Genomic DNA, 101,538 nt, shown 5'->3' with positions numbered 1-101,538 from the left:
ATTTTGGTCTACATCTAAAAATATCTGCCCTGGGTCTTTATAAAATCGGCTCTTCTAAGTAAACATCCATTACCACACAGACTTTGCCAAGAAGCCTCAAAAAAACAGCTGCATCAACTACAAATATCATCTTATTCTGGTGGGGAAGCATTAAAAAAGGCAACAGATGAGAAAACCTTGAAAAACTTCTTCTGCATTTATATCTGAAAAACAAAACTAAAGATCATTGAGCCGATGACACTTATTTACACAAATCTACAGTCTGAAACTTAATGACAGATTTAAATTGGGATTCATCTCTGAAAATGACAAGAGTTTTGGTCAAAATTGTAATTTAATGGGCTGATTATAAGAAGAAGGTGCTTTCATGTTGTGTTTGTGGTGGAAACCAGCTCACTCTAAGCTAAATAAAATTCTGTTATTTGGAGAAACACTTCACTGTGTTCCCTCACTTCTCCGACTTATAATTAAGTGATGTTTTTTGTGGTTAAAAATGTCGTCCTTTCATTAAAACGCTGGTGCTACTAATCATCTCACTTTGCTTACAAATCTCTCTCATCATCAAACCATCAAACCTCAAATCAAGGTTTTTCTCTCTGTTTCCCAAACAAGCTTTCAATTAGACACACACACAAGCACCACAAAACACTTCATAAAGACTCTTTAACTTTTAAAATCATTAATGGTTAAGTTAAAAGTAAACTAAGGGGTGTGCAAACGTTTGCATACGTTTGTACATTCACAGCAATATATTTTCTTGCTATTTTATTTATGCATTTTCTCTCTTTCCCCCCAATTTTAGCTTAGCCAATTTGTCTGATCAAGTCCACTAAGGGTATATTTGATTTGTATGTGAGGCTAGTTTTATGCACGGAGAGTCAAGCACCAAGCCTTGCGTTCCTCCACTTCTATACCAGCACCTCGGGCTACTAACCAGGGTCCTTACACAGCGTCGAAGACCCCACCCTCTTTTTAGTCTGATCATTTCTCACCCAGCAGACTAGTGGCCAATTTTGTCTCCTGCAGGCACTGCCAATTGTGCCCAGCCAACCTATAGCAATGTATTTAGTTTTTACAAGAACAGGCCACACCTTCAACAGTAGTGATTATAGGAGTGATTATAGGTGCATAACAATCACCCCAGTAGTTCCCTGTGAAAAGACTACACAGGGAATTCAGACATTTTAAGTGAGATTCCAAACCGTATGGAGTGAAACGTTTAGTTTGAAGGGAACTTAAGACTGTCTAGAACAGGGGTGTCAAACTCATTTTCACCGAGGGCCACATCTGCATTATGGTGGCCCTCAAAGGGCCGATTGTAACGTATCCTGCTGGGATTGCTCTCTGCCTTTTAAATCTTGGACAATTTGTTGTTTTTCTTGGAGGCTAAATTTTGTGTTTGGTGTCAAAATGTCAAATGTATACTGTATATTTATAATGTATATCTACATTTATATTGTACTCCTTTACCACAGATACGGCCTCACAACACAAGAGACGTACCAGTTTTTCTTCTTGAAGCACAAACTTGTTTTCACTTTTACATCTTTCATTAAATTTCCTCCTTCTGCTTCAATTTTCTCTTCTGGTACATTTTGGGATTATTTGTAAATATTTCTCAACATCACTTGTTAGAAAACTGCCTCAGTTAAACACTGATGTAGAAACACTGACATCTAGTGGCGAGATGCGGTCACTTTGCGGGTCACAAAATTGGCCTGTGCGCATGCGCGGAGCCGTGCATGCAGCTGGTTATAGTAGTTCCCGTTCGTGTTTTCTCTCGTTTTTCCTTCTAACTTTATTTATCTTTTTAATATTTTATTTATTTGATAAGGCAACTTAGTGAAGCTGTGCCCCTCTTCGCCTTGAAAATGCTTATTTCAATCTCCTGGTCCGCCGCTGCGCAGCAACATGGTCGCTTTGTTTACACCCGGAATCAGCTGATCGCGCTGAAGCCGGCTGGCATGGCGACCAGACCAACTAACATCCCCGAAGAGCTTTGGAGACGAACGCACAGGGGATGCAGAGGAGGAATAAAACAGTGCACGGGAAAAGCGAGGGCGAGAAGACGGAGGCTTATGGAGAAAAAAGGATATAAGCCGCGTCTCCCCGTCTCATCATGGGCAACATGAGATCGCTGGCTAATAAAATGGACGAGCTTACAGCATTAGCCAGGAGTCAGAGGGAGTACCGGGAGTGTAGTTTAATGTGCTTTTCGGAGACATGGCTACACCAGGACATTTCGGATGACAACGTTTCCATCGAGGGCTTTCAGACTATTCGGGCTGACCGGGACTGCACTAAGAGCGGTAAACGCAGGGGAAGGGGGCTCGCTGTGCTGGTTAATAATCGTTGGTGTAACCCTGGTCACATTACCATCAAGGAACATGTCTGTTGCCCGAACATTGAGCTGTTGGCTGTTGGACTCAGGCCATATTATCTACCACGAGAGTTCTCACGTTATTATTGTGGCTGTTTATGCCCCCCCCCTTTGCCAACCCGACGTCGGCGTGTGACATCATTCACTCAACCATAGCGCGTCTCCAAACTCAACACTCGAGTGCATTCATCGCAATATCAGGTGACTTCAACCATGTCACTATGGCCAAGATACTACCAAACTTCACTCAGTATGTGGACTGTCCTACCAGAGAAGAAAGAAAACTGGACCTGCTGTATGCTAATGTTAAGGATGCATACAGCTGTTCCCCTCTCCCCCCTCTGGGGGGGTCAGACCACAACTTGGTAAACTTTAGGTCCAACAATAACAGAGGAGCAGAGGGCAGCGTGGACAGGGCCAAAGAGCTAAATCTGTTCTTTAACAGATTTGAAACTACAAGCTCTGTCCTCCCCCGTCCTGATTCTTCTGCTGCTGATCCTCAGCAGCCCACTATACTCACCCTCCCTCCTCCTCCTGGTAGTCTGCCCCACTCCTGTGACTGCCCACCTCACACCTCCACCCCTCCCCCACCCGTCACCTCTACAGTGAGCCTCACTGCTGACCAGGTGAGAAAACAACTAAAGAGACTTGACACAAACAAGGCTGCAGGACCTGATGGGGTCCCCCCCGAGGGTGCTTAAAGCCTGTGCCACCCAGCTTTGTGGAGTACTACAATATGTTTTTAATATGAGCCTGAGTCTCCAGAGGGTCCCTGTGTTGTGGAAGACATCCTGCATTGTTCCTGTTCCAAAGACGCCGCAACCTAGTGACATTAAGGATTACAGGCCAGTGGCACTGACGTCCCACATCATGAAGACCATGGAGAGGCTCATCCTGGATCAGCTCCGGCCCATAGTCCAGTCACTTCTGGACCCCCTCCAGTTCGCCAATCAGCCCCGTCTGGGAGTAGAGGATGCCATCATCTACCTGCTCAACCGAGTCTACGCTCACCTGGACAAGCCAGCCAGCACTGTGAGGGTCATGTTTTTTGACTTCTCCAGTGCATTCAACACCATTCGGCCGGCTCTTCTGGGTGACAAGCTGACAGTGATGCAAGTAGACGCCCCCCTCGTGTCCTGGATTGTTGACTACCTAACTGGCAGACCACACTATGTACGCCTGTAGCACTGTGTGAGAGTGGTCAGCAACATTGGAGCTCCGGAGGGAACGGTCCTCTCTCCCTTTCTCTTTACCCTCTACACCACGGACTTCAGCTACTGCAAAGAGAACAGTCATCTACAGAAGTTTTCTGATGACTCTGCAATAGTTGGATGTATCAGAAGGGATGATGAGGATGAGTACAGGGCAACGGTGGAGGACTTTGTTGCATGGTGCGAGCTGAACCACCTGCAGCTTAATTTGACAAAGACAAAGGAACTGGTGGTGGACCTGAGGAGGGACAAGGCACCGGTGACCCCTGTATCCATCAGGGGGGTCAGTGTGGACATTGTGGAGGATTACAAATATCTGGGAGTGCACATTGACAATAAACTGGAATGGGCTAAGAACACTGACGCCCTCTACAGGAAGGGTCAAAGTCGTCTCTATTTTTTGAGGCTCCTGAGGTCCTTCAACATCTGCCGGACTATGCTCAAGATCTTCTATGAGTCTGTGGTAGCGAGTGCTATTCTCTATGCTGTTGCATGCAGGTGAAGCAGGCTGAGGGTGGCAGATGCCAACAAACTTGACAAATTGATCTGCATGCAGATCTTGTTATCTGAGAGCAGCAAACAGTACAAGTGGGATTGTGGATTTTGCAGCGTTGCTGGACGTTCACTGGTTACTTTTACATCAGTGGTAGTTTTTAACAAAGATGAATGAAACATTCGACATATTCGACTATGTCAAAAGTTTCATTAATCTTTGTTAAAAACTACCACTGATGTAAAAGCAACCAGTGAACGTCCAGCAACGCTGCAAAATCCACTAGAAAACCAAATTTAGCTTGGTAATTTTTATATAGCTAATTACGAGCAATACAACACAACGTAAACACAACACAGACCTGCTGTACGTCCATAAATCACATTTATCAATATGATACACAGCTGCACTTCATTAGTTTGCTGTCAACACGATTATCTGTTGTTTACATAATGACATTGCAGGGCGTTTCAGTTGAAGGGATTTCACCAACTAAAATTCCTTTAGCTGATATCATATGATTAGCATGTAGGAAATACAAGGGCACTGTGTAGGGACCCTGGGGAATGGAGTCCAGCTAATGAGACAGTAAGGGTTACAGACTGGAGTTTTTGGGTGGCTCCCTCATTGTGCATGCCAGACAAACCCACCCCGTTACCCTTTATTTTTTTAAATTTAGGAAATCAAGCATAAGAACATGAAGAGCTATGGAGAAATGAGGTGTTGGTGAGTGTGAGGATCCATCAAGAAGAGAAGGAGTCAGTTAAGAGTTGGTAGGAGTTTCTCCATGACTCCATGAATGGTGTTGAAGGTTTAGTATAATCATTGGACTTTGTGGCATGTTTCTGAATGTGTTTAACTTCACTTTTTACAAAAGTAGATGGAACAGTGGTTGCTTGACAAGATCTGGAAGAAATCTGACTGTCTTTAAGTTAGAAACAAACTTGTTTGAACCTAAATGAAAGGCCTGTAATTAGGTAAAACATGACAGTTCCCATTCCCTTCTCTGACTGTTCTTGTAATTAAATGCTTCAAAGTGAAGTTTTTGTGCTTTAAAATCTTCTTTAATGAAAGCTCCGGTGCTACTAATCATCTCACCTTGCTTACAAATCTCTCTCCCCACCAAAACATAGACTCTCAAAACCAGCGTTCTTCTCTCAACCGAGCACTGCTGGGATCTTTCTGTGTGAAGAGCACAGAAAAGTGCATTTCACAACTACTCATACACCCCCTCTGACCCAAATACCTGATTGTACACACACACACACACACCACAAAGCACCTCATGAGCTCCGGACCAGTCCTAAAAAAACAAACCCAAGATAAAACGTCTGGTTTTTGGAGTCCTGGGAAGTTAATAATTTGCCACCTTGCTTGGATGATCTTGTAGGATCATGATTGTTGTAACTTGGATGGTGAGGAATACAGACCGAGACTCATCACCAAACTGACTCTGGTCCTAGGTGCAGAAGCTGGACATTATCAAGAAGGGAGGCTATTAAATGGATTTAAATATTTAAATATCTCAAAAAAGGTAAAATGTTGTCAAATAAGAATATACACAACAGGAACTGTAGAAAAAAACTAAGAAGATCACTGCCAGTTGGGCAGGGCAGTTGTAGCCTAGCGGTTAAGGTACTGGACTAGTAAGCAGAAGGTCACTGGTTCAAACCCCACCACTGCCAGGTTGCCACTGTTGTGCCCTTGAGCAAGGCCCTTAACCCTCAATTGCTCAGGCTGTATAATATAAGTTGTTGCATGGATAAAAGCATCTGCTAAATGCTGAAAATGTAAATATTGGCCTTTGATACATGGCTGTAAAGCGTTATAGTCAAATGCTCCACTGTGTTCTACTAGTAGAGAAATAATGACACTGATGTTCCAGCAACTTATAATTGATGCTAGACTTGTTTCTTGGTGCTTATTTAATAATATCTGATCAGCCAGAGAGAGGGAGTGTCCCAAACCTCCTGTTTTTCAGAATTCACCAAGCTAATCATATGATCCACCTACACAGATGTTAACCAAAGACAAGCAAAGGCTCTAAGCAGTTTCTCCACACCATGATCATGTCAAGTCAATTCGAAATGATTTGTATAGCACTTTTTACAACAGACATCTTAAAGCAACTTTACAACATCCAGAATCGACCGGCAGACTAAAAACCTGTGAGCAAACCACGACGACAGTGGCAAGGAAAAACTACCTTAAATATACAAGATGAAACCTTGAGGTGAGGAGGATGGGTCCTCTTCATCTCACGCCTACTATGGACCCTTATTTTTCACAATTAGCAAAAAGTATATGGACACTCCAACCTAATTATTGAGTAGAACTGTCAATAGTAGACGTGGTACGATTAGTTTGTGGTTTTTACTTGATTAGCCTGGTGAATCCTGACAGGAGGTTTGGGATGTACCCTCTCTTGATTCATATAGAAAGTCTCAGCATGTATGGGCAAGGACGGATTAAGGATAGTCTGGGCCCCTGGGCAAAGAGTTGCCCAGGCCCCCCCCTCCAAAAACATAAATAAATGAATACATTAAACAACCTGTCAATAACTAACCCTAACACAAGAATCTATTTTATATAAGTTTCTTTCTACCCTTCTTTCTTGCAAAGTCATCCACTAATTCATCAAAATTAAGCTGTCTGACCAAATCTGATTCAATGGCCAGAAGTGACAGTGAGTTCAGGCGGTTTTGGCGCATCCTAATCCTGAATGAAATATGAAATATGGTAGCTTGCCTGGCAATTTGTAGGTCCCTAGAAAGTCAAGGAGATCAAGGGCCCTCTAATGGTATGCCCTGCTCTTCTCTAGGGCCCCCTGGTAGGGGCTCTCATAACCAGGGCCCTCTAAAAATATGCCCCCCTCTTTCCTAGGACCCCTAATAGCCAGAAGTCGAAGTCAGAGCAGTGCCACAACGCCTCATCCATTTTCATAAGGGGCCCAAAAGCATGGCTAGGGCCCCCAAAAGCATGGCTAGGGCCCAAAAGCATGGCTAGGGGCCCCAAAAGCATGGCTAGGGGCCCCAAAAGCATGGCTAGGGCCCCCAAGAAGCCCTGGGGTCAAAGTCCCTAATAGTCAGAGGATGCTTAAAATGGAGGGACCTCGTAAATAAAAATATATTGTATCATAAATGTTGATAGGCATCGCAAAATGTTTTGGGCCAGGGCCCCCCCGGGGCCCCCTGACCTCAAGGGTCCCTGGGCGCTGGCCCCACTGGCCCGGTCAGTAATCCAGCCATGTGTATGGGGGATTGTGCTACACTCTCCATGTTCCTCTGCTATTTGTGTCAGTACCTCATCCAGAGGGTTTGGTTTTATAGCAGATGTGAGCTGACGCCCCTATCAAATGTCTAGTGTGTCTTGATTCGCCAGTTAGGAGAAAGAAAGCTAGACCATTTGAACCAGGATCTCAGAGGTGCTATCAGCTGGCTGGACGTATACACAGACATGCTTGACTGTGTCTTAGTGGCATGGTTGGAGCCCTGTGATGGATTGGTGACCTGCCCAGGGTTTCACAGTGAAACAGTTGATGAAAGCAGTTGATAAAATAAATAAAAATGAAATAAATAATCTGTGTAATAAGGTAGCTCAGTGGTTAGGGTACTGGACTGGAGACCCAAAAACAACTGACAACTATTAAACAATAAATCAACACACATCAGTTCTGGGACAATTGGGACAAATTAAAACAAAGAGAACGTGAAAAATTGGCCATTCAGGATAGCAGGGATATCTGGACAACCTATTTCCAAACACTCTTTAAAAACGTAGAATTAGCCTCACCCAATTCTTCTTCAAATTTAACATCATCATCCCCAACTTCAACTCCCTCCCAGACCCCGACAAACTGCCCCACCTACTGGTGGAGCACAGTGAGAGCTGCACACTAGCAGAACTCTACACACACACACACACACACACACACCTGCCACCAGGTGAGGGACAGTGGGTGACCATGTCTCTCTCTCTCTCACACACACACATATGCATGCACGCACACAACAAATTTTTATTACTACCGAATAACTGTTAATGTTACAATTTTTATTGTTATTATTTGCAATGTTTTTATTATTATTTTATTCTATTTAAATTTTTGCATCTGTAACTGTTTTGTATATATTTGTTCTTTTTTATTGTTATTTTTCTTTTCTCTGTAACTGAGCTTTGGCAATACAAATGTCCTTATTTGGCATACCAATAAAGCTTCCTTTGAGTTTCATCACAAGGTTGAGAGTTTGAGCCCCACATCCAGAGCCAGATTGCCGCTGTTGGGTCTTTTAAGCAAGGCGCTTAACCCTCTACTGCTTTGATTGTATACAGTCACAATTCTAAGTTGCTTTGGATAAAAGCGCCGGCTAAATGCCACAAATGTAAATGTAGGTGAAAAGTTGAATCTTAAAACAAAGGAAATACATAAAAATAGGAATGCCTTAGTTTTCATTTGTTCCCCCTTTTTTGCTGTAATGGAAGAATCCTCAATGGTTGTTTTATTAACAGCACAGTTCCGCTCTTATGTAACATTCAGTTTTGGTCACTTAATTTCATCGCTTTATCATTCACAGATGCAGAAATGAAGGTCAAAGTTGACTGCAAGTGGTTTTCTCCATAACATCAGCGCCTGGAAACATGTTCCAAATGTCAGAATAAATAGAAGATTTGTGAGGGACTGGAAAAAGACCAGGAGAGGAGGAGGACGCCCAGAGGGGACGAGCGGAGGAGAACAAAGAGAGCGAGACCCCTTGAATGTCGCTCGTGGAATGGAATGGGAATCTGTGTCGCTCTGGGTCAATTCCATGAGTCATGCTGTCACACACACATACACACACACACACACACACACACACACACAGTGTGGGAGGATTGAGTGTTCACATGAAAAGTGGCTTTGTGATTTAACCCGCATTCACAAATACACAATACAACTATTCAAACAAACAAAAAACACACAGTACAGTAATACAGAAATAAACATAAAATAAAATCCGCCACTCTGGTGGGAGATCTAGGGTCCTAGGGTCCTCAGCAGTGGAGGGAAGGGGGCTGCAATGGATTGGCATTCTGTTTAGTGTGTGTTAGTGCATGGCACCCAGTGATTCCAGGGAAACCGGGCACACCGTGACCCTAATCAGAATAAAATGAAATAGAATGCCCTTATTTGTCATATATACTGTACATATACAGTTGTACAGTACAACAAAATTCTTTCTTTGCATATCCCAGCTTGTTTGGAAGCTGGGATCAGAGTGCAGGGTCAGCCATGGTACTGCGCTTCTGGAGAGGGTTAAGGGCCTTGCTCAAGGGCCCAACAGTGGCTGCATGGCAGAGCTAGGATTCGAAGGCTCAACCTTTCAGTTGATAGCCCAAAGCCCTACCCACTAGGTTACCACTGTCCTGGTATATGAATAAACTACAACCATCAGCTGTACAGTACACAGACTTTAACATAGTATAACATAACATGAGGGTCATATACCAACATTGGCTTGATCCTTGCCTCCGGTCAGCTTCTGTAAGGAGTTTTGCATGTTTTCTCTGTGTTTAGATTTTTCAGCTACACCCATGTAACAAGTGTTAAAAATTACTTTGAACTTTGAGCTTTGAACTTTGTCCCCTTTAATATGTCAGTGTTTCAGTAGATAAGAGCCAGAGCGACATGGTTTAGTGTGAAGAAACTGTCTGTAGAGAGCACTGACCTCAAACTTAGCTGCAAAAGGGGGACAAATGTCTGAGTATGTGTGTGTGTGTGTGTGTGTGTCCATATTATGTCTTTGGTTTTGGACTTGGATGCTCGTGGTTAAGTGTTTACATACGTTTGGCAGAGGAGAACCATCAGTGCCCTCTAGGCCCTCAAAGAAGGTCTATGATATTCTAAAAATAATAAAATATATAATTATATAATATAGTAAATGATTTTATTTAATCTGCTCATAATTTGGAAATCAACATTTAAACAAATATAAAAAAATCTTTCATACCTGCCTATTCAATTTGTGTTCGAATGTAAAGGGTTACATATAAGAAACCACTTTGTCGCCCTCTGTTGGCACTAGACAGATTTATAGGTCAAAGCAATTCAATTCAGGACCAATTTAAACTGAAAGTAAAACTGACCAATCATATCTCCTTTCTAAATGAATGGGCTTTGGAATCACTAACTGTATGACAAGTTCCACCCGCTGTGCCAGCTGTAATAATGTTTGTCTGCAGAGCAGTGTGGGTGTCATTGTGATGTTATGAACTCCAGCTCAAAATGGAACTTCCATTCCATTCGTTCCATTTCTACGAGTGCTTTGGAAAACTATTTTCACTTAACACAGTCTGTCACATGAAGAAATTGCCAAACATCAATTCAGTGCAGAAACGCTGCTGAGTTCTCCTGGCCTGAGCTCATCTCAGATGGACTGAAAGACCATGTGAACATGTGCTGTGGTCAGCAAGGATGGATTAAGGATAGTCTGGGCCCCTGGGCAAAGAGTTCATTCATTTTCCAGGGGCCCAAAAGCATGGCTAGGGCCCCCAAAAGCATGGCTAGTGCCCCCAAAAGCATGGCTAGGGCCCAAAAGCATGGCTAGGGGCCCCAAAAGCATGGCTAGGGCCCCCAAGAGGCCCTGGGGTCAAAGTCCTTAATAGTCAGAGGATCCTTAAAATGGAGGGCCCTCGGAAATAAAAATGTATTGTATCATAAATGTTGATAGGCATTGCAAAATGTTTTGGGCCAGGGCCTCCCCGGGGCCCCCTGACCTCAAGGGCCCCTGGGCGCTGGCCCCACTGGCCCGGTCAGTAATCCAGCCATGGTGGTCAGATAAGGACACGTTTCAGCTTGTTTTCTGAAAAAAAAAAGCGGATGTAGGGTTATCCGTGCCAAAGACGAAAAGGACCATTCAGACTGTAAACAACCAAATGTACAAAAGGCAAAATCTGTCATGGTATGGGGGTGCTAATCCACCTACTGCATGTTGTTGGTTGGTGAAAAAGACCAACATACACAGAAAAAATACACATGAACACTAGAAGTAAGTGGAATACACCATGCATCTAGCCCAACTTCTATCCTATGTTTTCCTCATTCATGGCGGGTTGTGGGTGAGATTCCTTCTGATTGTATAGATCAGATATGGATAAGGAATAGAGAGAAACAAAGGAAAGGGGGTGGAATAAGTTCCCCGTTTGTTCTCAGGACAAAATACGTCATGTCCTGGATGAGAATATGATCCTCTATAACAGCTATTAGACTCAGCAGCTACGATCTCTATGTTTTTCCTCCAGACTGTTTTTACTGCCTTAAAAGTATCATAAAATTTCTCTTTTATTCACTGCCTATATTCATCATCTTCTTCTGTTGTTTAATCTAGCAGGTTATACTCAAATCCAGGAGTTTTGATACAACACCAGTTATTGTACAAATAACATACTATAAACACACAGATATACCAGTTACTATATTCATTGAAAAATGTGCATAATTTCATGGACTTAATTTCAAAATTCACAGATTTCACAGATTAAAGAAAAGAGCCACATTTCACGGCAGTCATTAAATTCTACTCATGAATGATAGAATAAATTGAAGCAACAAACTTAGTAACATGAGGTTACATGTGTTACGTGAGTTAGTATATACAGTATATATATATAACCATCACTAAATCAGAATGTACAGCACTGGGGACATGGGAAAACCTCTGGTATCTAAGAGATAAAGACAGTATATATACAGTCATTTTATTTTGTGTTTAGTATTTAAAAGTGTTAATTATTTCAGTAAGATGTTTAGAAATTGTATTGTTTAAAATGTACTTTACAATAAATACAATGATCAGTACTGGGGACACAAAAGGCACCGAATTGTAGGAATGACCCAAAAGCTTTGCTGCTTTGCTCTATTCGAATTCACAATGCACACAGCGCCCCCTGCAGCACGTGACTGGAAACACTGATGACGTCTCTTCACTGGTGGCCCTTTAAACAGGGCTCCTACTGTGACGTCACTAACGTTCTAAACTTCTATGTAAGGTTTCAGGATCACACTAAAAAGCCTCTCACACACACACACACACACACACTCACTCTGTCAGACGCATCGAACGCTCGTGACCGTTTCACTGTTTCTTTGCGCTGATTGACAATCATTTCGTGCACAAGCATGAACAAGGGAGAAGAAGACTGCTACTTCTTCTACAATGCCGTGTGCAACAAGGTAAGATGGTATTTAAAAGCACTCACACACACACACACAGTATCAGGTGAATTTTTTAACATCATCATCATTATTATTCCCCTCTCCCCCTATTTAAACACAAGGGCGACCGGTGCCCTTTCCGGCATCGCAAGGCCGCCGTAGGGAGCAGGACCGTATGCAGCCTCTGGCGGGAGAACCGCTGCTTCCGCAAAGCCTGCAAGTTCCGGCACACTGAACTAAACGTAAGTTACACACCAGTGACCCAACTAATCCGAAAGCCGGTTTGAAACCCTCAGCTGACTTCTCTATCCAACGTTCTCTATCCAGGACGACCGCAAAGACACCTACTGCCACTTTGAGACCCGGCCGAACGGCTTCCTCAGGGTGGACTGCAGATTCTATCACGTGATGCCACGTGCCATCGACGGACTGCACTTGCCGGCCGATAAAGGTACAAGACCCACACTTTCATTTGACGGTCTCGGGTACAAGACGAACAAAGCCTTCGTCGTTTCCTGCTGCCCTGGGACCCGACATTTAAAGGGCCCTAACAAGTGCTTAACCCCCATCCTTGTCCCACAGGACCGGTTCCAAAAGGACGCTGTGGCGTCAAGGCTCGCCAGCAAAAGAGCATCACCACCAGCAGCCGACCCACTTCCAAGAAGAACAGAGACGGTAAAAAGTGACGCTTACATTTCAGTTCTGAATCATTTAGTTTTGAATCTATTATGTGAGGCCCGAGTCCGACGTGGCGATGACGCCCGCCCCGGTGACGTGCGGCCGAAAGAGGAAAGCTGCAGCCACATCCGCACCACTGTCCAAGCTCTTTGAGGTCAGGTGCCTGGAGGCTAAAGTGAGTCGAGCTGTCGCCGGGTTAAAACTCCCTCCAGGCCGCTGTAGTGAAGCCTTTGCTAAACGTCCCGTATCGGCGTCTGCGGGCAAATTCGCTGGAAAACGGGACGAAGCTTCTTGTGCAACAGAACAGTCCCCGGTCTCCTCTACCAGGTAAGAACTATTTTTTGCTGTGCTAAAGCCGTTCCTAACTAGCGCTACCGTACGTCTCACACAGATGAGATCAAAACCGAGAGGAGGGTCCTGGCTAAGATGGTGCTGAAGGCCACTAACGAAGCGGCCGGTAAAAACAAGTTCTTACACTTTACGACCAGGTATTTTTTGCAAACACGTTGGCTGTGGCCTTGTAGAGCTCATGGCGATATGTCGTTGCGTCCACGCCCTCCGTTACAGAATCGACTGCAGACGTGGAAAAGAGCCACAAGCGCAGGGCCGTCTCTCCTGACCCAGAGGATGGCAAGAGACCACAGAAGCGGGCCAAGGCCTGCGGGAGAAAGACGGCGGAAGGAAAAGGTACGGTCAAGGGTTTGCTGCTCGAGGAGTGGTTTCACATCAGAGCGTCACTGTTTAGTTACACAACGTAATTTTGTGCTTTTCAGCGAGGCCCGAGTCCGACGTGGCGACGACGCCCGCCCCGGTGACGTGCGGCCGGAAAAGGAAAGCTGCAGCCACATCCGCACCATCGTCCAAGCGCTTTAAGGCCAGATGCCTGGAGGCTAAAGTGAGTCGAGCTGTCACCGGGTTAAAACTCCCTCCAGTAAAACTAAATCAATCGTGTAACGATCCTAATGATCCTGATTCTCTCCCTCTCTCTCTCTCTCTCTCTCTCTCTCTCTCTCTCTCTCTCTCTCTCGTGATGGTTCTGCAGATGGAGGCTCTGGTGCGCCAGTTTGAGGCGCTGTCTCTCGGCCCGTAGCCAGAGCACGGCCGGTAACTATCTGAACATTTTCCGCGTCTGCTGTTTTCAAATTCACTACCTGAGAAAGAGGTTCGAAACTACCGGCTCATCTCCTGACAGTTCCCTTACGTCTCCGCGTTATGTTCCAGGTGGCTCCATGAGAGATCAGGAGAGAAGACGACGCACGTCCACCCTTCAGCCCCACCGCCTCGATGTGTGAAGCAATAAAGCACTTTATAAACACAGTCTGAAATGTATCTGCATCTGTTGGCTGGTGCCTGTAGATTTCTACGGCCGTGTCCACACGGTCAGACGTTTCGGTCGGACACTCGTCGTCGGGTGTTTGTATCGTGGGTTTGCAAAAGGTCCGTGTACCTTTGGTCATTTATTTTTCAATTCAAATCCCAAAATTGAAAAACAAGAAAATTGGGCGTTTTTCATTCAAAAAAACAATACTGAAAAACAAGAAAATGAGGCGTTATTCGTTTCAAGATCAAAAATCAAATAACAAACAAGCAGAAATTGAAAAACGGGTCGTATTTTAATTTTCTGAAATCAACATTTTCTATCAGTTCAACCGGAAATAAACGTATTTGCTTCATATAGACATTGGAAATCAAACACAAGTGTTGAGAAGACAGAGCAAACAGTAATAATAACGTTACTGGTCTGCTGTACTTTTTCCCTGCCCTGGTAATTTACACTAGAACTATTTTTCCTAAAAAAAACGGCTGTTCGAAGAAAAAGAATGCTGTTTACTAACGTCTCACCGTCGTCACAAAATTTACATTCATTTTTTTTTACTGTATGGGACTCAATTCTGTAATACGTACATAACTAATCGTACACATCACTGTGTAACTACTACATTTAATGCATTTTATTCAGTGTCTTCTTCATGCATATTTAAGAAATAGTTTTAACTAAAAACTAACTAAATAACGCCCCGTTTTCCCATTATTCAATATTGTTTTTTGAAACGAAAAATGAAAAACGGCTTGTTTTCTTGTTTTTTAACTTTGGGATTTAAAGTGAAAAACGAATGACCAAAGGTACACTGACCGTACACGGACCGCAAAACATGACTTGTTTTGATTACAGAAATGAAAACGACACACAGAGAACAGAAACACACATTTTATACTTTATTTGTTTCCATATACAATATATAACATCAGCAGGAAACAAAATATTTCTAAAAAACATCCAACATGGCATACAGTTCATTTCTCAATAAGATGTTATCACATCCCCAAGTTTAAGGATAAAGAAAACAGTGCCTTTTCCAAATGTGCAAACTTCAATTTTGTGCAATATGTCACCACCTGTTTTGCTTTTGCTCTACTAAATCCCCCAAGACCAAGACCACACACTGCGAGTCTGTGCACATGTCCAAGACTTCCAAACACCAGGACTATCAGTTGACATCTAAATCCTAAATTTTCGATGATATTAACTAGTGTTTGGTACTTTATCATTTTTGAAGTATAGGACTCCTCCAGATACAAATCAAATGCATATGAAATTTGTTGTAGTTCTGAATAGGTGAGCTGCCGTAGTTGTTGTTTACGGATCTTCCCGCTCTGTATAGCTTGTTTAAAAGCCACTTTTAGTGATGTAATAAGGCACATAGTGAGCACAAACATGTAGAAACTCATGCTAGACGTTTTCTCTACTTTATCGACGGCAGTTACGACGGGTGCGTTATGATGTTTCCTAGTGTAAGCGTGCTGCTACATGGGGGCAGCCATCTTGACACACACACACACCAAAAATAAATAAATGAATAAATAAGCTACTTGATATCAGCTGTCCAAGAAACTGAGAACCTGAGAACACCGGCCTCGTTCTGGACGTCCGACTTAAAGCAGGGTACTCGACCCAAGCCTATCAAACATGCGCTGCCAGTGAGGGGTGCTTGGACAGGCATTACCCACCTAGACTCTGTTTCTGCCCCTTTCAAATAAAAAAAAGCACAACGCGAGCAGAGGCTGTTTTATTTATTTATTTTTGTGGTCTTTAAATTTAAGGCTGTTTTTTTTGTGGTCTTTAAATTTAAGGCTGTTTTTTGTGGTCTTTAAATTTAAGGCTGTTTTTTTTTGTGGTCTTCAAATTTAAGGCTGTTTTTTTTGTGGTCTTTAAACTTGAGGCTCTTCTTTTTGTGGTCTTTAAAGTTGTCTGTAAACTTGAGGCTGTTCCAAGACGTTCGACTTGAACAAAACAGATGATCTCTGCTGGCCAAGTAGCCCAATCCACTACTTCACCCAGATTCATTCATTTTTCCTACTTGTTTTTACCCTTGCTCCGACGAATCTTTTTTGTCGAGAGGCCCTGAAGAAGCAGTCGGAGAATCCAGAAAGTACTCTTCAAAAACACTTTATTAAGTGAAAAAAATTATCTGTGAATATATGTCAGAGCTAAGCCGATCGGCGTTCCTTTTCTCCTGCAATCCAGATGATCGCCAGCCAAAAAGGACCCCTTGCGTCTGAGCGCGCGGTTTTTTAAACTAAGCTAGGCTCCTCCTCCTTCACTGCTGGTGGAGCCAATGAAATGTGCTAAGAAAGCCCAGGGCTCCGCCCCTCCCCCCTTACGGCAGACATCTGGAGGGTCCCTAACAAGGGATCACGGTAGGCGCCATTTTGAATGCACCTACCAGACAAAGAGCCACATGGGGAAATGCCGTACAACTTCTCACATTGAATTTACGTTTTTTTATGTTCCGAAAATCCTAACACCCTACATATCAGCGCACAAACTTTGATCGCTCGCTTCTTGCTGACGTGCAATTTTGTACATGGTATCGTTAAACCCGTCGTCACTTCTCGCGTTTGTTTTCATGACAAAACATAGTTTGGTGACCAGACAGACTCGTCTGTGATTCCTCCTGGTGATAGATAGTGTAGTGTGTGACCCCCTATAGCCAATCAGTCGTGTAGTGTAAAAACCACAATGACTTAAAACACTCCCAATTACAAATGATCCACTTGTGTAGTGTGAACTGTACAGCCATATGAACACCTTAAAAGTGGTGTTGTGTAAACTTAGCATTAGTTTCCAGAAGGTGGATCCTCCTTATATACCATATCATGACACCCACACCTGCTACCAGTTCACCTGCTTATTGTGGAAAGTTAAACATGGAAAATGGTTCTAAAATGATTATTTTATTTTCACTCGTCTCTGTCCAGACTTTGTTTGAAGGTGTTGCAGGTATCAAATTCAAAACGTTGTTCAGTAAAAACATTGTGAAAACGGTGTGTGTGTGTGTGTGTGTGTGTGTGTGTGTGTGTGTAAAGAACCTATCGGTGAAGAATCATGATGCACAGTACCCTCTAGTGGTAGTAACGCAAATACATCAAGTAATCTGTACTTCACCATAATTGACTGAAGCTGACGACCTCTGTGATGGACTGGTGACTTGTCCAGGTTTGGTTTGCGCCTTTCGTGCAGTGAATCAGACCCACCGCGACCCTGAATAGGATAAAGCCGGTGACTTCTTAGCGGTCATACAATTAAGGCTATTTTGACTGCACTCTGCTGCACTCTGTACCTTGACCAATGAGTATTACAATGGTCTTACAAAAGTCTTTTTGCAAATAAAAAATGTCACTTTAGGCAATTTCTAAGCAACTTTAGGAATAAAGGGCAGTTGTAGCCTAGCGGTTAAGGTACTGGACTAGTAATCAGAAGGTCGCTGGTTCAAGCCTCATCACTGCCAGGTTACTGCTGTTGGGCCCTTGAGCAAGACCCTTAAACCTCAATTGTTTAGACTGTATACTGTCACAGTACTGTCAGTCACTGGATAGAGGCGTCTGTAAATGTAGGCCCCCATATCATGAAAAAAAAAAACACAAAAAAAAAAACAGAAACACCCAATTAATGACCTAATGCCAAAATAAAATGTGTCTGGATGGTCAGATGTAGCCCAAGCATCACCACAAAACAGCTGCTATAAATCCTCTAGTGTCCCTGACCAGAGGAAATTTCTGTGGTCAGATCAAAGTAAGATTACATCTGTTTGATCTGACCTTACAAAAGATGAAGAATTCAGAACTAACAACGCTGTACCTATTGTACCTACTGGAAGCATTATGATATTTTGAGGCTGTTTTGATATCAGTGCATTGCAGAAATTAAATGAAATAATAAAGAATAAAGATTACCTCAAAATTCTTGGACAAAATCAGATATTTTACCAAGACTGTGACCAGAAACACATGAAACTGGAGCTTTTTTAAGCTCCTGACAACAACCACATGAAAAATATGTTGACTGTACTGAACATTTAAATATAAACAGTGTAATTATGAAGGAAATCGAGTAGCAGGGTGAGATGTGACATAAGGCCGGAACTTTTTAACTGTGCAGGAAGTGTAGGAAGCACATGGAGGAAGTGTTCGTGTAAACCACAGAGGCCTGAGTGGCCTGAGTGATAGACGTATGTATGTTGTTCAGATTAAAGATTGTTTATATAGCTGAGATGACCTGTGACCAAGATAAAATATTAAAAAAGAAATATAATATTTTTAATACATAACACAAAAATAATTTTAAAATATTAGTGCCATTTCTAATCATCAGATGAATAAATAAAACCAAATTTGTTGACAGAATTAATGATCAGGCCTGGCATTAATACTACAAAAACAATAATAATAATAACAATAATAATAATAATAATAATAATAATAATAATAATAATAATAATGATATTAACAACAATAATAATAATAATAATAATGATAATAATAATATTAATAATAATAATAATAATAATGATATTAACAATAATAATAATAATAATAATAATAATGATATTAACAATAATAATAATAATAATAATAATGGTAATAATAATGTTAACAATAATAATAATAATAATAACAATAATAATAATAATATTAATAATAATAATAATAATAATAATAATAATAATATTAACAATAATAATTTTAACATTAATAATAGTAATACAACTACTAATACTAATAAAAATAATAATAATAACAATGCTAATAATAATTACAACAATAATAATAAACATAGTTATAATAATAATAATAATAATATTAATAATAATAATAATAATAAGAAGAAGAAGAAGAAGAAGAAGAAGAAAAATTTAGGGCAGGTGGAATGAATTTATTTGTCATATACACACACACGTGTTCAGTACAATGCAATGTTTTTTTCTGCATATCCCAGTTTGTTTGGAAGCTGCAGTCAGAGTGCAGGGCACAATAACAGCTGCACATTAGAACTTGTATTCAAACCCACAACCTTTAGTTTATTAGATCAAAGCTCTACCCACTAGACTACCATTGTAGCATAACCAAACACTAGATGTTTCAGGAGGGAAGAGTGAGGAGGTGGGTTTTGTCTAAACACCAAAACACTGACACAGTTCCTGTATAATCAGCCTGAAAGAGCTGCTGAAATGACTCAGGATTTCCAGCATGTCGGTCAGTTTCATAATAACACACCACCACAGAAGAGTCCAGAACTTAGACTGGCTTTGGGCTGACAAAAGCTGCACCACCCAGCTACGATGTATATGATAAGCATGTATATATTAACATACATTCACGAAATACATGTACTCTCAGTGTCCACTTTGTTAGGAACATTTTATACCTGTTTAATCATTCATGTTTTCATTTATTTATTTACATGTGTTGCAGGAATCAAATTCTAAATAATTTTTGTTTTTTTACTTTTATCAGTTAAATAAAGATTTAAGAGAATTAACTCATCACAGATTCTTGTTTGTCCTTTATGTTCAGTTTTTATAACATCATAAAAATTGAGCAGTAAGTATTGAAAACCACTGGAGGGCAGCATTTAACGAAAAGTATTTAAATACGTCAAAACAAAGTTTCACACACACACACACACACCCACACACACACACTGTGTTAATTGGTTTTTTTGGTAAATGTGATATTAGAGGAGCATATTCTGAATTAATACAACTTGACAAATGTTATTTCGTGTAATAATAATAATAATAATAATAATAATAATAACAATAACAATAACAATAATAATAATAATAATAATAATAATAAAGGTAATAATAATAATAATAATAAAAGTAATAATAATAATAATAATTATAATAATAATAATAACAACAATAATAATAATAATAATAATAAAGGTAATAATAATAATAACAATAATAATAATAATAATAATAAAAGTTATAATAATAATAATAATAAAATAATAATGATGATGATGATGATGATGATGATGATGATGGGTGCTCAGGTGGCACAGCCACCCCTGAGAGCCGGTTTGAATGTCAGCACTGCTATCGGTTTGAAGATGACTGGGATTCATATTTTATGGGCCGAGCACATTAATTTATGCACTGGTTGTTTTTAATTCATCAGACATACTGTATATTTTAGATGAACATGAAATATGATAATAAACTATAACTTTCAGGACCGGTGCTCAGAGAGCCTCTGTGTGCCTATACGGACTACGATTGGCTAATCTACGATTGACTAATCTTCATTATCCTCCGTTTCTTTACAAACACCATCAATTAGCAAAGCAGAGGTCGTACTTGTAGCAGTCATGTGGAATCCCTACAGCCCTTCCTCCCCCAGATTAGCCAATCGTTGTTCGTATAGGCACCCGACCTGCCGGTAGCAGAGCTGAGATTCAAACTTGAGAGTTTGAGACATGTGCTAGCACGTTTTACCACTGTGCCACCCAAGTGCCCGCTCTCAGTGTTTTAATCCTGCCCCCCCAAAATAAGAATTGTTGTCTCACAGCAGGAAGGACTTGGGTTTGATTCCCTGGATGCTCTGGTATCCAAAGACATGCAGTCAGGACAAATGGAGCAACTAAAATTGTGTGTGTGTGTGTGTGTGTGTGTGTGCTCTGTGATGAACTGCTGACCTGTTTATGAGGTTTCCTGCCTTTTTCCCAATAAATAAGAACCACCGCAACCCTGACCAGGATCCAACATAAACTATAAAGAAAGACATCAAACATGTTCTGGCCTCCTGGTTCCTGGTCAGTGATCATGATGCGCTGGTGACTTTTCTCTGAAGTCATATAAATAGGGCTTGTTTGACTAAACCTATTTAAAAAAAGATAAAGCAGCAGTCTCTTTACCAAAAATGGAACTTGCTTATTTAAAAAAGAAAAAAGACCATTTAAAAACAATAGAAAAGAGAAGAGAAATCTTCATTTTTAAGAAGTGAAGGAGGTTTATTTCCTGTGTGATGAAGACAAAGCTGAGCTGTTAATAGAAAGGAAGCTTCTAAATAAGTTTACATCCTGTGAGTCGCACTAGAGTTTTAGTTGCTAAATATCAGCTGTTTTAAATCTTTTTATCACTGATGCATTATTTATTCTAACTTTATTTTTGAAATGAAGTTCAACTTAACATGTGCCTGACCTGGCAACCCTAATTTGCGTACATCATAAATTCAATAAAATTTCATATTTCATGTTAATAAACATACACTGGTCAGCCATAACATTAAAACCACCTCCTTGTTTCTACACTTACTGTTCATTTTATTAGCTCCACTTACCATACAGAAGCACTATGTAGTTCTACAATTACTGACTGTAGTCCATCTGTTTCTCTGCATACCTTTTTGGCCTGCTTTCACCCTGTTCTTCAACGGTCAGGACCCCCACAGGTGGTGAACCATTCTCAGCACTGCAGTGACACTGACATGGTGGTGGTGTGTGTTGTGTTGGTATACGTGGATCAGACACAGCAGCGCTGCTGGAGTTTTTAAATACCGTGTCCACTCACTGTCCACTCTATTAGACACTCCTACCTAGTTGGTCCAACTTGTAGATGTAAAGTCATAGACGATCGCTCATCTATTGCTGCTGTATGAGTTGGTCATCTTCTAGACTTTCATAAGTGGTCACCGAACACTGCCTATGGGGCGCTGTTGGCTGGATATTTTTGGTCAACTTACATTTGTCTGGGCAGTGATAGCTCAGTGGTTAAGGTACTGGACTAGTAATCAGAAGGTTGCTGGTTCAAGCCCCACCACTGCCTAGTTGCCACTGTTGGGCCCCTGAGCAACGCCCTTAACCCCCAATTGCTCAAAATTGTGTTCAGTCATAACTGTCGCTTCTGCTAAATGCTGAAAATGTAAATTTAAATTTGTGATGAAATACACTGTCGCCTCACAGCAAGAAGGTCCTGGGTTTGATCCCCAGATGGGGTGGTCCAGGTCCTTTCTGTGTGAAGGTTTGCATGTTCTCCCCGTGTCTGCGTAGGTTTCCTCCGGGAGCTCCGGTTTCCTCCCACAGTCCAAAGACGTGCAAGTGAGGTGAATTGGAGACACTAAATTGTTCATGACTGTGTTTGATATAAACTTGTGAACTGATGAATCTTGTGTAATGAGTAACTACAGTTTCTGTCATGAATGTAACCAAAGTGTAAAACATGACGTTAAAATCCTAATAAATAAACAATAAACAAACCAAGCAGTAAAGGCTTAAGGGTCGTGCTCAGGGGCTTCAACAGTAACAACTAGATTTTTTATTTTTTTTTTAACTAGATTTAAAAGCTAGTAAAAAGCTCAGGATTAACACTGATTTTTCATTTTATAGTTACTCTATATTAAATCCTCCCGCCCCCGTCGGTCCAGGAAATTATATCTTATATGAAACCGCTGGTCTAGACCACAGGTGACACTGTCTACAGTCAAGAAAGCTTTACATGTCTGTAGGCTTAGAGGCTACAATGCAAATATGTTCCTGCTCCCATTTTCATCAAAAGTTTAGAATTTGGTTTCGTTATTGCATAGCAGTGTTTACCCCCACTGGTTTGAAGCTAGCGTGACTAGTTTAGACAGTATAAGTTATGTTCAAGCAGCTTCCTATCATCGCCAGCCTTGATTAAAAAAAAGTTTCCACACTTGTATGTTTTGGTTATAAGCGGTGAGGGTGTTGTAGGAGGAGTAATCGGTCATGTCTAAGAGACTAAGAGAGATGCTGATAGTCCAGATTTAGCTCCATCTGATTTCCACCTTTTTGGCCACTCAAAGAAGCTTTAGGGAAGAAGATTTTCATGTGATGATGATGTGAAAGCAGCGGCGCATCAGTGGCTACGAGCTCAACCTAAAACATTTTTTGCTGATGGCATTAAAAAGTTGGTACGACGCTGGAAAAATGCATCAGAAGGTGACGATGTAGAAAAGTGATGAAGTTTGTTTTTGAAATTCTTAATAAATAGAGAGAAGTGCAAAAACTTTTTGAGGAACTCTCGTAAATGACAGAATTACACGTACATTTACTACATAGCTAGAATGTTCCAGCTTTTCTTAACATGAATACACTGATCAACCTTGTTTCTACACTCACTGTCCATTTTATCAGTATTTAAAAACTCCAGCAGCGCTGCTGTGTCTGATCCACTCATACCAGCACAACACACACTAACACACCACCACCATGTCAGTGTCACTGCAGTGCTGAGAATGATCCACCACCTAAATAATACCTGCTCTGTGGTGGTCCTGTGGGGGACCTGACCATTGAAGAACAGGGTGAAAGCAGGGTAAAAAGTATGTAGAGAAACAGATGGACTACAGTCAGTAATTGTAGAACTGCAACGTGCATCTATATGGTAAATGGAGCTGATAAAATGGACAGTGAGTGTAGAAACAAGGAGGTGGTTTTAATGTTATGGCTGATCGGTGTATATTAAAATTAACAGAAATTTGATTTAATGGGAGGAAATTTTGAAAAGTCTTGATGTTTTTAAAATCGTAATTCTGACTTTTAATCTTAAAAACAGTAGTGACAGTGGTAGCCTAGTGGGTAGGGCTTTGGGCTATCAACTGAAAGGTTGAGAGTTCAAATCCCAGCACTGCCACGCATCCACTGTTGGGCCCATGAGCAAGGCCCTTAACCCTCTCTGCTCCAGGGACGCCGACCCTGGCTGACCCTGCGCTCTGACCCCAGCTTCTAAAAACTAGCTGGGATATGAGGAGAAATAATTTCATTGTACTGTACACCTGTATAGGTATATATAACAAATAAAGGCATTCTATTCTATAAAAATATCTACACTTTGATCCTTTATTTTTTATCATTAGGTTAAAATTTGGACTTTATTTCTGAACATTTTGACTTCAGATACACTGTGTATAAAATAAACTATTTAAATCCCATTTTTACTGCTATTGCATAAGAAAGTGAACAAAATGATTAAATTTCTTAAAACCTCTACAATGTTTTATCTTTTACCTTAACAATCTAAATTTATATTTCAAATCTACTACACTATATGGACAAAAGTATTGGGATGCCCCCTCTAATGATTGAATTTACGTGTTTCAGCCACTACAATTGCTAACAGGAGTAAATTCTGTTTCCAAATTTGAACTCGCCATGCTTTTCACTTAATAGGGCAGCTGTATCCTAGCGGTTAAGGTACTGGACTGGTAATCCAGAGCTTGTTGGTTCAAGCCCCACCACTGCCAGGTTGCTATTGTTGGGCCCTTGAGCAAGGCCCTTAACCCTCAATTGCTTAGACAGTATACTGTCACAGTACTGTAAGTCGCTTTGGATAGAAAGCATCTGGTAAATGCTGATAATGTAAACTTAATATAAATTTAGTTAGAAATCATTTTATTTAAACATATCTGGTCTCTTTCATCAACTGTAATGAACTCAGTGGCCACCCAAAATTGACGGAAAATTTAGGGAGAGGTCACTTTATTTTAATAACATTTGTTTTTTAAATGAGATGTCCAGCAAGCTCATGGTCAGGTTTATACAGTATATACAGACTTTTACTGGTACATTGTTTTGTTTTATGAAGGCGGCATTTCAACTCCAATGACCATTAAAACAACATTTAAATTTTTTATACCTAATTGGACTTTTAACTTTTAAGCTTAAAATGTTGACTAGATAGGATACTGCTAACGTGTTTACTCTTTAATCTTACTTTTAACTTAAGACATATTTTGACTTTTCTTCACAATGGCAGTGGTAGCTCAGTGAGTGGACTGCTAATCAGAAGGTTGCAGACACAAACCCCACCACTGCCAAGTTACCGTTGTTGAACCCCTAAAGATGGCTCTTACGTCTCAAATAATTGTAAGTCGCTTTGGATAAAAGTGCCAAATGCCACAAATGTCTACTTTTTATTCTTAATAATTTTTTTTATTTTAGATGTTTGACAGGAAAAAAATGTTGACTTCTTGTCTTAAACGTGAATTTTTCCTTAATCTGAAAATGTTTCCCTCTGGTTGGAGAGAATTCACCTTATTAAGAGAGTAAACTTTGCCTCCTGAAAAAGTCAATATTATAATTTAATCTTCCAGCTACAGAAGAGACTTCAGACTGTGAGATACTGACAGTGTGTGAAGGATCTTATTGCTTTACATACATCATGGTGAGAAGGAAAAACAAGGGTTTGATGATTATGAAGATTAAAATAACGTAAATGTTTGAGGACATGCACACTACACACACACACACACACACACACACAGAGAGAGAGAGAGAGAGAGAGAGAGAGAGAGAGAGAGAGAGAGAGAGAGAGAGAGAGTTTCAGGCGGAGGAGGTAAAGGTGGAAGGTGGATCTGTGAATCAGAATATTTTTATCTAAATTTTATTTTGGACTTTTAACCTTTAAGCCTAAAATGTTGACTAGACGTGCTTATGTTTACATTTTGTTCTTACTTATAACTTATTAAGACTGATTTTGACTTTTCTTCACTAGGGCAGTGGTAGCTCAGTGATTAAGGTAGTGGACTGCTAATCAGAAGGTTGCAGACTCAAACCCCACCACTGCCAAGTTACCATTGTTGAACTCCTAAACGAGGCTCTTACGTCTCAATTGCTTGAATTGTATTTAGTAATAATTGTAAGTCGCTTTGGATAAAAGTGTCTAATGTCACAAATGTCTACTTTTTAATCTTAATACATTTTTCAATCTTAGATGTTTGACAGCAAACAAAATGTTGACTTCTCATCTTAAACGTAGATATTTCTTTAATCTGAAAATGTTTTCTTCTGGTTGGAGATTCACCTTATTAGAGAGTAAACTTTGCCTCTTAAAAAAGTCAATATTATAATTTATTCTTCCTTCCAGCTACAGAAGAGGCTTCAGACTGTGAGATACTGACTGTGTGTGAAGGATCTCACTGCTTTACATACATCATGGTGAGAAGGAAAAACAAGGGTTTCTGGTTTCTACGTATGATTATGAAGATTAAAATAACATAAATGTTTGAGGATATGCGAGAGAGAGAGAGAGAGAGAGAGAGAGCAAGAGAGAGAAAGAGAGAGAGACAGTTGGTGGAAGGTGGATCTGTGAATTGGAATATTTTTATCAAAATTTTATTTTGGACTTTTAACCTTTAAGCCTAAAATGTTAACTAGACGTGCTTATGTTTATTTTTTTAATCTTAATTCTTACTTATTAAGACAGATTTTGACTTTTCTTCACTAGGGCAGTGGTAGCTCAGTGATTAAGGTAGTGGACTGCTAATCAGAAGGTTGCAGACTCAAACCCCACCACTGCCAAGTTACCGTTGTTTAACCCCTAAACGAGGCTCTTACGTCTCAATTGCTTGAACTGTATTTAGTAATAATTGTAAGTCGCTTTGGATAAAAGTGCCTAATGCCACAAATGTCTACTTTTTAATGTTAATACACTTTTCAATCTTAGATGTTTGACAGCAAACAAAATGTTTACTTCTCATCTTAAACGTGGATATTTCCTTAATCTAAAATTTTTTTTCTTCTGGTTGGAGAGAATTCACCTTATTAAGGGAATAAACTTTGCCTTTTAAAAAAGTCAATATTATAATTTAATCTTCCAGCTACAGAAGAGGCTTCAGACTGTGAGATACTGACAGTGTGTGGAGGATCTCACTGCTTAACACACATGGTGAGAAGGAAAAAGGGTTTCTGGTTTCTACTGATGATTATGAAGATTAAAATAACGTAGACGTTTGAGGACATGCGATAGAGAAAGAGAGAGAGAGAGAGAGAGAGAGAGAGAGAGAGAGAGAGAGTTTCAGGCGGAGGAGGTAAAGGTGGAAGGTGGATCTGTACATCAGAATATTTTTATCTAAATTTTATTTTGGACTTTTAACCTTTAAGCCTAAAATGTTGACTAGACGTGATTATGTTTATTTTTTTAATCTTACTTTTAACTTATTAAGACAGATTTTGACTTTTCTTCACTAGGGCAGTGGTAGCTCAGTGATTAAGGTAGTGGACTTGTAATCAGAAGGTTGCAGACTCAAACCCCACCACTGCCAAGTTACCGTTGTTTAACCCCTAAACGAGGCTCTTACGTCTCAATTGCTTGAATTGTATTCAATAATAATTGTAAGTCGCTTTGGATAAAAGTGCCACATGTCACAAATGTCTACTTTTTAATCTTAATACATTTTTCAATCTTAGATGTTTGACAGCAAACAAAATGTTGACTTCTCATCTTTCCTTAATCTGACAATATTTTCCTCTGGTTGGAGAGAATTCACCTTATTAGAGAGTAAACTTTGCCTTTTAAAAAGTCAATATTATAATTGCATATTCTTTCTAACTACAGAAGAGGCTTCAGACTGTGAGATACTGACAGTGTGTGAAGGATGAAAGAATCTCACTGCTTAACACACATGGTGAGAAGAAAAAACAAGGGTTCCTGGTTTCTACTGATGATTATGAAGATTGTTTTTTTATTGTTGAGGCGTGAAGAGAAAAAAAATAAGTAAACGTTTGAGTAAAGGACATGCGCACTACACACACACACACACACACACACACACACACAGGGAGAGGGAGAGAGAGAGAGAGCGAGCGAGCTTCAGTCGGAGGAGGAAAAGGTGGATCTGAATTTTGGACCCTTCAAAAAACTTAAGGTAAATAATAAGCCCTTAAATACCGCTAATAAATATTCGCACCCGCACCGCCTGATATCCGCGTCTGTGCGGCTGAATTTCCGCCTACAAACAGCTTTTCCCCCAGCGATTAAAAACATTTAATCCGCTTTAACCAGCCTTTACTTCCTCATGCATTAATAAACTCCAAAATATCCAGTCTGTGTTAGTACTTTTACATTTTAAAACCATTTAATTGTATTTCTAACAGCGTTCGTTTATTAAACAGGCGGATCAGCGAGAACACTTTCGGTTCGGCCGGTCCAGAAATGACAGAAGGATTAAATACACAGACGGTGTAAAAATATCAGCATAAATAATAGTTTTATAACAATAATAATGTGCGGATTTAAGGTGGAAATTCTCGCTGCATGTCTGTAAACACAGGTTCAGCCTTAAAGCGCAGTTTGACCTCGTTTCGGTTTGGAAGGACGAAATAAATGTCGGAAACGGCGCAAACTTGTGCTGCTCTTAAATGTCGAATAAACGGAGTCAGAAGTAAAAACCTGCTCAGATCCCTGCAAGTGTTTGTGATCCGAAAAGAAAGCAAATAAAACCGCAGGAAGAAGCGTCATGCTGCCGGAACATGGCGGACTCAGGTGGGTTCAAGTCTCTCCGAAATGTTTGTTAAGGGAAAAAATGAATGTGCGCAGGTGAAGCGAATTATTTCAGTTTCTTTCACTTAATCACACCCGACTTCAATCAATGAAACACGAATTAAGCAAAAGGAGACGAACAACTCGTTTTTTTCCAGTGCAATAGTTTGGAAGTGTGTGTGTCTGCATTTTTTGGGGTTCCTGTTTAGATCCAATTATCTTCATGACTTGATTATAAGTGGTGCTTTACAAGATCAACCCTACAGCTGAAGTTAGAACTTTACATGAACTTGTACAGGACTTGTAGTCCTTTGTCATGGCGGTTTTGGGATTGTATTGATGTTTAAAGTGTTCTTTTTTGGTGGTGTAAAAAGTTCTGTCATTGCCCTGTGATGGACTGGCGACCTGTCAGGGTTGTTTCCTCCCTTTTGTCCAGTACAACTGTAATAAACTCCCAAAGATTGGCACTGTTGCCATCATCTTGGAGGTTTTGTAAAGTTGCTTTGAGACAGTGTTCTTTTGTAAGACGGCTCTATACAAATAAATCTGACTTGACCGTACTTGGTTTAAAGAAACTCCAGTGTCCTGCACAGAGCCCTGACCTCAGCCCCACTAAACTGCTTTGGAATGAACTGGAACATCAACTAAAACCAACATCTTGACCAACATCAGTGCCCAGAACTATCATCTATCATCTTTTGACAGTATCCTGGACCCTGAAAAGGATAAATCAGTGGCAAAACAGACAATGAATGAATTAATTAATTAAAGGAAGTTTGTGATAATAGTTTCAGCTCAGCCACTCCAAAGCTCATGTATCGGTGGTGTGGTGTCTTGCCAAAATCAGAAAGAAAACTTGAACTGTTACCGAATACTAAGAGGAAAATATGTCTGAATGGTCAGATGCATTCCATGAACCATCGAAACACAAGTTGGCATGAATAAGAAGCTGCTAGATCTCAGATGAAGCCTCTCACTTCGGCACAATGGCGCCGCACATGGACAAAGAACAACCATATAGTGGCTTTTAAGCTAGTGGCAAAGCAAAGCTCGTATGACTGTGGATAGTAGTGCCCTGTTCCAGGAGCTTCTTATTCATGATTAATGATAGACCTGTGTTTTATGGGTATAGAATAGAAGAAGTACAGAATGCCTTTATTTGTCATATATACCTATACAGGTGTACAGTACAACAAAATCCTTTTTTGCATATCCCAGCTTGTCTGGAATCTGGGGTCAAAGCGCAGGGTCAGTCATTGTACGGCACCCCTGGAGCAGAGAGGATTAAGGGCCTTGCTTCAGGACCCAACATCAGCTGCAAGGCAGAGCTGGGATTCAAACTCTCAACCTTTCAATTGATAGCCCAAAGCTCTACCCACTAAGCTGCCACTGCCCCTACTGTGGACAGATTTTCTCAGAACTTAAAAATCTTCCTGATCTTGGCAATTCAAGACTGTTCCATGTAAATGTAATGGGTGGAGTTAAACTAGTCATGTTTATATGGGCACAGAGAATATGGCACCCTGTTCGTGCAGCTTTTTATTTATGGTTCATGATAGTCCTGTGTTTATGGGTATGGTCATCTGGACAGATTTTCTCATCCTGCTGATCTTGGCAATTCAAGACCGCTTCATGTAAACAATGTAAGTTAAACTTGCCCTGTTTATATGGCCACAGAGAAGTCAGTTCCATGACATTTCCCTTTTGTATTCCTGTGCATTTAAACCTTGACTAGAATTGTGTGTTTCAGACTAAAGCTAAAGAAAACGACTTGTATCTATAGTAAAGCCCCGGTGGATTTTGAGAATGGAATTTCCCTTAATTTATCATGAAACATGGAGGGCATTTCCAACCAGAACCTCATGTTTCACCAAACCAGAGTTCAGTTTCAAGTGTAATAGTCTTCGAACAGTGATAAAGGGTCCACTGCATGAAACAATCGGGAGTTTACATTGTAGAACCAACAGAACACCAGATAATGTTATTTAACTGTGAAAGAATGATGAAAAATACATCCACAAATAAACAAAACCACACTGAAGGATTTTCATAGGCATAAAAAGCACAGACTTGGCAACATGTTCAGATTTTATTGCTGAATTTAGTTCTCATTCCAGCAGAAGTTTTAGTGCGCATCATACACCTTTACCTGGTGACCATTTATTTATTTGCTCTAGCCTTGTAGTCTTGGTCAGGGTCGTAGTTGGTCCCCCATTAACAGTGGATGCAAGGCTCAGTCACAACTCGGCTCATAACCAGGAGCAATTTAGAGCAGCCAGTCCACATTTCACATAGTTGAAGGAAACCGGAGTACTTGGAGGAAACCCACATTGACTCAGAAAGACATGCCTTCTCCAAATTCCGGTCAGACCGTGAGTGGAGGCCTTACAAAGCCGCTCTACCTGCTGTGCCAATGTGCCACACTGCAGTATTAATATTCAGTTAAGTTCCTAAAACGGCATTGAAGTACACTATATAGCCAAAATAGGTGTCCAATCTCATAGGACACCTGACCATGAGGGTGATGGACATCTCTTGTCAAAACAAATGGTATTAGCACCCAGGTGGTGCAGCGGGATATTCCACTAGCACACCAGCGCCGAGATTCTGAACTCCTTGGTTCGAAACTCGCCGTTGCCACCGGTCGGCTGGGCGCCATCTAGCGGGCATAATTAGCAGACACATTTCTGCTAGGGCGGGATGACCAGATTATGTGGGCGGGGTTTTTAAATGCTGTGTAAGGACCCAGATAGAGAGGCGCCTGTGCAGAATGCATGGGTGAAGTGTTCGGCTAAGGACTGCGCATGGGTCGGAGGAGGCGCGATCAGGGATCCACAGCAGTGGAAGACAAAATTGACTACAGTAAATCAGGATAAAATGGAAGAAAATGCATAAATAAAATAGAATAAAGCTCAAAACAAATGGTATTAAAAAAGTGACTTCTTACAAGTCTTATATAAGTCTACAAGACTTATATTTGTGATAATTTGTACACTTTTAGTCAAAAGCATTTATATAGCTGGACACTGATGTTGGTCAGTTGATGTTCTGGTTTATTTTAAAACTCTTTATTAATCAGGGCAGATCAGGACCCTGTGCAAGTCATGCTGGAACAGGAAAGGACCTTCCTAAACTGTTGCTACAAAGTTGGAAGCATATAATTTCATTTTGCTGATAAGTGATTTAATGCTGCCAATTATCAGTGGAAATAAAATAAGAGGAACTGGGTGATACAAACTTTAAGTCAGTTGTTTTTTTTCCTTCAAATTTGCGTCTGCAGCCAATACGACAAAGGTTCTGTTGTGTTGACCTCTGACTGAGCTGTGCTTTATGTTTATACACTGCAGATCCAAAATAGTGGTGGACCGGATCATATTTATCCAATATACAGTAGCCCCCACTTATTCATAGATCCAGCATGCAGTTTATTTAATTATTTATTAGGATTTTACACACTTTGGTTACATTCATGACAGGACAGATAGTTACTGGTTACACAAGGTTCATCAGTTCATAAGTTTTAATATCAAATACAGTCATGGACCATTTTGTATCTCTATTTCACCTCACTTGCATGTCTTTGGATTGTGGGAGGAAACTGGAGCTCCTGGAGGAAACCCACACGGACACGGGGAGAACATTCAAACTCCTCACCTGGGGATCGAACACAGGATCTTCTTGCTGTGAGACGACAGTGCTACCCACTGAGCCACTGCAGCACGTGGTTTAAAAATATAACATAAAAATTTCGAGGAAATTAATAATTAATACATTTTAAACTGCTTAAGGTCTGGATGTTTGTCCGGTATAGCCACACTGTACATGGTACCTGCGTTTAGTCACGTTGTAGCTGTCTGGGTGTTCAGATCAACTGTCACAGTAATACAGCACTATAGTAATTATTCATTCATTTATTTATTCGTTTATGTAGTAGCCTGTTTTACTATTGCTTAATCCTGGTCAGAGTCACTGTGGGTCCAGTTTATCACGTGAAAGGCTGGAAATTAGGGATGTAACGATACACTCTACCCACGATGCGATTTATGATACTGGGTTCATGATACGATTTTTAAAATTTTTTTAAACAAAATGAAATTGAAGACAAATTATGACAAAGTTTCCTTTTATCATTACCCTTTAAAATAAAATACTGTATTTGTGCTTATCTTTTATTTATCTAAATAATGAATGTCCTTTTATTTCTGAGGTAGGTACAAACTATGCAAAACAATGCTGCACATTTCCATTTTTGTGCAAAAAAAACTGAAATGAAATGTTAAAACAAATCCCACATTAAATAAATAAATGAATAATACAAATAAAGAGTAGAGAAGTATCCTCACCAGTGATGGCATAGTTACCTTTAAAAAGTAACTTAGTTACTTTATTGATTACTTGATTTTAAAAGTAACGTAGTTACTTTATTGATTACTTGATTTTAAAAGTAACGTAGTTACTTTATTGATTACTTGATTTTAAAAGTAACTAAGTTAGATTACAAGTTACTTTATTAGTTCCATTCAGCAGCTGCCGTAATGCAACTGGAGCTGCGTAGGCGATTGAAGCGGAATAAGAAACAAGAAAGACGCGGAAAACGGAGTCCTCTGTTCACAAGTGTAAGTAAGATAAATAAAATAACATTTTTAAAGACAAATAAATAACAAAAAGACGATAAATATCCAAAATTTTGGCGAGTGGGGTTTGTAATGAGTCTGTAACTATGGTGATATTACGTCATCACGTCCCCACGTGTAGTACGTAGCGGTGTTGTGTGCATACTGCACACTTCTGTACTGAAAGTATGTACTTCTTTACCGGCAGAGTAGTGCATACTTCCTCCAATCTAGTGCATACTCTGTAAGTATGCGATTTCTGACGCAGCTCGTGACTTAATTGTCGCATAGGCCAGACGTCACTCCCCGAGTTGCAAAAATAGTAACGCACAGTAACTTGGATAAGTAACTTTAATCTGATTACTGGATTGGAAATAGTAACTCGTTAGATTACTTGTTACTGAAAAATTTGGTCAGATCCTCACATAAACAAATTTGGCTGGAAAATTCCGAACCTGGCAACCCTGTAGTGACGTCAACCAGGCGAGGTGAATAGCATCAATAGCGTGTGAATCGATTTTTAACTGTCTTGTGGTGCATCATTACATCCCTACTGGAAATACTCCGGACAGGGCACACAGAGCACACACACACACACTCACACACACACACACCCTTGGGTCCTCCTTCTAATTATTGAATTCATGTTTCAGCCACAACAATTGCTAACAGATGTAATAAATCAATTATATAAGATATATAAATCACATGCTACCAACTTGCAGAAACAGTTTAGGGAAGGCCCTTTCCTATTCCAGCATGACTGTCCCCCTGTGCACAAACTGGAGGTTTATAAAAAAGAGAAACTCCAGTGTCCTGCAGAGAGCCCTGACCTCAGCCACACTCAACAGCTCTGGAATGAACTGGAACATCAACTGAGGCTACAAATGTTCTTTTGACTGAATTGGCACAAATTCCCACAGACATAATTGTTGTAGCTAAAAAGATGACATAGAGGTCACTGTATTTTAATAAAATTTGTTTTTAAAATAGGATGTAAAACGACTCATGGTCAGGTGTCCAAATACTTTTGCTATATAGTGTTTCCTCGTGGTTCATCAGTCAGAAGACCTGGTTTGATTAAAATGGTTTTCTGTTGAAGCTTTCTGACAGAGACTCATTCAGCTGAAGTAAACGCTCAGTGTGTAAAACTTCATGTAGATTCTGATTCTGTACCTCGAGTTCATTTTGTGGACTCAGAATCACGTTTATGAAGCCTTTAAGACCAGAAGAAGTTTTCAAATTACAAACTAGGCAAAGCTAAAAATGCGAAGTCACAACACATTTGCCAACTGGGCCACATGACTAATAATATCAGGCTAAAATCAGCCTGGCCACGCCCACTTCACAAACAATGCACATGGCATGTTTCTGGTGTGGCCCTGTTTTAAAGCCGGCTTAAGAGATAACTGTGACCACCCTCCACAGTCACTTACTTTACCTCTGTACACTGAACACACACACACACACCCCACACACACTCACACTTACATTATAGAGAGACACACTTACCCCTTCCTTTTAATTTTACACTTAAACACCTGTTTCCTGTTTCACTTTGAACTTTATTTGCTCAACTTGTGGACAGTAAAGCTGCATTATTATTATTTTTATTATTATTATTATTATTAATACTGTCACAATTCTTATTTTTATTACTATTATTAATATTATTATTACTGTCACTGTTATATTATTATTATTGTCACTATTATTAATTTTACTACTGTCACAATTAAGTCCTTTTGTTATTATTATTATTATTATTTTTGTTATTATTATTATTATTGTCACTATTATTATTATTGTTATTACTGTCACTATTATTAGTAATATTATTATTGTCACTTATGTTACTATTATTCTGAGAATGATTGGATGTTTGATCACAATTATTTCTCATAACTAGTATTTTTTTTTTAAGAAAACAGCTTTTCTTTCTGATTTCACATCATTAGCATGAATTCCATCAAATGTAGACGTTCACATTGCTGGTGTGTCTGTGGGTAGAGTTCATTTATCACACAACACTGGCAAATTCACATCTCTAACCACAGACTAAATACCTAAAACGTATTAAAAATAGTAAGGACATTAATGGTTGTGTACTTATTTAGGGGTTTAGCTCAGTGGTAGAATGTTTGACTTCAAATCAAAAGGTCCTAAGTCCACATCTGGGTGCACCCTTTAAACAAAAGGCAGTGCAATTTTTGGGACTGTGGTAGCTTAGTGGGTAGAGCTGTGGGTTACCAACTGGAAGGTTCAGGGTTTGAGGCCAAAAATAAATAAATAAATAATAATAATAATAATAATAACACTACTACTACTAATAATAATTATAGTAATAATAATAATAATAATTATTATTATTATTATTATAATGATAATGATAATGATAATAAACAGGATTACTGATGTCACAGTTTCAGTATCAATTACTGTTTAATTCTGCATTTCCTATTATCTTCCTATTTTTTTGACTGGTTGACAAAAAAAATTAATTAGCTAAAGTAATACATTTATAATACATTTTTTTATGATTATATGATTTGTTATTTATAATAATAATAATAATAATAATAATAAATTTAAACACTTACTTAATCATTTATTTATTATTTTATTTTGCAAAAAGACGTTTTTTAGTCAGCTAGTTACAGAAGAAAGCCTTTCTTTCAAGTGTTTCTACTTTTGACTTTAGAAGCAACATAAATATACTGTATATAACAATAGTAATATATTTCACTATTTATAAATTTTATTTCAGCATTTACGTTTTGGCTCTGTACTGTTTTTTCTGGAGGTTCAGAAAACTTCAGATATACTAGAGACACCTAAAACAAACACACTCATGCAAATGGACACTGTGAATCATGTGAAGTTTGCATGGAAGGTTCAGGGTTTGAATTCTGCCTCTGCCATGCAGCCACTGTTGGGCCCTTGAAAAAGATCTTAACCCTCTCAGGTCCAGAGTCGCTGTACAGTAGCTGACCCTAAGCTCTGACCCCAGCTTTCAAATAAGCTCTTATATGCAAAAAAAACCCAAAACTAATTTCATTGTACTGTACACATGTACATGTATATAAGATGTTCCATGCTGTTCCAAAGCTGTTTCAAAGTGGAGAAAATATAAAAAATGAAAGTTTCTGGGCAAGTTAACACAAATCCAAGGTTGTGAGAATCATTTACCTGGAAGTGGAGCGCTGTATGCAAATGAACATCAGTGTTTTTGGGCCAAAGTCAGAAGTTTTGTACACTTGTTATGGATGTGTATGTCAGGCCAGTCTTGAGGTTTCACTAATGTCTATGATGGGATCTACTTGGTCAGGGATACACACAGCCACCAATAGTGATTATTTAGTGTAAAATGGATGAAAAAGGTCATTCATTTTTACAGCTCAGAATTATTTTGATTATTTTGAGCCGTCTATAAGAAACATCTGGTTGCAAAAACAATGATACGTATGACATACTGTACAGTTTACTGCATGTTGAAGCATTTTAGCTACTTTACATTGCAGGAAAGGTTTTACTTTAATGGTGTTTAGAACTAATGGAGCTGTAGTAATCAAGCCTGGCTGCATTTATTGTAATTATATATATATTTATATGTATCGCAGACTAACCAAACTTTAATAATAATTAAGTTTAATTATATATATATATAGGAACAGCATAAAAGGGGGCTAACAAAGCATGTAGAGAAACAGATGGACTACAGTCAGTAATGGCAGAAGTACAAAGTGCTTCTATATGGTAAGTGGAGCTGATAAAATGAACAGTGAGTGTAGAAACAAGGAGGTGGTTTGTATATATATATATATATATATCCTGTGGGCAGCATCCTGTGACCACTGATGTAGGTCTAGAAGATGACCAACTCAAACAGCAGCAATAGATGGTCATTTAAAATTTGTATTTTATAACAGCGCCTTGCTATTTATTCAGCAGATGAGACGTTACAATTTTGTGGTTTTTTATGTTGCCTTTTGAATTATAATAAATTTATTTTAAAGATCTGAAGTTTGACATACAAAAATCTGAAAGTGAAAAATGTTGTGATAAAAAAATACAAAAAACCCCAAGAACTAGTTAGCTAATTAATTAATAAACTAAATCTCTTTATTTTAGTTATTAAAGAAGTTGACTGAAAAACTTTTTTTGTAAAATAAAATAATAAATAGATTAATTAATTATCTAAAATAATACATTCATAATAAATTATTTATAATTATACAATTATTTGTTATTTAGTATAATAATAAATCAAACACACTTAATTATTTATTTATTATTTTGCAGAAATAATAAGGTAAAATAATTTAGAATAATTTTGTTTATGTTTTTAAAATTATTTATTTTTAGTATAATAATAAATTAAACACACTTAATAATTTATTTATTATTTTGTTTTACATAAATAGTTAATTAGCTCTAATAAGTTATAATAAATACTTTATAATTTTAAAATGATTTGTTATTAGTATAATAATAAATTAAGCACACTTAATTAATTATGTATTATGTTATTTTGGCGAAATAATTAATTAGCTCAATTAATTTATAATACATTCTTTATAATTTTTAAATTATTTGTTATTTGTATAATAAAAAGTTACACACTTAATTATTTATTTATTATTTTATTTTGTATAAATAATCAATTAGCTTAATTAATTTAGAATAAATTCTTTCTAATTATATATTATTTTTATTTAGTAAAATTAAAATTAAACACACTTAATTATTCATTAATTTTTTGCAGAAATAATTAAATTAGCTAAAATAATTTATAATAAATTCTTTATAATTATAAAATTATTTGTTATTTAGTATAACAAAAAATTAAACACCCTTAATTATTTATTTATTATTTTATTTTGCAGAAAGTGTATCTACTTTTGACTTCAGAAGCAACATAAATAAAAAATATTAAAATATTTTAATATCTATACATTTCCCTTCAGCTCTAACACTTTGGTACTGTGTTTTCTAGAGGTTCAGAAAATTCTAGATATACCAGAGACACCTAAAACAAACACACTCATGGAAACGTACACTGTGAATGATGTGAAGTTCTCATTGATCAATACACGACCCACATTGTGCAAGTGTAATCAGTTCTGCTGTTCAATACACCACGCAGGAACTGTCTGTACTTCCACACCCCCCGCATTACAAAATCCTGCATCACCACAGCACTGCGCCCTAAAATACCCAACACGACAGAACTACAGCTGTGATAACATCAGCTTTATTTCCTGTTCGGCGAGTGACGTCACACACAGATCTGGCATCAGCAGCTCTGCATTCCACACACGAATACAAAGTTCAGCTCAGTCAGCGCTGTAATTAAAGAACATAATTAATTACTGTATGACTGGAAACACAAGTTACTCTACTAATCCAAGTGTAACTCTTTAATGAATATCAGATTAACCACACAGACAAACACACTTACTGCATACATCCATCTGCTAGCAGAGCTAACTAATAGAGTACGAGCCATGTTACAGCTCTGGAACATTGCTTATCTGGGATTAGATCCGATTCACAGTAATCTCCCTGCAATCTGGGATCTGCAGACTGAATCTGCAGAGCTGTACAACGTTACAGGGTTCATCTGTTCAGCATTTCACGGCCTGGTCTCTGTGAACTCGATTTATTCATGCATTATAATGTTTTGATGGTACAGTAACAACATCCTGTTACTGGGCTTCGAAAATTATGTATAACTCTGAAGGGGTGTCGATCACTGGATCTCTGGAGTATTACTGGTTTATAAAAATGATTACTAGCTCTCTGGTGTATTACTAGGTTATGAAAATGTATCACTGGCTCCCTGATGTATTACTGCTTTATGGAAATTGATAACTGGCTCTCTGGTGTTTTACTGGTCTATGTAAATTGATAACTGGCTCTATGGTGTACTACTGGAGTATGGAAATTGATCACTGGATCTCTGGTGTATTACTGGAGTATGAAAATTTATCACTGCTTTTCTTGTGTATTAGTAAACTGGTCACTGGCCCATTGGTGTATTACTGGTTAATAGAAATAGATCACTGGCTCTCTGATGTATTACTGGGTTATGAAAATTGATCTCTGGTGTATTACTGGTTTATGATGATTGATCACTGGATCTCTGGTGTATAACTGGGTTATGAAGAATGCTCACTGGCTCTCTGGTGTATTTTCTGGAGTATAAAATGGATCACTGGTTTTCTGGTGTCTTACTGGTTTAAAAATATTACTTGCTCTCTGATGTTTTACTGGTTTATGAAGATTGATCACTGGATCTCTGGTGTATAACTGGTTTATGAAGATTGATCACTGGCTCTCTGGTGTATAACTGGTTTATGAAGATTGATCACTGGATCTCTGGTGTATAACTGGGTTATGAAGATTGATCACTGGATCTCTGGTGTATAACTGGGTTATGAAGATTGATCACTGGATCTCTGGTATATTACTGGGTTATGAAGATTGATCACTGGATCTCTGGTGTATAACTGGGTTATGAAGATTGATCACTGAATCTCTGGTGTATTACTGGTTTATTAAGATTGATCACTGAATCTCTGGTGTATTACTGGTTTATTAAGATTGATCACTGGTTCTCTGGTGTATTACTGGTTTATTAAGATTGATCACTGGTTCTCTGGTGTATTACTGGTTTATTAAGATTGATCACTGGTTCTCTGGTGTATTACTGGTTTATTAAGATTGCTCACTGGTTCTCTGGTGTATTACTGGTTTATTAAGATTGCTCACTGGTTCTCTGGTGTATTACTGGTTTATTAAGATTGCTCACTGGATCTCTGGTATAATCTATTGGATTATGAAAATGGATCATTGGCTCTCTTGTGCATCACTGGTTTATGAAAATTGATCACAATGCTGGTTTATTACTGGTGTATGAAAACTGATCCCTGACTCTCTTGCATTACTGGTTTATTAAAATGTATTTATGTTTATTATTTTAATGGATCATTAAGACGTTGATTACTGGCTTTCTGGTGTTTTACTGTGTTGAGGTATTTCAACACTGGTTCTGTAACTCACACACTGTTTAAATTACTCATTGGCACATACTGGGTTATTACTGGGTTAAGGTCCTTGATCATTGATCATTGATTCTCAGACATATTACTGGGTCAATGACCTTGATCAATGGCTCTCATTTAATACTTTGTTAAGTGCGTTGATCATTGGCTTGCTTGTATATTGCTGGGTTAAGACCTTGAAATTACATGAGCTCTCTGTCATAGTACTGGGTTTGGAACCTTGGTCACTAGCTCCAAAACTAGAATTTGAATAGAACCTGAAAATGTGGATCGTCACACCCTTATTGTTAAATGTAACTGACTGTATTGGCTTTTTCTTCTGTTATAAAACCTTCAGTGTGGGTTTGAAAAATCCTCAGGCTGTTTTTGATAAACTCAGGGAAGTGGGAAGTGCTTTTTCTGTGGACTCGTCTGTCAGCATTACAAAACCTATTTACATAATAATGTAAATCTGTTTGACCTTTGTAGAATTTGCGCAGTGGAAGAAAAGAAAATATGTTGCTCATAACTCTCTTATTATTAAGATCAAATATTATTACTTAGATAGAGCTGACAGAAAAGTACTTAATATCCATTAGAATAGATTTAGATTAGAATACAGTAATAAGTATTTGAAATGTAGAATTTAAAAGCTTTTTTTAGGTTTGCATATGGTGCTGTATGAAATAGCTCCACATTATTAAAACTTATTGTATTATTTAGCCAAGGGTGGCACAGTGGCTCGGTGGGTAGCACTGTCACCTTATAGAAAGAAGGTCCTGAGATAGATAGATAGATAGATAGATAGATAGATAGATAGATAGATAGATAGATAGATAGATAGATAGATAGATAGATAGATAGATAGATAGATAGACAGACAGACAGACAGACATCTATGTTGCAATGTTGACATCTATCTATCTATCTATCTATCTATCTATCTATCTATCTATCTATCTATCTATCTATCTATCTATCTATCTATCTATCTATCTATCTATCTGTTTGTTTGTCTGTCTGTCTCTTATTTATCTATCTGGCTGTCTATCTGTCTGTCTATCTGTCTTATGTATTTATCTATATATGTCTGTCTGTCTCTGTTTGGCTGCCTGTCTCTCTTTCTTTCTGTCTGTCTATCCATCTATCTAACTTTTTTATTTATTTATCTATCTACTTTTTTGTCTGTCTGTCTGTCTCTTATCTATCTATCTATCTATCTATCTATCTATCTATCTATCTATCTATCTATCTATCTATCTATCTATCTATCTATCTTATTTAGATAAGATATCTTATCCATTCATGTGTCTAAAACTTTTGCATATAGCATTATTATTATTATATTTATTATTACTGTTTTTGTTATTGATGGGGCGCACTGGTGGTACAGTCGTCAATTATGATGCTGGTTTAAATCCCCAGTGGTGCCATCAGCCAGTGTATTATGTCTAGGGTGAAATGGCTGAGGCCCCGCAATAGGATTGGCTACCTGTCTGGGGTGTGTTACTGCCCATCGTGACCTTGACCAGAATAAAGCAGTAGTGAAGCATGGCAATGGATTGAAATGATTATGATTAATACATTCTGTTTACATTTATATAACTGTGGAGTTAATGATGTGTCGTGCTCATGCAGTGACTGTCTATCCACTATTTTTTCCCACATGACTCCATACTTTGTCCAAAAGTATTTGGACATTTTTGAGCCCCAGTTGATTCATGTATTGATGTTTCCCAGTGTAAGCTGACCGAGAGGGAGACGGTCATCAGGACTTCAGGTCTCCAGGGCAACAGCCTCACGAGATGACATCAACAGGGGGGTGGAGCCACAGCCCATCCAATGGGAGAGAAAAACTTGATCACTCAGGTGAGGCTTATTCACCTGCACACACCAGCAGACACCAACACACACCTGACCTTCTCACTTTCACAATACACGAATGACGTTAGGTCATGTGGTATCCTGACAAGAACCGCTGTTTTATTTACGCACTGGTGCTTATATCACATATACAGTAAACTGGAAAAGCACCAGACCCCCACAACACCCCCCACTTTTTTATTTGATATATTTCCATGTTCACGTCAGATGTGCACATATTTGTCTGTCTGAAAACCTAGTGAGCTGCCTCGCTGCCTACTACCTACCTGATCAGCTGCCTCAGTATAGATGATTCTAATGCGACATCGAACTCATGCCCACCCTTCATGCCATGCTGTAATGCTGTTTAGCAGGGATTAGTCAGTGTGCTTAAGTGCAGGTTTGTGTAAAGGCTTGAGTCATAAATGTGTGCTCGGTTCGAGCTGAGTCAGTTCATGATGTCATGTCCAGTATAATGATATAATGAGATTACCACTGAAGGATGAATTAGGACTGAAACGAAGAGCCGCAGTTTGGTTTGTTTGTTTGTTTATTAGGATTTTAACGTCATGGTTTACACTTTGGTTACATTCATGACAGGAACGGTAGTTACTCATCACACAAGATTCATCAGTTCACAAGTTTAATATCAAACACAGTCATGGACAATTTTGTATCTCCAATTCACCTCGCTTGTACGTCTTTGGACTATGGAAGGAAACCGGAGCTCCCGGAGGAAACCCACACAGACATGGGGAGAACATGCAAACTCCACACAGAAAGGACCCGGACCTTCCTGCTGTGGGGCGACAGTGCTACCCACTTAGCCACCGTGCCGCCTGCGCAGTTTGGCCTGTCACTTGAAAAGTATGTGGACAGCACTGCTAATTATTAGATTTTGTTTTGTTGTAAAATGTAAAAATTGCTTTCAACTTTGTGGTAACAGTTTAGGAAAGGTCTTTTCCTGTTCCAGCATGCATAAAGCAAAATCTGTAAAGACTCATTTGAAAAATTTGGTGTGTGTCTACATACAGACTTGGTTGAGTATGTTTGGGGGAAGGTGGCTCTAGTCCTGCAATGGATTGGTGTCTTGTCCTAAAAAGTTTCATGTTCTCCCCATGTTTGTGTGGAATTCTATGCGTACTTTGGTTGAATTACATGGATCGGCCCCAAACTGGCTCAAAAGTACAAATAAGGACAACATCGACAGTAATACTACATATTATACCCCGTATCAGAAAAAAAGTTGGGACAGTATGGAAGATGCCCAAGATGTCTTTATATTATCTGTATACAGCGATCAGGCACAACATTATGATCACCTCCTTGTTTCTACACTCACTGTCCATTTTATCAGCTCCACTTACCGTATAGAAGCACTTTGTAGTTCTACAATTACTGACTGTAGTCCATCTGTTTCTCTACATACTTTTTTTAACCTGCTTTCACCCTGTTCTGCAATGGTCAGGACCCCCACAGGACCACCACAGAGCAGGTATTATTTAGGTGGTGGATCATTCTCAGCACTGCTGTGACACTAACATGGTGGTGGTGTGTTAGTGTGTGTTTTACTGGTATGAGTGGATCACACACAGCAGCGCTGATGGAGTTTTTAAACACCTCACTGTCACTGCTGGACTGAGAATCATCCACCAACCTAAATTATATCCAGCCAGCAGCGCCCCGTGGGCAGCGTCCTGTGACCACTGATGAAGGTCTAAAAGATGACCGACTCAAACAGCAGCAATAGATGAGCGATCGTCTCTGACTTTACATCTACAAGGTGGACCAACTAGGTAGGAGTGTCTAATAGAGTGGACAGTGAGTGGACACGATATTTAAAAACTCCCGCAGAGCTGCTGTGTCTGATCCAGTCATACCAGCACAACACACACTAACACACCACCACCATGTCAGTGTCACTGCAGTGCTGAGAATGATCCACCACCCAAATAATAACTGCTCTGTGGTGGTCCTGTGGGGGTCCTGATCATTGAAGAACAGGGTGAAAGCAGGCTAAAAAGGTTTGTAGAGAAACAGATGGACTACAGTCAGTAATTGTAGAACTACAAAGTGCTTCTATATGGTAAGTGGAGCTGATAAAATGGACAGTGAGTGTAAAAACAAGGAGGTGATCATAATGTTATGGCTAATTGGTGTATATCATCGTATTATCTGGTCAACTTCATTTCATTTATTAATAAACATCCATTTCTGTATTTCAGGCCGGCAACACATTCCAAAAGTTGGGACGGTAAAGCATTTACCACTTTGTAATGTTGTCGTTCCTTCTCACAACACTTAAAAGACGTTTATGCCAAGCGATAAAGTATTTCAGTTATTTCGTCTCGTTCTTCCTGCAAACACGTCTCAAGGTGCAACAGTACGGGTTACAAAATTCTCCACACGTTGTCTATTAGGGACAGGTCAGGACTGCAGGCAGGCCAGTCCAGTACCCGTACCCTCTTCTTCCGCAGCCATGCGTGTGCAGCATGTGGTTTTGCATTGTCTTGTTGAAAAATGCTGGACGTCCCTGGATGTTGTCTAGAAAGCAGCACGTGCTGCTCTAAAGTTTTAGTGTACTTTTCTGCATTAATGCTGCATTAATGCTGAGAAGTGTAAATTACTTTTACCCAGGGCACTGACACACCCCCATACCATGACAGACCCCGGCACTGATACACCCCATACCGTATCAGACTGGTTTTTGGACTTGTTGCTGATACCAGTTTGGATCTGGTCATTTTTGTTTTTGATTTGGAGCACACAGCGCCCACTTCTTACGAAAAAAGATCTGAAATACTGATTCGTCTGACCACTATACACGTTTCCACATTTTCGACTTTAATTTGGAATGCGTTGCAGGCCTGAAATGTAGGAATGGATTTTTTTTTCTTTTTTCTCCCTTTTTAGCACGTCCAATTGCCCGACTGCATCATGCTTTCTCTTCACCAATGCCGATCTCAGCTCTGATTGAGGTGAACGAAGCTAACCCCACGCCTCCTCCGACCTGTGGTCAGCATGCCGTACGCATCTTATTACCTACACTTTGACGAGTGCAGTGCAGCTCAGCGTTGTGTACGGAGAGACACACCCTGAGAGCACTCTTTTCTCATCTCTGTGCAGGTGCCACCAATCAGCCAGCAGAGGACATAATTGCACCAGTCTTGAGAGAGAGACCTCCATCCGGCCTAGTCCCGCCCATATCTGAACAACAGGCCAATCGTTGTACATGTGGCCGCTCAGCCTCACCCGGCAAGTCAGCGCTGAGATTCGATACGATGTATTCGAGAGCCCAGCTCTGGTTCCAGCGTGTGTTTTTACCGCTGCGCCACCTGAGCGGCCAGGAATTGATTATTTTAACAAGTTAAATAAAGTTGAGCAGACAAAACATGAAATCTTTTGGGTTCAGAATGTCTGCAATGTAATAAAAGTCTGAATTAAATGTAAGAAACTGTGTATTTTTATTTTTTTATTTTGTTTGTTTGTTTTCCATATTGTCCCAACTTATTTAGATTTGGAGTTATTGAAGAGGAACATCAGGTTCTAATGCAGTGATACATAAATAACCCTGTTATTTTTGATACACTTTGCACCATGAATAGAAACTGTAGGGAAATTTGGCACTGGTTTATTGAGGTTCGGGGGAATCACCATCGCCTCTCACTGACGTTCCCTTTCTGAGTTCCTCATGTCTTGTATCGGGTTGCACACTTGCAAACCATGACTAATGCTTAGAACTTGAGTAAGAAGATCAGTGGTTTGCTGATGTTTTGGTTTTGGTTTTCCATAGGGCTGTCGAAGTTAACGCGATAATAACGCATTAACGCGATCTCGGTTTAACGCGATTTAAAAAAATAGTGCCGTTAACGCAAATTCTATTTGGCTCTGCGAGTCATCCCTAGTTCATGTTGAGACTTGACCGTGCACGGCATCTCTCATTAAGACAGCGTTTCTCAAAGTGTGGGGCGGACTTGCAACCGTTTGTTTCATTTGCGGTTTGTTTTCATAATGTAACCGAGCGTCGTAGTGATGCACTCGCTTAATAAAGAAATAAATACACGCTATATTCACAAGTTGTCAGAAGCAGAACAGTTTTATTAACTTCTTCTGTTACGGTACCGAGAGTCATCGCGTTAGCCAAGCATGCTATTACACGAACTATGGAAGCCCCAAAGGGTCAAAACTCACTCACTTTGTGTAGAAACGTCCATCAAACCCTTGTCACAATACAACCACAGAAAAGTCTGTTACAATAACTACGCCTTATCCCACCTAAAGCACCGCTGGTCTACAATGTTTGCTGATGGTGAAATTTTAACCTACAATCTGACATATATACGAAGTCAAGGGTCACTGCTGGATAGTATTACTGCCTAGTATGTGAGTGAATAAAACTTCCTTACAGTTTTCTCTTGTCCCAGCAGTTTTTAACATAAGTACATTTAGCATAAAATGTGTTCACCATTTTAATGGTAACATTTCACTTAAAAATCCTTGTTTTCTATAACATTTACACAGATTTTTTTTTTTATGCGATTAATCGCGATTAACTATATGAAATTCTGAGATTAATCACGATTAAAAATTTTAATCGTTTGACAGCCCTAGTTTTCCACTAAACAGTAAAAGGGAGGTAAAAGAACCAGGAAGTGGAACTGGCTTTAAACTGGTTATGAAGCCCCTGAAGGGACCTTTTAAAACCACATATTTTGAATAAACATTGTGCGCTTGTGGAAATTGGCGTGTTTGCATTGTAATAGGTAGTTTTTGCAACCGGTCTATAAATGTGCCAAAACACACAGTGTTCAAGAACTCTGGTATCTATAAGCTTCAGTTTAAACCCTGTGGCTAAAAACTTGTCAAGGTTTATTTTATTTATAGTTGATTTGGTTTGTTTATCTGCTTTTTTTCTGCTTGATACTTCTTCTTTTTTCACACAGTCTGAGTTAATGTAATGATAAGCTTGTTTTGGTGGTGCTCAGATTGTGTGTTCTTTTTTTAATGTTAGAAACAAGACCACTGTTTAACATAGCTGGAACTGACTGAAAATAAATATAGTGTAAAAACTGTGCCGCTGTCTACTGGAATAGAATCTCAGCTCTGTTGATCTTGCTTGAGAACCTATCCCAAAAGTCTGAGCAGAAGGGCTGTTAATACACCGATCAGCCATAACATTAAAACCACCTCATTGTTTCTACACTCACTGTCCATTTTATCAGCTCCACTTACCATATAGAAGTTTTTAAACACATCACTGTCACTGCTGGACTGAGAATAGTCCACCAACCTAAAATATATCCAGCCAACAGTGCCTCATGGGCAGCGTCCTGTGACCACTGATGATGGTCTAGAAGATGACCAACTCAAACAGCAGCAATAGATGAGCGATCGTCTCTGACTTTACATCTACAAGGTGAACCAACTAGGTAAGAGTGTCTAATAGAGTGGACAGTGAGTGGACACGGTATTTTAAAACTCCAGCAGCGCTGCTGTGTCTGATACACTCATACCAGCACAACACACACTAACACACCACCACCATGTCAGTGTCACTGCAGTGCTGAGAATGATCCACCACCTAAATAATACCTGCTCTGTGGTGGTCCTGTGGGGGTCCTGACCATTGAAGAACAGGGTGAAAGCAAGCTAAAACAAGTATGTAGAGAAACAGATGGACTACAGTCAGTAATTGTAGAACTACAAAGTGCTTCTATAAGGTAAGTGGAGCTGATAAAATGGACAGTGAGTGTAGAAACAAGGAGGTGGTTTTAATGTTATGGCTGATCGGTGTAATAGGATGAACAAACAAAATCATTTTCAGGTGTCCACATACTTCTGGTCATAAAGTGTTCATGTTGCTTGAAATGTAAACTTTTGACTACAATGTTTTCTCTCAGATATGGAGTGTGAGGACGAGGAACTGGAGTTTAACTGGGAGGAATATCTGGAGGAAACTGGAGCCACAGGAGCATCACACACCTCATTCAGACATGTAAGTTCTGCCCTGATAAATAAAGGAAGCTTTTTTCTTTAGTTTTGATGGTTCTTGGTTGGATGGAGGGCAGGATGGACCTCTCATGTTGTCTTGTGTGTGGTGCTTCCAGGTGGAGCTGAGTCTGCAGAGCAGTTTCCAGGCCGGGATGAAGCTGGAGGTGGCCGACAGAAGTCGTCCCGGTTCATACTGGGTGGCCACGGTCATCACGACCTGCGGCCAGCTGCTGCTGCTACGATACTGCGGTTACGGCGACGACCGGAGTGCCGACTTCTGGTGCGATGTCATGACGGCAGAGCTGCATCCCGTCGGATGGTGCACTCAGAACAACAAACTGCTGCAGCCGCCTGAAGGTAGCGCACACGTTCATAAGAACTTAAACACGTCCTGTAGGCGGGTGGTGCACATAGTGGAGTAATGTAGATGGTTTAGGACCACATTTGTACAGGTCATGGTCAGAAATAGGTTAAACGTTGGGCTGATGGTAGTTCCTCATAGTACATGTAATGAATGCAGCAGATGAAAAACCTGGCAGCCGTGGGCAGTACCCACCAATAGTCTAAGGCAGAGCTAAGATTTGTTGATGGCAAAGGACATGAAGGCTATGGCCCAGACCAAGAGAAGAGCTTATATGGCTAACTCCTAACTCCTTCCCAGCATTAAAAGCACCTGCAGTGGGTACACAGGCATCGGAGCTGGACGGTGAAGCAGTGGATTGGTTAATTGGCTCCACCAATTGTCTCCAAAATTTGTGGACGGCTAGGCACATGCACATCGTTCACTAATGTAGGAGATGGCACCTGGTTGGACTGTAGGACGATTCAACTGGAAACATACAGAAACTGAAGGACCTGCTGGTAATGTCCAGATACTGGATCCCACAGCACTCCTTCAGATGTCTTGTGGAGTCCATATCTCAATGAGCCAGAGCTTTGCCATAGCATGTCCACACTATGTGGACAAAAGTATATGGCCACCTGACTGGGCACTTGTTGAACACTCTTTTCCAAAACCATGGGCATTACTATGGAGTCTCTCCAACCTCTATTTGTAGCAATAACAGTCTCCTCTGGTCTGGAAGAAGTGATCTGCTTGATTTTTCTATTGTATTGATGCATTTTCTCCCATTTTCTCCCAATTTAGTGTAGTCAGTCTGTCTTCTGCTGCTTAGGGATCCCTGATTGCAGTCGAGGTGGGTATATTGCTGCTCATGCCTCCTCCGACCCACATGCAGCCCTTAGCGGAACCCTTTTTCACCCATCTGCTTATCTGCTTATCAGGGTCCTTACACAGCATTTGAAGACCCCACCCACAAAGTCCGGTTATCCCGCCCTAGCAGAAACGCCTAGTTTCGAACAGAGGAGTTCAGAATCTCGGAATTGTTGAGCCAGCGGAATATCGCCACCTGGGCGTTATTATACAGTTATCGTGTCTTGTGTTGCTGGTAGCAGACTAGCCCCTTATAATGTGATCCACGTCTTGATGTTGTCAGTTCATCTTCAGAGTCTTTTCACAAGTCCTGTTATTTCACCACCTTTAATGTTCTGGCCTATTTTCTGTTCTGGCCATCTCGTAAACCTGCTCAGTGGTGATCATCTTCGTTTTCTGATACACTTGTTTTTAAAAGCCTGAATGCATCTTTCTTTCTTCCTCCTTCTTCAATGTTCAGGCTTTGAAGTATCATTAATATCTACGTTTAGTAATTTTACTGTAGTGACCTTAAGAAATGAATAGTGCATACAGTTCTTATTAAATCTGAGCTTAGCATCACACACGCCTTGTTATGTTAAGGTGGACTGTGTAGATGAAAAATTATGGAGTGTTTTTTTAGAGCTCTGACCTTCATTAATGATTCTTCTCTTACAGTTTTTTTTTTTTCATAAAACCTATTATAAGCTCATCTTGGCTTGGTTATTATCACTCCACACTTCCACTGCCAAGAAATAATTGACTCTCTCTGATTGTCTTTGTTTTTTGCATATTTGTCACGTCATTAAACAAAACATTACACAGCCAAGATTTTTTCCCTATATCTCTCATTATAGTCATTTCCAATTGTGAATTCGCTGCTGCTTTTACAACAAGGGTTAGCGGTAGGTAGGTAGGTATTGGACTAGTAATCGAATGGTTGCGAATCAAATGGTTCAAACTCAGTGTGGACGCCCTGTTACACCCTGTTAAACAAATCATTTTAAAAATTAATATCAATTTAAATCATTTAATCATTCATTAAGTACGTTAAATGTCACTATTCCGCTAGCACACCAGCGCAGAGATTCTGAACATCTCGTTTCGAATCTCGGCTCTGCCACCGGTCGGCTGGGCACCATCTAGCGGTGCCTGCACCAGACAATAATTGGCCACCGTGTCTGCTGGGTGGGGTGACCGGACTAAAGTGGGTGCGGTCTTCAAACACTGTGTAAGGACCCTGGTTAGCAGATAGAGACGCCTGTGCAGAATGGGCAAAAAGAAGGGGTCCGCTAGGACTGCGCCCACATCGGAGGGCACCTGAGCAGCAATATACCCTCTTCAAACGCAATCAGGGATCCCCAGCAGTGGAAGACAGATTGACTATGCTAAATCGGGAGAAAATGCATAAATAAATAGAAAAAAGTCACTAATAGAAGATTGATTGTTTCTTTACATGCTGAAATGGATCGTAATTTTCTTAGTGTTATAAAGGGATAACAGTTAACAGTGTGTGCTTGTGTTTTTCTGTGTGTGCGTGTGTGTGTGTGTGTTGACTTTAGCACTTTAAATAATAGCTGTGCTTGTCCCTCTAGAGACAACAAAAGCTTTAGAATCTCACTGGCAGAAATAGAGCAACTGAGCAACTGAGCAATAGAGTCTCGGCCCCAAATGGTACCGGGACGTGATCATAGAAACCGATGAGAACATTTCTGACTGAAGCTTTCAGATTTAGCTTTTTGCTAACACGTCACCACACGTCACGTTTTATCCTCCTGGCCACCCAAGAAGGATGGGCCCTGCTGAGTCTGGTTCCTCTCAAGGTTTCTTCCTGTAATTTTCAGGGAGTTTTTCCTTGCCACAGTCGCCCTCGGCTTGCTCAACAGGGGTTTTTTGTATCTGTTGGTCCTGGATTTTGTAAAGTTGCTTTGAGACAATGTCTATTGTAAAAAGCGCTATATAAATAAAGTTGACTTGACTTGACATACAACATGAATTGTCTGTGACTGGGTCAGAGACACTCTGATCACTCATACAAACTAGTGTACTTGTGTAGGATAAGTGTCTTCTGTACCTGTCAGTCTCTGTAAAAAAAGTGTGTCCTCTGTACCCGTCAGTCTGAGTAAAGGAGGTGTGTCCTCTGTACCCGTCAGTCTGAGTAAAGAAGGTGTGTCCTCTGTCAAGTCAAGTCAAGTCAACTTTATTTATATAGCGCTTTTTACAATAGACAAGGAGGTGTGGCCTTTGTACCATTCAGTGTTAGTAAAGAAGGCGTGGCCTCTGTACCGTTCAGTCCCAGTAAAGGAGGTGTGGCCTCTGTACCTGTCAGTCTCAGTAAAGGAGGTGTGGCCTCTGTACTGGTCAGTCTCCATAAAGAAAGTGTGGCCTCTGTACCGGTCAGTCTCAGTAAAGGAGGTGTGGCCTCTGTACCTGTCAGTATCAGTAAAGGAGGTGTGTCCTCTGTACCCGTCAGTCTGAGTAAAGAAGGTGTGTCCTCTGTCAAGTCAAGTCAAGTCAACTTTATTTATATAGCGCTTTTTACAATAGACAAGGAGGTGTGGCCTTTGTACCATTCAGTGTTAGTAAAGAAGGCATGGCCTCTGTACCGTTCAGTCCCAGTAAAGGAGGTGTGGCCTCTGTACCTGTCAGTCTCAGTAAAGGAGGTGTGGCCTCTGTACTGGTCAGTCTCCATAAAGAAAGTGTGGCCTCTGTACCGGTCAGTCTCAGTAATGGAGGTGTGGCCTCTGTACCTGCCATCTGTTTCTCTACATACTGTACCTTTTTAGCCTGCTTTCACCCTGTTCTTCAATGGTCAGGTATTATTTAGGTGGTGGATCATTCTCAGCACTGCAGTGACACTGACATGGTGGTGGTGTGTTAGTGTTTGTTGTGCTGGTATGAGTGGATCAGACACAGCAGCGCTGCTGGAGTTTTTAAATACCGTGTCCACTCACTGTCCCCTCTATTAGACACTCCTACCTAGTCGGTCCACCTTGTAGATGTAAAGTCAGAGACGATCGCTCATCTATTGCTGCTGTTTGAGTTGGTCATCTTGTAGACCTCCATCAGTGGTCACAGGACACTGCCCACTGGGCGCTGTAGGCTGGATGTTTTTGGTTGGTAGACTATTCTCAGTCCAGCAGTGACAGTGGGGTGTTTAAAAACTCCATCAGCGCTGCTGTGTCTTATCCACTCATACCAGCACAACACACACTAACACACCACCACCATGTCAGTGTCACTGCAGTGCTGAGAATCATCGACCAACTAAATAATACCTGCTCTGTAGTGGTCCTGGGAGAGTCCTGACCATTGACCACTAACAAAGCATGTAGAGAAACAGATGGACTACACTCTATATGGTAAGTGGAGCTGATAAAATGGACAGTGAGTGTAGAAACAAGGAGGTGGTTATAATGTTATGGCTGATCAGTGTAAAGTCGAAGCAATTAAGTGTGAAGGGCCTTGCTGAAGGGCCCAGCAGTTTGCAACCTGGCAGTGGTGGGGCTTGAATCAGCGACCATTTGATTACTAGTCCAGTACCTTAACCATTAGGCTACAACTGCCCTGTTGTGGGCAATTTTTTTTTGTTGTGTATTCATGCATGTTTGTGTAAGTTGTGCCTCTCTGTGTATCTGCTAGTCATCTGTGTTCCTGTCTGTTTGTTTCCCAGATAACGTTTACCTGAGATCAGGTAAGCTGCCCCCTCCACACACACCCCCTCTCACACCCCCTCCTCACTGCATGCATTTAATTTGTTTGGTGCTTTGTTCTGCCCCATCTATATTTTCATTTTGGATAAGGAGCTCCTCTTTCTCTGAACTTTTTCTTCACTTTTGTTACTGCATGTTTTTCCTCTGATTAATGTTATTATTTCATTTATTTATTTATTTTTTTTGTGCTGCTTTCTTGCTAGTGTGGGTGCAGTAAAAAAATGAATGAGAGATCACAGAGTAAAAGAGAAAGATACTGAGAGAGTTAAAGATTGAGAACGAGAGAGAGAGAGAGAGAGATTGTAGGAATGAGATATAAGGGGAAAGATTAAGAGAAAGATTGGGAAAGAAAGATTGAATCAGTGAGAGATTGGGAAACAGATTGAGATTGATAGAGAGAGAGAGAGATCGAGACCCTTTTGCACCTGGTTTATCAAGATTTTAGGTGCATTCCAATTCCAATCACCCCAGTAGTTCCCTGTGAGGAAATTTTAAGTGAGATTCCAAACCGTATGGAGTAAAGCGTTCAGTTTGAAGGGAACTTCAGGCTGCATAAGGAGTCTTGAGTAACGGTTTGGGGCGGCACGGTGGCTCGGTGGGTAGCTCCGGGAGCTCCGGTTTCCTCCCACAGTCCTAATACAGGTTAATTGGAGACACTGAATTGCCCTATAGGTGAATGGGTATGTGTGTGTGTGTGTGTGTGTCCGTCCTTGCGATGGACTGGCGCCCTGTCCAGGGTGTTACTGTGTGCCTTGTGCCCATGGAAAAGCTGGGATAGGCTCCAGCACGCCTCCGCGACCCTAATCTGACAGTTAAGACAGTGAGTGAGTGAGTGAGTAACGGTTTATTACTACACAGGAACTTAATAGTAAAAATGATTGCGTGTTTTGTGGATTAAGACAGCCGGCGTGTTATCTAAGAGTGGCAACAGTACGAGCGAGATTATATCAGACTAATGTTTCATTAATCTTTGCATAAAACTACCAACAATGTGAAAATAACCACTGAACATCCAAAAACTCTTCAAAATCTGATCTGCCAGAAAACAAAAATAGCTTGTTAACTTTTATTATTAATTTATTAGGATTTCAACGTCATGTTTTACACACTTTGGTTACATTCATGACAGGACAGGTAGCTGCTTTTTTAAATGCATTTTCTCCCTTTTTCCTCCCGATTTTTAGTGCATCCAATTTATACTCAATTGTCTTATGCTTCCTCTCTACTGGTGCTGATTCCCACCCCGATTGGGGAGAGACCGAACTGATACACGCCCCATCTGACCATATCTTTTCACCTGCATGCGGCAAGTTCCTATGCGATCAGCTTCGTGTACGGAGAGACGCACCCTGATCAGCATTTTTCCTCTACTCTGTGCAGACGCCATCAATCAGCCAGCAGAGGTCTTAATTGCATCAGTTATGAGGTCCCTTTCCGGCTCCCTCCCCTGGATTAACAACAGCTAAACTGTTAGGTTATGGTCATAACCCACCAAGGACTAGGGGGGAACCCAAAGGCGAGTGCACAAACAACCAAAAACCCAGAAGTAATAATACAATGTTTATTAAACAAATAATAAATAACAGACCAAAACAAACAACCAAAGGATAACAGAAAACGAGAGGGGAGCGGCAGGAGCGGTACTGGAAGCGCCGGGGAACTGCAGGGCGGACTGATGACCAGGAGTGATGAACCGGAATGCAGACCAGGAACGGCAGGAACGCAGGAGAACCAAGAACGGCAGGAATGCAGGATGACCAGGAACGGCAGGAACGCAGGAGAACCAAGAACGGCAGGAATGCAGGATGACCAGGAACGGCAGGAACACAGGAGAACCAGGAACGGCAGGAAAACCAGGAACGACAGGAGCACAGGAGAACCAGGAACGGCGGAACGGCAGGAAAACCAGGAACGGCAGGAACACAGGAGAACCAGGAACGGCAGGAACGCAGGGAAGGTCGTATGGCAAGCAGACAATCTGGCCACGAGTGAGAGAAAAGCCGGCGTTTAAATGCAGGAGTTGATGAGATGAGGAATGAGGCGCAGGTGTGTGTGGGGTCCGCCCTCCAGCGATCTATTGGCTGGAACCGCAGCAACCTCCGAAAACAGTACCGCTCCAGGCCGCTAGGGGGAGAAGGGAGCAAAACGGGAAAACAAACGCAAACCACCACCAAGAACAAAAGCGATCGGGGAAACTAAAGAAAACGGAGAAAAACAAAATACAAACCGGAATGAAAACAAAACGCTGGGAAACCCTGAAAATGAAAGGTAAGCGCTGGCGGATCCTAACAGTACCCCCCCCTCAACGGCCACCTCTAGGTGGCCTACCGGGTCTATCAGGATGTAGACGGTGGAACTCACGGACCAGGTTGGAGTCAAGGATGGCAACCCGGGGAACCCACGACCGCTCCTCAGGCCCATAACCCTCCCAATCTACCAGGTATTGGAGGCCCCGACCACGTCTACGGACATCCAGCAACCGGCGAACCGTGTATGCCGGATGCCCATCGATGAGCCGGGGGGGTGGTGGGGGTTCGGTCGGAGGGTTCAAGGGTGAGGAAACCACGGGCTTGAGCTGGGAGACGTGGAATGTGGGGTGGATCCGCATGTGGCGGGGGAGTTTCAGTCGTACCGACGTGGGGTTGATGACCTTCTCGACGGTGTAGGGGCCGATGAAGCGGGGGGAGAGTTTCCGAGACTCAACACGTAAGGGGATGTGAAGGGTGGACAACCAGACAGCTTGACCAGGAGCATAGGGGGGGGCCGGTCTTCGACGATGATCGGCCGACTGCCGGTTGGCGTCCCGAGTGCGCAGGAGGGTGGTCCTGGTGGAGCGCCAGAGTCTTCGGCACCTGCGAAGGTGGTGCCCAACAGAGGGGACTGCCACATCGGCTTCTTGTTCGGGGAACAGTGGTGGCTGGTAGCCTAAGGAGGCCTCGAAGGGGGACAAACCTGTGGCAGATGACACTAGAGAGTTGTGGGCATACTCGACCCAGGCCAGGTGGGAGCTCCAGGCCTTGGGGTTGCGAGCAGCCATGCACCGTAAGGCCGACTCCAGGCCCTGGTTGGTCCTCTCCGCCTGACCGTTGGACTGTGGGTGGAAGCCGGAGGAAAGGCTGACTGTGGCGCCCAGCGCCCCGCAGAAGGCCTTCCAAACCTGGGAGGTGAATTGGGGTCCTCGGTCTGACACAATGTCCAATGGTATTCCATGAACGCGAAAAACTAGATTAACTAAAAGTTCTGCTGTTTGGAAGGCTGTGGGGAGCTTCGGCAGAGCAGCAAAATGTACGGCCTTGGAAAACCGGTCAACGATGGTGAGGATGACTGTGTTCCCGTTGGAATCCGGAAGGCCCGTGACGAAGTCCAAGGCAATATGGGACCATGGGCGACTCGGGATAGGGAGAGGCTGAAGTAGCCCCGCAGGAGATTGATGGGATGCTTTGCTGCGTGCACAGGTGGTACAGGCCGCCACAAATTCCCCAACATCCTTCTCCAAGGTTGGCCACCAGAAATGCCTCTTTAGGAAGGATAAGGTACGACTAGTCCCGGGATGGCAGGCGACGCGGGACTCATGGGCCCATTGAAGGACCGGCGAGCGAGCTGTGGCCGGGACGAAGAGACGGGTTTGGGTTCCTGTCCTGGGGTCTGGTTCCTGGGCCTGGGCTTCGGTGACTAGACGACGAACGTCCCAAGTGAGGAGCCCAACAAGTCGACTCGGCGGGAGGATAGTCTCGGAAGAGGTGAGGGCTTCCTTCGGGGCAAACTGGCGAGAGAGGGCGTCCGGTTTGATGTTCCGGGATCCAGGCCGGTAGGTCAAAGTAAAATCAAAACGGGCGAAGAACAGTGCCCATCTGGCTTGCCTGGCGTTCAGCCTCTTTGCCGTCTGGACGTAAGACAAATTCTTGTGGTCCGTCCAGACGACAAAGGGCTGAGCGGCCCCCTCCAGCCAGTGCCTCCACTCCTCCAAGGCCAGTTTCACCGCCAGTAGCTCACGGTCCCCGACATCGTAATTGGCCTCAGCTGAAGAAAGGCGACGTGAAAAAAAAGCACAAGGGTGCAGAGGGTTCTCGGGACTCACCCGCTGGGAGAGCACAGCCCCTACCCCAGTATCGGATGCATCCACCTCCACCACGAACTGCTTGTCGGGGTCGGGCTGGATGAGGATGGGGGCGGAAGTGAACAAAGTCTTGAGCCGGAGGAAAGCTTCCTCTGCCTCCCGGGGCCAGGTGAAGGAAATCTTAGTCGAGGTGAGGCGAGTGAGGGGTGCTGCCACGTGGCTGTAGTTTCGGATGAATCGTCGGTAGAAGTTAGCGAAACCCAGGAAGCGTTGGAGCTCCTTCCGAGTGGTAGGGGTAGGCCACTCTGTGACCGCTCGGATCTTGTGGGGGTCGGCTCTAACCTGGCCGCTCTCCAGAACGACCCCGAGGAATTCCACAGAGTCGACGTTTGTTGGTGTCGGTGGTTTCCTGAGAGGATCAGGGACAAAGGCGCGGTACGGTGGGTCACCCGGGCAATGATCCGTCCATCCAGGGCTCGCGCAGTGATAGGAGGGTCCAGGGGCTCCAGGGTCCCCCCCAGCTGACTTGCCAGCCCTTCGTCTAACAGGTTGTCCTCCGCACCCGAGTCCACCAAGACCTGGAGAGGGACCGAGCAGCCATGGCAACAAAGGGTTGCCTGCATGCGGAGGTGGCGTTGCTGGGAGGATTGGGATAGTTGTGGGAGGGGGGATAGCTGAGAGTCGCCCGCCAGTACCCCCACGGCTACTGACGGGCGCCCTCTTTTGGCCGGACAGGGCATGCCCGGAGAATATGGCCTGCCTGACCACAATAAAGGCATTGCCCGGCCCTGAAGCGGTTAGCCCGCTCCTGGGGGGTTAACCGGGCACGCCCCAACTGCATGGGTTCAGGCATTGGTACTAAGGGTATAGGGGCAACACTGGAGGCACCTGAGGGCTCTGAGGGGCTCGAACAGGTCAAAGGGGAAGGTAGCCTGGAACCGGTTCTGGCCGCCCTTTCATGGCGGCGGCTGCGGAGGCGGTTATCCAAGCGGATGGCCAGAGCTACCAGGGAGTGGAGGTCGGGGCTCTCGTCCCTTGCCGCCAACTCATCCCTCAGGGAGTCGATGAGACCTTGCCGGAAAGCCTCCCGGAGGGCCTCGTCGTTCCACCCCGAGTCGGCGGCCAAGGTCCAGAACTCAATAGAATAATCAGCCACGGACCGGGAACCTTGGCGCAGGGAAAATAGTCGGGAAGAGGCACTCCCCGAATAATATATGTTCAATGTTCTTGAACATATATATGATATATATATAATATATGAATAAACAATGTTCATATAGCTGCCCAGGCCAGCCGGATGGCAGAGCTGAGATTCGATATGATGTTTTCGAAATCCCAGCTCTGGTGTGCTAGCGTATTTTACCACTGCGCCACCTGAGCGATCTCCACTGTTTTACTTAATTTATTAATTAAATTATTAAGACTTGTTGACTCAGACTGGCAACATTTGCATCCCTGGTACATACAAACTCAGACTGGGGTGACAGTTCCGCTTTTTAACAGCCAGAACAGTTCTGGAGTGACTTCAGATGAACTTTGAATGTCCTGAGTGACCCAGCCAAAGCCCAGACCCAGACCCAGATCTGAGGAGAGACACTTGTTACCAAATCTGACAAAGCTTTGTGATGAGGATCTGCCATGACAAAAGGGATAAACTGCTTAAATCCAGGTGTGCAAAGCTGGTACAGGTGTGTCCAAGAATACTTGCTGCTTTAATTGCTAGATGGGCTAAAAGCCAGATGGTATTGAGTATTGAGAAAAAGATTGTAGATTGTGTGTGTGTGTGTGTGTGTGTGTGTGATATTTTAAATTATTTTAAAGAAGTGATCATGTTCTACTCACACAGTCTGACCATAATGCTTAGCTGCTGTAAAGGATGGGGGGGTTTGTTGGCATGGCAACGACTACACACTCCTGTTGTTTTGCTACTTAAGTGATTAGCGCATATGCACAAACACACACACACACACACACACACACAAACACATTTTGCTATGGAGATTACACACTGTGCATTGCACTGTCATTCTGGGACAGGAAGTCTCTCACTCTCTCTGTCACACACACACACACACACACACACACACACACACGCACATACACACATACACACATACACATACAGAACCGTATGTGCAGACTTGTGCAGTTTTATTGTTTTGTAAAAACGATTCTGAGACACTGTTTATATAATTACGTTTAAATCATCAGTGTGTTCAGATCCGACACAGATCTTTATTATGTGGACACTGGTGTGTTTTTAAATTCCTCTCAGACCTTTTTGTTGTGGTCGTCCTCTGGCAATTTGTTCTACAAACAGACATTTATCACTTTGCAATTCAAATAGTCCGATTCATAAACAAAACTATCCAAATGAGGGAGTCATCACAGAAAAAAAAAATGAATGGAGTGGAACAGAAAATAGTACAACATGTTACAGTAACACCACAGAATAGAATAATAAAATATACTGCAACACTATATAATAATGTAACAAGATGTTGTACATGTGTAGAATAAAGTGTTGGGAAACAGAATTGAAAAATAGAATTTGTAAAATAGAATACAGACAATGACTTATTCAAATTTCATACAATAGAAACATATACCTATATAAAATATAATTTCATGGATTAAAAACAAATACCTGTCTAAAATAGAATTTTATAGAATAGAAATGTATATAGGTTCATAGAATAGAAATGTATACCTATATAAAATAGAATTAGAAACACATATCTATATAAAATAAAATTTCATAGATTAGAAATGTATACATATTTAAAACAGTTTCATAAAATAAAACATATACCTATATAAAACAGAATTTCATAGAATAGAAACATATACCTGTTTAAAATAGAATTTCATAGAATTATAAAGATATACATATTTAAAAAATAATTTTACAAATTAAACTTATACATATATAAATATAATTTCATAAATTATAAACATATACCTATATAAAATAGAATTTGTATAGACTAAAACATTTACCAATATAAAATAGAATTATTAATTAAAAACAAATACCTGTCTACAATAGAATTTTATATGATAGAAGCATATATAGGTCCATTGAATAGAAATGTATACCTATATTAAATAGAAATTGATAGAATAGAAACGTATACCTGTATAAAATAGAATTTCATATATTAGAAACATATACCTATATGAAATAGAATTTGATAGAATAGAAACATATACCTATATAAAATAGAATTTGATGGATTAGAAACCTATACCTACATAAAATAGTTTCATTGATTAGAAACATATTTATATAAAATAGATCATCATGAAATAGAAACATACCATATAAAATAGAATTTTATGGACTAGAAACATATACCTATATAAAATAGTTTCATATATTAGAAACATATACCTATATGAAATAGAATTTCATGTATTAGAAACATATACCTTTATAAAATAGTTTCATATATTAGAAACATATACCTATATAAAATAGAATTTCATAGATTAGAAACATATACCTACATAAAATAGTTTCATTGATTAGAAACATATATCTACATAAAATAGAATTTCATATATTAGAAACATATCTACAGTATATAAAATAGAATCTCATGCATTAGAAACATACCTATGTAAAATAAAATTTCATATATTAGAAAGAAACACATCTATATAAAATAGAATTTCATATATTAGAAACATATACCTACATAAAACAGAATCTCATAGAATAGAAACAAATACCTATATAAAATAGAATTTGATAGATTAGAAACATATACCTACATAAAATAGAGTTTCATTGATTAGAAACATATTTATATAAAATAGATCATCATGGAATAGAAACATACCATATAAAATAGAAATTCATGTATTAGAAACATATACCTTTCTAAAATAGAGTTTCATATATTAGAAACATATACCTATATAAAATAGAATTTTATGGACTAGAAACATATACCTATATAAAATAGTTTCATGTATTAGAAACATATACCTATATAAAATAGAATTTCATGGATTAGAAACATATACCTACATAAAATAGTTTCATTGATTAGAAACATATATCTACATAAAATAGAATTTCATATATTAGAAACAAATCTACAGTATATAAAATAGAATCTCATGCATTAGAAACATACCTATGTAAAATAAAATTTCATATATTAGAAAGAAACACATCTATATAAAATAGAATTTCATATATTAGAAACATATACCTACATAAAACAGAATCTCATATAATAGAAACATATACCTACATAAAATATAATTTTATATATTAGAAACAGTAGAGTAGTTTCCTATATTAGAAACATATACATATATAAAATAGAATTTCATACAATAGAAACATGTACCTATATATAATAGAATTTGAAAGAATAGAAACATATATCTATATAAAATAGAATGTCATAGAATAGAAACATACAGTATAATTATATAAAATATAATTTCATAGGATTAAAAACTTAAAATCTATCTGAAATAAAACTTAATAGAATAGAAATGCAATGTAAAAGAATAAACTGTCCTTGAATAGAACAGAACATATTTGAACAGAATAGCAATAAAAAGCATCAAAGAAAAAAAAAAAGAAAAAGACAAAACTGCAGAAGTATGGAATACATAACAGAGCAGTACAAAATAGAATAAAATAGAATGAATGTTGCAATAATCTGAAATAAAAAAGAATATAACAGAATAGAATAATAATGCGATAATCTAAAATGTAGAATAGAATGGTCATGTCACAGTACAGAAAAAATAAAATGGGATACAAAAAAAACATTAAATTTTCAGCATTTAGCAGATGCTTTTATCGAAAGTGACTTCCAATTATGACTGAATACAGTTTGAGCAATTGAGGGATAAGGACCTTGCTCAGGAGCCCAACAGTGGTGGCGGTGAGGCTTGAACCGGCAACCTTATGATTACTAGTCCAGTATCTTAACCACTAAGCTACCACTGCCCTATTTAAAAAAAAAAATTGATGTACAAATAAAATTCGTCTGGATGGTCAGACACAATCCATGAACCTTTGAAGAGAATTTGAAGCTGCTGGAAAACAGGCGTCCACAGTCAAGCAGGGACAGGCTTGGTGTTTTTCTCAGCATTTTCTGCACTATTCTGATGAATTTCCTTTTAGTATGAAGTTACGGTTTTGGTTTCTGTTTTGATGTTTTGATGTAATTGAGTGGGTGCGAGTACATCAGGTCATGCCTATTTTCAAACGGGCAGAGAGAAGTCACCAGCTGTAGGGAGTCATAATAAATAATAAGGAAGTTAAAAACCATGCCTCAAAAATAAACTGCAGTACAGAGCTTTTTACACCACTGAGTTTCTAATCTAAGTTGCTGTATGTATACAGTCACGGCCAAAAGTTTTGAGACTTCAGTTTTCATTTTGGTGATTTAATTGTTATGAAGAGTGATCAGATGAATTGAAGTCATTTCTTGCCATGAAAATAAATTTAATCACAAAACCCCATCAATCCCACTGAGAATCTGTGGTCAGTCTGCAAAAAATGGGTGGACAAACAAAAACACAGACATTGTAATAAACTCCAAGCACTGATTAGGCAGGAATGGGTTGGCATCAGTTAGAATTTGGCCCAGGAGCTGATATCCAGCCTGCCAGGGTGAATTGCAGAAGTCTTGAAAAAGAAGGGTCAGCGCTAAATTTTGAGTCTTTACTTAAACTTGATGTATTGGTCAATAAAAGCTAAAAAAAAAAAAAAAAAAAAAAAGGGAAAAGGCGCCCAGGTGGCGCAGCAGGATATTCTGCTAGTACACCAGCGCTGAGATTCTGAACTCCTCGGTTCAAAACTCGCCGTTGCCACCGGTCCGCTGGGTGCCACCTAGCGGCCATAATTGGCAGTGTCTGCAGCAGACACGTTTCTGCTAGAGCAGGATGACCAGGCTGTGTGGGTGGGGTCTTTAAATGCTGTGTAAGGACCCTGATTGGCAGATAGAGAGGTGCCGGTGCAGAATGCATAGGTGAAAGTCGTGCGTGGGTTGGAGGAGGCGTGAGCAGCAATATACCCACCTCAACTGCAATCAGGGATCCCCAGCAGCAGAAGACAAATTGACTATGCTAAATTGGGAGAAAAATTGGAAAAAATTCATAAAACTTTATTGTACTTCAGTATACCAGAGAAACATCTGACAAAAAACTGAAGCAGAAATTTTCTCAAAACTTTTAACTACAACTGTATTATTGACCCAACAGACTTAAATTGGTGAAAGAGGTTTTATCCCAATCATGCAGTCAAAGAGAAAAAGAGGTTACAGGAATGATTAAAATCCCAAGACATGCGTTTACAATATAAGAACATGTCAACTTGTGACCTAAGCTGTAAGTTTTTGGGGCATTAGGACATGTACAGTACAGGTTTGTGAATTATTTTAGACGTCATTGTTGTTTCTGATGACGTCTGTTGTGCTTGAGGCTTGTCAAATAATTAAGTATCATTATTGCATTTATATAAGCTTAAAAACTTAGAGAAGAATGCATGAACAAGAATGTGAGTCATCATGGCAGTAGTAGCTGCAGGACACTCGCTTACTGCCAGTCGAAATGAAATCTGGAGATGAATAACTTGTATACTGACCTTAAAGCTACATTGTTTAGAATTTATCTTTTAATTGTTTGTTTACCTCTTGATCCAACGTCACATCCATGCACATGTACACAAACGCTACAGTGGCAGGAGCTTATTTATACTAGTTACAGTGCTAAGCTGGCAAACTCTTGATCTGTTTGTGACCGGGTATAGTTAAGGTGACCAGGTGAAGTGACAGATTAAAAAATATCTTACATTAAATTTCTTCTGGTGTAGCATTACCTGTTAAACTAGCTAGTGTAATAATGAGCAGGCATTGCTGTGTACAAGATTTGTGATGGTTTTAGATGATTATGAGGCCATGCTTCACTGTTAAATTACGTATTAAATCTTCCTCCAGTAGCAAATTAATGGTGTAGGTCGTTGGCTGTATATTTGTAGTCCCAGCAAAATTTTGTTTTCAGAAAACTGACAATGAAAGTTTTATAAATGTAGTTGTTTTAAGGTAGGTTTACGGCCACACAGCCCTGAGAAGGTCCAATCATGGCCGATCTCAAAAGCTAAGCAGGGTTGTACTCGAACAGTATCTGAATGGGTTCGCCCAATGAATTAGACCCACTGTGCTCTTGACCAGGATAAAGCGGTGCTAAAACAGACAGTGAATGAAGACATTAATGTTTTAAGGTAGCGAGCTCACATTGTACTTAGTGGCCACTGGTGTATGAATCATTTGTTTTAAGTCTTTTGCCATTGATGCCTTTAAAATGAGGCACTACAAGTGAGTCTTTATTTTGGCTCTGCTTTATTCCGCCTCAATTTAGTTGACTGATTTTTTTTCTTTGTGTCTACACCTGTGTTGAGTTTTACACCATTGTTCTGACCTGTTTGTCATTGTCCTCATTATTAGTTTTTAAATATGCATCGTTTTCATGTTTATACTGTCACCAAACTTTTTTATTTACTTTGCTTGTCTTGGTTTGGATCAGCTGTCCGTTTCTTAATAACATACAGTCCTCTCACTGACCTGTGCCTTCGAAAATTCTGAAAATAGCAAAATAATCATCCAGTTCCCTATTGCAGTTTCTATGCAGCTTGCACCCTTCCTATATTGTGGCCCGAGAAGAGCTTCAGTGTAGCCTAGTGGGTAAAGCTTTGGGTTATCAATTGGTTCAAATCCAGGCTCTGTTAAGCAGCCACTGTTGGGCCCTTGAGCAAGGTCCTTAATTTTGTCTGCTCCAGGGGCACTGTACAATGGCTAAACCTGTGTTCTGACCGTAGCTTTCAAACAAGCTGGGATATGCGAAAAAGGAATTTCATTGTATGTTACATGTGAACATATGTGCACTTGCTGGCCGCTACTTTTACAATTCGTATAGAATTTTTATAGAGAGCCATACTGAATATAGAAACTCACGTCGTGCCCTTATGTCAGTGCCTTGACCAGACAGCAGAAGTCACATTTTTGCAACGGCAAGACCAGAAACCCCATCTGACCTTTCCGTCCCTCAGGCAGGATCTTTTTTTTTTTCACTGCTCTAGAGGAGATCTGCATGAAGGAATGGGCCAAAAATAGCAGCTACAGTGTGTGCAAACCTGGTGAAGACTTACAGGAAACGTTTGACCTCTGTCATTGCCAACAAAGGTTATGTTACAAAGTATTGAGTTGAACTTTTGTTATTGACCAAATACTTATTTTCCACCATAATTTACAAATAAATTCTTTAAAAATCCTACAATGTGATTTCCTGGATTTTTTCTCATTTTGTCTCTCATAGTTGAAGTGTACCTATGATGAAAATTACAGACCTCTCTCATCTTTCTAAGTAGGAGAACTTGCACAATCAGTGACTGACGGAAATACTTTTTGGCCCCATTGTATAAAAATAGTGAATCTATTTCAGACTCCGTCCTCAGCTTATGAGTCCTTCCTTAAGTGGCGGTGTTAAGTCCTGTTATAACACCGCCATCACACACCCATAGTAGTGTAACTTGCTGGACTTTTTTCTGTTCTGGCCTTCTTATAGACTCGCTCAATAGTGATCATCTTTCAAAAATCCATTAGATTTGTGTATGCTAATATGTAAACACACACTTGTTATATGCGAATGTTTACTATAAAGAAATGCGAAATGATTGTAATGATCTCTGCTTCACAGCTATTAAAGAGAAGTACAACAACTGGACTGAGTTTCTGGTGAAGGAGCTCACAGGGTCACGGACAGCACCCGCTAACCTGCTTGAAGGGGTGAGTATACAAACCCACACAAACACAGTCTGGTTCGAAAGTTTACACACACTTGTACTGAACATGCACATCATGTCATGGCAGACTTTTCATGATGGAACCTTTAAAAAAGTTTTAATAAAGTTATTTTATTAGTTTATATTAGTTTTTTAATTTGATTGGTCAGACATATACATACAGCTGATCCAACTTTCCTTAGATTATTTCACTTCCAGCCACTTTTGACAGTCGTCAACAAACATTTTGTCAATAGAGTTTGTCAAAGTCAGGACTTCAGAAAGGCCATCTCAAACCTAGTAGTGCAAGTTCTCTTCTTTCTGCTTGTGAACTCAAATCCAAATAATACCACAAAACAAGAACTATAAAAGCTCTTTAGAAATCACTGGGTATTTTTTACTTATCTTCATCTTATCTTTTTCTTCTTTTTTGTTTCCCTCCTGTAGCCATTGAGGGGTAAGAACACGGTTGATCTGATTGTCCCTGGATTCGTGTTAGAGATTCGGGATGCTAGCGAGCCGTTTATCTACTGGGCGGCACGGGTGGAACGAAACGTCGGTGGACGCTTGTGCCTCAGCTACGTGGGACTCAAAGACCCCGTGCACTACATCTGGATTTTCTACCTTGACATAAGGCTCCGCCCACTGGGTTGGGCCAATGAGAACCAGCTCTCAATAAAACCGCCCAAAGGTAAGGACGTCATTCCTTTTAACAGGCTGTAAATACATGAGCCAAGTCTACAGTAAATAAAGTGATGTAATGTTGGGTAATAATGAGCCACACAACAGTCATCTGACAAATGACCCTCATGTGAGCATAATGACGGGTTGGTTTGGTGAAATTGACCAGAACCCAAACAGTTCGTGATTCTGTGTCACTGCAATCTGTGCTTTTGTTTGCTAATGCTGTAGCTCATCGCACAAGTTGTGTCTGGTACTGATGACTGATTTCAGGGGGCTGATCGGGCTGTTTTGGTAACATGTCTGAGGACCAGTAATACAGCACATTTATTTATTTAGTGCACTACACTTTTACATATAAACAAGATAAACACATTTATTGATTTCTGGAGTGAATTTAGAGTGAATCTAAAATACTTGCAGGTCTTTGGCAGGACGCTGTTGTGACTAAATACTAACCACAATGATTTCATGTCGTTCTGAGTCATCCGTGGTTTTTAAGGAACTTGCAGAAAATAAGTGGTGTTGAGAAAGTGGAACAGGGGGTCATTAGATCATAAAATGTGACTAACCCAGTAATCGTCACACAGTAACAAGTCTACTGTACATATGATGAATAACCGACGCTTTCCTTATTAGTAAGAGCAGAAAAAAACCCTAAAATCTGCAGTACAGGTACATTTAGAGCAGTGTAATGTAGAAATCAATCATTTCCTCTTCTACAAAACGCTTATTTGTGCCTTTCAACTGCCATAAAGTAACTATGCGCGTTAAACAGGAAACCAGTAGAAGCAAATAGCCTATACTAACAATACAGCTTAGTCCAACCAAACATGAGCACTGAATACACATTTACAAAGACTTACATACACTCTTAGGAGTCATATAGATGGATGGATGGATGGATGGATGGATGAATAGATAGATAGATAGATAGATAGATAGATAGATAGATAGATAGACAGACAGACAGACAGACAGACAGACAGACAGACAGACAGACACGTAAATATACACAGACACCCAGACAGATTGCAGGTCCCGATAGAGTCGCCATCCAGTCTAATGAAGCCTGAAAGCATTTGCCATGAAGAATGGGATAAACTGCCCAATTCCAAGTGTGCAAAACCTACAGAGACATATCCAAGAAGGCTTACATCTGTAATTATAGTTTTTGATTTGTAATTGATTTCCTAAAAACAAAAACCTTTTCAAATCATGTTTTCACTTTGTCATTATGGGTAATTAATGGTAGATCATAATCAAATCAACAACACAATAAAGATTCCACTGTACATCGACCAGGCATAGTGACAAGTGAAGTGAATAACACTGATTATCTCTTCATCACTGCACCTGTTAGTGGGGGGGGGGGGGGGGGGGGGGGGTATATTAGGCAGCAAGTGAACATTTTATCCTCAGAGTTGATGTTAGAAGCAGGAAAAATGAGCGAGCGTGAGGATTTGAGCGAGTTTGATGAGGGCCAAATTGTGATGGCTAGACGACTGGGTCAGAGCATCTCCAAAACTGCAGCTCTTGTGGGGTGTTCCCGGTCTGCAGTGGTCAGTATCTATCAAAAGTGGTCCAAGGAAGAAACAGTGGTAAACCGGCGACAGGGTCATGGGCGACCAAGGCTCATTGATGCACGTGGGGAGCGAAGGCTGGCCCGTGTTGTCTGATCCAACAGACGAGCTACTGTAGCTCAAACTGCTGAAGAAGTTAATGCTAGTTCTAAAAGAAAGGTGACAGAATACACAGAGCATCACAGTTTGTTGCTTGTGGGGCAGCAAAAGGGGGAACAACACAATATTAGGAAGGTGATCATAATGTTATGCTTAATCGATGTCTGTCACTGCTCTTGTTCTGTGACTGAATATTTTAACGTAGTTTTTTGTCTAAAATGCTTTTAGAATTTGACTCTTAGCTTTGTTCTGTTTTCTGAACACCTAATGAATCTCAAAAGTTGTTTAAATGTCCATGACTGTTTAAAGCCAGTGTGACACAGAATACGTGGTTGGGACCATTTGTACAAATTTTCTCTCAGCATAAAATAACAGTTTAAGTTTTCAACCTGACCTTGACAAGAGAGCACTGTTCAATACTGTCATCAGCTGAGGTCATATAAATACTAATATTAATATTAATAATAATAATAATAAAAACAATGATGGATGAACTAAATAATGATTGATAAATGAACTGATGAATGGATGATGGAAGAACTGATGAGTGAAGAATAAACTGATAAATGGATGATGGATGAATGAATGATGGATTCATGATGAATGATAGGGCAGTTGTAGCCTAGTGGTTAAGGTACTGGACTAGTAATCAAAAGGTCACTGGTTCAAGTCAGGATGCCACTGTCAGGATGCCACTGTTGGGCCCTTGAGCAAGGCCCTTAACCCTCAATTGCTTAGACAATGTACTGTCACAATACTGTAAGTTGCTTTGGATAAAAGCCTCTGCTAAATGCTGAAAATGTACATGTAAATGAATGAACTGATGAGTAGTTCTTATGTACTGTGCTGTTTTGTGTATTTCTGTAGAATTGCAGGATCTAAGAAGTGATGCTGAGTGGACAGAAGCTCTAGAGAAAGCCTCGTCTGAAGCTCTTCACTCTCCTCTTCCTTTGGAGGTCTTTAAGGTACCTGTGTGTGTGTGTGTGTGTGTGTGTGTGTGTGTGTGTGTGTGTGTGTGTATTTTTCAGTAATTGTTTATACTTTATTATTGGTCATTAATAAATTATTGGTCATTATTGCCCAACTTCACTGGTTACCCATCTCCAAACGTATTCAATACAAAGTCCTCATACTTACTTTCAAAGCACTTTATGGTCTTGGTCCAATATACTTACAAAACCTGATACATCGGTACACCCCCTCACGCTCTTTACGGTCTACTGATGCTGGTCTCCTGATTGTCCCCAGCTTCAGGCTCTCTACCATGGGTGGAAGATCCTTTTCTGTCTCTGCTCCCCTACTTTGGAATTCTCTCCCTCTTTCCCTGCGTTCTACTTCTTCTTTTACAGAATTCAAATCCCTACTCAAAACTCATCTATTTACCAAACATTTCTCTACTGTTTCATAAGCTTCATTAACTTATGTAAATCTACATTTATTATATTATTATTGTGTCCTATCATTTATGTATTCATGCGTCTCTCATGTGTCTGTCTCTAATATTGTATCTTGATGTATTTTTCTATTTTGTAAAGCGTCCTTGGGTATTGTGAAAGGCGCTATATAAGTCCAACTTATTATTATTAGAAATAAATTTTTTCCAGGTAATTCTTTTCTCATGTTTTGGCTGTGCTCCATTTTTAAATCACTCTGACCTGACAGTAACTCTCTGGAATATTTTAGTAACACACTAGCAACCACCTGAAATATTTTACAAACCATCTAGCTACACCCTAAAAACATTAGAAACCACCTGGTTATACACTAGAAACCACCTAAAATACTTACACAACAACTTATTCATTTATTAGGATTTTTAAAGTCATGTTTTACACTTTGGTTACGTTCATGACAGGAGAGGTAGTTACTGGTTACACAAGATTTATCAGTTCAAGTTTAATATCAAACACAGTCATGGACCAGTTTGTATCTCCAATTCACCTCACTTGCACGTCTTTGGACTGTGGAAGGAAACCGGAGCTCCTGGAGGAAACCCACACAGACACGGGGAGAACATGCAAACTCCACACAGAAAGGACCCGGACCGCCCCACCTTGGAATCGAACCCAGGACCTCAGTGCTACCTACTGAGCCACTGTGCCATAGCTACAACTTAAAATGATCAGAAACCCCATATAAACCACCTGGCAACACACTAGCAACCGTCTAAAATACCATAGTAACCACATCAGAGATATCGTAGCAAAAACAAACTTACAACTAACTAACAAACAAAAACACTGCAGATAAACATGCTTACACTTTCAGAAAGTAACATGAGGTGATGAATAAATTCATTTATTGCTTATTTGCCAGTTTTGAACTTGTCAGTAAGTAAATAAATTAGTAAGTGTAAATAAAGTAAATAAAAAGTGTGTGGGTGTTTGTGTGTGTGTGTGAGAGAGAGAGAGAGAGAGAGAGAGGTGTGTGTGTGTGTGTGTGTGTGTGTGTGTGTGTGTGTGTGTGTGTGTGTGTGTGTGTGTGTGTGTGTGTGAAAGAGAAAGCTTTCCCTTTTAGCATTACAGCACATACACTTGTACAGTTGTGTTATTTTTACTTATACTCTGTGTGTGTGTGTGTGTGTCAAAGATTACATCACATATACTTGTACAATTGTGTTATTTTTACTTATACTCTGTGTGTGTGTGTGTGTGTCAAAGATTACATCACATACACTTGTACAGTTGTGTTATTTTTACTTATACTCTGTGTGTGTGTGTGTGTGTCAAAGATTACATCACATATACTTGTACAATTGTGTTATTTTTACTTATACTCTGTGTGTGTGTGTGTGTCAAAGATTACATCACATATACTTGTACAATTGTGTTATTTTTACTTATACTCTGTGTGTGTGTGTGTGTGTGTGTGTCAAAGATTACATCACATACACTTGTACAGTTGTGTTATTTTTACTTATACTCTGTGTGTGTGTGTGTGTGTGTGTCAAAGATTACATCACATACACTTGTACAGTTGTGTTATTTTTACTTATACTCTGTGTGTGTGTGTGTGTCAAAGATTACATCACATACACTTGTACAGTTGTGTTATTTTTACTTATACTCTGTGTGTGTGTGTGTGTGTGTGTGTCAAAGATTACATCACATACAGTTGTACAGTTGTGTTATTTTTACTTATACTCTGTGTGTGTGTGTGTGTGTGTGTCAAAGATTACATCACATATACTTGTACAATTGTGTTATTTTTACTTATACTCTGTGTGTGTGTGTGTGTGTCAAAGATTACATCACATATACTTGTACAGTTGTGTTATTTTTACTTATACTCTGTGTGTGTGTGTGTGTGTGTGTGTGTTTCAGGATCACGCTGACTTGCGTAAACACTCCTTCAGAACGGGCATGAAGCTGGAGATGGTGTCACCAGAAGAACCCTTCCACATCTGCCCTGTGTCTGTTACCAAAGTGAGCTTCCTTCCACATGCACATACACCAAGAGGACACGCCACAATAACAACCACAATAACAACCATACCTAAAAGATTAATTCTACAATACAAAAAATGTATATACTCTCAAAGTTTTGTGGTTTATCAGGAGCCAAACTGCTGCCGCAATGTTGAACGTTTACACTATATGGCCAAAAGTATTTGGACACTTGACCATGAGCTTGAAGGAAGTCCTGTCTAAAAAAGTAGTATTCAAATACAGTGACCTGTATGTGATTATTTTAGCTAGAACAGCCACTCTCCTGAGAAGGCTTTTCACAGGACTTGTGGGAATTTGTGCCCATTTGGTCAAAAGCTGACAGCATTTGTATGTTGGTCAAGAAAGGTGGGGCTGAGGTCAGGACTCTGTGCAGGACACTGGAGTTTCTTTAAAATCAAGCTTTTCTTCATGTCTTTATAGAGCTTGCTCATGCTGGAACAGGGAAGGGCCTTCCCTAAACTGTTACTGCAAAGCTGGAAGCATAGAATGTCCGTTATATAATTGGTTTATTACAGCTGTTGGTAATTGTTGTGACTGAAGCACATGAATTTAATCATTAGGAGAGATGTCCGTATACTTTTGCCAAAAACTAGAGTTTTGCGTTGACTCCACCGTGTCTGTTTATCACGTGTAGGGATACGATGAGTACTACTTCCAGGTCACAGTGGATGATTTGAGTGCTGAAGCTCGACCCTGCTCAGTGTTGTGCCACGCCGATTCACCCGGCATCCTGCCCGTCCAGTGGTGCCTGAAGAATGGTGTAGAACTACAGAGACCCAGAGGTAATTCTAAATAATTCTACACTCTGGGTCTGTCTGAAAACTTAGTGATCTCTTCATATAGACACATTTGACATCATCCTACACTCCTGAGAAGAGGGCATGTCTAAATTCTTAGATTCATTGAAATGCTCCTACTGAGGCGCCTTAATTCTGAGTGATAATGTGACTAAATAACGAGGGAGCGTCCGACGCTTCATCAGCGCTGAAGGCAATCCCATTCAGTGCAGCACAACCAATGAAGTCCTTTTAAAATGGAAATACACTGATCAGCCAAAACATTAAAACCACCTCCTTGTTTCTACACTCACTGTCCATTTTATCAGCTCCACTTACCATATAGAAGCACTTTGTAGTTCTACAATTACTGACTGTAGTCCATCTGTTTCTCTACATCCTGCTTTCACCCTGTTTTTCAATGGTCAGGACCCCCACAGGACCACCACAGAGCAGGTATTATTTAGGTGGTGGCAGAGACACCGACATGGTGGTGGTGTGTTGTGCTGGTATGAGTGGATCAGACACAGCAGCGCTGCTGGAGTTTTTAAATACCGTGTCCACTCACTGTCCACTCTATTAGACACTCCTACCTAGTTGGTCCACCTTGTAGATGTAAAGTCAGAGACGATCACTCATCTATTGCTGCTGTTTGAGTTGGTCATCTTCTAGACCTTCATCGGTGGTCACGGGGCGCTGTTGGCAGTATGTTTTTAATTGGTGGACTATTCTCAGTCCAGCAGTGACAGTGAGGTATTTAAAAACTCCATCAGCGCTGCTGTGTCTGATCCACTCATACCAGCACAACACTCACTAACACACCACCACCATGTCAGTGTCACTGCAGTGCTGAGAAAGATCCACCACCTAAATAATACCTGCTCTGTGGTGGTCCTGTGGGGGTCCTGACCATTGAAGAACAGCATGATAGGGGGCTAACAAAGCATGCAGAGAAACAGATGGAGTACTGTCAGTAATTGTAGAACTACAAAGTGCTTCTATATGGTAAGTGGAGCTGATAACATGGACAGTGAGTGTAGAAACAAGGACAATTCGTCATGGACAGTTTAATCGTTTTAGACATTAGCTGGCATGCTAGCTGGTCATGCCTCCTCAGCCCATTCGTTTAAATGACCTGAGGCTAACTGTATTAGCTTAGTAGGCTAAAACTGCTGTGACGCAATCAGCATAATCTCTCTCTACATAGTGCGTCTAAATAATCTGCCTTATAGGTTCCATGTCTTATTAGAATCCTCTCTATTTAGACAGCTGATCAGGTAGGCATTAGGCAGCAAGGCAGCTCACTAGATTTCCAGACAGACCCTCTATTGGTCTTAATTTTCCTTTCTCTGTGGACTTGTGTTATAAACCGTTGTTGAGATGATCACATGACGAGTATCTTTAATTAAATCATTTCTGTTCACGTCTTTCAGGATTTCAGTCTCAGGATTTTGACTGGGCGGACTGTCTGAAGCACTCGGGTACAGAGGCCGCCCCGGATGCCTGTTTTCCTAACGTAAGACTTCTCTCTTACATTAGATCGCTCGTTTTAAATCTCAAAAGCTTCACATGATTAAAGTGGTCATTTAGAAGAACACATTACTGGCCATGAAAGACCACCAGTTTCCACCTGTGTTAAGTGACAATGGTTTTCCAAAGTACTCCCAAGCCCAATTAGCTTCATTCATATCTTTAGCAGGCAGGTTTTTATGCAGTGCTGGGGCTCAAACTAAATCCTTACTAAACATTCACAATCTTTTCTTAATATTATGTATTGTAGATGGTAAATGACCAAACTAACTGAGAATTGAGAATTTTGGCAATGTGGCAACCTGGCAGTGGTAAGGCTTGAACCAGCGACCTTTTGATTACTACTCCAGCATCTTAACCACTAGGCTACAACTGCCCTTCAACAAGTTCAACAAGTTTGGAACAAAAGGGTGAGCCACTGCCTATTTTTGGGGCAGTTGCACTTGTCAGTTCGCTTTCAGTGCCGGTCCCAAGCTTAGATAAAACAATGAGGGTTGCATCAGAAAGGGCATCCAGCGAAAAAACTGAATAATTATAATGATCCAAAGTGGTGACACCTTTTAAACATCTGTATATAACATAATATATAAAATTGTTAAATGCTGCTTTTTTACACCATATTCATATTTTTCTTGATAATGAAGTGATTGTTTGTGTGTGTGTGTGTGTGTGTGTGTGTGTGTGTGTGTGTGTGTGTGTGTGTTTGTACAGGCATCTCAGAGTCTGGATTTCTGCAAGGATACGTGGTTGGAAGCTGTGAACCCTCTCCAGCCAGCTGAGATTGGTGGTGCTCGCATCACTCAGGTTAAAGGTCGTCTCCTATGGCTCAGATTTGAAGGTAGGATGCTAAATGTGATGAGGAGTCAAGGTTACTATGGTGATGATGCTGCGTGTGCTAAAAAGTCGAGGTTCCTATGGTGATGATACTGCGTGTGATTGAGAGTTGAAGTTACTATGGTGATGCTGTATTCGAAGAAGAGTTGAGGTTACTATGATAATGATGCTGTATGTAATGAAGAGTTAAAGTTACTATGGTGATGATGCTGTATGTAAATAAGAGTTGAGGTTACTATGGTGATGATGCTGTATGTGATGAAGAGTCGAGGTTACTATGGTTATGATGCTGTAAATGATGAAGAGTTGAGGTTACTATAGTGGTAATACTGTGTGTGATGAAGAGTTGAGGTTACTAAGGTGATGATGCTGTATGTAATGAAGAGTCGAGGTTACTATGGTGATGATGCTGTATGTGATGAAGAGTCGAGGTTACTATGGTGATGATGCTGTATGTGATGAGTTGAAGTTACTATAGTGATGATGCTGTATGTGATGAAGAGTCGAGGTTCCTATGGTTATGATGCTGTATATGATGAAGAGTTGAGGTTACTATAGTGATAATACTGTATGTGATGAAGAGTCGAGGTTACTATGGTGATGATGCTGTATGTGATGAAGAGTCGAGGTTACTATAGTGATGATGCTGTATGTGATTGAGAGTTAAAGTTACCATGGTGATGATGCTGTATGTGATTGAGAGTTGAAGTTACCATGGTGATGATGCTGTGTGTGATCGAGAGTTGAAGTTACTATGGTGATGATGCTGTGTGTGATCGAGAGTTGAAGTTACTATGGTGATGATGCTGTGTGTGATCGAGAGTTGAAGTTACTATTACTGTGGTGATGATGCTGTATGTGATCAAGAGTTGAAGTTACTATTACTAAGGTGATGGTGCTGTATGTGATGAATAATCAAGGTTACTATGGGGATGATGCTGTATGTGATAAGGAGTTGAGGTTACTATGGTGATGTTGCTGTATGTATGTAATGAATATTCGAGATTACTATGGGGATGATGCTGTATGTTATAAAGAGTCGAGGTTACTACGGTGATGATGCTGTATGTGATGAATAATCGAGGTTACTATGGTGATGATGCTGTATGTGATGAATAATCGAGGTTACTATGGTGATGATGCTGTCTGTGATGAACAGTCGAGGTTACTATAGTGATGATGCTGTATGTGATGCTAAAGTTAATCTTCAGTCTCTTTCTTTCCCTCCTCAGGTCTGTTGAAGCCTCTGTCGGAGTGTATAGTGGATGTTGAGAGTATGGAAATCTTCCCTGTGGGCTGGTGTGAAGCTAACAGTTATCCACTGACGCCTTTACGCAAACCAGTGTGTAAGTAGTCAATGTAGTTAAATTGTTATTGCCAGTGCTTTCGGTCAGACGGGCATCTACACTAGCCAAAAGTATTTGTATGTCTATCCATGAGCTTGTTGGACGTCCCATTTTAAAAAACTTCTGTGTGATCATTTCAGCTACAACAACAGCCACATCTTTGAAGTATGTCTGTGGGAATTTGTGCCCATTCAGTGGAAAGAGCATTTGTATGACTGGGCACTCATGTTGGTCAAAAAAGCCTCAGTCGATGTTCCAGTTAATTTCAAAGCTGCTGAGTGGTGCTGAGGTCAGTGTCAGGGTAAAACATGTAGGCATAATGACTCTCGTTATGGTTCACTAAAGTCCCAGGCTTTTTTTTTTCCTCCAGATTTAGCACACTCAATTTTGTCTTCCGCTGCTGAGAGATGCCAGATTGCATCCGAGGAGAGCACGTCACTGTACACGCCTCTTCCGACACGTGTACAGCCCTCCTCTTCTCCCCCCTGCATTCTGCACAGGCGTCTCTTCTGCCAATCAGGGTCCTTACACAGCGTATGAAGATCCCACCCACACATAGTCCGGCCCCCACCCTGCAGATACGGTGGCCGATTAGTATCTGCTGCAGGCACTGCCAATTATTCCTGGTAGATGGCGCCCAGCCGACCAGAGGCAACACCGAGTTTCGAACCGAGGAGTTCAGAAACTCGGTGCTGGTGTGCATACGCAATATCTCCGCTGCGCCACCTGGGCAAGAAAAGGCTTTTTTAAGGAAACCCATCTGTCATGATCATTAAAATTTGGTTAATTGGAAATTTGTTTCCCTCAATAAATCAAATGATCATTTTAAAGCTGTAATTTGTGTTAACTAAAGTTGTCTTTGTTTTAAATTAAGAGGTTAGGGCTCTGTGCAGGACACTGAGGTTTTTTAAACTGAGCTTTTATTTGGTCTGTTGGTCCTGGATTCTGTAAAGTTGCTTTGAGACAATGTCCATTGTAAAAAGCGCTATATAAATAAATGTGACTTGACTTGCCTTCTTCATGTCTTTATATAGCTTGCTTTGTACACAGGAGCACAGTCATGTTGGAACAGAAAAGGACCTTCCCTAAAGTGTTGCTGCAATGTTGGAAGCATATCATTTTCTTTATATAATTAATTTATCACAACTGTTAGTAACTGTTGTGACTGAAACACGATTTCAGTAATTAGAAGGGGCGTCGCAATGCTGTCCATATAGTGTATAAACATTTAACCACAAGCCCATTTTAATTAATTTATTTTTTATTTATTTATCTTTACCGAGTGTGCCAGTAATTTTGGAGCGATACACCTGTACACCTGTGCTGTTCTGTAATGAGCGTGTAATAAATTTTGTGTATTTTTTCAGGTCACTCTCAGAAGAAGATAGCTGTGGTGCAGCCAGAGAAACAGTAAGTCAGTCATCCAGAAATACTGAGCTTGTTTAAAGTCTTTGCTTACATTTCTGTCCAAATATTTTAGACACTTTTCTTCTCAGTGCTCACATGTGAGGTGTTTTAGTATTAATAGCGTTGTGACATCATCGTACGCCTGTTGTTGGAGAGCAGAGTCGGTCCAGACTCAACAGCGTTCTGGCTCATTTCCTCTCTCGTCCACCGCTGGTGTTTAGAGCGTCTGCATCTTCACAGGATGGAGATGAATGATCTGCTGTGGCTGAATAAAACCCAGCTGTACACTTTCATTTACATTTACTCTACATGACCATGGACATCTGACACCTGATTATCATTATTTGGAGTTGGTCCTTTTTATGCTGCAATAACAACCTTCAATCTTCAGGATGTTTCTTTTACATTTAAATTTTTTAACATGGCTGCAGGAGTTTACATCCATGGATTTATGTGATCCATTGTGATGATAGGCGATGATAAAGGTTTTCTGATGGGGTTGAGGTGATTCCAGCTTCTTCAAACCAAGCTCAATAGATCTTGCTTTTAGCATGGGTGTGTTGTTACTATTTGCACTTACTATTTTGTATATATTTTACTGTTTTATTGCTTTTTATTTTTGTAAAACTGTAACTAATGCCTAGTTCACACTACACGATTTTTGCCCTGATTTTCGCTCACCGACTGGTCGCCGCTAGATGTGGCAGCTCGGGAGCAACTCGGCGTTCGCTCTGCGAGCGCTTGCAGACTGAAGTAAAATGTCTAGTTATCTGGATCAGTCAGCTGACTGGCAGCGTGTGCGGTGTCGAACTACAGCCAATGAGAACGCAAGATACGGGGTTTGGAAACCCAGGGTAGGAGTGTAAAAACGTGGGACAGGGGTGTAGTGTGAACTTGGCATAAGCTTTGGCAATACGAATGTTGATAGATATTTAATAGATAGACAGATAAAGTTTATTTTATACACATTTAGTCTGATCACCATATTCTTTACTTTACAGGTCGGTTCCTTTACCCATGGACAGTGGGCTTCTTGACCTTTGCCAGCCAGCCTCCATAAACTCAGGTGGTTTTCTAGTTCATGTTTTGAAATGAAACGACATTTCTCCACAAGCAGGGTGCAACATAGAACACAAGTGCTAAACACCACAATACACACAGGACAGATAAACAACAGTATAATAAATATGAAGACCTACAGTAAATACAAAAGACATTGTCTAGTCTAAAAGTAATTGACGGGGCGGGTAGTGTTGGCCAGTACATGGTACTGAATAAATAATAAGTAAGGTAAAAATCATATTTTGATATACAATTAACATTGTAAGGTTTATGTAGCAGCAGAGATATTAAAGAATAATGTGCATAATGTGTTTTTATTATTTATTTATTTACTTTTATTTGCTTTTTTACAGCATCTGTGAATGGAAAGTACGGCTGTCCGCGGATCTTTATAAATCACCGCTGTTTTTCTGGTCCGTACCTCAACAAGGGAAGAATTTCCGAGTTACCACAGGCTGTGGGGCCTGGCAAGTGCACAGTCGTTCTTAAAGAGGTAAATAATCTGTACTATGGTACTGTGGTTGGGAGAAAGAACCTGTAAAACCAATATTCTAGTATTTACAGAGGATCTATACAGCAGGTGGACAGAATGTCGGAAACCTGTAATAATGCAATGTTGGTAGAAAAGTCGTCTTTGCTTTCAGAATCCTTTGAATTGCTGTGTAACAAGTCCTGAATAATTTAACACACTCACTGCACGATAATGCACAGTGTCCTATAGAATCAGACATGAGTTTTTAAATATTTGTTTTAAACAACAGGTAAAAATCTTACAATGCCACTAAATTATCTCAGTGTAAACCCAGCTTTTGTAAACAAGGTCTAAAGGCATTTCCCTCAAGTGTAAGTCTAAGGTTTATTTTTGTAACAGCTTTTTCTGTTATTTTGTTCACCCCCTGTATACACCCTCATATACAGTGGTGTATAGTAACGAAGTAATAATACTTCGTTACAGTACTTAAGTAGTTTTTTTGGAGTATCTGTACTTTACTGGAGTATAAAAAATGTCGGCAAGTTTTACTTTTACTTCACTACATTTCCTAAAGAAAATGTATACTTTTACTCCGATACATTTGCCGTAACAAATTAACAAACTATTTAACAAATTATTTCTTACATACATATAAGTAAGAAATTGTGTTTTCTTAAAATAATTAAACAAAAATTTTTGACTTTAACAAATTTTAACCAGGGAATAAATGCTGCCCAGATAATTTAAATACAGCTTATTTTTACCCAAGTATTTCGATTTAAACAAATAGTTGAGCACTGCAGACCATTAAAGGGCTAAAGTGCCACACGTTTTGTTAAACTCTCTTGAGTTTTGCTTCAAATTAATTCTGCCAGAATTCAGTGGTTATAGGTTGTTGAGATATATCTATGACTTAAATGTACTACCAAAATCAAAAGAAATGGGACAGTATAGAATATGCTAATAAAAAAGGCGCAGTGTTTCTTACATTTATATTGATCCAAAATATTTCATGTTTTGTCTGGTCAAGTTTATTTAAATTCTTAACATACACATACATGCATTTTAAGCCTACAACACATTCTAAAAAAGTTGGAACAGGGCAATTTAGGGCTAGTAATGAGGTAAAAATACCGTGATATCAAATAGGTAATGTCAACAGCTGATTATAATCATGAATTGGCACAAATCATGTTCAGATGGGAGCAAGAAAACAGGGTAGGCTCCACTGTTAAGGTGGTTTACAGGCTTAAAAGAACAATCTTCATATTTTTCAAAATTCTGACCGCTTCCGTTTATACTAACAGAATTTACTTGTACTTCTACTTTTAATACTTAAGTACATTTAATATATATATATAAAAAAAAAACTTTTGATACTTAAGTACATTAAACATCAGATACTTTTAGACTATTAGACTATTTTCAAAAAGGTGACTTTTACTTCTATCAAAGTAAATTTCTGGTAAGATACTTGTACTTTTACTTCTAAGTATGGCCTTTATGTACTTTATACACCACTGCTCATATCATCCATGTACAGAGATACAGATCATGCTGGGAAAGCAGCAGCGGTTTGATGAGTTTGTGTATTCATGTGCTTTACCTGCAGGTTCTGACCATGTTAATAAACTCTGCGTATAAACCCAGCCGTGTTCTCCGAGAACTGCAGATGGTAGAAGATCCACAGTGGAACTGTCTGGAGGAAACCCTGAAAGCCAAGTGCGGACACACACACACACACACACACACATTCCCACACAAGCTATTGTAATTTTATTGCTGTTTATTTTATTTATTCTCTACACACACACACCAACCCAGTTTACATTACCACATGTGGTCATACTTTTAGTCCTGCATTTGTATGAAACGTGTTTATCATAGTACTTCTTTGTCCTACAGTGACCGTGGTTTTTTTGCTCCACAGTGCTTAATAATGCAACACAGCTTTTAATTGGCGAGCGGTCTGGACTGCAGGCAAACTAGTCTAGCATCTGCACTCTCAAAGCCATACTTTTAAACCACCTATAGAATGTGGCTCGGCATTGCCTTGTTAAAATGCCATTTAGATCAGTGGCCCCCAACCATCGGGCCGCAGACCAGTACCGGTCTGTGGGTCATTTATTACCGGGCCGCACAGAAAGAATAAATAATTAGAGTTTGCTACAAGAGCAATTACATTTTCAAAACTTTTCTGGTGTAATTGTCTCCAATCACCACTAGGTGGGAGCAGCGTCTCGTTGCATCGTTGCAAGCTAAGAGATCCCACTGATTTTTCCATTCTATAGTTATTCTATTTTAAATCCTCCCATCCCCGCCAGTCTGTGAAATTATATCTTATATGAAACTGGTCCGTTGTGCAAAAAAAGTTGGGGACCGCTGATTTAGATGACAGCACATAAGCACTTAAAAATGCTTATGTATGACATTATTGGCTGCTTAACAGTTGTGCAAGATACCCATACCACTGGTACTAATGACAGATACTGGGTTTTGAGCAATTAGGAGGTTTTCTTTTACTTTTTGGCGGAACGAACACGTCTGTTCTTCCAAAACAATTTGAAAAGTGGCGTCATCATACCACATTACATGTTTCCACTTTGCATGTTGTTTATTTGTGCATTCTCCAGATTTTCTAAATCTTTCAATAATGTTATTAATAGTAGACGTTAAAGTCTCTAAATTTCTTGCAGTTGGGTCAAACTAGAATATTATTTCCTTTATATAACTGATTTATTAGACTTGTTAGCAATTCTTTAATCCATATAGTGTATCTTAACTTAACTTTTGTACTGTGGACAAAAGTTTTGGCACCCCTGGTGAATCTGTGAATAATTTAGAATGGATGGATGGTTGGATGGATTAAGTCCTTTAAGGGGGAAGACATCAGCACATTTAGTGAACATTTTATCCTCAAAGTTGATGTTAGAAGCAGGAAAAATTATGAAGCGTGAGGATCTGAGCGAGTTTGACAAGGACCAAATTGTGATGGCTAGACGACTGGGTCAGAGCATCTCCAAAACTGCACTGGGGTGTGTCCCAGTCTGCAGTGGTCACTATCTATCAAAAGTGGTCCAAGGAAGGAACAGTGGTAAACCGACGACAGGGTCATGGGCAGCCAAGGCTTATTGATGCGTGTGGGGAACGAAGGCTGGCCTGTGTTGTCTGATCCAACAGACGAGCTACTGTAGCTCAAACTGCTGAAGAAGTTCATGCTGGTTCTGATAGAAAGGTGTCAGAATACACAGAGCATCACAGTTTGTTGCGTATGGGGCTGCAGTCAGTCATAATGTTATGCCTGATTGGTGTATTTTAGTTATTAAATAGAAAATGTGCATTTAAATGCAACAAATGCATTCAGACCAGAAGTGTCTAGTATCGTATGATCACGAGTGTTAATTATACAGAACCATCAGACTGTGCTGTTTTATAGAGATTACTTTTGAACAGACGTGGTCTGATGTACGATGTGTTCGAACCCTGTGGCGCTGCTGCTACTGCAGAAATCATGCGTCCTCATTTGAATAATGAACTTCTAGTAGCTAGTTTGCATGTTAATGTCTGCCGATCATTCAGGGACACAATAATCTGAGGGACTCTGAGGGGAACTGAGGGAATTTGTGGCTCTGTGTGTTTACAGGTATAAAGGAAGGAGTTATCGAGCCACAGTGCAGATGGTGTGTTTGGCGGAGCAGGTGCCAGATTTCTGTCACAGAGTGTGTTTGAGACTGCAGTGCTGTCCAAACCTGATTGGCCCCACGCTCATCTCAGAGAAATGTCCCGAAAACTGTTCCATACACACCAAGACCAAGTACAGTGAGTACGAGTGTGTGAGAGATGAAAACAGAAATACAGACAGAATGTTGAAGTATTTAAGCAATTAAACAAGAGGGAGTGTTTAAATACATTTTATTTATGCTAGCACACAACCTTGAGTCTTTTACTGTTTGCAAATAAATAAATAAATTGATAAGTAAATTGAAAGAATAAGCAAAGTAACCATGAAAAAACATGTATTTGATAGGTTTTGTTGTTTTTCTGCCAATGTATTTCCACATGCTGCTTAGTGTTATGCAAAACAATAATAATAACAATAATGGTAATAACAATAATAATAATAATAATAATAATAATAATAATGGTAATAATAATAAAAAATATAATAATAATGATAATAATAAAAATAATAATGATAATAATAATTAATATTATTACTATTAATAATAATAATAATAATAATAATAATAATTATTATTATTATTATTAATAATAATAATAATAACAATAATGTAAAAATTAATAATAATAATGATAATGTAAAAAATTAATGCTACTAATAATAATACTATAATAATAATAATAATAATAATAATAATAAAAATAATAATAAAAAAAATTGTAATAATAATAAAAAATATAATAATAATAATAATAATAATGGTAATAATAATAGAAAAATATAATAATAATAATAATAGTAACACCACTTCATTCTGGTCAGGGTTAAGGCGGGTCTGGATTGCTTGAAATCACTGGGTGCAATGCAGTAACGCACCCCAGACGACGCCAATCCATCTCAGTTGCCCCATAACCCCCCCCCCCCCCCCCCCCCCCCATCATGTTTGTTTCGCTTACTAGCTGATAACATCGCTGGGGATTCGAACACTGTGCCACCTGTAATAATAATAATAGCAATAATAATAATAATAACAATAAATAATGATAATAATAATAATAAATCTACCTTCATCACCTTCACTCATGCTGACTGCTGCACCACAATTCCACCCTTAAATAATAAGATAAAGAAATAAAATAAATGAGGATAATAGATACTATTAGAGAATGATACTACTATTAAATGGTAATAATATCTCTTACATAGCCACATGTGCCACACCCACACTAACTGCATGAGCGTCCTGCTGTGGACGTTCTTAAGATTTAGCACATAGATCAGTATGAGTGTGACTCACACTCACACCGATCTGAGCAGTGTTTTAGAACAGTGTGTGTATTTTTGTATGTGTGTTGTAGCATATTACAATGAGAAGAAGAGGAAGGTGGGGCGTCCCAGTCTGGGCGAGTGCACTCAGGTGGGTGAGGTGGGCCGACCGACCCGGCGCAGAAAGAAGAGAAAGGCGATCTTTGTTCAGAAGAAACGTCGCTCCTCTGCTGTAGGATATCACGCCGTGGAGTCTCCGCAGGTCACACACAAATGCACATTTTACATTACATTTTACACTTGTCTATAGTTTCTTTTGTCTGGGTCCTGTGTGCTTATATCTTGCTATTCTGTTTGCAGGACAGTGATGATTTTGATTTCGATGATGATGAAGATGAGGAGGAGGAGGAGTATGAGGAGTGGTGCAGTGAAGAAAGCTCCAGTTTGGAATTACGTAATGAGGCTCGTCTGAGCTCCTCCTCTCGGAGAGGTCGACCTCGTAGATCTGCTACGTCGCCGGGTACCGCTGCATCCTCAGAGCGACGGTCTGAACGCCGAACTACACGCGCGCTGTCCTACCCACACAGCCAGCCTGCCAAACAGACAACGGTAAAACACACACACACACACTCACTCACTTTCTTAACCGCTTATCCAATTAGGGTGGCGGGGGTGTGCTGGAGCCTATCCCAGCTTTTCAATGGGGTTGTGCCACCCGTTGGTGTTAATGGCTTGAGGCTAACTGTGTTAGCTTAGTAAGCTAAAACTGCGGTGACGTAATCTCGGTAATATCTGTGTAATAGTGCGTCTACAGAATCTGCATGAGTTTGATGTCTTATTAGAATCATCCCTACTGAGGCAGCTGATCAGGTCGGGAGTAGGCAGCAAGGCAGCTCACTAGGTTTTCAGACCCTTTATGTTTTAACCCATGTGATGCCACAGCTACCAGTGACTGGAAGTCCAAGAAAGTATAATCATCTCTAGTCGTTAGAAGGAAGATTGGCATTTCTCTTTAATAATGAAGCAACACTATTTAATTGATATATACAGCAGGCATTAAATAGATTTGTTAGAACTTCCACAAGGACGCAGCCTGGCATGCCATTACCCTTCTAGTCTGGCACCTGAAGTAAAAAGTGAGATTTTGCTAGAATAAAAATTGGCGATATCTACACTATATTGCCAAAAGTATTCGCTCGTCTGCCTTCACACACATATGAACTTGAGTGACTCCCATTCTTAATCTATAGGGTTTATTATGATGTCGGCCACCCTTTGCAGCTATAACAGCTTCAACTCTTCTGGGAAGGCTTTCCACAAGGTTTAGGAGTGTGTTCATGGGAATTTTTGACCGTTCTTCCAGAAGTGCATTAGTGAGGTCAGACACTGATATTGGATGAGAAGGCCTGGCTCACAGTCTCCGCTCTAATTCATCCCAAAGGTGTTCTATCGGGTTGAGGTCAGGACTTTGTGCAGGCCAGTCAAGTTCTTCCACACCAAACTGGCTCATCCACGTCTTTATGGACCTTGCTTTGTGCACTGGTGCGCAGTCATGTTGGAACAGGAAGGGGCCATCCCCAAACTTTTCCCATAAAGGGGAAGCATGGGAGCATGAAATTGCTGAAGCATTAAGAGTTCCTTTTACTGGAACTAAGGGGCCGAGCCCAATTCCTGAAAAACACCCCCACACCATAATCCCCCCTCCACCACACTTTACACTCGGCACAATGCAGTCAGACGAGTACCGTTCTCCTGGCAACCGCCAAACCCAGACTCGTCCATCGGATTGCCAGACGGAGAAGCGTGATTCGTCACTCCAGAGAACACGTCTCCACTGCTCTAGAGTCCAGTGGCGGTGTGCTTTACACCACTGCATCCGACACTTTGCATTGCGCTTGGTGATGTAAGGCTCGGATGCAGCTGCTCGGCCATGGAAACCCGTTCCATGAAGCTCTACACACTGTTCTTCAGCTAATCTGATGGCCACATGAAGTGGAGGTCTGTAGTGATCGACCTCTGCGCACTATGCGCCTCAGCATCCGCTGACCCCGCTCTGTCATTTTACGTGGAGTTACTGTCATTCCCAATCACTTCCACTTTGTTATAATACCACTGACAGTTGACTGTGGAATATTTAGTAGTGAGGAAATTTCATGACTTGTTGCACAGGTGGCATCCTATCACGGTACCACGCTGGAATTCACTGAGCTCCTGAGAGCGACTCGTTCTTTCACAAATGTTTGTAGAAGCAGTCTGCATGCCTAGGTGCTTGGTTTTATACACCTGTGGCCATGAGAGTGATTGAAACACCTGAATTCAATGATTTGGATGGGTGAGTAAATACTTTTGGCAATATAGTGTAAATAGGAAAATTGTGCAATAGTGGCGTAGCTGGAGGAGTGGGTGCCATAGTGACAAGGGTTTGACTATCTGCTTAATTCACTGACTGTGAGAAGTTTACACTGTATGACTGAAGTACAGTATATCGACATCTTACAATAAGATTGTTGGATATTTCATTTCAAAGCCATAAGCATTAAGATGACCCCCTCCGCAACACACACACACACTTTTTATACCAAGATTTTGGAGAGTCGGTGGAATTTGTGCCCATTCAGTCAAAGAAGCATTTTTGTAGTCTTTTGTAGCATGCGGAATGAAAAGGCCTGGCAATCATTCCCAAAAAGTTTTATACAGGTGTTTTGGGTGTGGCTCATTTGTTTAGAGTCAAATAGTTTATATTTTTTCCCAGGTTCTGGGGTTTCCTTCCACCTTCCAAAAATGTGTATGATGCCCTGTGATCGATTGGCACCCTGTCCTGGTTGTATTCCTGATTGCCAGACCCACCATGAAGTATTAAATCAATGAACACAAGAAAAATAATGAACAAAATTATGAACACTTATCAAAATACCTTCATAATTGGCCATGTGTGGAAGGGTAAAGGCTTGTTCCTTTAAAAATGTAGACTGGTGGTGTTGTCGGTAATAATATTTTATAAATCTGTGTGTCTGTAGATGAAATCTGAGGAAGGGGAATCTCGATTAGTTCTAGACAGGAACCCACTGGAGTGGAGTGTTGCAGAGGTAGTCGACTTCATCACATCCACCGACTGTGCCTCACTCGCCAAGATATTCCAGGAACAGGTACGAATAACACCTGATGCTTCACAATGAAATACACCGATCAGCCATAACATTAAAACCACCTCCTTGTTTCTACACTCACTGTCCATTTTATCAGCTCCACTTATCATATAGAAGCACTTTGTAGTTCTACAATTACTGACTGTAGTCCATCTGTTTCTGTACATACTTTTTTAATCTGCTTTCACCCTGATCTTCAATGGTCAGGACCCCCACAGGACCACCACAGAGCAGGTATTATTTAGGTGGTGGATCATTCTCAGCACTGCAGTGACACTGACATGGTGGTGGTGTGTTAGTGTGTGTTGTGCTGTTGTGAGTGGATCAGACACAGCAGCGCTGCTGGAGTTTTTAAATACCGTGTCCACTCACTGTCCACTCTATTAGACACGCCTACCTAGTTGGTCCACCTTGTAGATGTAAAGTCAGAGACGATCGCTCATCTATTGCTGCTGTTTGAGTTGGTCATCTTCTAGACCTTCATCAGTGGTCACAGGACGCTGCCCACGGGGCGCTGGTGGCTGGATATTTTGGTTGGTGGACGATTCTCAGTCCAGCAGTGACAGTGAGATGTTTAAAAACTCCAGCAGCGCTGCTGTGTCTGATCCACTCATACCAGCACAACACACACTAACACACCACCACCATGTCAGTGTCACTGCAGTGCTGAGAATGATCCACCACCTAAATAATACCTGCTCTGTGGTGGTCCTGTGGGGGTCCTGACCATTGAAGAACAGCATGATAAGGGGCTAACAAAGCATGCAGAGAAACAGATGGACTACAGTCAGTAATTGTAGAACTACAAAGTGCTTCTATATGGTAAGTGGAGCTGATAAAATGGACAGTGTGTAGAAACAAGGAGGTGGTTTTAATGTTATGGCTGATCGGTGTACATCTTACCTAAAATGATTTGTTTAATTCTAGACTCCCATCCATGCACAATTGTGTGACCAAATGCTGATTGTGTTTGCAGGACATTGACGGACAGGCTCTGTTGTTGCTGACCCTGCCCACAGTGCAGGAGTGTATGGATCTAAAGCTCGGCCCCGCCATCAAGCTCTGCCATCAGATCGAGCGTGTCAAAGTGGCCTTCTACTCCCAGTACGCTAATTAAGCTAACACGGTTAAGCAGGCTAACGTCGCCAGCTTACCCAGAGGCCTTTCTCCCAGTGGAAAAACAAAACACGGTGCTCAGGGGATTCGGGACGTTAAATCTGGTTGTGCTCTGCGGGGGTGAAAGGACAGCGCCTGTACGAAGATAAAGAATACATTTCAAAAGAAGAATGATAAAAGAACTCTGAGACCGGCCGAAAGCTGTCTGATGTTCATCTAACTTTAGTGTGTATGAGGTTTCTGAAACCCTTCTAGAAGGAACGGATCCAAAATATAAATGCCTGAACGGCACTGAAGGAAAACATTGGGTGTTTCCCGATATAAGGAATGTAAAAAGAATGTGAATAATGAATTCCTCTCATGAGTGACCACGTTTACTTATAATGTAAAGTGCAAAAACACAAAGGCCTGTGATATGACTAACTTACCTGGCAAACCAGTGACCTTTTATAATGTTTCAAGCACCAGACTGCACTAACTACAATAATAATACATATACGAGGGTTCTTCAAAAAGCTTCCTCACTTTTTTTGAACTCTATTTGTTAAGAATTTAAAAAATGAACTCCACTTTTCTACACAGTTGCCTTCCAATTCATTATTCCCAGCATCGTACCAACTTTTTAATGCGTCAGTAATGTTTTTGGTCAAGCGTGTAGCCACTTATGCAGCGCTGCTTTCACATCATCATCATCATCACATGAAAATCTTCTTCCCCTTAATGCTTCTTTGAGCGTCCAAAAAGGTGGAAATCAGATGGAGCTTAATCCGGACTATAAGCGTCTTTCAGACATGACCGATTACTCCTCCCTCCTACCCTCACCGCTTATAGTCAAAATATAAAAGTGTGGAAACTTTTTGAAGATCCCTTGTATATATTGGGAGACCTGATTATGAGCTTGTTAGACATCCCGTTCCAAAATTGCCATTTGTTGAATTGCTCCCAAATAATATAAAATAAATTATTTGCTTTTAACAATGTTTCAAAAGGGGGGAGTCTCCTTTCTCTTCCTGATCATTATGTATAAAACAAGGTAAATACACTGATCAGCCATAACATTAAAACCACCTCCCTGTTTCTACACTCACTGTCCATTTCATCAGCTCTACTTACCATAAAGAAGCACTTTGTAGTTCTACAATTACTGACTGTAGTCCATCTGTTTCTCTACATGCTTTGTTAGCTTTTTTCATGCTGTTCTTCAATGGTCAGGACCCCCACAGAGCAGGTATTATTTAGGTGGTGGATCATTCTCAGCACTGCAGTGACACTGATATGGTGGTGGTGTGTTAGTGTGTGTTGTGCTGGTATGAGTGGATCAGACACAGCAGGGTGTGCTGGAGTTTTTAAATACCATGTCCACTCACTGTCCACTCTATTAGACTCCTACCTAGCTGGTCCACCTTGTAGATGTAAAGTCAGAGACGATCACTCTTTGGTTGCTGCTGTTTGAGTCGGTCATCTTCTAGACCTTCATCAGTGGTCACAGGACACTGCCCACAGGGCGCTGGTTGGTGGCTGGATATTTTTGGTTGGTGGACGATTCTCAGTCTAGCTGTGACAGTGAGGTGTTTAAAAACTCCAGCAGCGCTGCTGTGTCTGATCCACTCATACCAGCACAACACACACTAACACATCACCACCATGTCAGTGTCACTGCAGTGCTGAGAATGATCCACCACCTAAATAATACCTGCTCTGTGGTGGTCCTGTGGGGGTCCTGACCATTGAAGAACAGCATGATAGGGGGCTAACAAAGCATGTAGAGAAACAGATGGACTACAGTCAGTAATTGTAGAACTACAAAGTGCTTTTATATGGTAAGTGGAGCTGATAAAATGGACTCTGTGTGTAGAAACAAGGAGGTGGTGTTAATGTTATGGCTGATCGGTGTGTATATAAATACAAAAATATTGGAACTCCTGGTTATGGACTTGTCATTTGTTGAATTGCTCCCCTTCTTTGTAGCTTTAATACTATCCACATTCCTGGGAAGCCTTTCTAGAAGACTTTTGACTGTATCCATGAGAATTTGTGCCCATTCAGTCAATAGTGTAAGCGAGGCTTTGATGATGGAAGAGAAGGCCTGGCTCACAATCTAAAACAAAGATTAATTCACCTCAAAAGTGTTGAGTTGAGACCAGGGATCTGTGTGTCCAGTCATACTAGTCAAACCAAGCCTTTGTTTAACTGTCCAAACTGTTGCCACATTGTTAAAATCATATAATTTACCTTATGTTATTTGAATGCGGCAGCAGTCAAGTGTGCCCTGGCCAGGGTGTGTTACCGCATTGTGCACAGTGATTCCCAGGGAAACTGGGACCACTGTGACTCTGACCAGGATGAAGCAATGGTAAAACATGAAAATGAATTAGGCGGAGTAGTTGTGCATTATACGTGCAGGCGTTTGTTTCCTTAGAGGATTTCTAACCACAAAAATCAATAAAACGTGGAATTTGAGCAGAGAGTCTAAATGTTTACGTTTATCAGAACCTCTGAATAATCATGAACATACTGAGAAACACCCATTTGTTTTTGTTGAAGATGGTTAAATAAATCTGTGTTGAATCTCTTCTGTTTTTCACACAGCAGATGGTTTATTAATGAGCTTTTTTGTTTGAAAAAGTGAGTTTATAATAAAATAATATATTTAGATATTTATTTTGGCACTGTTGGTGTATCAGATGCAGGTTCTCTCACTCTACTAAGTCTTTATTTCCACCACGTTGTAAAATCGATGGATTCTGAATGGAAAATGTTAACTGAATCTATGCAAAAAACTTGAGTTGATCATTTCCACATGTATTGGCACATCTGTACATTGACTTTACAGTTTAAAGTTCAAATCTAGTTTCAATACAAACTGCTGATGCACGAGTAAACAAACCCTTGTACCCACGGTTTACCCTTTTATTACCTTTGATACACACAGAGTGTAAGTCGGACCAGTTCAATTCATCTTTATTGTTTATTTCCTTTAGTCTTTCACATCACCACAAATGCAGAATTTGTAAAAACATAATGTGAAATACAAAGAACTGTTTATAAATAAAGATTAAAAATGATATTAAATATTTATAAGGCATTTATTGTTTTCTTTTAACATTCACCATATGCTATACAAGGACTGACTTTGTAATGTAATAAGCAGCACATAATGTAATACCTTACTACACTCACTCACTTTCTTACACTCACTCACGCTTATCCAATTAGGGTCACGGGGGCTGCTGGAGCCTATCTCAGCTTTTCAATGGGCGCAAGGCACACAGTAACACCCTGGATGGGGCGCCAGTCCATCGCAGGTCAGACACACACACAGAGAGATCCGCAGATCTCAGCAGTAGTGGGCTTCAGTATTTTACCACTTTAAAAATAGTGCAGATGATGAATTTCTTCTGATATCTAAGTTCATTGTATTGTTAGATGCGTCATAGAGCTGTGAATAAAAATAGTAGACGGGAAGAACACACTTCCTGTTAACAGAAGAGGATATGAAAATAAGAAACATAGCTATGAAGGCTTCTATTTAAGATAGAATAATAATTTAAAAAAACAATCCTATAGAAAGTTAATGCCCCTTTCTGATTACTTGTGTTATTGCACAGTGATCACACAGAATTACACAATATTTTATCAAGAGATTGTAAGCAAAGCAACAAATTTTTTTAAAATTACTACACGATTAGGGAGAGAGGCCAGGGTAAAGGGGCTGGCTTGGTTCCACTAAACCCAGCCCATTAACCCAGGCAGCACACCCCTCCCTACTACTCCCTCTCAAATGAGTCCAAAATATCAGACTACTCCACTTTCAGTTAAAGAATGAGATCAATTCAATTAAACTTTATTGTCATTATACAAACACTGTCAGGCTACATCTCCAGTGCAGACATTAGAAAGACAATAGGGGAGAAGGGATGGGGGGGTGCATACACAAAGGTGCATACACAAAGGTTAAGTAAATAAGGTAAACGGCTCAGATATAGAGTTCCAGTTAAATTGCATGTGCAATGAGGAGGTGAAGTCCCATGAGCTGGTGGGGTTTAGTGTCTCATTACTTTTGTCTATATAGTAGGTACAAAGTACATGGAATAGAAGCTTTTTCACAAGGTTGGTAGAAAAACCCAAATCGATCTCTTTATGCACACAGGTGACTAGTTTGGATGGGTCAAAAATATCATGAATAAGAAGCAGCTAAGACACAGTTATAACTGTCTACAGTCAGACCAGCTTTACATCAATGCACACTTAAAGGTTTCATGCAGGAAAAAAGATCCTGGTCCAAAATCAGCACCTTAGAGTTTGACTGAGGTTTATTATTGATCACACACAAAGAAGAGTTTTGTAGTCAGATGAAGCAAAGATTGAGTTATTTGGTATTCAACCCAACAAGACTGTACCTACTGTTGAGATTGATTAGTACTGTAGATTGATTTACAATAAAATCCACAACACAAAGGGCAGCGATCAGTGCAGACTTTCGGAGTTCTTTAATACCGAACTTGTCAAACCATATCTTTATGGACATGAAATTGTGCACAGAGGCACAATCATGCTGAAACAGGAAAAGGTCTTCCACAAACTGCTGCCCCAACATTTAAAGCACATAATGCATTTATATAATAGGTTTTTATACATCTGTAAGAATGTGTGACTATGTTGTTGTTTTATTTATTTCACTGTAATCGCTAAGTGTTTGTTAAGCATTTTATTTCTGTTGAGAAATGTGTACAGCCTGCAGAAAAAAAAAAAAGAAATAATAATGAATTTACAGTCAGAATTATGGGTATTCTTGTGAAGAGGAAAGCACTTGCAGTTCTGAGTCAGCGCTGCACCCTGTTGACTTTGCTCCAGTTTAAATGCATCACATCTGGAGTTTCTCTGGCAGGATTTGAATGGCAGTTCATTTTTTATGCAGGAAAACTGGACGAACGGTCATTCATACTGTTGCCTCGCAACATGCATTTCAAAATGGCTGTGCATAATTGAGGAGGGGTTCGGACGGTAAAGAGGAGGGAAATGTGTTACGCCTTTGCTGAGAAGCAAGAGGGAGAGAAATAACACTCCTACTGAAGATTAACTGAGTTTAAAGTGAACCTTAAAACTTATAGATGAATTATGAAATATAAATCATATGGCACATAGTATACATGTAAATAAACCCCAGTGTGTATATTTCTGGAAAAGTGGAGACATTTAAAAATGCACTAAGAACTGATTTAAGTTTTGATGTTCCAGTTCATTCCAAAGCTGTTAAGTGGGGCTGAGGTCAGGGCACACAGGTGACTAGTTTGGATGGGTCAAAAATATCATGAATAAGAAGCAGCTAAGACAGAGTTATAACTGTCTACAGTCAGACCAGCTTTACATCAATGCACACTTAAAGGTTTCATGCAGGAAAAAAGATCCTGGTTACTTGGTATTCAACCCAACAAGACTGTACCTACTGTCAAGTGTGGTGGTTAAAGTTTTAAGAGAATTTAGCATCAAGAATCAAAAAAATGGACAAAACACGAATTATAGTTTCTATGGCACTTCTTAAAATGTCCCAACTTTTCTGAAATTAGTGTTATTATGACTCCACCCAGCAGATTTTGGGGAAATTTTAGCACTATGGTGATTTTTGAGTGATAAAGGCACGTTTTCATTTTTAAAAACCTGCTAGCTTGCTGATTTTCAGTTGTGCATGCTGCATGTAGGAAATGAAGAGCAAAACTAAACTGCGTGTGAGCTTTACCACAATTAACATCAAAGGTTAAACCACACACACATACACACACACACACACACACACACACACACTTGCAGGAAAGCCTTACTCAGTAATCATGCATTTCTTTGTAACTTCATGAACTGAGCAGCTGACAGGTCCAAAATAAATCACTTTATATACGTATATAGCATTATTATACATTAAATTGTCTAAAATAGTTGGAAACATTCCCATTTCCCATCTTCCCCTCTTCCAATAACACAAATAAAATATGACGTTGACGCCCCACCTCCCCACCCTTGCGGCTATAACAGCCTCCACTCTTATTGAGGTGTGCATGGACAAACATGTAGCCATTCAGTTAAAGAAGCAAATGTGATGTCATGCTGATGTTGGACAAAACAGTCCAGGTCACTAGACTTATCAAGTCGTGTCTTCATGGCGCTCACTGTTTGACCAGAGAAACAGGAATAATGATTTATTTGCCGCTCAGATGGCGTAGCGGGAAAAAAAAACTAGCACACCAGAGCTGGGATTTTGAATACATCGAATCGAATCTCAGCTCTGCCATCCGGCTGGGCGGCTACATGAACAACGACTGGCTATTGTTCACAGGGTGGGACAAGCCGGACCAGGGTTCCTCATAACTGGTGCAATTACGACCTCTGCTGGCTGACTGAAGGTGTCTGTACAGAGAAGAGGAATAATGCTGATCAGGATGTGGCTCTCCGTGCACAAAGCTGATCGCCTTGTGCAGGTGAAAAGATGCGGTCGGGTACTGCTCATGTGTCGGAGGGGGCGTGTGTCAGTTTGCTGTCCACAATCGAGGCAGGGGTCAGCACCAGTAGAGAGGAAGCATAACGCAATCGGGTAAAAATTGGACGCGCTAAAATGGGAAGAAAAAAAATGACTAATTTAGAAGGGTAAAAAAATCTATGGGATCCATTTATGTTTTAGTCACTGATCGTTGTGTGTAATATGAATTTTAATCTTTAATGGTGTATCATGCTGGTCCACCAACACTAAGATCCGAGTTGAATCTAAGTGGTGTTATCAGCTGGCTGAGTGTCTACACAGACATGATTTGGGGAGAGAATTGGGGGTTGCTGATGCCCTGCAATGCATTAGCACCCTAGCTATGGCGTTTCTGCCTTGTGGCCAGTGTTTCCGGGTGAAGAGGACACACCAAAATCCTGACCAGCAAAAAGTAATCAGCGTTCATGAAAATGAATAAAACTGGTCACTTTATTTACCCTCTAAAAGCAGAAAACTTATGAAACTTCAGGTTATGGATGTAATTATACATGAATTAAAAATATGACTTTTTTGCTGTTTTTATTGTAACTGTTTTTAACTGTTTAACTGTTCTCAAAGTAATTGTTGTGCTTGTTCTGTTTCCTCTAACTTGGTTTCTTTTCTTTTTGTATTTATTCTGCTTCTTCTTTTTTTGTTTCATTGGACTTGTTTTGCTATGAATCATCATTGCCATCATCATCTTCTACTTTTTCTTGTTATTGTTGTACTATTGTTTCAACTTTGTTGAACTTACAATGTACTACTTTATCTTCTTCTTTCATTTCATATCTTTTGCTTTTTCATCTTTACTTTTGGTCATCCTTATCATCTTTTTTATTTTTTAATGATTTTTATTGTTTAATTATAAAATCTTTAAGTATTCAATCATCTGTACATCTACACAGAATTTATTTACATTTTCAATAAATCAATAATGTTGTATTTAAAAACAGGAAATAGGTTCTGATGTTGTTTTGATTTTGTAGCACTTCTTGTTTTATTTTTTAAATGTTTTATTTTTAATGCATTTTCTCACTTTTTCTCTCGATTTTAGCGCGTCCAATTTTTACCCAATTGCCATATGCTTCCTCTCTACTGGTGCTGACCCCCGCCCCGATTGAGGAGAGTAAACTGGCACACGACCCCTCTGACACATCTTTTCACCTGCACAAGGCGAGTTCATATGCGGATCAACTTTGTGTATGGAGAGCCACACCATGATCAGCATTATTCCTTGACTCTGTGCAGACACCATCGATCAGCCAGCAGAGGTTGTAATTGCATCAGTTATGAGGTCCCTATCTGGCTCCCTCCTTGGATGAACAACAGCCAAACATTGTTCATATAGCCGCCCAGTCCAGCTGGATGGCAGAGCTGAGATTCGATACAATGTATTCAAAATCACAGCTCTGGTGTGCTAACGTATTTTACTGCTGCGCCACCTGAGCGGCTCAATTTTTTTAATCAATGAAAAATCATTGAATCTGTTTATTTTTCACTAACCTGTCCTACTGATTACAAATGAATAAAAGTGGCGCATTAACCAGCCACTCTTTTTTAGTCCTGCAGGATAGAGTACAGCTGTTTAATTATTCAGATTCTGATGTTTTTTCTGCCATCAACAAACCAGTCGTGCATGAATGAAAACATAAAAACTGCTGATGGTAAGAGCTGTTAGTATAGTAAAATAAAAATAATGACAGGCATGTCCATATTTCTCTCTCAGCTGTTGTAATGAACAGCACACTGCTGGATGACTCCGGTTTGGATGAATTGGTGCAGATTACAGGTAATTAAAGATATCATGTGTGTATTTGATGACAGGTAATTCTGAAGAGAGGTAAAGTGCTAAACAAACAGAACTGATCCCCCCGGGCGCTGTTGTTAGTTCAGTTCAGTAGGTTGTAGTTCAGTGTTTTCACTGTAGTTAGTTTAGTGAGTCAGATAAATGTGTCCAGTTCTGCAACTGATAAATTACAGTGGGATCACAATGTATAACAGTTACAAACCCAAATCCAATGTAAAAGGTTGAACTTTTCCTTAAAATGCAATAAAAAAGAAAGTTAATTAATTAACCAAGTGTACAGGTTAGTATTAAACTGTTGCTTTATTACATGTCAAACTCATAACTCATAACTGAAAATCATGTGTAAACCTAAACGTTAGTTCAGTCGCTACGTGCAGCTCATCTCCTCTTAACTTTGAGCTAGTTCAGAATGTGCTTTTTTTTTTAATGCCATAAAAGAAGAATTTTTGATTTATTTATTCTCCTAAATTCTAATTTAAATGCTGTCACTACTGTCTATGAACTGCTTGCACACTTTTGACATTTTATTAAAAACATTGGGTGTGTCCAAAAACCTAGTGCGCTCTCTACATAAACAGCATTTTACATTATCCTACGCGCGCTCCCGAGAAGGAGGCTGTTCGAAATCCTAGATGCCTTAAAATGCTCACTAGTAAGGTATCTTAAAATTTTAACGCTATTTTGACTCAAGAACGAGTGAGCATCCGATGCTTCCTTAGCGCTGAAGCAATCCCAGCATTCAGTGCGGCACAACTTTTCTCACGGAAAAATAAAAAACAGGACTGACGGTGTGGAGAAACTGAGTTATTTTCAAACATAAACACATTATTATTGATTTTTAATTTGTATAAACTTGCACAAGTGTCGTTTATTATTTATTTGTTTTCGGTACACGGAGGGAGATGTTAGGTGACATGCTAGCGCGTTGTGCCACCCCATCCCATTGGTTTGAATGGCATGAGGCTAACTGTGTTTTATATTTCATTAAATGCTTTTGGAGAAGAGACTGTTTCCTCTTTTTATGTGCACAAGATCATTCTTAAAAAATCTTTTTAGTTCATTACTGTATGTCTAATAAACGCCACCTGAAAACTCCAGTAAATGCACATATACACTCACTAAGCATTTAACATTTCTTAAGGCAAGAATGCAAATAATGTAAGTCTTTCACCATTTATCATACATAATAGTATGAAAAAAATGTAGAATATCAGTAGAAATCTCAGTCTGTGTAGGGCAAGGACAGAAACCACTGTTAAAACTTCATGTCCATGTCCTATTGCATTAAAAACCTTCATGTTACCAAGAAACTGTCATACTGCTGTGATAAATATAGCCACATGGGCTCTGGAGCACTTTGTAAAACCGTTGTCACTTAACACTCTGTCCTCGGTTGCATCAAAAATGCAAGAGAAAGAAGTATATCACTGCTAAGCAGAATCATCAACATGACTTTATAGACACTGTGTGTGTGTGTGTGTGTGTGTGTGTGTGTTTGACCACAACTTTGCTAGATAACACTTTATTTAACTACTTCTACTACAGTAAGATTTTGAAGGTTTACCTTTAAGTTTTTTGTATGTTACATTATACATTAATGCGTCAACATTATGATCATCTGCATAACATGCTGTCAATACAGCTCTGACTAGCCAAACCATGGACATCTGTATGACGGCTGGAAGGTCATGTACGGACTATGATTTCTACAGATTTCCTAAATCTGTAGAAATTATGTGTAACCTTTCATTGAGAAATATTCTTTTTAAACTGATTGACAAACTCTCCTGACGTTTGGCACAAAATGGCGAGTCAGGACTCATTTTTGCTTGGACAGACTTTTCCACTCAATCATGATTCACTCACCTGTTACCAACTCACCTGCTCATTATTCCTCTATAAACTGTTCATGCTTGTTTTGCCTCTGTCCCAACTTTTTTTTAATATGTTGCAGACATCAAATTAAAATGCGTTTATATTTACAAAATACAAATAATTTGGTGAGTCTTTTTTATACGTTTTTTAGTTAAACAAAAGGTTTAAGAGAATTAATTAATCACAGATTTGTGGTTTTTAAAACATTGTAATACTTCCTATATGTTATTTTAATAATTTAAGGTTATATTTCTTTTAATGTAAGTTTTTTAATGTGTTTTTTATTTTTATTTCATTTTTTGGGGTGCTTGGGTGACAGCTGTAAAACACTACTGCTGTGTGTCATGAATTCAGCCTCTCTGAGCTCCTAGAGTGCGCCTATGTGCCACGCCCCTCTCCGGGAGCACATGTATGTTAGAGGAGTGTGTTTGCTCTCAAGCCAACTCCTCTTTTGTGATTGGTCTCCTGTTAATGCTCCACAGCTGCATTTAGGAAAAATGCTTAGAGCATTTCAGGAGGCAAGTGGAAATTCATTGGAAACTATACTGTGTGGTGTGGTTCGGTTCATGCTTAGTGTTAGTCTAAGATAGTGTTTAGCCTTAGTATAGGGTTTAGCTTTAGCATTGTTCATGTATGTTTAGTGGTAGCATGTTTAGGTTAGCTTAGTGATTAGCATTTAGAGTAGCAATTAGCTTAGGTCATGTGTTAGTGTGTCTTATCTTGTGAACCCCTTGTCTTGTTTGTGTAACCTTGTTATGTCTTTTGTAATGTCTTGTAAACATCTCTGTGTGTGTGTCCGCCCCTCTCGTCACGTTAGCCCAATTTGTTACACCGTTTTGTTTTTTGTTGCCATGACAATGTCTGGTGAAGGAGGGAGGGGTTTTTGAACAGTCTACCCCATTGGGAGGTGCATTTATTAGTTCGCTGTCAGTGCCGGTCCCAATCCCAGATATAAATAAGAATAAGAAGGGTTGCATCATTAAGGGCATCCGGTGTACAACTGCACCAAATCAGGTATGCAGGTAGGAACCCAAAATAGGGAAGCATGCCATGTAATCTCAGTTCTCTTTACCACACTGTTCATGTTTCTTACATTCACATTTTCAGCATTTAGCAGACACTGTTATCCAGAGCGACTTACAAAGGTGCTTCCATAGTAAACATTTCATTTCTCTAGTTTAAGTAAACAACAGTCGAAGAACACAAATCTGCTAAAACCTGTTAGAACCAAAGTTTTTTTTTTCTTTATAGAAATGAAAAAGATATGAATAAGAGTGTTAGTAAGTAAGTACAAGTCAGTTTAAGTGTTTAGTAAAGAGGTGATGAAGGTTTTTAATCATTTTTTTAAAGACAGTGAGAGACTCAGATGTTCGGACAGACTGAGGAAGTTCGTTCCACCATTTGGGTGCCAGTACAGAAAAGAGCCTTGATGCTGATGCTCGTCTTCCTCTAGTCCTGGGTGGAGGATCAAGTCGAGCGAGACTAGTGGCTCAGAGGTTGCGCAGTACAGAGCGGGGTTTGATTAGACCTCAGAGGTAGCTTGGGGCTGGTCCATTTTTAGCTTTGTAGGCGAGCATCGGTGTTTTAAACTGAATGCGTGCAGCTACAGGAAGCCAGTGAAGAGAACGCAGCAGTGGGGTGATGTGGCAGTGTTTAGGTTGGTTTAAAACCAGGTGAGCAGCTGCATTTTGGAAGAGCTGCAAGGGTTTGATAGTGAAAATGGGAGCTCCTGCCAGGAGGGAGTTGCAGTAGTCCAGCCGTGAGATTACAAGTGACTGCACAAGAATCTGAGTGGCTTTCATGGAGAGAAATGGCCGAATCTTCCTGATGTTATAGAGGAGGAAACGGCACGATCTTGTCATGTTGGCTACACATGGAGAGAATGTCAGCTGGTTATCCAGGACAACTGTGTTTTATGTGGTATATTGTAGTTAATTTTCCTAATTACACAGACAATGTAGAGATTACTATTAAACTATTGCTTTTTCACATGTCAGGTACTGAACCTAAACTGAGTCAGTCACCACACACAGCTCATCTCCTCCCAGCTTGAGCTGGTTCAGAATGTGGGTTTGTAAATGTGAAAAAAAAAAAAAGGTTTTACCGAAAGCTTTTCACAAAAAAAATGCTTTAATAAACCTTTAAACCAACAAGATGTTATTTTTTTCTGAGAGGATTTTTGTTTCTCTTGGCGGTAAATTGAAAATCTGGAAATGAGTCACGGTGCCACTTCTGACACACCTCAGTGCTGTGACTCATCCTGAAAACGGTGATAAATAAAAGTTCACGTTTAAAAGCTTACACACATGTACACAAACTTACACACAAACCCATGCACTCAAAGCTTCATCTTCAATAAAACAGGAAAGTGTCTTTTCTTCTGAATAACACCATGTACAGTGATGACTGTAAAACACTCGTTGTTCAGGGTAAACATTTTAAGTGACTATCTAAAAAATATACATACACCGATCAGCCATAACATTAAAACCACCTCCTTGTTTCTACACTCACTGTCCATTTTATCAGCTCCACTTACCATATAAGATAAGATAAGATAAGATAAGACTTTATTGATCCCGAAGGAAATTGCAGCACAGGAAGAAGCACTTTGTAGTTCTACAATTACTGACTGTAGTCCATCTGTTTCTCTACATGCTTTGTTAGCCTCCTTTCATGCTGTTCTTCAATGGTCAGGACCCCCACAGGACCACCTGACATGGTGCTGGTGTGTTAGTGTGTGTTGTACTGGTATGAGTGGATCAGACACAGCAGTGCTGAAGGAGTTTTTAAACACCTCACTATCACTGCTGGACTGAGAATAGTCCACCAACCAAAAATATAAAGTCGACAGCGCCCCGTGGGCAGCATCCTGTGACCACTGATGAAGGTTTAGAAGATGACCGACTCAAACAGCAGCAATAGATGAGCGACCATCTCATCTCTGACTTTACATCTACAAGGTGGACCAACTAGGTAGGAGTGTTTAATAGAGCACAACACTCACTAACACACCACCACCACGTCAGTGTCACTGCAGTGCTGAGAATGATCCACCACCTAAATAATACCTGCTCTGTGGTGGTCCTG

At 40.1% G+C, this 101,538-nt stretch overlaps 2 protein-coding genes across 3 annotated transcripts; both read left to right on the top strand.

The window, feature by feature from the left end:
• Positions 1 to 12,010: 12,010 nt before the first annotated feature.
• On the top strand, positions 12,011 to 14,270 carry LOC134325099 (zinc finger CCCH domain-containing protein 11A-like). 2 transcript variants are annotated; one of them, XM_063007151.1, is made up of 9 exons: positions 12,014 to 12,293; positions 12,398 to 12,517; positions 12,603 to 12,726; positions 12,858 to 12,950; positions 13,345 to 13,410; positions 13,521 to 13,640; positions 13,727 to 13,848; positions 13,996 to 14,057; positions 14,175 to 14,270. In XM_063007151.1, exons 1-8 carry the CDS (start codon positions 12,240 to 12,242, stop codon positions 14,041 to 14,043), a joined length of 747 nt encoding a protein of 248 aa, XP_062863221.1. In that variant the 5' UTR covers positions 12,014 to 12,239; the 3' UTR covers positions 14,044 to 14,057; positions 14,175 to 14,270. The 2 variants fall into 2 exon arrangements, with proteins under 2 accessions (XP_062863230.1, XP_062863221.1); XM_063007160.1 differs by lacking the exon at positions 13,345 to 13,410 and having other exon boundaries at positions 12,011 to 12,293; positions 13,996 to 14,270.
• A 13,551-nt stretch (positions 14,271 to 27,821) lies between these two features.
• sfmbt2 (Scm like with four mbt domains 2) lies at positions 27,822 to 89,236 on the top strand. The gene is made up of 22 exons (XM_062996720.1): positions 27,822 to 27,908; positions 41,922 to 42,050; positions 47,945 to 48,039; positions 48,152 to 48,392; positions 52,901 to 52,921; positions 65,725 to 65,813; positions 66,257 to 66,500; positions 69,040 to 69,137; positions 71,496 to 71,597; positions 72,256 to 72,403; positions 73,831 to 73,913; positions 74,639 to 74,765; positions 75,994 to 76,107; positions 77,475 to 77,517; positions 78,516 to 78,580; positions 78,930 to 79,069; positions 80,661 to 80,770; positions 82,692 to 82,867; positions 84,089 to 84,258; positions 84,357 to 84,609; positions 87,012 to 87,142; positions 88,119 to 89,236. The coding sequence occupies exons 2-22, from the start codon at positions 41,987 to 41,989 to the stop codon at positions 88,257 to 88,259; spliced, it is 2,655 nt and encodes an 884-aa protein (XP_062852790.1). The 5' UTR covers positions 27,822 to 27,908; positions 41,922 to 41,986; the 3' UTR covers positions 88,260 to 89,236.
• The last annotated feature ends 12,302 nt before the right edge of the window (positions 89,237 to 101,538 follow it).

Source organism: Trichomycterus rosablanca, chromosome 1, assembly GCF_030014385.1.
Source record: "Trichomycterus rosablanca isolate fTriRos1 chromosome 1, fTriRos1.hap1, whole genome shotgun sequence".
Classification (NCBI taxonomy): Eukaryota; Metazoa; Chordata; class Actinopteri; order Siluriformes; family Trichomycteridae; genus Trichomycterus; species Trichomycterus rosablanca.
Note: the sequence above shows the minus strand (reverse complement) of the source record. Positions and strands in the feature narration are given on the sequence as shown.

Bases quoted from the DNA above. Each gene is read 5' to 3' on its own strand.
- LOC134325099 (XM_063007151.1), top strand. From the start codon at position 12,240: ATGAACAAGGGAGAAGAAGACTGCTACTTCTTCTACAATGCCGTGTGC. The intron at 13,411-13,520 runs GTAAAAACAAGT...CCTCCGTTACAG, and splicing joins GGCCACTAACGAAGCGGCCG to AATCGACTGCAGACGTGGAA. The intron at 13,849-13,995 runs GTGAGTCGAGCT...ATGGTTCTGCAG, and splicing joins CCAGATGCCTGGAGGCTAAA to ATGGAGGCTCTGGTGCGCCA.
- sfmbt2 (XM_062996720.1), top strand. From the start codon at position 41,987: ATGACATCAACAGGGGGGTGGAGCCACAGCCCATCCAATGGGAGAGAA. The intron at 66,501-69,039 runs GTAAGGACGTCA...GTATTTCTGTAG, and splicing joins CTCAATAAAACCGCCCAAAG to AATTGCAGGATCTAAGAAGT. The intron at 87,143-88,118 runs GTACGAATAACA...TTGTGTTTGCAG, and splicing joins CCAAGATATTCCAGGAACAG to GACATTGACGGACAGGCTCT.